General features: G+C 57.8%; 2 protein-coding genes and 1 long non-coding RNA gene across 5 annotated transcripts; 1 reads left to right on the forward strand and 2 right to left on the reverse strand.

Annotated features, from left to right (window-relative positions):
• Window positions 1-2,568: 2,568 nt before the first annotated feature.
• Window positions 2,569-65,631, reverse strand: DMBT1 (deleted in malignant brain tumors 1). Its single transcript, XM_054728811.1, is given in 45 exon segments — window positions 2,569-2,603; window positions 3,553-3,876; window positions 5,920-6,243; window positions 8,537-8,887; window positions 10,305-10,328; window positions 10,896-11,237; window positions 13,041-13,084; window positions 13,262-13,650; window positions 15,627-15,964; window positions 16,799-17,118; window positions 17,817-17,880; window positions 19,137-19,142; window positions 19,665-20,019; window positions 22,308-22,660; window positions 23,953-23,988; window positions 24,194-24,220; window positions 25,157-25,486; window positions 26,160-26,219; window positions 27,982-28,311; window positions 30,869-30,896; window positions 31,591-31,611; window positions 33,546-33,553; window positions 33,631-33,960; window positions 36,395-36,775; window positions 37,449-37,508; window positions 39,277-39,606; window positions 40,279-40,338; window positions 41,120-41,146; window positions 43,515-43,844; window positions 46,385-46,747; window positions 49,239-49,559; window positions 52,439-52,510; window positions 54,091-54,420; window positions 54,759-54,787; window positions 55,105-55,164; window positions 55,963-55,989; window positions 57,321-57,380; window positions 58,185-58,211; window positions 58,516-58,575; window positions 60,739-60,798; window positions 61,599-61,625; window positions 62,107-62,179; window positions 62,572-62,901; window positions 64,020-64,055; window positions 65,571-65,631. Coding segments are annotated over 45 exon segments (7,542 nt in total). The 3' UTR covers window positions 2,569-2,589.
• Window positions 65,632-78,123: 12,492 nt separating this feature from the next.
• On the reverse strand, window positions 78,124-94,103 carry LOC114229925 (deleted in malignant brain tumors 1 protein). Of its 3 annotated transcripts, none has more exons than XM_054729094.1 (11): window positions 94,063-94,103; window positions 91,828-91,887; window positions 89,643-89,699; window positions 87,183-87,209; window positions 86,396-86,425; window positions 85,779-85,929; window positions 84,816-84,990; window positions 83,601-83,785; window positions 81,414-81,808; window positions 80,470-80,739; window positions 78,124-78,585 (listed from the first exon to the last, which is right to left on the reverse strand). In XM_054729094.1, the coding sequence occupies exons 2-10, from the start codon at window positions 91,881-91,883 to the stop codon at window positions 80,490-80,492; spliced, it is 1,326 nt and encodes a 441-aa protein (XP_054585069.1). In that variant the 5' UTR covers window positions 91,884-91,887; window positions 94,063-94,103; the 3' UTR covers window positions 78,124-78,585; window positions 80,470-80,489. The 3 variants fall into 3 exon arrangements, with proteins under 3 accessions (XP_054585069.1, XP_054585068.1, XP_054585070.1); XM_054729093.1 differs by having other exon boundaries at window positions 78,124-78,653; XM_054729095.1 differs by lacking the exon at window positions 78,124-78,585 and adding an exon at window positions 79,116-79,131.
• A 33,631-nt stretch (window positions 94,104-127,734) lies between these two features.
• Window positions 127,735-132,872, forward strand: LOC129152045 (uncharacterized). The gene is made up of 2 exons (XR_008558773.1): window positions 127,735-127,841; window positions 132,599-132,872. It is a non-coding gene; the product is annotated as an uncharacterized LOC129152045 (long non-coding RNA).
• The last annotated feature ends 7,879 nt before the right edge of the window (window positions 132,873-140,751 follow it).

Below are 140,751 nucleotides of genomic sequence, written 5' to 3' on the forward strand. Positions count from 1 at the left end.
GCGCCCAGCCCCTGACTTCCCACCCCCACCCCAGCCACCCCACCCTGTGCCTGGCAGAGCGGGCAGAGTCTGCAGGGCGCGAGGCTCGGGCACCCATTGCTTCCTGTCCCCAGGGTCCCAGGGCCCTCAGGTCAGAGCCCCGCCCTTGGCATTCCGAGGTCACACTGCAGCATCAGAGGCGACTGGGGGCCTAGGTGGGGGTGTGCTCCCGTGTGACCCCGAGAGGTGGCAGCACTGCGATGGTGCCCAGCTGTGGCCGGTGGGTGGGGGCGGAGAGGATGTCGGTCAGGATGAGCCGGCAGAGACAGAGGACACAGGTGGGGTGATGGTCACGGGCAGGGCGATGCTGTCAGAGCCGCTTGGCTGGTGGGAGGAAGAGGAGTGAGAGCTGGGAGTGCCGAGCGGGAAACTGAGGCCTGACGGAAGGGCGGCTGAGGGCGGGCAGGAGCCAGGGGAGGGTTTGGGGTTCGATGTGGCTGGAGGCTCCCAGTGGATGGGGTGGGGGAGCTGGAACATTTCAGACCAGTTGGGAAATGGGTACATGGGTCCCAGGCCAGGGGATCCCGGGCCCCCAGTGACTGTGGCGCCCGTGGGAAGAGGGGGGAGGAGAGGAGCAAGCAGGGTCCCCGTCGGCCCCTGCACCCACCACCTGCCCTGCCGCCCCCTCCACAGCCGACTCCCATGGGGTGCCCTGCCCTGTGCTCTCAGGCCGCAGGGTAAGCTTTCCAGGGCCGGGGCTTCAATCTGTTTTTCTTTTCCTTTTCATTATTAAAAAATATTTTTTTTTTTTATTATTGATCTCAGAGAGGAAGTGAGAGGGAAAGAGAAACATCCATGATGAGACAGAATCACGGATCAGCTGCCTCCTGCACGCCCCCTACTGCAGACCAAGCCTCGCAACCCGGGCCTGTGCCCTGAGCGGGAATCGAACCCTGACCTCCTGGTTCATAGGTCCTCACTCAACCCCTGAGCCACGTCGGCCGGCCTTGATCTGCTTTTAGTTCTCTGTCTCCCGACACCCAGCAGGCCTCCAGTGGGCGTGGAATGAATGGATAAGGAAGGACAGAGCCGAAATGGGCCGGACGTGGGACAGCCTGAGCGGGGACACGAGGAGAGAGAGCTACAGAGGTGTGTGAGCCTGCACCCAAGGGGACACAGGCCGCTGACAGCTACGCTCCCCACACCCGCCCTCACAGCCCTGCCTGGACCCCACTTCTTTCCCCCAGAACTGCGGGGGGTTAAGGTGGACACGAGTGACCATGTGGTCATTGACATGTTAATATCGGTGATGACAAAGATACTAACAAAAGCCACCACAAGCCCCTCACAGTACTGACTGGGGGTGGGGGGTGGGGGGTGGGAGGGTAAGCAGTTGTGTCTGACAGACGAGGAGTGAGGCTCAGGAGGTCAGACCCCAGAGGTGAGAGGTCAGGTGTGTCTGCGTCCCAGGTCCGGACTCTCTAGGCCAGGGCTAGGGGCCATCCCGCCTGCAGGCCGCGGAAGACCCGAGAAATCACTGGCTCTGGCCCTGCCGGGGCATCAGGGTGAGTTCGTGAGAGGATTGACCAGATGGAGTGCTGGTCTTTAGTAGATCATTGTGTACGGCCCTCATGACGCAAACAAGACCCAAATGGTTCCTAGTTTGGCTCAGTGGATAGAGCATCAGCCTTCGGACTGAAGGGTACCAGGTTCAATTCCGGTCAACGGCACATGCTCAGGTTGTGGGCTCCATACCCAGTGTGCGGCGTGCAGGAGGCAGCCGGTCAATGATTGTCTCTCATCATTGATGTTTCTCTCTCTCTCTCTCCCTCTCCCTTCCTCTCTGAAATCAATAAAAATGTATACTTTTAAAAAGATCCACATGGCCCTTGGCAGAATGAAGGCGCCCCCCCTGCTTAGGCTGGACCCCACATGTGTCCCTCATAGACCAGGGCCCTGGGAGGAAGGCGGCCAAGGGGCTAGGTGCGCTCTGCACTGCCCACCGCAGCCCGTCAGGCCAACCCGTAGTCCATGCCCACCGCACAGTGGAGCCTGACCCCACAGACACGTGCGCGACGTCCTGAGTCCCCTAGGTCACAGCTGAGCCCCGGCAGGTGGGGGGTGGTGGTCAAGGGCGACCCACAGAGGACCCTCATCACGTGTTCACTGCCATCCCCGGGCACTGTCTCTGCCACCTTGGGATGCAGATGTGACCATGCTGGCCCTCAGGATGTGGCACGTGTGAGAGGAGGAGAGAAGCCAGAAGCCTGCTGTCCCGACATGAGAAAGCCAGCGGGCATCAGTGCCCGCTCTCCCACAAAGCCCTCCTCAGCCTGGAGTCAGGGGCCACCTTCATGGAAGAGGAGGCACTTCCCTCACCATCGGCCGCTCTTCCCCGGGACGGCCACCCAGTATCTGATGGGAACTCAGAAGGAGGATGGACAGACAGAGTCTGTGGAATCCCCCCTCTAGTTAACAGACAGAGGGCAAAATTCTGGTCTAGATGGGGTTCAAGGAGCCATGGGTCAGCTGGAGAGGGCCGACCGGCAGAGGTGGCTGGGGAGAGGGAAATCCCAAAAGAGGTGGCCGGGACTCACCTGGCCACAATATTTAGGGCTGAGCAGCTGTGGGAAGAAAAAGATAGTCAGACACCAAGTCCCAGGTGCCAGGCCCAGGGCCCAGTTTGATGACCCTGAGCTTGTACACATGGAGCTGACGCCCTGCACATAGCCTTGGGGTAGACACAACAGTGCTGCCCCGCACCTCGCGGTCCTTCCAAAGTCACGCCCTCTATCCCCTGTCATCGCCTACCTCCCTGAGCCCAAGGACCTCCTGTCCACTGTATGGAAGCCAGGGTCATGCTGGGACAGGCAAAGAGGGCCTTGGTACTTACACAGGAGAATGAGCAGAGAATGACCCAACCAAATGGGTTAACCGATGTGCACACCAATCATTCAAGCTTTACCCATTCTGATATTGAGAGGTTACACCCATTTCTAGAGTTTTCCATGAGGTCATAATACCCCATCCCCAAGGACCTCACAGGCTCCTTCCATTCATTGGCCACCTGCCATCTCCCACCTCCCCTGCTGCCTCCCACTCCCTCTGATCTTCACAAAGGACCTCTGTGCCCACAGATTGTCCCCTCAGCATCACCATCTTGGAGCCCCCAGGTGACACTGTCCTCACAGAGGGGAGGTGCTTACTAACCCCCACACCCAGGGACGGACTGCCCTGAAGGAAGCCCAGACTCCCTCCAGGGGACAGTGAGCTGGCTCCGGGGGCACAAGGGGCGGCTGCTCTCTGTGCTCAGGAAGCTGTCTGCTGAGCATGAACCCAGAGCTCAGGCCCCTTTGAGCCCGTTCCATGCACGGCCTTCAGGGTGCTGGGCACATGGACCGACCGTGCTGACAGATAGCCTGAGCAGGTGCCCTAGCTCCTGGGTGCCCGCTGTCCTGAATCACTCCAGTGCCTGGGGACAATTGGAGGCTCAGGCGGGGTCCTGGCGTGGGGAGTGGGTGTGTTCTTAGCAGCATCAGCCCAGAAGGATCCCCAGGGATGGCAGAGACTCACCTGAGCAGATGACACCCGCGTCCTCGCCGTGGTTGCAGTTGTGGGTGTTCCATCCCCGGTGCGGGCAGCTCCACAGGTAGGACTCGTGCCCCAAGCAGCCCATGTCGTCCAGCAGGATTGGCCCTGAGCCCTGCCCGAACCGGGCACTTCCTGGGGCCGACCTGGCCCAGCCACAGCCCAGCTGCCTGCACACCACGTTGGCGTCGTTGGTGTCCCACCCGTCGTCACACACGGTGCCCCAGGAGCCTCGGTAGAGGACCTCCACGCGTCCCTGACACCTGTCACCGCCGTTGACCAGCCTTAGGTCCAAACTAGCATAGGCTCCTAAAATGGAACCGGAAAATTCATTGTCTCCAGTGTCTCCAGAAGAAAGGGTCTGAGGTGTGGGTGAGGTTCCTAATTCTTCCAGGGGTCAAGCCTTCAATGTTCGGGGTAACAGTCGCCTGCATTAGGACAGAATTCAAGCCTGTCAATCACCCTTTATCTTCAAGGAGCCGGTGATAGCACCCATGGATGTGAGGTGAGATAGGCATGTTCTACAATTGGTGTCCCACCAGGTTGGCCTTGGGATGCAGGACAAAGATGGAGGCCGCCATCTGCACTAGCAGTGACCCATGTGCAGAGAGCAAGCCGATAGTGAAGCCCATACACATAGAGAGCAGGAGTAAGAAAAGCGCACGGAGACAGTCTTGGAACACTGGATCCAGCTGCACCTGAGGCTGGCCCTGCCTCTAGACGTCCCTCATGTGCGAGCTATGGAGTGCTCTTATGGTTTCAAAGAGTTTGAGTTGGGCTCCTGTCACTTGCAAACTAGACATCCAGACTAATATGTCCCATAACTGATAAGTGAAGGGAATCCATGACTCTGGGATGTTAAGGGAACCCTCCACGTTGGATGGGGTGATGTCCGGGGAGGTCTAACACAAGAATAGAGAAGTTCACTCCAGCCTGGAGGCTACAGTGTTGAATGCTGACAGTTTTGCCAGAGCCAGGGATGCTCACATGAGGAAGGACTTGCACCCATCTGGTGAGAAAACAGAGCTGCTTAGAAAGGAGGACAGAGTGTCAAGGTCGGGTCTGCTGAGCTGTGACTGGGGTCAGGGTGTCAGGGTCAGGGTGGGCTGAGAAGCTCTGTGGCTAGGGGAGAAAGAGACCATTTCTGAGAGCTTGTCACGAACCAAAACCATGCCCTTGAATGTCCTGACATGGCAACCAGGGCTACAATCTGTGAAAGCAACTGCGCTGAGCTCCTGATGCAGTGTCCTTTGGGAAAAGCATCCCTTAGCCTCTGTCTGGGGGTCCTTGGATGAAGGCTCTCTGTTGCCTCAGCACAGGGAGCAGAATGTCCCCAGGACAGAGTGTCCCCTGTCACTGAGAGTGGTAAGCACTGTAGCCAGAATGCCCTTATCCCTCTGAGCCAGACTGAGGGTCAATGTGTTGTGGGCTCAACTGTACCATCTACACATCAGGGAAGGGACTGGGAGGCAGAAACTGGCAGAGTCCCATCTAGAAGCTCCTGGTGGGCTGTGGGGTGAGCAGGGAGGGAGTGTCAGAGGCAGCGGGACTCAGCGGGAATGGCGGTAGCCTGAGGCCCAGCAGCTGTGAGAGAAAGGGAGTCAGATACACATGTGGCACAGAAGGGGCCACATCTAGAGGCATCGTGAGAGACACTGAGCAGGTGGACGCTCAGCCATGCTGGCCCCCTGTTTGGAAGGCGGGGCCTTTGCCATCTAACCCTGGAGGACATTCCCCGCCAGGGCCCAGGAAGGCCCAGGGCATTGGTGCTGAGGTCCAGGTGATTCCATCTGTGTCTAGATGGAGTCACAGAGTTGATACGAGGAAACTCTACCACACAGCTTTTAGGAAACTTGGAGGGGCCAAGAGAAAGTAGTCTAATCAGGGCCCAAATCCCATGTGGGAGGTTCAGGCCTGACCATAGACAACTACAAGGCATAGCCCAGTGGGTCTCAGAGAGCCCGCTACCTCGCAGAGCAGACCTGTGCAGACAGTGCATCAATTTCCCTGGAGACAGTTATAGGCAAGGACTTCGGAGCCCAAATGCAGGCCAGCCATGTGAGGGTCACTGCAACTCTACCCACGCCCCCCCACAGGCACACTCACAACTCTGCCTGTGCCACTGGCGTGTGCGGTCCTCTGGGCAGAAGGTGTCATCCTTACACTCATTTGGGTCCTCATTCACCTGCTTACATCTGGCAGCAGGACACAGACTACTACTGAACTAGGCAGAGAACTAGGACTCTTCAAGGAACAAGAAATAAAGAAAGACTTTGACAGGAAACAGACTGAGGGACACACTCGCTGAGAAAACACCACTCACAAAAGGAGAACAGACATGGGGAGGCCCACCTGAGCAGATGACGCCGGCGTCCTCGCCGTGGTTGCAGTTGTGGGAGTTCCAGCCCTGGTGTGGGCAGCTCCACAGGTAGGATTCCTGCCCTGAGCAGCCCACGTTATCCAGCACGATCGGCCCTGAGCCCTGGCCGAACCGGGCACTTCCTGGGGCTGAACTGGCACCTCCACAGCCTAGCTGCATACACACCACGTTGGCGTCATTGGTGTCCCACCCGTCGTCACACACGGTGCCCCAGGAGCCTCGATAGAGAACCTCCACGCGACCTTGACACTGGTCACCTCCGTTTACCAGCCTCAGGGCCAAACCTGCATCGACTCCTAGAAGGGGACCGGAAAATTGACTATCTCCAGTATCGCCTGAAAAAAGAGACTCAGAGGTGTGGGTGAGGTTCCGAATTCTTCCAGAGGCCAAGCCTTTAGTGTTTGGGGTAATGGTCCCCTGCATTAGGACTGGAACGAAGCCCATCCATCATCCTTTATCTTCAAGGACCCGGTGATAGCACCCATGGGCATGAGCTGAGGTAGGCATTTTCTACAATTGGTGTCCTACCATGTTGGCTTTGGGATGCAGACAAAGAGGGGAGGCCCGCCGTCTGCACTAGCAGTGACCCATGTGCAGAAATCAAGCTGATAGTGAAGCCCATACCCATAGAGAGCAGGAGTAAGAAAAGCGCACGGAGACAGTCTTGGAATGCCTAAATCCAGCTGTACCTGAAGCTGGCCCTGCCTCTAGACCAGTGGTTCTCAATCTTCCTAATGCCGTGACCTTTCAATTCAGTTCCTTATATTGTGGTGACGCCCAACCATAAAATTATTTTCGTTGCTACTTCATAACTGCAATTTAGCTACAGTTATGAATCGTAATGTAAATATATGTGTTTTCCGATGGTCTTAGGCGACCCATGTGAAAGGGTCGTTTGACCCCCAATGGGGTCACAAACCACAGGTTGAGAGCCGCTGCTCTAGACCTTCCTCATGTGAGAGCCGTGGAGTGCTCTTCTGGCTTCAAAGAGTTTGAGTTGGGCTCCTGTCACTTGTAAACTAAACATCCTGACTAATATGTCCTGTAACCGGTAGGTGAAGGGAATCCATGACTCTGGGAGGTGGGGGGAACCCTCCACGTTGGATGGGGTGATGTCCAAGGAGATCTAACAAAGAATAGAGACGGTCATCCTAGCCTGAAGGCTACAGTGCTGAATGCTGACACTTTGGCTATACCCAGGGCGGCTCACTGAGGAAGGATGTGTACCCACCTGAAGAGAAAACAAAGCAGCTTAGAAAGGAGGGTGGAGAGTCAAGGTTGGATCGGCTGAGCTGTGACTAGGGTCTGGGGTTCAGGGGGTCTGGGTGGGCTAGAATGCTCTGTGGCTAGGGGAGAGAGAGGACATTTCTGAGAGCTTGCCATGAGCCAAAACCATGCCCTTGAATGTCCTGACAATTGTAACCAGGGCTACAATCTGTGAGAGAAACTGCGCTGAGCTCCTGATGCAGTGTCCTTTGGGAAAAGCATCCCTTAGGCTCTGTCTGGGGATCCTTGGACGAAGGGACTCTGTTGCATCAGCACAGGGAGCAGAATGTCCCCAGGACAGAGTGTCCCCTGTCACTGACAGTGGGTAAGCACTGTAACCAGAATGCACTTATCCCTCTGAGCCAGACCGAGGGTCAATGTGTTGTGGGCTCAACTGTACCATCTACAATTCAGGGAAAGGCCTGGGAGGCAGAAACTGGCAGAGTCCCCTCCGGTAGCTCCTGGTGGGCTATGGGGTGAGCAGGGAGGAAGTGTCAGAGGCACTGGGACTCAGCAGGCATGGCGGTGGCCTGCGGCCAGGCAGCTGTGAAAGAGAGGGCATAGGATAGACACGTGGCACAGAAGGGGGCACAGCTAGAGGCATCGTGGGACACACTGAGCAGGTGGACACTCAGCCATGCTGGTCCCCTGTTTGGAAGGTGGGGCCTTTGTCATCTAACCCTGGAGGATGGTCCCTGCCAGGGCCCAGGAAGACCCGGGACATTGCTACCAAGGTCCAGGTGATTCCATCTGGTCTAGATGGAGGCACAGGGTTGACATGAGGAAGATGTCTAACGCGCAGTGTTTAGGACAATTGGAGGGGCCAAGTGAGGAGTCTACTGAGGACCCCAATCCCACGTGGGAGGTTCAGGCCTGACCATAGAAAACTACAAGGCATAGCCTGGTTGGTCTCAGAGGGCCTGCTGCCCTCACAGAGAAGACCTGGTGCAGACAGTGCATCAATTCCCCTGGAGACAGTTACAGGCTAGGATTCAGGGCCCCCCAATGCAGGCCAGCCATGTGAGGGTCACTGCAACTCTACACGTCCCCCCCACCCCCCGCCCAGTCACACTCACAACTCTGCCTGTGCCGCTGGCGTGTGCAGTCCTGTCAGCAGAAGGTGTGATCCTTACACTCATTTGGGTCCTCATTCACCTGCTTACACCTGGCAACAGGACACAGACTACTACTGAACTAGGCAGAGAACTAGGACTCTTCAAGGGAACAAGAAATAAAGAAAGACTTTGACAGGAAACACATTGAGGGACACACTCACTGAGAAAACACCACCCATAAAAGGAGAACAGACATGGGGAGGCCCACCTGAGCAGATGACGCCGGCGTCCTCCCCATGGTCGCAATTGTGTGACTTCCAGCCTCTGTGAGGGCAGCTCCACAGGTAGGATTCCTGCCCAGAGCAGGCCACGTCATCCAGCACGATTGACCCTGAGCCCTGCCCAAACTGGGCACTTCCTGGGGCCAACTTGGCCCTTCCACAGCCCAGCTGCCTGCACACCACGTTGGCATCATTGGTGTCCCAGTCATCGTCACACACAGTGCCCCAGTACCCTCGGTAGAGGACCTCCACACGACCCTCACATCGGTTACCGCCGTTCACCAGCCTCAGGGCCAAACCTGCATCGGCTCCTAGAATGAAACCGGAAAATTCACTGTCTCTGGTGTCATCTGAAGAAAGAAGCTCTGAGGTGTGGGTGAGGTTCCGAATACTTCCAGAGGCCAAGCCTTTAGTGTTCAGGGTAAAGTTCCCCCGCATTAGGACAAGACCAAAGCCTGTCCATCACCCTTTATCTTCAAGGAGCTGGTTACAGCACTCATGGGTGTGAGCTGTGGGAGGCATGTTCTAAAATTTGTGTCCTACCATGTTGGTCTTGGAATGCAGACAAAGAGGGGAGGCCCGCCGTCTGCACTAGTGGTGACCCATGTGCAGAAATCAAGCCGATAGTGAAGCCCATACCCATGGAAAGCAGGAGTAAGAAAAGCGCATGGAGACAGTCTTGGAATACCGGATCCAGCTGCACCTGAAGCCTGCCCTGCCTCTAGATGTCCCTCATGTGTGAGCCATGGAGTGCTCTTCTGGCTTCAAAGAGTTTGAGTTGGGCTCCTGTCACTTGTAAACTAAACATCCTGACTAATATGTCCCGTAACCGGTAGGTGAAGGGAATCCATGACTCTGGGAGGTGGGGGGAACCCTCCATGTTGGATGGGGTGATGTCCAAGGAGATATAACACAAGAATAGAGAAGGTCATCCTAGCCTGGAGGCTACAGTGCTGAATTCTGACACTTTGGCCATACCCAGGGTGGCTCACTGAGGAAGGATGTGTACCCACCTGAAGAGAAAACAAAGCAGCTTAGAAAGGAGGGTGGAGAGTCAAGGTTGGATCGGCTGAGCTGTGACTAGGGTCTGGGGTTCAGGGGGTCTGGGTGGGCTAGAATGCTCTGTGGCTAGGGGAGAGAGAGACCATTTCTGAGAGCTTGTCATGAACCAAAACCATGCCCTTAAATGTCCTTGACAATGGCAGCCAGGGCTACAATCTGTGAGAGAAACTGTGCTGAGCTCCGGACACAGTGTCCTTTGGGAAAAGCATCCCTTAGGCTCTGTCTGGGGGTCCATGGATGAAGGGTGTCTGTTGCCTCAGCACAGGGAGCAGAATGTCCCCAGGACAGAGTGTCCCCTGTCACTGAGAGTAGGTAAGCACTGCAGCCAAAATGCTCTTATCCCTCTGAGCAAGACTGGAGGGTCAATGTGTTGTGGGCACAACTGTACCATCTACACATCAGGGAAGAGACTGGGAGGCAGAAACTGGCAGAGTCCCCTCTGGGAGCTCCTAGTGGGCTGTGGGGTGAGCAGAGAGGGAGCATCAGAGGCCACGGGACTCAGCGGGCATGTTGGTGGCCTGGGGTCAGGCAGCTGTGAGAGAGAGGGCATCCGATCAGACACTTGGCACAGAAGGGGGCACAGCTAGAGGCATCTGTGAGACACTGAGCAGGTGGACACTCAGCCATGCTGGTCCCCGCCTTGGAAGGCGGAGCCTTTGCCATCTAACCCCGGAGGACGCCCCCCACCACGACCCAGGAAGACCTGGGGCATTGGTGCTGAGGTCCAGGTGATTCCATCTGTGTCTAGATGGAGGCACAGGGTTGACATGAGGAAGCTGTCTACCACGCAGCTTTTTGGAGACTTGGAGGGGCCAAGAGAGAGTAGTCTACTCAGGGCCCGAATCCCACGTGGGAGGTTCAGGCCTGACCATAGACAACTATAAGGCATAGCCTGGTGGGTCTCAGAGAGCCCGCTGCCTTCACAGAGCAGACCTGGTGCAGAGAGTGCATCAATTTCCCTGGAGACAGTTACAGACAACGACTGGGGAGCCCCCAATGCAGTCTAGCCATGTGAGGGTCACTGCTACTCTACCCACGCCCCCTCCCAGGCACACTCACAACTCTGCCTGTGCCACTGGCGTGTGCGGTCCCCTGGGCAGAAGGTGTCATCCTTACACTCATTTGGATCCTCATTCACCTGCTTACACCTGGCAGCAGGACACAGACTACTACTGAACTAGGCAGAGAACTAGGACTCTTCAAGGGAACAAGAAATAAAGACTTTGACAGGAAACACATTGAGGGACACACTCGCTGAGGGAACACCACCCATGAGAGGAGAACAGACATGGGGAGGCCCACCTGAGCAGATGATGCCCGCGTCCTCCCCGTGGTTGCAGTTGTGGGAGTTCCAGCCACTGTTCCGGCAGCTCCACAGGTAGGACTCGTGCCCTGAGCAGGCCACGTCGTCCAACAGGATCGGCCCTGAGCCCTGCCCGAACCGGGCACTTCCTGGGGCCGAACTGGCACTGCCACAGCCAAGCCACCTGCACACCACATTGGCGTCATTGGTGTCCCAGTTGTCGTCACATACGGTGCCCCAGGAGCCTTGGTAGAGGACCTCCACGCGGCCCTGACATTGGTTCAAGGTGTTCCCCAGTCTCACAGACAAACCAGCACTGGCTCCTAGAAGGGGAGGGGAAATTCACTGTTTCTGGTGTCGCCTGAAGAAAGAGGCTCTGAGTTGTGGGTGAGGTTCTGAATTCTTCCAGGTTCCAAGACTTTAGTTGTCGGGGTAAAGTTCCCCCGCATTAGCACTGGACTGAAGCCCGTTAATCATCCTTTATCTTCAAGGACCCAGTGACAGCACCCATGGTTGTGAGGTGTGGGAGGCATGTTCTACAACTGGTATCCCACCATGTTGGCCTTGGGATGCAGACAAAGAGGGGAGGCCCGCCGTCTGCACTAGTGATGACCCATGTGCAAAAATCAAGCCAATAGTGAAGCCCATGCACATAGAGAGCAGGAGTAAGAAAAGTGCACGGAGACAGTCTTGGAACACCGGATCCAGCTGCACCTGAAGCCTGCCCTGCCTCTAGATGTCCCTCATGTGTGAGCCATGAGTGCTCTTCTGGCTTCAAAGAGTTTGAGTTGGGCTCCTGTTACCTCTAAACTAAACATCCTGACTAATATGTCCCATAACTGGTAAGTGAAGGGAATCCATGACTGGGAGGTGGGGGGAACCCTCCATGTTGGATGAGGTGATGTCCGGGGAGGTCTAATATAAGAATAGAGAAGGTTACCCCGGCCTGGAGGCAACAGTGCTGAATGCTGACACTTTGGCCAGACTCAGAAATTCTCACACGAGGCAGGATGTGTACCACCCATCTGGAGAGAAAACAGAGCAGCTTAGAAAGGAGGATGGAGGGTCAAGGTCAGTTCTGCTGAGCTGTGACTTGGGTCAGGGGGTCAGGAACAGGTTGCGCTGAGAAGCTTTGTGGCTAGGGGAGAGAGAAGCCTTTTCTGAAAGACCATGCCCTTGAATGTCCTTGTAAATGGCAATCCGGGCTACAATCTGTGAGAGAAACTGCGCTGAGCTCCTGACACAGTGTCCTTTGGGAAAAGCATCCCTTAGGCTCTGTCCGGGGGTCTATAGATGAAGGCTTTCTGTTGCCTCAGCACAGGGAGCAGAATGTCCCAAGGACAGAGTGTCCCCTGTCACTGAGAGTGGTAAGCAGTGCAGCCAGAAAGCCCTGATCCCTCTGAGCCAGACCGGAGGGTCAATGTGTTATGGGCTCAACTGTACTATCTACACTTCAGTGAAGGGACTGGGAGGCAGAAACTGGCAGAGTCCCCTCTGGGAGCTCCTGGTCGGCTGTGGGGTGAGCAGGGAGGGAGTGTCAGAGGCCATGGGACTCAGCGGGCATGTTGGTGGCCTGGGGCCAGGCAGCTGTGAGGGAGAGGGCGTCGAATAGACACGTGGCACAGCTAGAGGCATCGTGGGAGACACTGAGCAGGTCAATGCTCAGCCATGCCAGTCCCCTCCCTTGGAAGGCGGGGCCTTTGCCATCTAACCCCTGAGGACGGTCCCCGCCAGGGCCCAGGAAGTCCCGGGGCATTGGTTCCGAAGTCCAGGTGATTCCATCTGTGTCTAGATGGAGGCAAGGGTTGACATGAGAAAGCTGTCCACCACGCAGCTTTAGGAGACTTGGAGGGCCCAAGTGAGGAATCTACTCAGGGCCCCAATCCCACGTGGGAGGTTCAGGCCTAACCATAGGCAACTACAAGGCATAGCCCGGTGGGTCTCAGAGGGCGCGCTGCCCTCTCAGAGCAGACCTGGTGCAGGGAGTGCATCGATTTCCCTGGACACAGTTACAGGCAAGGACTCAGGAGCCCCCAATTCAGGCCAGCCATGTGGGGGTCACTGCAACTCTACCCAAGGGCTGCGCTCTTCCCGCCCCCCTCTTCTAGGCACACTCACAACTCTGCCTGTGCCGCTGGCCTGTGCGGTCCTGTCGGCAGAAGGGGTGATCCTTATTCTCATTTGGGTCCTCATTCACCTGCTTATACCGGGCAGCAGGACACAGACTACTGCTGAACTAGGCAGAGAACTAGGACTCTTTAAGGGAACAAGAAATAAAGACTTTGACAGAAAACACATTGAGGGACACACTCACTGAGAAAACACCACTCACAGAAGGAGAACAGACGGGGGTGGCGCACCTGAGCAGATGACGCCCACGTCCTCCCTGTGGTTGCAGTTGTGGGAGTTCCAGCCACTGTGCGGGCAGCTCCACAGGTAGGATTCCTGCCCCGAACAGCCCACATCATCCAGCATGATCTGTCCTGAGCCCGGCCCGAACCAGGCATCATCTGGGGCCGAACTGGCCTCGCCACAGCCCAGCTGCCTGCACACCACGTTGGCGTCGTTGGTGTCCCAGTTGTCGTCACACACGGTGCCCCAGGAGCCTTGGTAGAGGATCTCCACGCGGCCCTGACACTGGTCACCTCCGTTCACCAGCCTCAAGGCCAAACCGGCATCAGCTCCTAGAATGGAACCAGAAAATTTGCTGTCTCTGGTGTCTTCTGAAGAAAGAGGCTCTGAGTTGTGGGGAGGTTCCTAATTCTTCCAGGGGCCAAGACCTTAGTGTTCGGGGTAACGATTGCCTGCATTAGGACTGGAATGAAGCCCGTCTTTCAGCCTTAATCTCCAAGGAGACGGTGACAGCACCCATGACTGTGAGCTGAGGTAGGCATGTTCTACAATTGGTTTCCCACCATGTTGGCCTTGGGATGCAGACAAAGAGGGGAGACCCGCCGTCTGCACTAGTGGTGACCCATGTGCAGAAATGAAGCTGATAGTGAAGCCCATGCACATGGAGAGCAGGAGTAAGAAAAGCGCATGGAGACAGTCTTGGAACACCAGATCCAGCTGCACCTGAAGCTGGTCCTGCCTCTAGACGTCCCTCATGTGTGAGCCATGGAGTGCTCTTCTGGCTTCAAAGAGTTTGAGTTGGGCTCCTGTCACCTGAAAACTAAACATCCTGACTAATATGTCCCGTAACCGGTAGGTGAAGGGAATCCATGACTCTGGGATATGGGGGGAACTCTCCACATTGGATGGGGTGATATATGCGGAGATCTAACACAAGATTCTAGAACATCACCCCAGCTTGGGGGCTACAGTGCTGAATGCTGACGCTTTGGCCAGAGCCAAGATTCTCACCGAGTAAGGATGTGTACCACCCATCTGGAGAGATAATAGAGCAGCTTAGAAAGGAGGGCGGAGTGTCAAGGTCGGGTCAGCTGAGCTGTGACTAGGGTCAGGGGGTCAGGGAAGGGTGGGCTGAGAAACTCTGTGGCTAGGGGAGAAAGAGGCCTTTCTGAGAGCTTGTCACTAGCCAAAACCATGCCCTTGAATGTCCTAACCAGGGCTACAATCTGTTAAAGCGACTGTGCTGAGCTCCTGATGCAGTATCCTTTGGGAAAAGCATTCCTTAGGCTCTGTCTGGGGGTCCGTGGATGAAGGCTCTCTGTTGCCTCAGCACAGGGAGTAGAATGTCCCCAGAATAGAGTGTCCCCTGTCACTGAGAGTGGGTTAGCACTATAGCCAGAATGCCCCTATCACTCTGAGCCAGACTGGAGGGTCAATGTGTTGTGGGCTCAACTGTACCATCTACACTTCAGGGAAGGGACTGGGAGGCAGAAACTGGCAGAGTCCCCTCTGGGAGCTCCTTGTGGGCTATGGGATGAGCAGGGAGGGAGCATCAGAGGCAGCGGGACTCAGTGGGCATGGCGGTGGCCTGGGACCAGGCAGCAGTGAGAGAGAGGGCATAGGATAGACAAGTGGCACAGAAGGAGGCACAACTAGAGGCATCGTGGGAGACACTGAGAAGGTGGATGCTCAACCATGCCAGTCCCTTGTTTGGAAGACAGGGCCTTTGCCATCTAACCCCGGAGGACGGTCCCCGCCAGGCACCAGGAAGACCCGGGGCTTTGGTGCCGAGGTCCAAGTGATTCCATCTGTGTCTAGATTGAGGCACAGGATTGACATGAGGAAGCTGTCTACCACGCAGCTTTTTGGAGACTTGGAGGGGCCAAGTGAGGAGTCTACTCAGGGCCCCAATCCCATGTGGGAGGTTCAGACCTGACCATAGGCAACTGCAAGGCATAGCCCAGTGGGTCTCAGAGGGCCCGCTGCCCACACAGAGCAGACCTGTTGCAGAGAGTGCATCAATTCCCCTGGAGACAGTTACAGGCAAAGACTAGGAAGCCCCCAATGCAGGCCAGCCATGTGAGGGTCACTGCTACTCTACCCACGCCCCCGCCCCCAGGCACACTCACAACTCTGCCTGTGCCGCTGGCGTGTGTGGTCCTGTCAGCAGAAGGGGTGATCCTTACACTCATTTGGGTCCTCATTCACCTGTTTACACCTGGCAGCAGGGAACAGACTACTACTGAACTAGGCAGAGAACTAGGACTCTTCAAGGAACAAGAAATAAAGAATGACTTTGACAGGAAACACACTGAGGGACACACTCGCTGAGAGGACAACACCTACGATATAGAACAGACATTGGGAGGCCCACCTGAGCAGATGACACTGGCGTCTTCCCCATGCCCACAATTGTGTGAGTTCCAGCCCCTGTTCTGGCAGCTCCACAGGTAGGACTCGTACCCTGAGCAGCCCATGTCATCCAGCAGGATTTGTCCTGAGCCCCGCCCGAACCAGGCATTTCCTGGGGCTGAACTGGCCCCGCCACAGCCCAGCTGCCTGCACACAACATTGGCATCATTGGTGTCCCATTCGTCGTCACACACGGTGCCCCAGGAGCCTCGATAGAGAACTTCCACGCGACCCTGACACCGGTTACCACCATTCACCAGCCTCAGGGCCAAACCAGCATCAGCTCCTAGAATGAAACCGTAAAATTCACTATCTCCAGTGTCACCTGAAGAAAGAGTCTCTGAGGTGTGGGTGAAGTTTCTAATTCTTCCAGGTGCCAAGCCTTTAGTTTTAGGGGTAACGTTCCCCCACATACGGACTAGACGGAAGCCCGTCCATCACCCTTTATCTACATGGAGGCAGTGACAGCACTGATGGGTGTGAGCTGTGGGAGGCATGTTCTACAATTGGTGTCCCACCATGTTGGCCTTGGGATGCAGGACAAAGAGGGGAGGTCACCGTCTGCACTAGCAGTGAAGCATCTGCAATAGCAGTGAACCCATGTGCAGAAAGCAAGCCGATAGTGAAGCCCATACCCATAGAGAGCAGGAGTAAGAAAAGCGCATGGAGACAGTCTTGGAACACCGGATCCAGCTGCACCTGAAGCCTGCCCTGCCTCTAGACGTCCCTCATGTGTGAGCCATGGAGTGCTCTTCTGGCTTCAAAGAGTTTGAGTTGTGCTCCTGTTACCTCTAAACTAAACATCCTTACTAATATGTCCCATAACTGGTAAGTGAAGGAGATCCATGACTCTGGGAGGTGGGGGGAAACCTCCACGTTGGATGGGGTGACGAATGAGGAGCTCTAACATAAGAATAGAGATGGTCACTCCAGCCTGGAGGCTACAGTGCTGAATGCTGACGCTTTGGCCAGATGCAGAGACTACTGCTGAACTAGGCAGAGAACTAGGACTCTTCAAGGGAACAAGAAATGAAGAAAGACTTTGACAGGAAACAGACTGAGTGACACACTCGCTGAGAAAACACCACCCACGATATAGAATATATATAGGAAGGCCCACCTGAGCAGATGACGCCGGCATCCTCCCCATGCCCACAGTTGTGGGAATTCCACCCCTCGTGTGGGCATCTCCACAGGTGGGACTCGTGCCCTGAGCAGCCCACGTTATCCAGCAGGATTGATCCTGAACCCTGCCCGAACCGGGCACTTCCTGGGGCCGACTTGGCCTCGCCACAGCCCAGCTGCCTGCACACCACGTTGGCGTCGTTGATGTCCCAGTCATCGTCACACACGGTGCCCCAGGAGCCTTGGTAGAGGACCTCCACGCGGCCCTGACACCGGTCAATGCCATCCACCAACCTCAGGGCCAATCCTGAATCGGTCTCAAATCCTAAGGATAGCACAAGGACATCTCCTCCATGTCTGTGCTGAGCTCCAGGCCTGAGGCTGGTTCCAGACTCAGGGCTTCCTCAGGGCCAATGCCCCAGGGCAGGATCTCAGCTTTTGACACACCCAGGGGTTCATCTCCATCACAGGGAAATAAGTCAGTACATCCTGTCCTGCCAAGTTTAAGGATTATCCAAGGTAGGGAGCCACAGGATTGCCAATGGTGTGAGCAGGACTGCTCCCTCACATCCACTGGGGCCACCAAGGGCGGAGCTCCATGGCTCCAGGACAGGCCAAGGCCAAAGCTTCCTTGGTCACTGATTTCCTTCTCCATGGTCCTGCCTGACATGAGGCAAAGCTCTCGGAGGAGATCGACCTCGGCCAGACAGGAGCAGACAGAGCCTCACAGCCCTGAGGCTGAGCCCACACAAGGGTCTCAGCAGGTCCCAGGAGGCCTCCAGGGCTGACACTGAGCCATGGGGGAGGGTCTTGGCTGAGCCTCCTCCCAGAAAACCACTGGAGACAAGTCATCAGCCAACCATGTCAGACAAGAACCTGGTCAGAGACCCTCCTCTGCCCCCTTCCCCACAGGGACAAGGATGAGGATGGCCCATGTGGAGCCTCTACCTGTCATGTTCCATCCCGGGCGTGATTCAGAGGCAGGGAGGAGCCCTGGGAGGGGGAAGGGTCATGTACCTGCTGTTGTTGTAGGCAAGGCAGTTGTGGATGGAGTTGTGGGATGAGGTGTCCATGCATCTGGAAGGAACAACAAAAGAAGGCTGTGGTGAGGCCTCGGGAAAGGAGTCCTTCCCAAAAGGGGGGGCCAGTCACCGTGACTTTCCCATGTGCCTCCTGCACATGCTACCTGCCTGTCCACAGACTCCCCCTCCTCTGGGTCATCGGGGCCGAAGGACTGGGAGAGACCAGCCACATCCCTCCAAGTCTCTGACTGCCATGTTGCTCCCCATCAGAAGACCTTTCCCATCTCTCCCCCATGAGACAGGCACACACTGGTGGCTTGAGGCTTTGGCCTGACTCTGAAGCTGGGATAGAAAGAGTCAGGGCCTGGTGATTGAACCGGGAGGCAATCACAGGTCCTGGTACCCAGAGGCCCTCATCACGTGTTCATGGCCATGCTCAGGCACTGTCTCTACCTCCTTGGGATGCAGATGTGACCATGCTGGCCCTCAGGGTGTGGCAGGGGTGAGAGGAGGAGAGAAGCCAGAAGCCTGCTGTCCCGTCATCAGAAAGCCAATGGGCATCAGTGCCCACTATCCCAAAATGCCCTCCTCAGCCTGGAGTCACGGGGCCACCTTCAAGGAAGTGACACCTTCTCTGACCATCGGCTACTCACCCCCGAGAGGGACCCAAGTATCTGATGAGAACTCAGAAGGAAAACGGACAGACGAAGTCTTTGGAATCCCCCCCTCTAATTAAGGAGACGGAGGGCAAAAGTGTGGTCCCAATGGGGTTCAAGGAGGTCCATGGGTCAGCTGGAGAGGGCCGACCGGCAGAGGTGGGCAGGAGAGAGGGACATCCCAGGAGACGTGGTTGGGACTCACCTGGCCTGGATGTGGAGGGATGAATAGCTGAAGGAAGAAAAAAGACAGTCAGATACCAAGCTCCTAGGTGCCCCACCCAGATCCCATGATGATGAACCTCAGCTTCTACACACGGAGCTGATTCTATGCTCATGGCCTCAGCATTGTAGAAACAAGTGCTGCCCTGGACCTCGCTGTCCTTCCTAAGCCACGCCCTCTGTCCCCTGCCATCGCCTGCCTCCCTGAGCCCAAGGACCTCCTGACCAGTTTATGGAAGCCAATGACATGCCATGGACAGGACACCGGGGTGCTGGTGTTGACCCCAGAGAATGAGCAGAGAATGACCCCACCAAATGGGTCAACCGATGTGTATGCCAATCACTGAGCCTTGACCCATTCTGATATTGAGAGTTTACACAAATTTTTAGAGCTTTCCATAAGGTCATAATGCCCCATCCCTCAGGCACTAACAGGCTCCTTCCATTCCTTGGCCACCTGCCATCTCCCACCTCCCCTGCTCCCTCCCCCTCTCTCTGTCCTTCACAGAGGACCTCTGTGCCCACAGATTGTCGCCTCTGTGTCACTATCTTGGAGCCATAGGTGACACTGTCCTCACAGAGGGGAGGTGTTTACCAACCCCCACACCCAGGGACGGGCTGCCCTGAAGGAAGCAACAGACCTCCTCCAGGTGGGAGTGAGCTGGCTCCAGGGGCTCTAGGAGGCTTCTCATGGTGCTCAGGAAGCCGCCTGCTGAGCATGAACAAGGAACTCAGGCCCCTTCGAGCCCATTCAAGGCACGGCCTTCAGAGTGCTGGGCGCATAGACCAACCACGCTGACGTGTAGCCTGAGCAGGTGCCCTAGCACCTGGGTGCCCATTGCCCTGAGTCACTCCAGTACCTGGGGGACATTGGAGGCTCAGGTAGGGCTGTGGCATGAGAAGTGGGTTTGTTCTCAGCAGCATTAGCCCAGAAGGGCCCCCAGGGATGGCAGAGACTCACCTGAGCAGATGACGCCCGCGTCCTCCCGATGGTTGCAGTTGTGCGAGTTCCAGCCCTGGTGCGGGCAGCTCCACAGGTAGGACTCATTTCCTGAGCAGCCCACATCGTCCAACAGGATTGGCCCTGAGCCCTGTCCGAACCAGGCACGTCCTGGGGCCGACCTGGCCAGGACACAGCCCAGCTGCCTGCACACCACGTTGGCGTCATTGATGTCCCATCCATTGCCACACACGGTGCCCCAGGAGCCTTGGTAGAGGATCTCCACGCGGCCCTGACATGGGTCACCACCATTCACTAGCCTCAGGGCCAAATCCGAATCGGTCCCGAAACCTAGAGGATGGCACAAGGACACCCCCTCCATGTCTGTGCTGACCTCCAGGGTCCAGGCCTTTTCCAGACACAGGGCCTCCCTCAGGGCCACGCCCCAGGGCAAGCAGTCAGCTTTGGACATGGCTGTGAGAGATCAAAACATCCCTCCATGTCTCTGACCGCCATGTTTCTCCCCATCAGAAGACCTTTCCCATCTCTCCCGCATGCGCCAGGTCCGCCCTGGTGGCTTGAGGCTTTGGCCTGACTCTGAAGCTGGGATAGAAAGAGTCAGGGCCTGGTAATTGAACCGGGAGGCAATCACAGGTCCTGGTACCCAGAGGACCCTCATCACGTGTTCACTGCCATCCCCGGGCACTGTCTCTGCCACCTTGGGATGCAGATGTGACCATGCTGGTCCTCAGGGTGTGACAGGTGTGAGAGGAGGAGAGAAGCCAGAAGCCTGCTGTCCCGTCATCAGAAAGCCAGTGGGCATCAGTGCCCACTCTCCCACAAAGTCCTTCTCAGCCTGGAATCAAGGGGTCACCTTCAGGGAAGTTCCACCTTCTCTGACCATCGGACGCTCTCCCCCGGGACGGCCACCAAGTATCTGATGAGAACTGAGAAGGAGGATGGACAGACGGAGTCTTTGGAATTCCCCACTATAGTTACGGAGACAGAGGTCAAAAGTGTGGTCCCGATGGGGTCAAGGAGCCATGGGTCAGCTGGAGAGGGCCTACCGGCAGAGGTGGGCAGGTAGAGGGACATCCCATGAGAGGTGGCTGGGACTCACCTGGCCAGGATGTGGAGGGCTGAGTAGCTGTGGGAAGAAAGGGACAGTCAGACACCAAGCTCGCAGCTGCCTGGCCCAGATCCCAGGTTGATGACCCTCAGCTTTTACACACGGAGCTGATCTCATGTACATGGCCTCAGGGTATACACACCAGTGCTGCTCTGCACCTCACAGTCTTTCCAAAGCCATGCCCTCTGTCCTTGCCATCGGCTGCCTCCCTGAGCCCAATTATTTGCAGTCCAGTGTATAGAATCCAGGGTCATTCCTGGGACAGGCCACAGGGGCCCTGGTGTTGACCCCAGAGAAAGAACATGGAATGACCCCACCAAATGGGGTCAAAGTGCACACTGATTTTCCATCCTTGACCCATTCTGAAATTGTGAGTTGACACCCATTTCTAGAGTTTCCATCCTACCTAATAAAATAGTAATATGCAAATTCACTGCACCTTCGCTACGCCCAAGCCACGCCCACCAGCCAATCAGGGCGAGTATGCAAATAACCCAACAAAGATGGCTGTTGCCGAGACTGGTTTGGCTCAGTGGATAGAGCGTCGGCCTGCGGACTCAAGGGTCCCAGGTTCAATTCCGGTCAAGGTCATGTACCTTGGTTGCGGGCACATCCCCAGTAGGGGGTGTGCAAGAGGCAGCTGATTGATGTTTCTCTCTCATCGATGTTTCCAACTCTCTATCCCTCTCCCTTCCTCTCTGTAAAAAAAAAAAAAAATCAATAAAATATATTAAAAAAAAAAAGATGGCTGTTAATTTGCATACACAGAGGGAGGGAAGAGTGAAGACTGAAGACAACTTAGAAGGAAGATGAGGAAAAGCGGAAAGCAAGATGGCTGCCAGAGGGAAAGCTGGGGCAGGGCAGGGCGGAGTGGGGCGGGGCAGAGCGGGGCGGGTGGCAGCGGCGCTCGGGTGCAGGCGAGGCGGTCACAACAGCGGTGGCAGCGGCAGCCCATGCGGCCGCAGCAGCCGCTTGCAGGATTTTTCCTGCAAATGGGCTACTAGTGTGGTCATAATGCCCCATTCCCGAGGCCCTCATTGGCTCCTTCCATTCATTGGCCACCTGCCATCTCCGACCTCCCCTGCTCCCTCCACTTCTCTCTGTCCTTCACAAAGGACCTCTGTGCTCTCAGGATGTCCCTCAGCATCACCATCTTGGATCCCTCAGGTGACACAGTACTCACAGAGGGGAGATGCTTACCAACCCCCACACCCAGGGACGGGCTGCCCTGAAGGAAACCCCAGGCCTCCTCCACAGAGGGCTGGCTCCGGGGGCACAAAGGGGGCTCTTCTCTTTGCTCAGGCAGCTGCCTGCTGAGCATGAACATGGAGCTCAGGACCCTTTTAGCTCATTCTAGGCAAGGCCTTCAGGGATCCGGGCACATGGACTGACTATGCTGACGTGTAGCCGGAGCAGGTGCCCTAGCCCCTGGGTGCCCGCTGCACTGAGTCACTCCAGTGCCTGGGGGACATTGGAGGCTCAGGCGGGGCCCTGATATGGGGAGTGGTGTGTTCTCAGCAGCAGCCCAGAGGGACCCCCAGGGATGGCAGAGACTCACCTGAGCAGACGACACCCGCGACCTCCCCGTGGTTGCAGTTCTGTGAGTTCCAGCCCCGGTGCGGGCAGCTCCACAGGTAGGACTCATTTCCTGAGCAGCCCACATCATCCAGCAGGATTGGCCCTGAGCCCTGTCCGAACCAGGTACTTCCTGGGGCAGACCTGGCCAGGCCACAGCCCAGTTGCCTGCACACTACGTTGGCGTCATTGATGTCCCATCCATTGCCACACACGGTGCCCCAGGAGCCCCGGTAGAGAACCTCCACGCGGCCCTGACACAGGTCACTGCCGTTCACCAGCCTCAGGGCCAAAGCCAAATCGGTCCCGAACCCTAAGGGACGGCACAAGGACACCTCCTCCATTTCTGTGCTGAGCAACAGGCCCAAGGCCTGTTCCAGATTCAGGGCCTTCATCAGGGCCACGCCCAGGGCAGGCGTCAGCTTGCCACATCCCCAGGGGTTCATCTCCATCACAGGGAAAGGATCAGGCACATCCTGTCCTGCCAGGGCTAAGGATGCTCCAAGACATGGAGGCCCAGGATTACCCATGGAGGTAAGCAGGACTGCCCCCTGCAACCACCAGGGCAACCCAGGGTGGAGCTCCCTGGCTCCAGGACATGCCAAGGCCATGATTTTTGTCCCCTTATTTCTTCTCCATGGTCCTGCCTGACTTGAGGAAAAGCCCCCAGAGGTGATGGGACTCTGCCACACAGGAGAGGACAGAAACTGAGCCAGCACGTGGGTCTCAGCAGGTCCTAGGAGGCTTCCAGGGCTGACCCTGAGCAACGGGGGAGGGTCTTGGCCTAGCCTCCACCAGGAGCACACTGGAAACAAATCATCAGCCAACCATATCAAACAAGACCTCATCAGAGACCCTCCCCTGCCCCTCTTTCCCCCCAGGCACAAGGATGAGGATGGCCCATGTGGAGCCTCTTCCTGTCACGTTCCATCCCAGGCGTGATTCAGGGGCAGAGAGGGGCCCCGGGAGGGTGAAGGGTTCTTTACCTGCAGTTGTTGTAGGAGAGGCAGCTGTGGATGGAGTTGTGGAAGGAGCTGGCCATGCGTCTGGAAGACACAACAAAGAGAAGGCTGTGGTGAGGCCTCAGGAAAGGAGTCCCACCCAAAAGGTGGGCCAGTCCCCATGACTTTCCCATGTGTCTCCTGCATGTGCTCCCTGCCTGTACACAGCCTTCTGCTCCACTGGGTCCTCAGTCGAAGACCTAGTAGAGACCACAGCATCCCTCCACGTCTCTGACCGCCATGTTCCTCCCCATCAGAAGACCTTTCCCATCTCTCCTTCATGAGTCAGGCACACACTGGTGTGCTTGAGGCTTTGGCCTGACTCTGAAGCTTGGATAGAAAGAGTCAGGGCCTGATGATTGAACCGGGAGGCAATCACATGTCCTGGTACCCAGAGGACCCTCATCACATGTTCATTGCCTTCCCCGGGCACTGTCTCTGCCACCTTGGGATGCAGATGTGACCATGCTGGCCCTCAGGCTGTGGCAGGTGTGAGAGGAGGAGAGAAGCCAGAAGCCTGCTGTCCCGTCATCAGAAAGCCAGTGGGCACAGTGCCCACTCTCCCACAAAGCCCTCCTCAGCCTGGAGTCACGGGGCCACCTGCATGGAACGGGAGGCACTTCTCTGACAATCGTCCGCTCTCCCCCGGGACGGCCACTCAGTATCTGATGGGAACTCAGAAGGAGGATGGTCAGAGTCTTTGGAATCCACCCTCTAGTTAAGGAGACAGAGGGCAAAAGTGTGGTCCCAATGGGGTTCAAGGAGCCATGGGTCAGCTGGAGAGGGCCGACCGGCAGAGGTGGATAGGAGACAGGGACATCCCAGGAGACGTGGCCGGGACTCACCTGGCCAGGATGTGGAGGGCTGAGGAGCTGAGGGAAGAAAAGGTCAGACACCAAGCTCCCAGGTGCCCGAACCAGATCCCAGGTTGATGACCCTCAGCATGTACACATGGAGCAGACGCCGTGCACATGGCCTCGGGATGCACAAACCAGTGCTGCCCCGCACCTCCCAGTCCTTCCGAAGCCACGCCCTCTGTCCCCTATCATCACCGGCCTCCCTGAGCCCGAGGACTTTCTGTGCAGTGTAAGGAAGCCAGTGTCATGCCAGGGACAGGCCACCGGGGCCCTGGTGTTGACCCCAGAGAAAGAACAGGGAATGACCCCACCAAATGGGTCCACGGATGTGCACACTGATTTCTCAGCCTTGACCCATTTTGATATGGAGAGGTTATACCCATTTATAGAGTTTTCCATGTGGTCATAATGCCCCATCCCCAAGGCCCTCACAGGTTCCGTCCACTCATTGGCCACCTGCTATCTCCCACCTCCCCTGCTTCCACCCCTCTCTCTGTCCTTCACAGAGGACCTCTGTGCCCACAGGTTGTCCCTCTGTGTCACCATATTGGAGCCACCAGGTGCCACCGTCCTCATAGAGGGGTGGTGCTTCCCAACCCCCACACCCAGGGATGGGCTGCCCTGAAGGAATACCCACACACCCTCAGGCGGGGAGTGAGCTGCCTCCTGGGACACAAGGGGGGTCCTCTCTGTGCTCAGGAAACTGCCTCGTGAGCATGAACACGGAGGTCAGGCCCCTTCAAGCCCGATCCAGGCATGGCCTTCAGGATGCTGGCGCATAGACTGTCCACTCTGACGTGTAGCCTGAGCAGGTGACCTAGCACCTGGGTGCCCGCTAAACTGAGTCACTCCAGTGCCTGGGGGACATCGGAGGCTCAGGCGGGGCCCTGGCGTGGTGAGTGGGTGAGTTCTCAGCAGCATCAGGGACCCCCAGGGATGGCAGAGACTCACCTGAGCAGACGACACCCGCGACTTCCCCGTGGTTGCAGTTGTGTGAGTTCCAGCCCCTGTGCGGGCAGCTCCACAGGTAGGACTCGTTTCCTGAGCAGCCCATGTCGTCCAGCAGGATCGGCCCTGAGCCCTGCCCGAACCAGGCACCTCCTAGGGCAGACCTGGCCAGACCACAGCCCAGTTGCCTGCACACCACATTGGCGTCGCTGGTGTCCCATCCGTTGCCACACACAGTGGACCAGGAGCCCCGGTAGCGGACCTCCACGCGGCCCTGACATGGGTCACTGCCGTTCACCAGCCTCAGGGCCAAAGCCAAATCGGTCCCGAACCCTAAGGGACGGCACAAGGACACCTCCTCCATTTCTGTGCTGAGCGACAGGCCCAAGGCCTGCTCCAGATTCAGGGCTTTCCTCAGGGCCACGCCCAGGGCAGGCGTCAGCTTGCCAACCGCCCAGGGGTTCATCTCCATCACAGGGAAAGGATCAGGCACATCCTGTCCTGCCAGGGCTAAGGATGCTCCAAAACAGGGAGGCCCAGGAATGCCCATGGAGGTGAGCAGGACTGCCCCCTGCAACCACCAGGGCAACCCAGGGTGGAGCTCCCTGGCTCCAGGACATGCCAAGGCCATGATTTTTGTCCCCTTATTTCTTCTCCATGGTCCTGCCTGACTTGAGGAAAAGCCCCCAGAGGTGATGGGACTCTGCCAGACAGGAGAGGACAGAAACTGAGCCAGCACGTGGGTCTCAGCAGGTCCTAGGAGGCTTCCAGGGCTGACCCTGAGCAACTGGGGAGGGTCTTGGCCTAGCCTCCACCAGGAGCACACTGGAAACAAATCATCAGCCAACCATATCGGACAAGACCTCGTCAGAGACCCTCCCCTGCCCCTCTTTCCCCCCAGGCACAAGGATGAGGATGGCCCATGTGGAGCCTCTTCCTGTCACGTTCCATCCCAGGCGTGATTCAGGGGCAGAGAGGGGCCCCGGGAGGGTGAAGGGTTCTTTACCTGCAGTTGTTGTAGGAGAGGCAGCTGTGGATGGAGTTGTGGAAGGAGCTGGCCATGCGTCTGGAAGACACAACAAAGAGAAGGCTGTGGTGAGGCCTCGGGAAAGGAGTCCCACCCAAAAGGTGGGCCAGTCCCCATGACTTTCCCATGTGTCTCCTGCATGTGCTCCCTGCCTGTACACAGCCTTCTGCTCCACTGGGTCCTCAGTCGAAGACCTAGTAGAGACCACAGCATCCCTCCACGTCTCTGACCGCCATGTTCCTCCCCATCAGAAGACCTTTCCCATCTCTCCTTCATGAGTCAGGCACACACTGGTGTGCTTGAGGCTTTGGCCTGACTCTGAAGCTTGGATAGAAAGAGTCAGGGCCTGATGATTGAACCGGGAGGCAATCACATGTCCTGGTACCCAGAGGACCCTCATCACATGTTCATTGCCATCCCGGGCACTGTCTCTGCCACCTTGGGATGCAGATGTGACCATGCTGGCCCTCAGGCTGTGGCAGGTGTGAGAGGAGGAGAGAAGCCAGAAGCCTGCTGTCCCGTCATCAGAAAGCCAGTGGGCACAGTGCCCACTCTCCCACAAAGCCCTCCTCAGCCTGGAGTCACGGGGCCACCTGCATGGAACGGGAGGCACTTCTCTGACAATCGTCCGCTCTCCCCCGGGACGGCCACTCAGTATCTGATGGGAACTCAGAAGGAGGATGGTCAGAGTCTTTGGAATCCACCCTCTAGTTAAGGAGACAGAGGGCAACAGTGTGGTCCCAATGGGGTTCAAGGAGCCACGGGTCAGCTGGAAAGGGCCGACCGGCAGAGGTGGATAGGAGACAGGGACATCCCAGGAGACGTGGCCGGGAATCATCTGGCCAGGATGTGGAGGGCTGAATAGCTGAGGGAAGAAAAGGTCAGACACCAAGCTCCCAGGTGCCCGAACCAGATCCCAGGTTGATGACCCTCAGCATGTACACATGGAGCAGACGCCGTGCACATGGCCTCGGGATGCACAAACCAGTGCTGCCCCGCACCTCCCAGTCCTTCCGAAGCCACGCCCTCTGTCCCCTATCATCACCGGCCTCCCTGAGCCCGAGGACTTTCTGTGCAGTGTAAGGAAGCCAGTGTCATGCCAGGGACAGGCCACCGGGGCCCTGGTGTTGACCCCAGAGAAAGAACAGGGAATGACCCCACCAAATGGGTCCACGGATGTGCACACTGATTTCTCAGCCTTGACCCATTTTGATATGGAGAGGTTATACCCATTTCTAGAGTTTTCCATGTGGTCATAATGCCCCATCCCCAAGGTCCTCACAGGTTCCGTCCACTCATTGGCCACCTGCTATCTCCCACCTCCCCTGCTTCCACCCCTCTCTCTGTCCTTCACAGAGGACCTCTGTGCCCACAGGTTGTCCCTCTGTGTCACCATATTGGAGCCACCAGGTGCCACCGTCCTCATAGAGGGGTGGTGCTTCCCAACCCCCACACCCAGGGATGGGCTGCCCTGAAGGAATACCCACACACCCTCAGGCGGGGAGTGAGCTGCCTCCTGGGACACAAGGGGGGTCCTCTCTGTGCTCAGGAAACTGCCTCCTGAGCATGAACATGGAGGTCAGGCCCCTTCAAGCCCGATCCAGGCATGGCCTTCAGGATGCTGGCGCATAGACTGTCCACTCTGACGTGTAGCCTGAGCAGGTGACCTAGCACCTGGGTGCCCGCTAAACTGAGTCACTCCAGTGCCTGGGGGACATCGGTGGCTCAGGCGGGGCCCTGGCGTGGTGAGTGGGTGAGTTCTCAGCAGCATCAGGGACCCCCAGGGATGGCAGAGACTCACCTGAGCAGACGACACCCGCGACTTCCCCGTGGTTGCAGTTGTGTGAGTTCCAGCCCCTGTGCGGGCAGCTCCACAGGTAGGACTCGTTTCCTGAGCAGCCCATGTCGTCCAGCAGGATCGGCCCTGAGCCCTGCCCGAACCAGGCACCTCCTAGGGCAGACCTGGCCAGGCCACAGCCCAGTTGCCTGCACACCACATTGGCGTCGCTGGTGTCCCATCCGTTGCCACACACAGTGGACCAGGAGCCCCGGTAGCGGACCTCCACGCGGCCCTGACATGGGTCACTGCCGTTCACCAGCCTCAGGGCCAAAGCCAAATCGGTCCCGAACCCTAAGGGACGGCACAAGGACACCTCCTCCATTTCTGTGCTGAGCGACAGGCCCAAGGCCTGCTCCAGATTCAGGGCCTTCCTCAGGGCCACGCCCAGGGCAGGCGTCAGCTTGCCAAACCCCCAGGGGTTCATCTCCATCACAGGGAAAGGATCAGGCACATCCTTTCCTGCAGGGCTAAGGATGCTCCAAGACAGGGAGGCCCAGGATTGCCCATGGAGGTGAGCAGGACTGCCCCCTGCAACCACCAGGGCAACCCAGGGTGGAGCTCCCTGGCTCCAGGACAGGCCAAGGCCATGATTTTTGTCCCCTTATTTCTTCTCCATGGTCCTGCCTGACTTGAGGAAAAGCCCCCAGAGGTGATGGGACTCTGCCAAACAGGAGAGGACAGAAACTGAGCCAGCACGTGAGTCTCAGCAGGTGCTAGGAGGCTTCCAGGGCTGACCCTGAGCAACTGGGGAGGGTCTTGGCCTAGCCTCCACCAGGAGCACACTGGAAACAAATCATCAGCCAACCATATCGGACAAGACCTCGTCAGAGACCCTCCCCTGCCCTCTTTCCCCCCAGGCACAAGGATGAGGATGGCCCATGTGGAGCCTTTTCCTGTCATGTTCCATCCCAGGCGTGATTCAGGGGCAGAGAGGGGCCCCGGGAGGGTGAAGGGTTCTTTACCTGCAGTTGTTGTAGGAGAGGCAGCTGTGGATGGAGTTGTGGAAGGAGCTGGCCATGCGTCTGGAAGACACAACAAAGAGAAGGCTGCGGTGAGGCCTCAGGAAAGGAGTCCCACCCAAAAGGTGGGCCAGTCCCCATGACTTTCCCATGTGTCTCAGGCATGTGCTCCCTGCCTGTACACAGCCTTCTGCTCCACTGGGTCCTCAGTCGAAGACCTAGTAGAGACCACAGCATCCCTCCACGTCTCTGACCGCCATGTTCCTCCCCATCAGAAGACCTTTCCCATCTCTCCTTCATGAGTCAGGCACACACTGGTGTGCTTGAGGCTTTGGCCTGACTCTGAAGCTTGGATAGAAAGAGTCAGGGCCTGATGATTGAACCGGGAGGCAATCACATGTCCTGGTACCCAGAGGACCCTCATCACATGTTCATTGCCTTCCCCGGGCACTGTCTCTGCCACCTTGGGATGCAGATGTGACCATGCTGGCCCTCAGGCTGTGGCAGGTGTGAGAGGAGGAGAGAAGCCAGAAGCCTGCTGTCCCGTCATCAGAAAGCCAGTGGGCACAGTGCCCACTCTCCCACAAAGCCCTCCTCAGCCTGGAGTCACGGGGCCACCTGCATGGAACGGGAGGCACTTCTCTGACCATTGTCCGCTCTCCCCCGGGACGGCCACTCAGTATCTGATGGGAACTCAGAAGGAGGATGGTCAGAGTCTTTGGAATCCACCCTCTAGTTAAGGAGACAGAGGGCAACAGTGTGGTCCCAATGGGGTTCAAGGAGCCACGGGTCAGGTGGAAAGGGCCGACCGGCAGAGGTGGGCAGGAGAGAGGGACATCCCAGGAGAGGAGGCTGGGAATCACCTGGCCTGGATGTGGAGGGCTGAGTAGCTGAGGGAAGAAAAGGTCAGACACCAAGTTCCCAGGTGCCCGTACCAGATCCCATTTGATGACCCTCAGCATGTACACACGGAGCAGACGCCGTGCACATGGCCTCGGGATGCACAAACCAGTGCTGCCCCGAACTTCCCAGTCCTTCCAAAGCCACGCCCTCTGTCCCCTGTCTTCACCGGCCTCCCTGAGCCCGAGGACTTTCTGTGCAGTGTAAGGAAGCCAGTGTCATGCCAGGGACAGGCCACCGGGGCCCTGGTGTTGACCCCAGAGAATGAAAAGGGAAGGGCCCCTCCAAATGGATTCAATCAATGTGCACACTGATTTTCCAGCCTTGACCCATTCTGATATGGAGAGGTTATACCCATTTCTAGAGTTTTCCATGTGGTCATAATGCCCCATCCCCAAGGCCCTCACAGGTTCCTTCCATTCATTGGCCACCTGCCATCTCCCACCTCCCCTGCTTCCACCCCTCTCTCTGTCCTTCACAGAGGATCTCTGTGCCTACAGGTTGTACCCTCTGTGTCACCATCTTAGAGCCCCCAGGTGACACCGTCCTCACAGAGGAGAGGTGCTTACCAACCCCCACACCCAGGGATGGGCTGCCCTGAAGGAAGACCCACACACCCTCAGGCGGGGAGTGAGCTGCCTCCTGGGACACAAGGGGGGTCCTCTCTGTGCTCAGGAAACTGCCTCCTGAGCATGAACACGGAGCTCAGGCCCCTTCAAGCCCGATCCAGGCATGGCCTTCAGGATGCTGGCGCATAGACTGTCCACTCTGACGTGTAGCCTGAGCAGGTGACCTAGCACCTGGGTGCCCGCTAAACTGAGTCACTCCAGTGCCTGGGGGACATCGGAGGCTCAGGCGGGGCCCTGGCGTGGTGAGTATGTGAGTTCTCAGCAGCATCAGGGACCCCCAGGGATGGCAGAGACTCACCTGAGCAGACGACACCCGCGACCTCCCTGTGGTTGCAGTTGTGTGAGTTCCAGCCCCTGTGCGGGCAGCTCCACAGGTAGGACTCGTTTCCTGAGCAGCCCATGTCGTCCAGCAGGATCGGCCCTGAGCCCTGCCCGAACCAGGCACCTCCTAGGGCAGACCTGGCCAGGCCACAGCCCAGTTGCCTGCACACCACATTGGCGTCGCTGGTGTCCCATCCGTTGCCACACACAGTGGACCAGGAGCCCCGGTAGCGGACCTCCACGCGGCCCTGACATGGGTCACTGCCGTTCACCAGCCTCAGGGCCAAAGCCAAATCGGTCCCGAACCCTAAGGGACGGCACAAGGACACCTCCTCCATTTCTGTGCTGAGCGACAGGCCCAAGGCCTGCTCCAGATTCAAGGCTTTCCTCAGGGCCACGCCCAGGGCAGGCGTCAGCTTGCCAACCCCCAGGGGTTCATCTCCATCACAGGGAAAGGATCAGGCACATCCTGTCCTGCCAGGGCTAAGGATGCTCCAAGACAGGGAGGCCCAGGAATGCCCATGGAGGTGAGCAGGACTGCCCCCTGCAACCACCAGGGCAACCCAGGGTGGAGCTCCCTGGCTCCAGGACATGCCAAGGCCATGATTTTTGTCCCCTTATTTCTTCTCCATGGTCCTGCCTGACTTGAGGAAAAGCCCCCAGAGGTGATGGGACTCTGCCAGACAGGAGAGGAAAGAAACTGAGCCAGCACGTGGGTCTCAGCAGGTCCTAGGAGGCTTCCAGGGCTAACCCTGAGCAACTGGGGAGGGTCTTGGCCTAGCCTCCACCAGGAGCACACTGGAAACAAATCATCAGCCAACCATATCGGACAAGACCTCGTCAGAGACCCTCCCCTGCCCCTCTTTCCCCCCAGGCACAAGGATGAGGATGGCCCATGTGGAGCCTCTTCCTGTCACGTTCCATCCCAGGCGTGATTCAGGGGCAGAGAGGGGCCCCGGGAGGGTGAAGGGTTCTTTACCTGCAGATGTTGTAGGAGAGGCAGCTGTGGATGGAGTTGTGGAAGGAGCTGGCCATGCGTCTGGAAGACACAACAAAGAGAAGGCTGCGGTGAGGCCTCAGGAAAGGAGTCCCACCCAAAAGGTGGGCCAGTCCCCATGACTTTCCCATGTGTCTCAGGCATGTGCTCCCTGCCTGTACACAGCCTTCTGCTCCACTGGGTCCTCAGTCGAAGACCTAGTAGAGACCACAGCATCCCTCCACGTCTCTGACCGCCATGTTCCTCCCCATCAGAAGACCTTTCCCATCTCTCCTTCATGAGTCAGGCACACACTGGTGTGCTTGAGGCTTTGGCCTGACTCTGAAGCTTGGATAGAAAGAGTCAGGGCCTGATGATTGAACCGGGAGGCAATCACATGTCCTGGTACCCAGAGGACCCTCATCACATGTTCATTGCCTTCCCCGGGCACTGTCTCTGCCACCTTGGGATGCAGATGTGACCATGCTGGCCCTCAGGCTGTGGCAGGTGTGAGAGGAGGAGAGAAGCCAGAAGCCTGCTGTCCCGTCATCAGAAAGCCAGTGGGCACAGTGCCCACTCTCCCACAAAGCCCTCCTCAGCCTGGAGTCACGGGGCCACCTGCATGGAACGGGAGGCACTTCTCTGACCATTGTCCGCTCTCCCCCGGGACGGCCACTCAGTATCTGATGGGAACTCAGAAGGAGGATGGTCAGAGTCTTTGGAATCCACCCTCTAGTTAAGGAGACAGAGGGCAACAGTGTGGTCCCAATGGGGTTCAAGGAGCCACGGGTCAGGTGGAAAGGGCCGACCGGCAGAGGTGGGCAGGAGAGAGGGACATCCCAGGAGAGGAGGCTGGGAATCACCTGGCCTGGATGTGGAGGGCTGAGTAGCTGAGGGAAGAAAAGGTCAGACACCAAGTTCCCAGGTGCCCGTACCAGATCCCATTTGATGACCCTCAGCATGTACACACGGAGCAGACGCCGTGCACATGGCCTCGGGATGCACAAACCAGTGCTGCCCCGAACTTCCCAGTCCTTCCGAAGCCACGCTCTCTGTCCCCTGTCATCACCGGCCTCCCTGAGCCCGAGGACTTTCTGTGCAGTGTAAGGAAGCCAGTGTCATGCCAGGGACAGGCCACCGGGGCCCTGGTGTTGACCCCAGAGAAAGAACAGGGAATGACCCCACCAAATGGGTCCACAGATGTGCACACTGATTTTCCAGCCTTGACCCATTCTGATATGGAGAGGTTATACCCATTTCTAGAGTTTTCCATGTGGTCATAATGCCCCATCCCCAAGGCCCTCACAGGTTCCGGCCACTCATTGGCCACCTGCTATCTCCCACCTCCCTTGCTTCCACCCCTCTCTCTGTCCTTCACAGAGGACCTCTGTGCCCACAGGTTGTCCCTCTGTGTCACCATATTGGAGCCACCAGGTGCCACCGTCCTCATAGAGGAGAGGTGCTTCCCAACCCCCACACCCAGGGATGGGCTGCCCTGAAGGAATACCCACACACCCTCAGGCGGGGAGTGAGCTGCCTCCTGGGACACAAGGGGGGTCCTCTCTGTGCTCAGGAAACTGCCTCCTGAGCATGAACATGGAGCTCAGGCCCCTTCAAGCCCGATCCAGGCATGGCCTTCAGGATGCTGGCGCATAGACTGTCCACTCTGACGTGTAGCCTGAGCAGGTGACCTAGCACTTGGGTGCCCGCTAAACTGAGTCACTCCAGTGCCTGGGGGACATCGGAGGCTCAGGCGGGGCCCTGGCGTGGTGAGTGGGTGAGTTCTCAGCAGCATCAGGGACCCCCAGGGATGGCAGAGACTCACCTGAGCAGACGACACCTGCGACCTCCCCGTGGTTGCAGTTGTGTGAGTTCCAGCCCCTGTGCGGGCAGCTCCACAGGTAGGACTCGTTTCCTGAGCAGCCCACGTCGTCCAGCAGGATCGGCCCTGAGCCCGCCCCGAACCAGGCACCTCCTAGGGCAGACCTGGCCAGGCCACAGCCCAGTTGCCTGCACACCACATTGGCGTCGCTGGTGTCCCATCCGTTGCCACACACAGTGGACCAGGAGCCCCGGTAGCGGACCTCCACGCGGCCCTGACATGGGTCACTGCCGTTCACCAGCCTCAGGGCCAAAGCCAAATCGGTCCCGAACCCTAAGGGACGGCACAAGGACACCTCCTCCATTTCTGTGCTGAGCGACAGGCCCAAGGCCTGCTCCAGATTCAGGGCCTTCCTCAGGGCCACGCCCAGGGCAGGCGTCAGCTTGCCAAACCCCCAGGGGTTCATCTCCATCACAGGGAAAGGATCAGGCACATCCTGTCCTGCCAGGGCTAAGGATGCTCCAAGACAGGGAGGCCCAGGATTGCCCATGGAGGTGAGCAGGACTGCCCCCTGCAACCACCAGGGCAACCCAGGGTGGAGCTCCCTGGCTCCAGGACAGGCCAAGGCCATGATTTTTGTCCCCTTATTTCTTCTCCATGGTCCTGCCTGACTTGAGGAAAAGCCCCCAGAGGTGATGGGACTCTGCCAAACAGGAGAGGACAGAAACTGAGCCAGCACGTGGGTCTCAGCAGGTGCTAGGAGGCTTCCAGGGCTGACCCTGAGCAACGGGGGAGGGTCTTGGCCTAGCCTCCACCAGGAGCACACTGGAAACAAATCATCAGACAACCATATCGGACAAGACCTCGTCAGAGACCCTCCCCTGCCCCTCTTTCCCCCCAGGCACAAGGATGAGGATGGCCCATGTGGAGCCTCTTCCTGTCACGTTCCATCCCAGGCGTGATTCAGGGGCAGAGAGGGGCCCCGGGAGGGTGAAGGGTTCTTTACCTGCAGTTGTTGTAGGAGAGGCAGCTGTGGATGGAGTTGTGGAAGGAGCTGGCCATGCGTCTGGAAGACACAACAAAGAGAAGTCTGCGGTGAGGCCTCAGAAAAGGAGTCCCACCCAAAAGGTGGGCCAGTCCCCATGACTTTCCCATGTGTCTCCTGCATGTGCTCCCTGCCTGTACACAGCCTTCTGCTCCACTGGGTCGTCAGTCGAAGACCTAGTAGAGACCACAGCATCCCTCCACGTCTCTGACCGCCATGTTCCTCCCCATCAGAAGACCTTTCCCATCTCTCCTTCATGAGTCAGGCACACTGGTGTGCTTGAGGCTTTGGCCTGACTCTGAAGCTTGGATAGAAAGAGTCAGGGCCTGATGATTGAACCGGGAGGCAATCACATGTCCTGGTACCCAGAGGACCCTCATCACATGTTCATCGCCATCCCGGGCACTGTCTCTGCCATCTTGGGATGCAGATGTGACCATGCTGGCCCTCGGCTGTGGCAGGTGTGAGAGGAGGAGAGAAGCCAGAAGCCTGCTGTCCCGTCATCAGAAAGCCAGTGGGCACAGTGCCCACTCTCCCGCAAAGCCCTCCTCAGCCTGGAATCACGGGGCCACCTGCATGGAACGGGAGGCACTTCTCTGACCATCGTCCGCTCTCCCCCGGGATGGCCACTCAGTATCTGATGGGAACTCAGAAGGAGGATGGACAGAGTCTTTGGAATCCACCCTCTAGTTAAGGAGACAGAGGGCAACAGTGTGGTCCCAATGGGGTTCAAGGAGCCACGGGTCAGCTGGAAAGGGCCGACCGGCAGAGGTGGGCAGGAGAGAGGGACTTCCCAGGAGAGGAGGCTGGGAATCACCTGGCCAGGATGTGGAGGGCTGAGTAGCTGAGGGAAGAAAAGGTCAGACACCAAGCTCCCAGATGCCCGAACCAGATCCCAGGTTGATGACCCTCAGCATGTACACACGGAGCAGACGCCGTGCACATGGCCTCGGGATGCACAAACCAGTGCTGCCCCGCACCTCCCAGTCCTTCCTAAGCCACGCCCTCTCTCCCCTGTCATCATCGGCCTCCCTGAGCCCGAGGACTTTCTGTGCAGTGTAAGGAAGCCAGTGTCATGCCAGGGACAGGCCACCGGGGCCCTGGTGTTGACCCCAGAGAAAGAACAGGGAATGACCCCACCAAATGGGTCCACGGATGTGCACACTGATTTCTCAGCCTTGACCCATTCTGATATGGAGAGGTTATACCCATTTCTAGAGTTTTCCATGTGGTCATAATGCCCCATCCCCAAGGCCCTCACAGGTTCCGTCCACTCATTGGCCACCTGCTATCTCCCACCTCCCCTGCTTCCACCCCTCTCTCTGTCCTTCACAGAGGACCTCTGTGCCCACAGGTTGTCCCTCTGTGTCACCATATTGGAGCCCCCAGGTGCCACCGTCCTCATAGAGGGGTGGTGCTTCCCAACCCCCAAACCCAGGGATGGGCTGCCCTGAAGGAATACCCACACACCCTCAGGCGGGGAGTGAGCTGCCTCCTGGGACACAAGGGGGGGTCCTCTCTGTGCTCAGGAAACTGCCTCCTGAGCATGAACACGGAGCTCAGGCCCCTTCAAGCCCGATCCAGGCATGGCCTTCAGGATGCTGGCGCATAGACTGTCCACTCTGACGTGTAGCCTGAGCAGGTGACCTAGCACCTGGGTGCACGCTAAACTGAGTCACTCCAGTGCCTGGGGGACATCAGTGGCTCAGGCGGGGCCCTGGCGTGGTGAGTGGTATCAGCCCAGAGGGACCCCCAGGGATGGCAGAGACTCACCTGAGCAGATGACACCCGCGACTTCCCCGTGGTTGCAGTTGTGTGAGTTCCAGCCCCTGTGCGGGCAGCTCCACAGGTAGGACTCGTTTCCTGAGCAGCCCACGTCGTCCAGCAGGATCGGCCCTGAGCCCTGCCCGAACCAGGCACCTCCTAGGGCAGACCTGGCCAGGCCACAGCCCAGTTGCCTGCACACCACATTGGCGTCGCTGGTGTCCCATCCGTTGCCACACACAGTGGACCAGGAGCCCCGGTAGCGGACCTCCACGCGGCCCTGACATGGGTCACTGCCGTTCACCAGCCTCAGGGCCAAAGCCAAATCGGTCCCGAACCCTAAGGGACGGCACAAGGACACCTCCTCCATTTCTGTGCTGAGCGACAGGCCCAAGGCCTGCTCCAGATTCAGGGCCTTCCTCAGGGCCACGCCCAGGACAGTCGTCAGCTTGCCAAACCCCCAGGGGTTCATCTCCATCACAGGGAAAGGATCAGGCACATCCTGTCCTGCCAGGGCTAAGGATGCTCCAAGACAGGGAGGCCCAGGATTGCCCATGGAGGTGAGCAGGACTGCCCCCTGCAACCACCAGGGCAACCCAGGGTGGAGCTCCCTGGCTCCAGGACAGGCCAAGGCCATGATTTTTGTCCCCTTATTTCTTCTCCATGGTCCTGCCTGACTTGAGGAAAAGCCCCCAGAGGTGATGGGACTCTGCCACACAGGAGAGGACAGAAACTGAGCCAGCACGTGGGTCTCAGCAGGTCCTAGGAGGCTTCCAGGGCTGACCCTGAGCAACGGGGGAGGGTCTTGGCCTAGCCTCCACCAGGAGCACACTGGAAACAAATCATCAGCCAACCATATCGGACAAGACCTCGTCAGAGACCCTCCCCTGCCCCTCTTTCCCCCCAGGCACAAGGATGAGGATGGCCCATGTGGAGCCTCTTCCTGTCACGTTCTATCCCAGGCGTGATTCAGGGGCAGAGAGGGGCCCCGGGAGGGTGAAGGGTTCTTTACCTGCAGTTGTTGTAGGAGAGGCAGCTGTGGATGGAGTTGTGGAAGGAGCTGGCCATGCGTCTGGAAGACACAACAAAGAGAAGTCTGCGGTGAGGCCTCAGAAAAGGAGTCCCACCCAAAAGGTGGGCCAGTCCCCATGACTTTCCCATGTGTCTCCTGCATGTGCTCCCTGCCTGTACACAGCCTTCTGCTCCACTGGGTCGTCAGTCGAAGACCTAGTAGAGACCACAGCATCCCTCCACGTCTCTGACCGCCATGTTCCTCCCCATCAGAAGACCTTTCCCATCTCTCCTTCATGAGTCAGGCACACTGGTGTGCTTGAGGCTTTGGCCTGACTCTGAAGCTTGGATAGAAAGAGTCAGGGCCTGATGATTGAACCGGGAGGCAATCACATGTCCTGGTACCCAGAGGACCCTCATCACATGTTCATCGCCATCCCGGGCACTGTCTCTGCCATCTTGGGATGCAGATGTGACCATGCTGGCCCTCAGGCTGTGGCAGGTGTGAGAGGAGGAGAGAAGCCAGAAGCCTGCTGTCCCGTCATCAGAAAGCCAGTGGGCACAGTGCCCACTCTCCCACAAAGCCCTCCTCAGCCTGGAATCACGGGGCCACCTGCATGGAACGGGAGGCACTTCTCTGACCATCGTCCGCTCTCCCCCGGGATGGCCACTCAGTATCTGATGGGAACTCAGAAGGAGGATGGACAGAGTCTTTGGAATCCACCCTCTAGTTAAGGAGACAGAGGGCAACAGTGTGGTCCCAATGGGGTTCAAGGAGCCACGGGTCAGCTGGAAAGGGCCGACCGGCAGAGGTGGGCAGGAGAGAGGGACATCCCAGGAGAGGAGGCTGGGAATCACCTGGCCAGGATGTGGAGGGCTGAGTAGCTGAGGGAAGAAAAGGTCAGACACCAAGTTCCCAGGTGCCCGAACCAAATCCCATTTGATGACCCTCAGCATGTACACACGGAGCAGACGCCGTGCACATGGCCTCGGGATGCACAAACCAGTGCTGCCCCGAACCTCCCAGTCCTTCCGAAGCCACGCCCTCTGTCCCCTATCATCACCGGCCTCCCTGAGCCCGAGGAATTTCTGTGCAGTGTAAGGAAGCCAGTGTCATGCCAGGGACAGGCCACCGGGGCCCTGGTGTTGACCCCAGAGAAAGAACAGGGAATGACCCCACCAAATGGGTCCACGGATGTGCACACTGATTTTCCAGCCTTGACCCATTCTGATATGGAGAGGTTATACCCATTTCTAGAGTTTTCCATGTGGTCATAATGCCCCATCCCCAAGGCCCTCACAGGTTCCGTCCACTCATTGGCCACCTGCTATCTCCCACCTCCCCTGCTTCCACCCCTCTCTCTGTCCTTCACAGAGGAACTCTGTGCCCACAGGTTGTCCCCTCTGTGTCAACATATTATAGCCCCCAGGTGCCACCGTCCTCATAGAGGAGAGGTGCTTCCCAACCCCCACACCCAGGGATGGGCTGCCCTGAAGGAATACCCACACACCCTCAGGCGGGGAGTGAGCTACCTCCTGGGACAAAAGGGGGGTCCACTCTGTGCTCAGGAAACTGCCTCGTGAGCATGAACACGGAGGTCAGGCCCCTTCAAGCCCGATCCAGGCATGGCCTTCAGGATGCTGGGAGCATGGACTGTCCACTCTGACGTGTAGCCTGAGCAGGTGACCTAGCACCTGGGTGCACGCTAAACTGAGTCACTCCAGTGCCTGGGGGACATCGGAGGCTCAGGCGGGGCCCTGGCGTGGTGAGTGGGTGAGTTCTCAGCAGCATCAGCCCAGAGGGACCCCCAGGGATGGCAGAGACTCACCTGAGCAGACGACACCCGCGACCTCCCCGTGGTTGCAGTTGTGTGAGTTCCAGCCCCTGTGCGGGCAGCTCCACAGGTAGGACTCGTTTCCTGAGCAGCCCACGTCGTCCAGCAGGATCGGCCCTGAGCCCGCCCCGAACCAGGCACCTCCTAGGGCAGACCTGGCCAGGCCACAGCCCAGTTGCCTGCACACCACATTGGCGTCGCTGGTGTCCCATCCGTTGCCACACACAGTGGACCAGGAGCCCCGGTAGCGGACCTCCACGCGGCCCTGACATGGGTCACTGCCGTTCACCAGCCTCAGGGCCAAAGCCAAATCGGTCCCGAACCCTAAGGGACGGCACAAGGACACCTCCTCCATTTCTGTGCTGAGCGACAGGCCCAAGGCCTGCTCCAGATTCAAGGCCTTCCTCAGGGCCACGCCCAGGGCAGGCGTCAGCTTGCCAAACCCCCAGGGGTTCATCTCCATCACAGGGAAAGGATCAGGCACATCCTGTCCTGCCAGGGCTAAGGATGCTCCAAGACAGGGAGGCCCAGGATTGCCCATGGAGGTGAGCAGGACTGCCCCCTGCAACCACCAGGGCAACCCAGGGTGGAGCTCCCTGGCTCCAGGACAGGCCAAGGCCATGATTTTTGTCCCCTTATTTCTTCTCCATGGTCCTGCCTGACTTGAGGAAAAGCCCTCAGAGGTGATGGGACTCTGCCAGACAGGAGAGGACAGAAACTGAGCCAGCACGTGGGTCTCAGCAGGTCCTAGGAGGCTTCCAGGGCTGACCCTGAGCAACCGGGAAGGGTCTTGGCCTAGCCTCCACCAGGAGCACACTGGAAACAAATCATCAGCCAACCATATCAGACAAGACCTCGTCAGAGACCCTCCCCTGCCCTCTTTCCCCCCAGGCACAAGGATGAGGATGGCCCATGTGGAGCCTTTTCCTGTCATGTTCCATCCCAGGCGTGATTCAGGGGCAGAGAGGGGCCCCGGGAGGGTGAAGGGTTCTTTACCTGCAGTTGTTGTAGGAGAGGCAGCTGTGGATGGAGTTGTGGAAGGAGCTGGCCATGCGTCTGGAAGACACAACAAAGAGAAGTCTGCGGTGAGGCCTCAGAAAAGGAGTCCCACCCAAAAGGTGGGCCAGTCCCCATGACTTTCCCATGTGTCTCCTGCATGTGCTCCCTGCCTGTACACAGCCTTCTGCTCCACTGGGTCGTCAGTCGAAGACCTAGTAGAGACCACAGCATCCCTCCACGTCTCTGACCGCCATGTTCCTCCCCATCAGAAGACCTTTCCCATCTCTCCTTCATGAGTCAGGCACACACTGGTGTGCTTGAGGCTTTGGCCTGACTCTGAAGCTTGGATAGAAAGAGTCAGGGCCTGATGATTGAACCGGGAGGCAATCACATGTCCTGGTACCCAGAGGACCCTCATCACATGTTCATTGCCATCCCCGGGCACTGTCTCTGCCACCTTGGGATGCAGATGTGACCATGCTGGCCCTCAGGCTGTGGCAGGTGTGAGAGGAGGAGAGAAGCCAGAAGCCTGCTGTCCCGTCATCAGAAAGCCAGTGGGCACAGTGCCCACTCTCCCACAAAGCCCTCCTCAGCCTGGAGTCACGGGGCCACCTTCATGGAAGTGCCACCTTCTCTGACCATCGGCCTCTCTCCCCCAGGATGGCCACCAAGAATCTGATGGGAACTCAGAAGGAGGATGGACAGATGGAGTCTTTGGAATCCCCCTCCTCTAGTTAAAGAGACAGAGGGCAAACGTCTGGTCCACATGGGGTTCAAGGAGCCATGGGTCAGCTGGAAAAGGCCGACCGGCAGCAGTTGGTAGGAGAGAGTGACTCACCTGGCCAGGATGTGGAGGGCTGAGCAGCTGTGGGAAGATAGGGACAGTCAGACACCAAGCTCCCAGGTGCCCAGCCCAAACCCAGGTTGATGACCTTCAGCTTCTACACACTGAGCTGACGCCATGCACATGGCCTTGGGGTAGACACACTAGTGCTGCCCCACACCTAGCATTTTTTCCAAAGCCATGCACTCTGTCCTCTGCCATCACCTGCCTCCCTGAGCCTGAGGACTTTATGTGCAGTGTAAAGAAGCCAGGGTCATGCTGGGACAGGCCACCGGGGCCCTGGTGTTGACCCCAGAGGTCTCAGCAGGTCCAAAGAGGCCAGTAGGGCTCACCCTGAACAACGGAGAAGGGTGCTGGCTGAGCCTCTCCAGAAACCACTGTAAACAAGTCATCAAGCAACCATGTCAGACAAGGACCTGGTCAGAGACCCTCCTCTGCTCCCCTGCCCCCAGGTAAAAGGATGAGGATGACCTATGTGGAGCCTCTTCCTGTCACATTCCAAACCGGGCGTGATTCAGAGGCAAAGAGGGGTCCTGGGAGAGGGGAGGGTCATGTACCTTCTGTTGTTACAGGAGAGGCAGTTGTGGATGGAGTTGTGGGAGGAGGTGTCCATGCGCCTGGAAGGGACAAAAAAAAAAGAAAGGCCATGGTGAGGGCTTGGGAAAGGAATCCTTCCCAAAAGGGGGGCCAGTTCCCGTGACTTTCCCATGTACCTCCTACATGTGCTCCCTGCCTGTCCACAGCCTCTCGCTCCGCTGGATCATCGGGCCCGAAGGCCTGGGAGAGACCAGCCGCATCCCTCCAAGTCTCTGACCTCATGTTCCTCCCCATCAGAAGACCTTTCCCATCTCTTCCCCATGAGTAAGGCACACACTGGTGGCTTGAGGATTTAGCCTGACTCTGAAGCTGGGATAGAAAGAGTCAGGGCCTGGTGATTGAACCTGGAGGCAATCACATGTCCTGCTACCCAGAGGACCCTCATCACGTGTTCACAGCCATTCCTATGCAGTGCCTCTGCCACCTTGGGATGCAGATGTGACCATGCTGGCTCTCAGGGTGGCAGGTGTGAGAGGAGGAGAGAAGCCAGAAGCCTGCTGTCCCATCATCAGAAATCCAGTGGGCATCAGTGCCCACTCTCCCACAAAGCCCTCCTCAGCCTGGAGTCACGGGGCCACCTTCATGGAAGGGGAGGCACTTCTCTGACCATCGGCCGCTCTCCCCCAGGACGGCCACCAAGTATCTGATGAGAACTGAGAAGGAGGATGGACAGACAGAGTCTTTGGAATCCCCCCTCTAGTTAAGGAGACAGAGGGCAAAAGTGTGGTCCCGATGGGGTTCAAGGAGCCATGGGTCAGCTGGAAAGGACGGACCGGCAGCGGTGGGCAGGAGAGAGGGACATCCCAGGAGAGGTGGCCGGGACTCACCTGGCCAGGATGTGGAGGGCTGAGCAGCTGTTGGAAGAAAAGACAATCAGACACCAAGCTCCCAGGTGTCCAGCCCAGATCCCAGGTTGATGACCCTCAGAGTCTACACACGGAGCTGACGTTGTACACATGGCCTCTGGGTGAACACAAAAGTGCTGCCCCAAAACTCTCAGTCCTTCCAAAGCCACACCCTCTATTCCCTGCCATTGGCTGCCTCCCAGGAGCTCAAGGATTTCCTGTCCAGTGTATGGAAGCCAGGGTAATGCTGGGACAGGCCACAGGGGCCCTGGTGTTGACCCCAGAGAAAGAACAGGGAATGACCCCACCAAATGGGTCAACGGATGTGCACACCAATCATTCAGCCTTGACCCATTCAGATATTGAGAGGTTACACCCATTTCTAGAGTTTTCCATGTAGTTATAATGCCCCATCCCCAAGGCCCTCACAGGCTCCTTCCACTCATTGGCCACCTGCCATCTCCCACATGCCTTGCTCCATCCCACTCTCTCTGTCCTTCACAAAGGACCTCTGTGCTCTCAGGTTGTTCCCGTGAGTCACTATCTTGGAGCCCCAAGGTGCCACCATCTTCACAGAGGGGAGGTGCTTACCAACCCCCACACCCAGGGACGGGCTGTCCTGAAGGAAGCCCCAAACCCCCTCCAGGTGGGAGTGAGCTGGCTCTGGGGGCACGTGGGGGCTCCTCTCTGTGCTTAGGAAGCTGCCTGCTGAGCATGAACCCGGAGCTTAAGCCCCTTTGATCCCATTACAGGCACGGCCTTCAGGGTGCTGGGCACATGGACCAACCACACTGACATGTAGCCTGAACAGGTACTAGTGCCTGGGTTCCCGCTACTCTGATTCACTCTAGTGCCTGGGGGACAGTAGGAGGCTCAGGCGGAAACCTCGCGTGGGGAGAAGTTTTGTTCTCAGAAGTATCATCCCAGAAAGGATGGTAGAGACGCACCTGAGCAGATGACGCTGGCCTCCTCCCCGTGGTTGCAGTGGTGGAAGTTCCAGCCCCGGTGTGGGCAGCTCCACAGGTAGGACTCGCGTCCTGAGCAGCCCACGTTGTCCATGACAATTGAACCTGAGCCCTGCCCAAACGGGGCACCTCCTGGCACTGTCCTGGCCAGGCCACAGCCCAGCTGCCTGCACACCACGTTGGCGTCATTGGTGTCCCACCCATCGTCACACACGGTGCCCCAGGAACCTCGGTAGAGGACCTCCACGCGGCCCTGACACGGGTCACTGCCATCCACCAGCCTCAGGGCCAAACCCGATTCGGTCCCAAACCCTAGAGGATGGCACAAGGACACCTTCTTCATGTCAGTGCTGAGCGACAGGCCCGAGGCAGTTTCCAGACTTAGGGCCTCCCTCATAGCCACAACTCAGGGCTGGTGGTCAGCTTTGGACACAGCCAGGGGGTCATCTCTGTCATAGGGAAAGGAGCGGCCCATCCTGTCCTGCCATGTCTAAGGATGCCCCAAAGCAGGGAGCCCCTGGATTGCCAATGCAGGTGAGCAGTACTGTCCCCCTGCATCCTCCAGGGCCATCTAGTGGTGGAGTTCCATGGCTCCAGGACAGGCCAAATCCATGGCCTCCTTGGCCACTGATTTCTCCTCCATGGTCCTGCCTCACATGAGGCAACAACCTCGGAGGCGATGGGACCTCTGCCAGACAGGAGAGGACAGAGCCTCACACCCACTGAGGTTGAGCCAACACTGGGGTCAAAGCATGTCCCAGGAGGCCTCCAGGGCTGACACTGAGCAACGGGGGAGGATCTCCGCTCAGCATCCTCCCAGAAGCCACTGGAGACACGTCATTAACCAACCATGTAAGACAAGGACCTGGTCAGAGACCCTCTTCTGCCCTCCACCCTCCCCATAGGAGAAGGATGAGGATGGCCCAGGTGGAGCCACTTTCTGTCACGTTCCATTCCAGGCGTGATTCACAGACAGATAGGGGCCCTGAGAGGGGGAAGGGTTCTGTACCTTCTGTTGTTGCAGGAGAGGCAGTTGTGGATGGAATTGTGGGATGAGGTGTTGGTACGCCTAGAAGGGAAAACAAAGAGAAGGCCATGGTGAGACCTCAAGAGAGGAGTCCTTCCCAAAAGGGTGGGCCAGTCCCCGTGACTTTCCCATGTGCCTCCTGCACGTGCTCCCTGCCTGTCCACAGCTTCCCGCTCTGCTGGTTCATCGGGGTTAAAGGCCTGGGTAGACCTCCACATCCCTCCATGTCTCTGACCGCCATGTTCCTCCCCATCAGAAGACCTTTCCCATCTCTCCTTCATGAGCCAGGCACACACTGGTGGGCTTGAGGTGTTGGCCTGACTCTGAAGCTGGGATAGAAAGAGTCAGGGCCTGGTGATTGAACCGGGAGGCAATCACATGTCCTGGTACCCAGAGGACCATCATCACGTGTTCACTTCCATCCCCCGTACTGACTCTGCCACGTTGAGATGCACATGTGACCACGCTGGCCCTCGGGGTGTGGCAGGTGTGAGAGGAGGAGAGAAGCCAGAAGCCTGATGTCCCGTCATCAGAAAGCCAGTGGACATCAGTGCCCACTCTCCCACAAAGCCCTTCTCAGCCTGGAGTCACGGGGCCACCTTCATGGAAGGGGAGGCACTTCCCTGACCATTGGCTGCTCTCCCCCAGGGATGGCCGCCAAGTATCTGATGGGAACTCAGGAGGAGGATGGGCAGATGGAGTCTTTGGAATCCCTGCTCTAGTTAAGGAGACAGAGGGCAAAAGTGTGGTTTGATGGGGTTCAAGGAGCCATGGGTCAGCTACACAGGGCCGACCGACAGAGGTGGATAGGAGAGAGGGACATCCCAGGAGAGGTTGCCTCCACTCAACTGGCCAGGATGTGGAGGGCTGAGCAGATGAGGGATGAAAAGGAGAGGCAGAAACCATGCTTCCAGGTGCCCAGCCCAGATCCCAGGTTGATGACCCTCATCTTCTACACACGGAGCTGACGCATTGCACATGGCTTCGAGGTGGACACAACAGTGCCACCAGGATTCTACCAGTCCTTCTAAAGCAACACTCTCTCTCCGCTGCCATCGCCTGCCTCCCTGAGCCCGAGGACTTGAGTCCAGTGTATGGAAGCCAGGGTCATGCTTGGACAGGCGACCAGGGCTCCGGTGTTGAACCCAAAGGATGAGCAGTGAATGACCCCACCAAATGGTTCAACCGATGTGCACACCAATCATTCAGGCTTGACCCTTTCTGATATTGAGAGGTTACACCCATTTCTAGAGTTTTCCATGTGGTCACAATGCCCCATCCCCAAGGCCCTCACAGGTTCCTTCCATTCATAGGCCACCTGCCATCTCCTTTCTTCCCTGCTGCCTCCCACTCTCTCTGTCCTTCACAGAGGACCTCTGTGCTCTCAGGATGTCCCTTCAGTGTCACCATCTTGGAGCCCCCAGGTGCCACCGTCCTCACAGAGGAGAGGTGCTTACCAACCCCCATACCCAGGGACGGGCTGCCCTGAAGGAAGCCCCAGACCCCCTCGGGGGACAGTGAGCTGGCTCCGGGGGCATAAGGGGCCTCTTCTCGGTGCTCGGAAAGCTGCCTGCTGAGCATGAAAATGATATTCAGGCCCCTTCGAGCCTGTTCCAGGCATAACCTTTAGGGTGCTGGACGCATGGACCGACCATACTGACGTGTAGCCTGAACAAGTAACCTAGCACCTGGGTGCCCACTGCCCTGAGTCACTCCAGTCCCTGGGGGACATTGGAGGCTCAGGTGGGGCCCTGGTGTGGGGAGTGGGTGTGTTCTCAGCAGCAGCAGCAGCCCAGAAGGACCCCCAGGGATGGCAGAGACGCACCTGAGCAGATGACGCCTGCGTCCTCGCCGTGGTTGCAGTTGTGGGTGTTCCATCCCCGGTGCGGGCAGCTCCACAGGTAGGACTCGTGCCCCGAGCAGCCCACGTCATCCAGCAGGATTGGCCCTGAGCCCGCCCCGAAGCGGGCACTTCCTGGGGCCGACCTGGCCCAGCCACAGCCCAGCTGCCTGCACACCACGTTGGCGTCGTTGGTGTCCCAGTTGTCGTCACACACGGTGCCCCAGGAGCCTCGGTAGAGGATCTCCACGCGGCCCTGACACCGGTCACCGCCGTTCACCAGCCTCAGGGCCAAACCCGATTCGGTCCCGAACCCTAGAGGACGGCACAAGGACACACCCACCATGTCTTTGCTGATCTCAGGCCCAAGGCAGGCTCCAGACTTAGGGCCTCCCTCAGGGTCACATCCCAGGGCAGGCGTCAGCTTTGAACATGCCCAGGGGTTCATCTCCATCAGGAAGGGAGCGGGCCCATTCTGTCCTGCCAGGTCTAAGGATGCCCCACGGCAGGGAGCCCCAGGATTGCCCATGGAGGTGAGCAGGACTGCCCCCAACAGCCACCTTGGCCATCCAGGGTGGAGCTCCATGTATCTGGGGACAGGCCAAGGCCATGGTCTCTTTAGCTACTGATTTCCCTCCATGATCCTGCCTGACTTTAGGCAAAGTCCTCAGGGGCGATGGGACCTCTGCCAGACAGGAGAGGACAGAGCCTCACAGCCCTGAGGCTGAGCCAGCACTGGGGTCTCAGCAGATCCCAGGACTCTCCAGGGCTGACCCTGAGCCATGGGGGAGGGTCTCAGCTGAGCTTCCACCCAGAAGCCACTTGAGACAGGTCATCAGCAAAACATGTCAGACACGACCTGGTCAGAGACCCTCCTCTGCCCCCTCCCCCCAGGGACAAAGATGAGGATGGCCCAGGTGGAGCCTCTTCCTGTCACGTTCCATCCTGGGTGTCATTCAGAGGCAGAGAGGGCCCCTGGGAGGGGGAAGGAATCGTGTACCTGCTGTTGTTGTAGGAAAGGCAGTTGTGGGTGGAGTTGAGGGACGAGGTGTCGGTACGCCTGGAAGGGACATCAAAGATAAAGGCCATGGTGAGACCTCAGGAAAGGAGTCCTTCCCAAAACGGGGGGACCAGTCCCCGTGACTTTCCCATGTGCCTCCTGCTAGTGCCCCCTGCCTGTCCACAGCCTCCTGCTCTGCTGGATTATCGGGGTTAAAGGCCTGGGATAGACCTCCACATCTCTCCACATCCCTGACCACCATGTCCCTCCCATCAGGAGACCTTTCCCATTTCTCCCGCATGCGTCAGGCATGCATTGGTGGGCTTGAGGCCTTGGCCTGACTCTGAAGTTGGGATCAAAAGAGTCAGGGCCTGGTGATTGAACCAGGAGGCAATCACATGTCCTGGTACCCAGAGGACCCTCATCACGTGTTCAAGGCCATCCCCAGGCACTGTCTCTGCCACCTTGATATGCACATTTGACCACGCTGGCCCTCAGGGTGTGGCAGGTATGAGAATAGAAGAGAAGCCAGAAACCTGCTATCCCATCATCAGAAAGCCAATGAGCATCAGTGCCCACTCTCCCACAATGCCCTCCTCTGCCTGGAGTCACGGGGCCACCTTCATGGAAGGGGAGGCACTTCCCTGACCATTGGCTGCTCTCCCCCAGGGATGGCCGCCAAGTATCTGATGGGAACTCAAGAGGATGGACAGACTGAGTCTTTGGAATCCCCCCTCTAGTTAACAGACAGAGGGCAAAAGTGTGGTCCCGATGGGGTTCAAGGAGCCATGGGTCAGCTACACAGGGCTGACTGGCAGAGGTGGGCAGGGAGAGGGACATCCCAAGGACTCAACTGGGACTCAACTGAACAGGATGTGGGGGCTGAGCAGCTGAGGGAAGAAAAGTAGAGGCAGACACCAAGCTCCCAGGTGCCCGGCCCAGATCCCAGGTTGATGACCCTCAGCTTCTACACTAGGAGCTGACCCCGTGCACATGGCCTCAGGGTAGACACAACAGTGCCACCAGGATCCTACCAGTCCTTCTAAAGCAATGCCCTCTGTCCCCTGCCATCGCCTGCCTCCCTGAGCCCGAGGGCTTCAGTCCAGTGTATGGAAGCCAGAGTCATGCTGGGACAGGCCACCATGGCTCTAGTGTTGACCCAAGTCAACAAGCAGAGAATGACCCCACCAAATAGGTCAATGGATGTGCACACCAATCATTCAGCCTTGACCCATTCTGATATTGAGAGGTTACACCCATTTCTAGAGTTTTCCATGTGGTCAGATGCCCCATCCCAAGGCCCTCAGAGCCTCCTTCCACTCATTGGCCACCTGCCATCTCCCACCTCCCCTATTCCCGGCCCCTCTCTCTGTCCTTCATACAGGACCTCTGTGCCCACAGGTTGGTCCTCTGCGTCACCATCTTGGAGCCCCCAGGTGACACCCTCCTCACAGAGGGGAGGTGCTTACCACCCCAACACCTACGGACAAGCTGCCCTGAAGGAAGCCCCAACCCTCCCCAGGGGAGAATGAGCTGGCTCCGGCGGCACAAAGGGGCTCTTCTCAGTTCTCAGGCAGCTGCCTGCTGAGCATAAACCGGAGCTCAGGCCCCTTCGAGCTAGTTCCAAGCACGGCCTTCAGGGTGCTGGGTGCATGGCGCATGAACCAAACAGGCTGACATGTAGCTTGAGCAGGTACCCTAGCTCCTGGGTACCCGCTGCCCTGAGTCACTCCAGTGCCTGGAGGACATTGGAGGCTCAGGTGGGGCCCTGGCATGGGGAGTGGGTGTGTTCTCAGCAGCCTCAGCCCAGAAGGGCCCCCAGGGATGGCAGAGACGCACCTGAGCAGATGACGCCTGCGTCCTCGCCGTGGTTGCAGTTGTGGATGTTCCATCCCCGGTGCGGGCAGCTCCACAGGTAGGACTCGTGCCCTGAGCAGCCCACGTCGTCCAGCAGGATCGGCCCTGAGCCCGCCCCGAACCGGGCACTTCCTGGGGCCGACCTGGCCCAGCCACAGCCCAGCTGCCTGCACACCACGTTGGCGTCGTTGGTGTCCCAGTTGTCGTCACACACGGTTCCCCAGGAGCCTCGGTAGAGGATCTCCACACGGCCCTGACACCGGTCACCACCGTTCACCAGCCTCAGGGCCAAACCTGAATCGGTCCAGAACCCTAGAAGATGGCACAAGGACACATCTTCCATGTCTATGCTGAGCTCCAAGCCCAAGGAAGGGTCCAGACTCAGGACCTCCCTCATGGCCATTCCCTAGGGTAGGCAGTCTACTTTAAACACACCCAAGGATTCATTTCAATCACAGTGAAAGGAGGGGGGACATCATGTCCTGCCAGGTCTAAGGATGCCCCAAAGAAAGGAGCCCCAGGATTGCCCATGGAGGTGAGCAGGACTCCCCCCGCAGCCACCAGGGCCACCAAGGACATAGCTCCATGAATCTGGGGACAGGCCAAGGCCATGGCCTCTTTAGCTACTGATTTCCCTCCATGGTCCTGCCTGACTTGAGGCAAAGCCCTCGGAGGCGATAGGACCTCCACCAGACAGGAGAGGAGAGAGCCTTACAGCACCTGAGGCTGAGCCAGCACTGGGGTCTCAGCAGGTCCCAGGAGGCCTCCAGGGCTTATGGGGGAGGGTCTCAGCTGAGCCTCTTCCCAGAAGCCCACTGGAGACACGTCATCAGCCAACCATGTGGGACAAGAAACTGGTCAGAGACCCACCTCTGCCCCCCTCCCCCCAGGGACAAGGATGAGGATGGCCCAGGTGGAGCCTCTACCTGTCACGTTCCATCCAGGGCGTGATTCAGAGCAGAAAGAGGCCCTGGGAGGGGGAAGGGTGCTGTACCTGCTGTTGTTGTAGGAAAAGCAGTTGTGGGTGGAGTTGTGGGATGAGGTGTCCATGGGCCTGGAAGGGACAACAAAGAGAAGGCCGTGGTGAGGCCAGGGAACAGAGTCCTTCTCCAAAGGTGGGCCAGTTCTTGTGACTTTCTCATGTGCCTCCTGCATTGCTCCCTGCCTGTCCACAGCCTCTCGCTGCGCTGGGTCAACGGGCCTGAAAGTTTGGGGGAGACCAGCTGCATCGCTCCACGTCTCTGACCGCCATGTTCCTCCCCATCAGAAGACCTTTCCCATCTCTCCCACAAGAGCCAGGCATGCACTGGTGGGCTTGAGGCTCTCGCCTGAATATGAAGCTGGGATAGAAAGAGTCAGGGCCTAGTGATTGAACCGGGAGGCAATCACATGTCCTGGTACCCAGAGGATCCTCGTCACGTGTTCATGGCCATCCTCAGGCACTGTCTCTGCCACCCTGGGATGTAGATGTGACCATGCTGGCCCTCAGGTGTGGCAGGTGTGAGAGGAGGAGAGAAGCCAGAAGCCTGCTGTCCCGTCATCAGAAAGCCAATGGACATCAGTGCCACAATGCCCTCCTCAGCCTGGAGTCACGGGGCCACCTTCATGGAAGTGCCAATTTCTCAGACCATTGGCTGCTCTCCCCCGGGACGGCCACCAAGTATCTGATTGGAACTCAGGAGGAGGATGGACAGATGGAGTCTTTGGAATCCCCCCTCTAGTTAAGGAGACAGAGGGCAAAAGTATGGTCCCGATGGGGTTCAAAGAGCCATGGTTCAGCTGGAGAGGGCCGACCTGCAGATGTTGGCAGGGAGAAGGACATCCCAAGAGAGGTGGCCGGGACTCACCTGGCCAGGATGTGGAAGACTGAGTAGCTGTTGGAAGAAAATGATAGACACTAAGCTCCCCGGTGCACGGCTCATATCCCAGGTTGATGACCCTAATCTTCAACACACAGAGCTGACGCCGTGCACATGACCTCAGGGTGGACACAAAAGTGCTGCCCCGAACCTCGCAATCCTTCCATAGCCATGCCCTCTGTCCCCGGCCATCGCCTGCCTCCCTGAGCCCGAAGACCTCCTATCCAATGTAAGGAAGCAAGTGTCATAACTTGGACAGGCTACTGGAACACGAGTGTTACCCCTGAGAATGAGCAGAGAATGACCCCACCAAATGAATCAACGGATATGCACACCAATCATTCAGCCTTGACCCATTCTGATATTGAGAGTTTTCCATGCGGTCACAATTCCGCTTCCCCAAGGTCCTTACAGGTTCCTTCCATTCATTGGCCAGCTGCCATCTCCCACCTCCCCTGCTGCCTCCCCCTCTCTCTGTCCTTCACAAAGGACCTCTGTGCCCACAGGTTGTCTCCGCTATGTCACTATCTTCGAGCCCCCAGGTGACACCGTCCTCACAGAGGGAAGGTGCTTACCAAGCCCTAAAACCAGGGATGGGCTGCCCTGAAGGAAGCCCCAGACCCCCTCCAGGGGAGAGTGAGCTGGCTTCTGGGGCACAAGGAGTCCTCCTCCAGGTCTGTGCTGAGCTCCAGGCCCGAGGCTGGTTCCAGACTAAGGGCCTCCACATGGCCATGCCCACGGGTAGGCGTTCAACTTTGGACAAACCCAAGGATTCATCTCCATCACTGGGAAAGGAGCGGGGACATCCCGTCCTGCCAGGTCTAAGGATGCCCCAGAGTAGGGACCCCCAAGATTGCCCATGGAGGTGAGCAGGACTGCCCCATGCATCCCTCGGAACCACCCAGGGCAGAGTTTCATGGCTCTGGTACAGGTCAAGGCCATGGCCTCCTTAGACACTTATTTCTTTTCCACGGTCCTGCCTGACTTGAGGCAAAGCCCTAGGAGGCGATTGACCTCGGCCAGACAAGAGAGGACAGAGCCTCACAGCTCCTGAGGCTGAGCCAGCACTGGGGTCTCAGCAGGTCCCAGCAGGCCTCCATGGCTGTCCCTGAGACATGGGGGAGGTTCTCGGCCTAGCCTCCTCCCAGAAGCCCACTGGAGACAAGTCATCAGCCAACCATGTTGGACAAGGACCTGGTCAGAGACCCTCCTCTGCCCCCTCCCCCCAGGAACAAGGATGAGGATGGCCCTTGTGGAGCCTCTTCCTGACACGTTCCATAACAGGCGTCATTCAGAGGCAGAGAGGGCCCCTGGGAGGGGGAAGGAATCGTGTACCTGCTGTTGTTGTAGGAAAGGCAGTTGTGGGTGGAATTGTGGGACGAGGTGTTGGTGCGCCTGGAAGGGAAAACAAAGAGAAGGCCATGGTGAGACCTCAGGAAAGGAGTCCTTCCCAAAAGGGGGTCCAGTCACCGTGACTTTCCCCTGTGCCTCCTGCATTGCTCCCTGCCTGTCCACAGCTTCCCGCTCTGCTGGATTATCGGGGTTGATAATTATCAGAGAGGACCCTCATCATGTGTTCACTGCCATCCTCAGGCACTGTCTCTGCCCACATGGGATGCAGATGTGACCATGCTGGGCCTCAGGGTGTGGCAGGTGTGAGAGGAGGACAGAAGCCAGAAGCCTGCTGTCCCGTCATTAGAAAGCCAATGGGCACTCTCCCACAATGCCCTCCTCAGCCTGGAGTCATGGGACCACCTCATTGGAAGTGCCACCTTCTCTGACTATAGGCCGATCTCCCCTGGGATGGTCACCAAGTATCTGATGGGAACTCAGAAGGAGGATGGGCAAACAGAATCTTTGGAATCCCCCCCTCTAGTTAAGGAGACAGAGGGCAAAGGTGTGGTCTAGATGGGGTTCAAGGAGCCATGGGTCAGCTGGAAAGGGCCAATCAGCAGAGTTGGGCAGGGACAGGGACTTCCCAGGAGAGATGGCTGGGACTCAACTAGCCAGGATGTGGAGGACTGAGTAGCTGAGGGAAGAAAAGGACATTCAGACACCAAGCTCCCAGGTGCCCGGCCCAGATCCAGGTTGATGACCCTCAGCTTCTACACACGGAGCTGACGCCTTACACATGGCTTTGGGGTGGACACAACAGTGCCATCTGGATCCCCCCAGTTCTTCCAAAGCAAAGCCCTCTGTCCCCTGCCATCGCCTGCCTCCCTGAGCCCGAGGACTTCAGTCCAGTGTATGGAAGCCAGGGTCATGCTGGGACAGGCGACCAGGACTACGGTGTTGACCCCAGAGAACAAGCAGAGAATGACCCCACCAAATGGGTCAACCGATGTGCACACCAATCATTCAGCCTTGACCCATTCTGAAATTGAGAGGTTACACCCATTTCTAGACTTTTCCATGTGGTCACAATGCCCCATCCCCAAGGCCCTCACAGGTTCCTTCCATTCATTGGCCACCTGCCATCTCCCACCTCCCCTGCTGCCTCTCCTTCTCTCTGTCTTTCAAAAAGGACCTCAGTGCTTTCAGGATGTCCCTTCAGTGTCACTATCATGGAGCCCCCAGGTGACATTGACCTCACAGAAGGGAGGTGCTTACCAACCCCCACACCCAGGGACGGGCTGCCCTGGAGGAAGCCCCAGACCCCCTCCAGGGGAAGTGAGCTGGCTCCGGGGGCACAAGGAGGCTCCTCTCTGTGCCCAGGAAGCTGCCAGCTGAGCATGAACCCGGAGCTCAGGCCCTTTCTAGCCAGTTCCAAGCACAGCCTTCAGGGTATTGGGTGCATGGACCGACCACACTGACGTGTAGCCTAAGCAGGTGCCCTAGCCCCTGGGTGCCCTCTCGCCTGAGTCCCTCCAGTGCCTGGGGGACATTGGAGGCTCAGGCGGGGCCCTGGCGTGGGGAGTGGGTGTGTTCTCAGCAGCATCAGCCCAGAAGGACCCCTAGGGGTGGCAGAGACACACCTGAGCAGATGACGCCCGCGTCCTCGCCATGGTTGCAGTTGTGCGAGTTCCATCCCCGGTGCGGGCAGCTCCACAGGTAGGACTCATGGCCCGAGCAGCCCACGTCATCCAGCAGGATTGGCCCTGAGCCCGCCCCGAACCGGGCACTTCCTGGGGCCGACCTGGCCCAGCCACAGCCCAGCTGCCTGCACACCACGTTGGCGTCGTTGGTGTCCCACCCGTCGTCACACACGGTGCCCCAGGAGCCTCGGTAGAGGATCTCCACGCGGCCCTCACACCGGTCACCACCGTTCACCAGCCTCAGGGCCAAACCCGATTCGGTCCCGAACCCTAGAGGACGGCACAAAGACACCTCCTCCATGTCTGTGCTGAACTCCATGCCCGAGGCTGTTCCAGACTCAGGGCCTCCCTCAGGGCCATGCCCAGGACAGGCGTCAGCTTTCCACACACCCAGGGGTTCATCTTTATCACGGTAAAGGAGAGGGCACATCCTGTCCTGCCAGGTCTAAGGATGCTCCAAGGCAGGGAACCCCAGGATTACCCATGGACGTAAGCAGGACTGCCCCCACATCAAACGGGGCCACCCAGGGCAGAGTTCCATGGCTCCAGGATAGGCCAAGGCCATGGCCTCTTTACCCACTGAATTCTCCTCCATGGTCCTGCCTGACTTGAGGCAAAGCCATCGGAAGCGATCAACCTCGGTCAGACAGGAGAGGACAGAGACTTGCACCCCTGAGGCTGAGCCAGCACTGGGTTCTCAGCAGGTCCCAGGAGGCTTCCAGGGCTGACCCTGAGCCATGGGGTAGGGTCTTGGCTGATCCTTTTCCCAGAAGCCACTGGAGACACATCATCAGCCAACCATATCGGACAACGACCTGGTCAGAGACCCTCCTCTTCCCTCTTCCCCCAGGGATAAGGATGAGGAAGGCCCACATGGATCCTCTTCCTGTCACATTCATTCATGGCCATGATTCAGGGGCATAGAGGGGCCCTGGAGGGGGAAGGGTCCTGTACCTGTTGTTGTTGTAGGAAAGGCAGTTGTGGATGGAGTTGTGGGATGAGGTGTCCATGCGCCTGGAAGGGACAACAAAGAGAAGACCATGGTGAGGCCTCGGGAAAGGAGTCCTTCCTAAAAGGTGGGCCAGTCACCGTGACTTTCCCATGTGCCTCCTGCATTGCTCCCTGTCTGTCCACAGCCTCCTGATCCACTGGGTCATCGGCGCCAAAGGCCTGGGAGAGACCTGCCACATCCCTCCACGTCTCTGACAGGCCAGTTCCTCCCCATCAGAAGACCTTTCCCATCTCTCCCGCATGAGCCAGGCACGCACTGGTGGGCTTGAGGCTTTGGCCTGACTCTGAAGCTGGAATAGAAAGAGTCAGGGCCTGGTGATTGAACCGGGAGGCAATCACATGTCCTGGTACCCAGAGGACCCTCATCACGTGTTCACTGCCATCCCGGGCACTGTCTCTGCCACCTTGGGATGCAGATGTGACCATGCTGGGCCTCAAGGTGTGGCAGGTGTGAGAAGAGGACAGAATCCAGAAGCCTGCTGTCCCATCCTCAAAAAGCCAGTGGGCATTAGTGCCCACTCTCCCGCAAAGCCCTCCTCTGCCTAGAGTCATGAGGCCACCTTCATGGAAGTGCTACCTTCTCTGACCATTGGCCGCTCTCCTCCCGGACGACCACCAAGTATCTAAGGGAACTCAGGAGGATGAACAGATGGAGTCCTTGTAATCCCCCCTCTAGTTAAGGAGACGAAGGCAAAAGTATGGTCCCGATGGGGATTAAGGAGCCATGGGTCAGCTAGAGAGGGCCGACCGGCAGATGTCGGCAGGGATAGGGACATCCCAGGAGCGGTGGCCGGGACTTACCTGGCCAGGATGTGGAAGACTGAGTAGCTGTTGGAAGAAAAGGATAGTCAGACACCAAGCTCCCAGGTGCCCGGCCCAGATCCCAGGTTGTTGACCCAAAGCTTCGACATACGGAGCTGACACAGTGCACATGACCTCTGGTGGACACAACAGTTCTGCCCTGAACCTCCCAGTCCATCCAAAGCCACACCCTGTATCCCCTGCCATCGCCTGCCTTCCTGAGTCTGAGGACTTCCTGTCCAGTGTATAGAAGCCAGGGTCATGCTGGTACAAACCATCGGAACAGTAGTGTTGACCCAAGAAAATGAGTGCAGAATGACCCCACCAAATGGGTCAGCAGATGTGCCCACCAATCATTCAGCCTTGACCCATTCTGATATTGACAGTTTACACCCATTTCTAGAGTTTTCCTTGCAGTCACAATTCCACATCCCCAAGGCCCTCATTGGCTCGTTCCATTCGTGGCCACCTACCATCTCCCACCTCCCCTGCTCCCCCCACTCTCTCTGTCCTTCACAAAGAACCTCTGTGCTCTCAGGATGTCCCCTCTGCGTTACTATCTTGGAGCTCCCTGGTGACACCGTCCTCACACCGGGGAGGTGCGTACCAACCCCATACCCAGGGACCGGCTGCCCTGAAGGAAGCCCCACAACCCTCCAGGGGAGGGTGAGCTGGGTCCAGGTGCACAAGGACACATCCTCCATATCTGTACTGAGCTCCAGGCCCGAGGCTGGTTCCAGACTCAGCGCTTCCCTCATGGCCATGCCCAAGGGTAGGCGGTCAACTTTGGACACAACCAAGGATTCATCTCCATCATGGAGTAAGGGCCAGCTGTCCTGCCAGGTCTAAGGATGCTCCAAGGTAGGGAGCTCTAGGATTGCCCATGCATGTGAGCAGGACTGCTTCCCCAATCCCTCGGGGTCACCCAGGGTGTAGTTCCATGATTCTGGAGACAGGACAAGGCCATGGCCTCCTTAGTCACTTATTTCTCCTCCATGGTCCTGCCTGACTTGAGGCAAAGTCCTCGGGGGCAATGCGAACTTGGCCAGACAGGAGAGGACAGAGCCTCACAGCCCTGAGGCTGAGCCAGCACTGGGGTCTCAGCAGGTCCCAGGACCCTCCAGGGCTGACCGTAAGCTATGGCGGAGGGTCTCGGCCTAGTCTCCTCCCAGAAGCCCACTGGAGACAAGTCATCAGCCAACCATGTCAGACAAAGACCTGGTCAGAGACCCTTATCTGCCCCCACTCCCAAGAAACAAGGATGAGGATGGCCCAGGTGGAGCCTCTTCCTGTCACATTCTATCCTGGGTGTGATTCAGAGGCACATAGGGGATCTGGGCAGGGGAAGGGTCATGTACCTTCTGTTGTTGCAGGAGAGGCACTTGAGAGTAGAATTGTGGGATGAGGTGTCCATGAGTCTGGAAGACACAACAAAGAGAAAGGCGTGGTGAGGCCTCGGGAAAGGAGTCCTTCCCAAAAGGGTGGCCCAGTCCCCGTGACTTTCCCATGTGCCTCCTGCACGTGCTCCCTGCCTGTCCACAGCCTCCCACTGTGCTGGGTCAATGGGCCTGAAAGTTTGGGGGAGACCAGCTGCATTTCTCCTTGTCTCTGACCGCCATGTTCCTCCCCATCAGAAGACCTTTCCCATCTCTCCCGCATGAGCCAAGCAGGCACTGGTTGGCTTGAGGCTTTGGCCTGACTCTGAAGCTAGGATAGAAAATGTCAGGGCCTGGTGATTGAACCGGGAGGCAATCACATGTCCTGGTACGCAGAGCAGCCTCATCACATGTTCACTGCCTTCTCAAGACACTGTCTCTGCCACCTTGGGATGCAGATGTGACCATGCTGGCCCTCAGGGTGTGGCAGGTGTGAAAGGAGAAGAGAAGCCAGAAGCCTGTTGTCCCGTTATCAAAAAGCCAGTGGGCATCAGTGCCCACTCTCCCACAAAGCCCTTCTCAGCCTGGAGTCACAGGGCCACATTCATGGAAGGGGAGGCACTTCCCTGACCATTGGCCACCCTCCCCTGGGACGGTCACCAAATATCTGATGGGAACTCAGGAGGATGGACAGACGGAGTCTTTGGAATCCCCCCTCTAGTTCAGTAGACAAGGGCAAAAGTGTGGTCCAGATGGGGTTCAAGGAGCCATGGGTCAGCTGGAGAGGACCGACCGGCAGATGTGGGCAGGGAGAGGATCATCCCAGGAGAGGTGGCCGGGACTCACCTGGCCAGGATGTGGAGGGCTGAGCAGCTGAGGGAAGAAAAGACAGTCAGACACCAAGCTCCCAGGTGCCTTTCCCAGGTCCCAGCAGGCCTCCAGGGATAACCCTGTGCCATGGCAGAGGGTCTTGGCCTAGCCTCCTCCCAGAATTCCACGGGGGAGAAGTCATCAGCCAACCATGTCGGACAAGGACCTGGTCAGAGACCCTCCTCTGCCCCCTTCCCCCAAGTAACAAGGATGAGGATGGCCCAGGTGGAGCCTCTTCCTGTCACGTTCCATCCCGGGCGTGATTCAGAGGCAGAGTGTGGCCCTGGGAGGGGGAAGGGTCGTGTACCTTCTGTTGTTGCAGAAGAAGCACTTGTGAGTGGAGTTGTGGGATGAGGTGTCCATGAGTCTGGAAGACACAGCAAAGAGAAAGATGTGGTGAGGCCTCGGGAATGGAGTCCTTCCCAAAAGGTGGGCCAGTCCCTGTGACTTTCCCATGTGCCTCCTGCATTGCTCCCTGCCTGTCAGACTTCCTCTGCGCTGGGTCATGAGGGACAAAGGCCTGTGAGAGACCAGCCGCATCCCTCCACATCTCTGACCACCATGTTCCTCCCCATCAGAAGACCTTTCCCATCTCTCCCCAGTGAGCCAGGCACACACTGGTGGCCTTGAGGCTTTGGCCTGACTCTGAAGCTGGGATAGAAAGAGTCAGGGCCTGGTGATTGAACCAGGAGACAATCACATGTCCTGATACCCAGAGGGCCCTCATCACGTGTTCACTGTCTTCCCAGGGGGCACTGTCTCTGCCCACCTGGGATGCAGATATGACCATGCTGGGCCTCAGGGTGTGGAAGTTGTGAGAGGATGAGACAAGCCAGAAGCCTGCTGTCCCATCTTCAGAAAGCCAATGGGAATCAGTGCCCACTCTCCCACAAATCTCTCCTCAGCCTGGAGTCACTGGACCACGTTCAGGAAAGTAGTATCCTCTCCTACCATCGGGCGCTCTCCCCTTGGAGGTCCACCAAGTACCTGATGGGAACTGAGAAGGAGGATGGACAGATGGAGTCTTTGGAATCCCCCTCTAGTTAAGAAGACAGAGGGCAAAAGTCTGGACCAGATGGGGTTCAAGGAGCCATGGGTCAGCTGGAGAGGGCCAACCAGCAGAGTTGGTTAAGGACAACCCAGGAGAGGTGGCCGGGACTCACCTGGCCAGGATGTGGGGGGCTGAGCAGCTGAAAGAAGAAAACATCAGACACCGAGCTCCCAGGTGCCCAGCGCAAATGCCAGATTGCTGACCCACAGCATGTACACACAGAGCGGACCCTGTGCACATGGCCTCAGGGTGGACACAACGGTGCCACCTGGAATCTCGCAGTCCTTCCAAAGCCTTCCCTTTAGTCCCCTACCATTGTCTGCCTCCCTGAGCCCGAGGACTTTCTGTCCAGTGTAAGGAAGCCAGGGTCATGCCTAGGACAGGTCACAGGGGCCCTGGTGTTGACCCCAGAGAAAGAACAGGAAATGACCCCACCAAATGGGATCAATCAGTGTGCGCACTGATTTTTCAGCCTTGACCCATTCTCACATTGAGAGTTGACACCAATATATAAGGTTTTCCATGCGGTCACAATGCCCCATCCCCAAGGCCCTCATTGGTTCATTTCATTCATTGGTCACCTGCCATTTCCCACTTCCCCTGCTCCCTCCCTCTATATCTGTTTTCACAAAGGACCTCTGTGCTCTCAGGATGTCCCTACAGCGTCACTATCTTGGGGAGCCCCCATGTGACACCATCCTCAGAGAGGGAAGGTGCTTACCAACCCCCACACACAGGGATGGGCTGCCCTGAAGGAATCCCCATAAACCCTCCAGGTGAGAGTGAGCTGGCTCCGGGGCACAAGGACCCCTTCTCCAGGTCAGTGCTGAGCTCCAGGCCCGAGGCTGGTTCCAGACTCAGGGCCTCCCTCATGGCCATAAACAAGGGTAGACACTCAACTTTGGACACACCCAAGGATTCATCTCCATCATGGAAAAAGGAGCGGGGACATCCTGTCCTACCAGGTCTAAGGATGCCCCAAAGTAAGGAGCCCCAGGATTGCCCATGGAGTTGAGCAGGACAGCCCCCAGCATCCCCCGGGGCCACCCAGGGCAGAGTTTCATGGCAATGGTACAGGCCAAGGCCATGGCCTCCTTAGGCACTTATTTCTTCTCCATGGTCCTGCCTGACTTGAGGCAAAGCCCTTGGGGGCAATCGACCTCGATAGACAAGAGAGGACAAAGCCTCACAGCCCTGTGGCTGAGCCAGCACTGGGATCTCAGCAGGTCCCAGCAGGCCTCCAGGGCTGACCCTGTGCCATGGCAGAGGGTCTTGGCCTAGCCTCCTCCCAGAAACCCACGGGGGAGAAGTCATCAGCCAACCGTGTCGGACAAGGACCTAGTCATAGACCCTCCTCTTCCCCCGTCCCCCAAGAAACAAGGATGAGGATGTCCCAGGTGGAGCCTCTTCCTCTCACATTGCATCCTGGGCGTGATTCAGAGGCAGAGTGTGGTCCTGAGAGTGAGTAGGGTCGTGTACCTTCTGTTGTTGCAGAAGAAGCACTTGTGAGCGGACTTGTGGAATGAGTTGTCCATGAGTCTGGAAAACACAACAAAGAGAAAGGCAAGGTGAGGCCTCGGGAAAGGAGTCCTTCCCAAACGGGTGGCCCAGTCCCCGTGACTTTCCCATGGGCCTCCTGCATTGCCCCCTGCCTTCCACAGCCTCTAGCTGTGCTGGGTCATCAGGGCCCAAGGTCTGTGAGAGACCAGCCGCATCCCTCCACATCTCTGACCACCATGTTCCTCCCCATCAGAAGACATTTCCTATCTCTCCCCAGTGAGCCAGGCACACACTGGTGGCCTTGAGGCTTTGGCCTGACTCTGAAGCTGGGATAGAAAGAGTCAGGGCCTGGTGATTGAACCGGGAGACAATCACATGTCCTGATACCCGGAGGACCCTCATCACGTGTTCACTGCCATCCCCGGGTACTGTCTCTGCTCCCTTGGGATGCAGATGTGACCATGCTGGCCCTCAGGGTGTGGCAGGTGTGAGAGGAGGACAGAAGCCTGCTGTCCCATCATCAGAAAGCCAGTGGGCATCAGTGCCCACTCTCCCACAAATCCCTCCTCAGCCTGGAGTCATGGGGCGACCTTCATGGAAGGGGAGGCACTTCTCTGATCAACGGCCGTTATCCCCCAGGACGGCCACCCAGTATCTGATGAGAGCTAAGAAGGAGGATGGGCAGACGGAGTCTTTGGAATCCCCCCTCTAGTTAAGGAGACAGATGGCAAACGTCTGGTCCACATAGGGTTCAAGAAGCCATGGGTCAGCTGGAAAGGGCCGACCGGCAGCAGTGGGTAGGAGAGAGGGACATCCCAGGAGAGGTGGCCGGGACTCACCTGGCCAGGAAGTAGAGGACTGAGTAGCTGTTGGAAGAAAAAGATAGTCAGACACTAAGCTCCCAGGTGCCTGGCTCAGATCCCAGGTTGATGACCCTCAGCTTCTACACACGGAGCTGACGCCATACACATGGTCTTGGGGTGGACACAAAAGTGCTGCCCTGAACCTCGCAGTCCTTCCAGAGCAACGCCCTCTGTCCCCTGACATCGCCTGCCTCCCTGAGCCCGAATACCTCCTGTCCAGTGTATGGAAGCCAGAGTCATGCCAGGACAGCCCACCGGGGCCCTGGTGTTGACCCCAGTGAACAAGCAGAGAATGACCCCACCAAATGGGTCAATGGATGTGCACACGAACCATTCAGGCTTGTCCCATTCTGATATTGAGAGGTTACACCCATTTCTAGAGTTTTCCATGTGGTCAGATGCCCCATCCCAAGGCCCTCAGAGCCTCCTTCCACTCATTGGCCACCTGCCATCTCCCACCTCCCCTGCTGCCTCACACTCTCACTGTCCTTCACAGAGGACCTCTGTGCTCTCAGGATGTCCCTTCAGTGTCACCATCTTGGAGCCCCCAGGTGACACTGTCCTCACAGAGGGGAGGTGCTTACCACCCTCACACCCAGGAACGGGCTGCCCTGGAGGAAGCCCAAGACCCCCTCCAGGGGATAGCAAGATGGCTCCGGGGGCACAAGGGGGCTCCTCTCTGTGCCCAGGAAGCTGCCTGCTGAGCATGAGCCAGAAGCTCAAGCCCCTTTGAGCCAGTTCCAGGCACGGCCTTGAGGGTGCTGGGCGCATGGACCGACCACGCTGACATGTAGCCTAAGCAGGTGCCCTAGCCCCTGGGTGCCCGCTGCCCTGAGTCACTCCAGTGCCTGGGGGACATTGGAGGCTCAGGCGGGGCCCTGGCGTGGGGAGTGGGTGTGTTCTCAGCAGCCTCAGCCCAGAAGGGCCCCCAGGGATGGCAGAGACACACCTGAGCAGATGACGCCAGCATCCTCGTGGTGCCCACAGTTGTGCGAGTTCCAGCCCCCATGCGGGCAGCTCCACAGGTAGGACTCGTGCCCCGAGCAGCCCACGTCGTCCAGCAGGATCGGCCCTGAGCCCGCCCCGAACCGGGCACTTCCTGGGGCCGACCTGGCCCAGCCACAGCCCAGCTGCCTGCACACCACGTTGGCGTCGTTGGTGTCCCACCCGTCGTCACACACGGTGCCCCAGGAGCCTCGGTAGAGGACCTCCACGCGGCCCTGACACCGGTCACCGCCGTTCACCAGCCTCAGGGCCAAACCTGAATCGGTCCCGAACCCTAGAGGACGGCACAAGGACACGCCCACCATGTCTGTGCTGATCTCAGGCCCAAGGCAGGCTCCAGACTTAGGGCCTCCCTCAGGGTCACATCCCAGGGCAGGCGTCAGCTTTCCACACGCCCAGGGGTTCATCTCCATCAGGAAGGGAGCGGGCCCATCCTGTCCTGCCAGGTCTAAGGATGCCCCACGGCAGGGAGCCCCAGGATTGCCCATGGGGTGAGCAGGACTGCCCCCCACAGCCACCGGGGCCACCGAGGGCGAGCTGCAGGGCTCCTGGGCAGGTCCTCCCGCTGGGCAGCTCACTGGCTCCTCTGTGAGCCTGGGTGACCTCAGGCAAAGCCTTTGAAGGTGCCAGGGCCTCTGCCAGGCTGGAGGACAGCAGTGGGGCCTGAGCAGGGACCTCCCATCCTGCCAGATCGAAGGACGCGCCCAGTGACGCCCATGGCGGTGAGTAGGCTGCCACCCTGCCCTACGGGCTTCTTGGTGTGTCCCTAGGAGCAGGACCCCCCTCCCACATGTTCCTCTTACGTTTCATGTTTAGGCCATTCGGGGTGCGTCCCAGTAAGCGAAGCCCCGAGAGCACCTACCCGCCCCCGCCCCCCGACTCCTCTCCTGTGTCCTCGGAGGGAGTCGTGGGAAAGGGCAGTGGCTGCTCTCCCCACCCCCCGCCAAAGCTGCTAGGACTTCCGGGGAGACAATGCCCCTCAGGGTGCTCCCTAGAGAGGCTGTGGGGCCACCTCCCCTCCTCTGGGCAGCCCATGGGCAGTGCCGCCATCCCTGGGGCGCGCCGCCGTCACTCCCCCAGTCTGAGGGCCACCTGCGCCCCTGGGGTCCGGGAGGGGCTCGGGCACATCCCTGGGGCTCACTAGTGGCTTGGAGCTCAGTGCACAGGGGCCCCCTGGCCCTCGCCAGGTCTGTGGGGCGGGGCTGGCGGGGTCAGATGGCGGTGAGGGGGGAAGGCCTGCCCTGGGCTCTGCCCCAGAGACCACAGGCTCCTGCAGACCCGGCCTGTGACGGGCTCTTCCCAACCCCCTGGGACGCGGACAGGGAAGGAGCTCCCGTCCCAGCCGGGCCCCTACCCTCTGGGAACAAGTAAAAGCCTTAGCAAAGGCCTCACCGTAGTCGTAGTCTGCAGTCTGGGTGGCCCACTGCCCTAGAGAGAGACCAGAGGCGTCTTAGCAGGGAGGCTCACTGCAGCCCCACAGTGGCTGCGCTTCCCCTACCATCCGCCAGGGGCCGCAGTGGTTCCACCGTGGGTTTTGTGATTCTAGATGAAAACAAATGGGTTCCATGGGGGGTGTTCACTTCGTCTAGGTGTGGTAAGTGGGTGTCTCTCCGCCAGGCGCCCTCGCACTGCAGTGCACAGACCTGGGGAGCTCTCTCTGCTCGGAGCCCGGGGCTGGGCAAGGGGGCGGTCACACTGGCCGGCCAGGTCCCCAGCCCAGCGCGTCCGCCCTGCAGTCTGGGATGTGGGCAGTGTCGTCTCGGGAACCGCCACTCAGGGGGCTGCTAAGTAAGTGAATTTTAAAAAATAATTTGAAACCTATTTTTAAAAATTGATCTTAGAGGAAGGAAGGCAGACGAAGAGAGAGAGAGAAACATCGATGATGAGAGAGAATCATGGGTCGGCTGCCTCCTGCACGCCCCACACTGCGGATGGAGCCTTGGGGCGGGCCTGTGCCCCAACCAGGAATTGAACCCTGACCTCCAGGTTCATGACAGCGACGCTCAACCCCCGAGCCTCGCCGGCCGGGCCAGGGCGCTGATTTGTAAGGTGTAATCGTGGAGGCGATGTTGAGCGTTTCCTAACAGGAAACCTCAGATCAGGTGAGAGAGCTTTCCCGGCATGCCCTCAGTTCATCCTCAAAACAGCCCCGGGGGAAACTGAGGCTCGGGAAGGGGACCCGAGACCAGCTGGCGAGCGAGTGCCCGGATGGGACTCGGACTCAGGCGGCCACTCTGAACCGCTTCCCTATTCTGCCCCCTGGTATCTATTTTCGTGACCTTTGGACGATTTGGTCCAAATTATGGCCTGTCCTTCTGCCTGGGGTCAATAACCAGAGGAGGAAAGAGAGAGAGGTTTCCCCTTAAAGGTCAGCCGAAGCAGAGGGGAGCCTGTTTCCGGGAGACTCGTAAAAAACCAGGAAAGCAGAGAAAAGGTGAGCTCACACCCAGGGAGGCAGGCTCATGCTGCCGCCCCCTGCCCCTTCCCGCCGCTGGACACCCCGTGGCAGCCAGGGCGAGGGGCAGAGTCGTAGGGAAAGGTGTGGCTGGGCAGAGACTAGCATGGAGACTCGTCAGAGGAAGGGACTGGGACCCCGCAGGGCCGTCCTTCCCGTCCTACATCTGAAACCTGCAGAATCCCCGCAGCCGTCCCGACCCTGCGTCCTGGAGTGGCCTCGGTCCCCACTGCGGCCCCGCCCCGGGGTTCAGGGTTACCGGTTGGCACAGACGTCTCCGCAGACACGCTCGCCGTTGTGTCTCCTGTTACTTGTGCTACTGAAAACACAGAAAAAAGGCCGAGTGAGAACCCCTAAGAGCAGGCCTTCGGTCGGCCCCCCGCTAAGAACCAGAAAAGCGCTTCCTTCCCGAACGCGCGAGGGCAGCCTCAGCCGAGGGCTGGGTGGGGTTGGCAGGTGAGCGGAGCGGACGCAGGAGGAGACGGTACCTGCAGAGAGGACGCGGCCCAGCAGCAGACACACTCCCAGGACGGCCCTGGGGAGCCCCATGGTGCCGGTTGTTCTCCGTGGGAACATGGACACCTCGATATTTATAGGGTTCCAGCCGCAAGGAGGTGTGTCCGGGGCTTGACATTCCTATTGATGCCATAAATCAATAGGGAGGAAGCGCGCTAACGGTCCCGGCTAATCTGTGGGCGACGTGGGTGTGTGCCATTGATTGCCGCTTGAATAACCTGGCCGCTCCCCACCTGCCGCAGCGCGGACCTGAGGGACACCGCTTCCAACTTCCTCCTGGGCGGGCGTCCCACCGGGGCCCCGTCTTCGCGCAGGAGGACTCGAGGGAACCCGTGCGAAGGCGCCCGAGCAGGATGTGGGCTGCTGGGCAAACAGCCCCGGAGCCAAGGGGAAGGCCCCTCTCTGGGCCGGAGTCTGGATCTCACACTGTTCCCAGGGCACAGGGCCCAGGACCGGGGCTCCGGCCGGGCCACCCCATCTCACGGGGTTTCGGATCTCGCTCTTGGCGTTCACGGGGCTGGGATGGACCTCGCAAACCCACAAAACCAGCCCTGCCCTCCCCCTGCCTTGTGCACACCCCTCTCCTGGGCTTTTTAAACCCTACTTTTCAATATATACACTGAGTGGCCAGATGATGATGATCTCTGAACGCATAATAATCTGGCCACTCAGTGTCTATCCTATAGAATAAAAGGCTCATATGCAAATTGTCCCCTCGACCAGGAGTTCGACCAGCAGGCAAACCAGCCAACTGCCCATGTCCCCACCCATGCACGAATTCATGCACCGGGCCTCATATAAACACACACACACACACACACACACACACACACACACACACACTGAGTGGCCAGATTATTATGCGTTCAGAGATCATCATCATCTGGCCACTCAGTGTGTGTGTGTGTGTGTGTGTGTGTGTGTGTGTGTGTATTGATTGATCTCAGAGAGGAAGGGAGAGGGAGAGAGAGAAACATCAATGATGAGAGAGAATCATGGATTGGTTGCCTCCTGCACGCCCCCTACTGGGGATGGAGCCCATAATCCGGGCCTGTGCCCTGACCAGGAATCAAACCGTGACCTCCTGGTTCATAGGTCAACGCTCAACCACTGAGCCACACTGGCTGGGCTATTTATTTAATTTTTATGGAGGAAAATTATTGGGTGTTTTTTATTGTTATTACTTTTATTGTGTTTATTTGTTTAATCTTTTAAAGTATTTTTTATTGTTGATAGTATTACAGATATCTCCCACCCGCCCTCCCCACCCCCGCCCCCGGAAGTATTGGCGCCACTTGCTATGGGGACCTGCAGAAAAAGCACCCAAATCCGACGGCAGGGGCAGTTTCTCTGAGACGGTGACGCGTCCAGGAGTCACCCGCTCCCGAGAGTGGGGAGACCGGACGGGGAACCAGGCCTGTGTGAGCACGAGGCACGAGGGTCCGCCAGGAGACCCCGCGCAGCCGTGGACAGCCCAGCCCGGACGGGAACGTCCGTCCTGAGAGCGGGCGAGATTCCCCCGACACGCCTTCCGAGGCTGACCCGTCCTCGCTCCCTGCGGTTCGCAGTGAGGGCCTCAGACAACAGGGCTTGGGAGCTTTGGCTCAGCAGGAGCAGAGCAGGAAGTGGAGGGCGCCCAGCTGTCATTCAAAGCTGCCGGGACGCGTCCCTGGAATGGGGTGGTGCCCCCGCAGCAGGAAGGTCTCGGACCAGGAAGAACACACGGGGCCACGGGCCACCTGCACCAGCTGAGCCCTTGGCCGCCAGCCCCACCCCCACCCCTCACCCCCACCCCCGTCCCGGGAGCTCTGTGTACAGACAGGTCTTCCTCTTGTGGGGAGAGGGGGCTCTGGGGGACCCCCAGCAGAGCAGCTCCCTCCCAGGAGGCCCCTTCTCCCGGCCCACTGGCCAGGGCATCGTCCACAGCACGGCCAGGAGAAAGCGCGGCCACACAGCGCCGCGAGCAACACGGCCACGAAGAACAGGGCGCCGTGCGGGGCTGCTCCCCGAGACATCTGAAAACTTATTCGCAGAGATACGCACCCCCACGCTCACTGCGCCTTCTCCACGCGGCCGGACACGGAGGCAGCCAACGTGCCCTTCGATGGGGGGGATGCAGAGAGGAACATGAACGCTGGGGAACACCTACCGCTCCCCGCGAGAAACGGGGGAGCAGTGCCGCTTGTGACCACAGGGGTGACCTGAGAACGAACATCAAGCGAAACACGTCAGACAGAAAAATCCCAGAACCACGTGTTCACTCGCACGTGGGATACAAACCGAGACTCAGACATAGACCACCGCACGGTGGTTACAGCGGGCGGCGGCGGCGGGCAGCGGGGGGCCGGGGGGGGGGGCGGCAAAGGGGAAAGGCCAGGCCTATGGCGACAGGGGCGTGGCTGTGGCGGTGGCACACGGTGCGTCTACAGAGCACGTGTCGTCGAGCTGCACACGTGAAGCCGGTGTGACTTGATTAATCCATGTACCCCCACACATAACTGTCAACAAAGAGCAACAGGGAGAAGGGATTCACACAGGCTGCATCGTTTCCTTCATAAAAATAAAAATAGCCCGGCCGTGGGGCTCAGGGGTCGAGCATCGACCTAGGAACCGGGAGGTCAGGGTTCGACTCCTGGTCAGGGCACAGGCCCGGGCTGCGGGCTCCATCCCCAGTGGGGGGCGTGCAGGAGGCAGCTGATCCGTGATTCCCTCTCATCACTGATGTTTCTCTCTCTCTCCCTCTCCTTCCTCTCTGACATCGATAAAAACATATTTTAAAAAGGAGTCACAGTTCGCCGCCCCCTCCCCTCCCACCCCCCCCGCGGCTGAGAGCCGGCTGTACCCAGTGCGCTCCGGGGGCAGGTGGGGCCGGGGACCGGGAAGCTGCCCGGGGCCCCCTGGAGCGCGGGGCCACATGGGGCTCGGGCAGCCGTCAGACCCACCGCCTTGTTCACCTGCGGCGCTGCCAGCCTTGCCGCGGCCGTGACGAGGGGTGTCGAAACAACAACAGACACTTGAATCCAAGGAAGCGGGAACGAGGAGGGGCTCTGTGGACACGGGCAGGGACGCGGCTCCCGGCCAAACCGGAGGAACAAAAGTGCGTGGGGTCAGCGAGCCCAAGGGCCGCGGCCAGAATGGGCCCCTTGTGCGCGGCCGGAGGAGGAAGCAGGCTGGCGGCCGCCGCTCCGGCTAGTTCCTTGTGAGAAAGGGTCCTTCACATTTCCTTCTTCCTGTTTCAGCACGAGGCCCCAAGCCAGAGTGTGAGTACATGCCTGTATGGTGCCTGTGTGTGCCCATGTGTATGAGTATGTGCATGAGATTTTGTGTGCATACATGTACGGTGCCTTATGTGTGTGCATACATGTACATGCAGTATGTACAGTGTCTATGTGTATGAGTTTGTGTGTGCACACATGCATGTACGTGTGTGGTGCCTTGTGTGCACACACATGTACGTGTGTGTATGTTGCCTCGCACGTGTGTGTGTGTGCACACACATGCATTCCCCAGAAGACACCCGACTGACCACTTCAGCGGGTGGAAATGGGTGGAACTGGGTGAATGGCTTTTCCACAGCTTTTCGGGTGGGGGGGGGGCCTCTCCACAGGCTCAGAGACGAGCAGCGGGGGGTCCAGCCAGGAGGAGCCGCTCTTACCCGAGGCGGGGGCTGCAGCCCTGCCCTCCACCACCCCTGGGTCACTCCCGAGACGGCGAGCTGGGCCCTGCGGGGGCCCCACTGGACGCCCGACACAGCCGCTCCGTTCCTCCCGTGAAAGCGCCTCTGAGGCCTCGGGAACAGAACCGCGGGAGACGAACAAGATGGTGCAATCGGAACCGTCACACCCTTCCTTCGGGGACAGATAAGGGCAGATCGATGCCAGCGGGAGGATTGTGAGACGGCGCCTGGCAGTGCCTACCTACTTATAGGTTCAAATCTTTTCTTTTAAACAGATTTTTATTGATTTCAGAGAGGAAGGGAGAGGGAGAGAGATGGTAGAAACATCAATGATGAGAGCGTCATGGATCGGCTGCCTCCTGCACGCCCCACACTGAGCATGTGCCCTGGCCGGGAATCCAACGGTGACCTCCTGATTCATAGGTGGACGCTCAACCGCTGAGCCACGCCCATCATGTTTTAGAACTAGAACGTCACTGACGGTGTTGAGCTATATTTGTGTAAATATTTGTATTAAAGACGCAAACATGAAATCACTCCAGTACACGGGCTGCCCGCGCTGGGCCTGGTGGGGGCTGCCCTGGGGGACTCCCTGGTTCTGGGGGCCTCGCAGAGGTTTGGAGGGTCCTTGATATTTCTGGGGGTGAGGCCCCCAGATCTCGTAAGAGTCTGATCACACCCGCTTTAGAAAAGTCTAGCGTTTGACAGAACAGCAGCCAGAACTCCACGGCCCGCAGCCAGCAGGCACAGCCTCGTCTTCCTTCTCCTTCCCCCCATTTCACAGATGAGAGCACCGAGCTTCGGGAAGTCAAACCGTAACCGGGCAACCAAGGGGTCCGGGCCGCAGTCCCCACAGAGCCAACCCAGCAGAGACAGGGTGGATCCTACAGGAGCGTCTATTCCAGTCCTGCGGCCGCACGGGGAGCCGCGGGCCATCCACACACACCTGCTCGCCCCTCCACCAGCCGCTGCTTATGTGGGGGAGAAGGACAGAGAGCACATGGGAGGAGTCAAGAGGAATGCCAGTCGGGCGGTTCACAGGGAATGCGGGTGAGCAAGGGCTGGGGGTCTGCAAAGGCTTATGGGTATGCAAAGGGCTGGGGGTCTGCAAAGGCTTATGGGTATGCAAAGGGCTGGGGGTCTGCAAAGGCTTGTAGGTATGCAAGAGGCTGAGGATTTGCAAAGGCTTGTGTGTATATGCAAAGGGCTGAGGATTTGCAAAGGCCTGGGGATTTGCAAAGGCCTGTGGGTATGCAAGGGGCTGAGGATTTGCAAAGGCCTGTGTGTATGCAAGGGGCTGGGGATTTGCAAAGGCCTGTGGGTGTGCAAAGGGCTGGGGATTTGCAAAGGCCTGTGGGTATGCAAGGGGCTGAGGATTTGCAAAGGCCTGTGGGTATGCAAAGGGCTGAGGATTTGCAAAGGCCTGTGGGTATCCAAGGGGCTGAGGATTTGCAAAGGCCTGTGGGTATCCAAGGGGCTGAGGATTTGCAAAGGCCTGTGGGTATGCAAGGGGCTGGGGATTTGCAAAGGCCTGTGGGTATGCAAGGGGCTGAGGATTTGCAAAGGCCTGTGGGTATGCAAGGGGCTGAGGATTTGCAAAGGCCTGTGGGTATGCAAGGGGCTGGGGATTTGCAAAGGCCTGTGGGTATGCAAGGGGCTGAGGATTTGCAAAGGCCTGTGGGTATGCAAGGGGCTGAGGATTTGCAAAGGCCTGTGGGTATGCAAGGGGCTGAGGATTTGCAAAGGCCTGTGGGTATGCAAGGGGCTGGGGATTTGCAAAGGCCTGTGGGTATGCAAGGGGCTGAGGATTTGCAAAGGCCTGTGTGTATGCAAGGGCTGGTGATTTGCAAAGGCCTGTGGGTATGCAAGGGGCTGGGGATTTGCAAAGGCCTGTGGGTATGCAAGGGGCTGAGGATTTGCAAAGGCCTGTGGGTATGCAAGGGGCTGAGGATTTGCAAAGGCCTGTGGGTATGCAAAGGGCTGGGGTCTGGTCTCTGCAACAGGCTGTGAGTCTTTCCTGAGCACAGGCAGCTTCCTGGTGGGGAGGACGGGCCGGTCCCAGGTGAGCCCCCAGGTCCCTCGGGCGCCGCCCAGCCAGGTGAGCGGGTGCCTCTCTCATCACAGAGCAGGACCCACGTCTCACAACTAGAGCAGGTCCCCAGCATTCTGTTCCTGCCCCGTCAGGGCCACCTGCCCCAGCTCCAAGGAGAGGGCCCCGCACCTCCTGCCTCCTGCCCGCGGTCACGGCCACGAAACGGCCTCCCGGGCGGCAGCGAGCCGCTGGGCCGCCCGCAGGTCCCGGAGGACGGCGAGGGGAAGGCAGGGCACCTCAGGTGAGTTCCAGGGAAGGGCTGGGCAAACTCTCCATTAATGAGTACCCCCCCTCCCCCCGCCCGAGGGCACAGGGGCAGCTTCTCTGAGCCTCTTTGTGAGGCAGACACTGCGGCCGAGGCATCGAGGGGCACTTCCTGTTCACGCTGCCAACACCGATTGCCCAAGAGCCATCCCCGGGCCCTGTCACCTGGCCAGCCCGGTGCCCACGCCTGCTTCTCCGTGCCGCGGGGCTCGGCCTTTTCTGGGGCGGCCTCCCTCTCTTTCTGGGGGGCCCCCTGGAGCCGGAACAGGGGCTCCTAGCCTCTGGCTGCCTGGCTGCCCCGGGCCCCTTCCTCAGCTCCCGGGGGGCTCCACGTCTGGGCAGCCCCGTCTTGAAGTCAGACGAGGTCCCGCCAGGGAGCCCGGGCCTCCAGCCCTCGGCCTGCCCACCTGCCCCTGTCGGTCCTGCCCGCTCCTCCCGAGGACTTTCAGGGCGGCCTGTGCGGGGGGGACCCCGGGCGGCGCCTGCACAGACTTGAGGCGCTGCACTGGGGGGCTCTGCCTCGGGCGAGCCCTGAGTGGCAGCTCCTCCTCCGTCGTCGGGAGCTTGTGAATGAGCCTCCAGGCCCCAGGGTGAGCCCTCAGCGGCCCTCTGTTAGGGCGTCCGGCCGGGCCAGCTGGGCGCCGTGTTCATCACAGACACGTATGTGTCATACAAGCGGGGGGGGGCGGGGGGTGCTCCTCGAGCCCCACCTCCCGGGAGCCGCCCGCACCCGCTGACAGAACCCGTTTCCTTTGTAGGATATGAGCCTGCGGCCCGTCCAGCCCCTGGCACCGGCGGCCGGCACATCACCCCGTGTCCGTCTTCACCTGGTGGACCACTTACGGGATCTCCCGCGGCCCCGGCAGAGCCGGGAACCGACAGCGCCGCGCGGTCACCAGGAGGGTCCGTGCTCATTGCTCCAGGGCCACCCATCACCCTAACGCTGGCATGTGGGGACCACGCGCTCGGATGGCGGGAAAACCCCTTCCGAGTGGCTTTACCATTAGGGGTGACTCTGATTCCCAAAAGTCTCCCGACAAAGTCCACCAGCCGCTCCTTGCCAACGCCGGCTCCTGGGACCACGCCCGCACTCTCAGGGGCACCCCGACCCGCGGAGACGTGCTGAACGGGGGGTAATAAACTTCCACTTAGCGAAGCCGGCGTTTGCTGGAGACGCCATAAACCGCCCGCAGCGGCCCCTAATAATCATTAATAGGGGGCAATTACGAGCTACCCTTTTTACCCAGGCCGTTCTGCCCTCCACAGAAATCGGAAAGAAAATCAATCTCGGGAAGCGGTTGGTCCAACCCCCGTGTTCCCAGGACCCACACTTGCTGCTCCTTCAGTTCATGAAGCCGCTCAGATGGTTAATGTTTTGAGCAACTTTTGTTGCGATAAATAGAAAAGTCACAGATGTCCCCAAATCTTAGGTCACAGCATCGGGGGGTCTGTGGGGGCTGGGGATCTTGCCAGGAGCTCAGGTCATTCTGAGGCAGGTGGTGGAGGAGGGTCGTCCACCTGTCTGGGTTCAGGGCCATCCCCTACCCATGGGCGGTGCCACACCTGGTGGAGGGACATCTGGGCAAGGCCGCCCGTTCCAGCCCCTCCTCCACGATCTCTCCAGGGGGAGGGCAGAGATAAGGTGACTGTGGCCTTGGGAGAGGCGCCTAATGAGCCACCGAGGCAGGGCTGACTGAGCCCTTTCCCAGGCCCCTCCTGTTCCAGAACCTCTCGCCTGGGCCTCCACTGCCATCCCCTCCCCCTCCCTCCCTCCTGCCCTTCACCCTCGCCCTCCTGCAGCCCCTGGGCTCCACTGTCGCCCCTTCTCCTTCCTCCTTTAGAGCTCAATTATGGAAAGAAATGTCTGTTTTTACTGTCGTTCACTTTTAAATCAGAGGACCCCGGTTTCTAGTTTCATTCATGGAAGCTCACTAAAGTTATCGGATTTTCTTTGTGGGATCGTATATATATTTTGAAAAATATGTTTTTATTGATTTCAGAGCAGAAGGGAGAGGAAGGGAGAGAGAGAAACATCAACGATGAGAGAGAATCACTGATTGGCTGCCTCCTGCACGCCCCCACTGGGGATGGAGCCCGAATCCCGGGCATGTGCCCTGACCAGGAATTGAACCCTGACCTCCTGGTTCATAGGTCGACGCTCAACCCCTGAGCCACACCGGCCGGGCTCTAGGCTCACATTTTTCCTTTGTATGGTGGGACCCTCGTTGCTCCCTGATTGCTGCTCATCACTTGTGTGTGAGATTGTGAGCTGGAACCTCTACAGACACAAACATGTTGGAGGTCAGGCCCCCGAGGACGGAGGACGCTGAGAGGGAAGAGACCATCAGGTCTGCGGGGCAGAAGTCCAAAAGGGTCTTAAAGACTAAAGTCAAGGCCGGCCGGCGTGGCTCAGTGATTGGGTGTCAACCTAGGAACCAGGAGGCCAGGGTTCCATTCCCGGTCAGGGCACCATCCCCACTGTGGGGCGTGCAGGAGGCAGCCGATCCACAGTTCTCTCTCATCGTGGATCTTTCTATCTCCCCCTCTCCCTTCCTCTCTGAAATCAATAAAAATATATTTTTAAAAAATATTTAAAAAAAAGAAAGAAAGAAACTGCCTGGGACACGGTGAGCGTGCCCGTGACCAATGTGTAGCAGGCAGGCAGGCAGACAGACAGACAGACAGACAGACGAGGACTTCGGGAACATCAACGAGGACGTCCACCTTAATTGCCTCCAGGTGAGAGGACCCAGCGAGGGAGGCTGCCATGGAAACCGAGGCCTCCTGAGTGACAGGAAGGCGGCCCGCCCCCTCCTTCCCAGGAGGCACGGCTCCACGGCCAGCGGTCAGGTCTCCTGCCAACCCGCTGACTGACACCCCTCATTCACAACACAGGACTCGAGTACCAAGTGCCCAGTCCTGCGGCTCAGACACCCATGGACAGCACGTGTCTACCCCCCCCCAATATTCCCGAGAGAGTGGCTCCCCAAGAACAGAGGCTGTTTCTCATCATGCACCCCCAACCCTGGTCGGTTTGGCTCAATGGCTAGAGCGCCGGCCTGCAGACTGAAGGGTCCCAGGTTTGATTCCAGTCAAGGGCACAGGCCTGGGTTGCGGCTCAATCCCCAGTGGGGGCGTGCAGGAGGCAGCTGATCCATGGTCCTCTCTCATCATTGATGTTTCTATCTTTCTCTCCCTCTCCCTTCCTTTCTTAAATCAATAAAAATATACTTTAAAAAATAAAAACACCATAAAAAAAAAAAGGAGAGCTGGTATTTGAACCCGGCTTGTCTGACCCCAAAGCTGCACCCTTTGCCCACCACATGGGCCTCGGGCACAATGAGCGGTGGCGGGAGGAGGGGCTGCCAGGCTCCGTGCATCCCGGGCCGTGCTGATGCCTCGTCTGGTTGCCAGCGTCTAGGTGGCGTGCACACTGTGGCCTCCAGAAGGTTCCTGACGCACAAGCAGGAGGAGGAGCGGAAGATGCTGCGGGAGCTGCAGCTGCGCTCCTCGGACTACAGGCAGGTGCGGGAGTACAGGAAGCAGTTCTCCCCGGCCTGCGCCGCCTGCGGGCTCCTGGAGAAGGTCTGGACGGCCAGGGTGACCGTGTCCCCGGAGGAGCTCCGGGTGCCGCCGCGCGAGAGGCTGGACATATACCAGCACGTGGAGCTCTGCTGGCCCAGGAGCCTCCCCGCTACCCCCGACCCCGTGTTCTTGGGGGACCCATCTCCTGGGGGGTCCTCAGCTTAAGACCCACCTGCTAAGGCCTCCTGGTTTCAGGCCGCTCCTGGCTCTCGGCTCCCGCCTCCTCCCGGGGCCTGGATCAGCTGAAACAAATCACCCCGGAAAGCAGTGGCTTAAAGCAGGGGTTGTCAATTCAGCTTGTCCTCCTGGGTCAGCCACTCAGGCTGGGCTCCGCCGGGCGGCCCTCCTGGTTTCTGCTGGGCCCGGGTCTGCAGTCAGCTCCTTAGGGGCCGACAGCCATCAGCTGGGGCTGATGGGAGTGCGGGGCCAGGTGGCCCCTCCAGCAGGCTAGCGGGCGTGCTCACAGGCGTGGCGGGATCCGGGAGAGTAAATGGAAGTGTGCAAGGTCCCGTGAAGCCAAGACTGAACTGGCACGCACCACGGTGCCACAGCCTGGCAGTCAGAACAGGACCAAGGCCAGTCCCGGGGCAAGGGCGGCTCATGGGCTTCATCTCCCTCTCTCTGTTTCTGTCTCTCTAGCCTATTTTTTAAAATATATATTTTTATTGATGTCGGAGAGGAAGGGAGAGAGAGAGAGAGAAACATCAATGATGAGAGAGAATCATGGATCGGCTGCCTCCTGCACGCCCCACACTGGGGATGAGCTCACAACCTGGGCATGTGCCCTGACCGGGAATCACACTGTGACCTCCTGGTTCAGTGGTCGGCAAACTCATTAGTCAACAGAGCCAAATATCAACAGGACGACGATTGAAATTTCTTTTGAGAGCCAATTTTTTTAAGTTTAAACTATATAGGTAGGTACATTGTTATTAACTTAATCAGGGTCCTCCTAAGCTGGCCTTTGCTAAAAACTCAAGGGGCCAAAGAGCCGAATGTGGCTCGCGAGCTGCGTTTTGCCAACCACTGTCCTGGTTCATAGGTCAACGCTCAACCACTGAACCATGCCGGCCATAATTTATTGATTTGAGAGAGAGAGAGAGAAAGAGAGAGAGAGAGAGTGAGAGGAAGGGACAGAACGAGGGGGAAGGAGAGAGAAAGAGAGGAACATTGACCCACTGCTCCACCCAGTTATGCATTGATTGGATAATTCCTGCACGTGCGCTGACCCAGACGGACTGCAGACCCTGGTGTATCGGATGACGCACCAACCAACCGAGCTTCCCGGCCAGCGTTGCTGTGACGTGGGCACATTTACACTCAGAGGGGAGGTTCCATCCCCATGGGGGTTGGTCCTCTCGGCAATACCAGGCACCCACATGGCTGCTCCTGGGGGAGCTGCTCCTTGGGGCGGGAGAATCCCTCGTGGACAACGTGTGGGGTAACAGTGCAGGCAGCTCTCCTCTCTCTCGCATCTGATTTCTTTTTATTTTAATTACTAGAGGCCCGGTGCACAAAATTCGTACACGGGGTGGGGAGGTGTCCCTCAGCCCAGCCTGCACCCTCTCCAATCTGCGACCCCTAGAGGGATGTCTGACCACCCATTTAGGCCCTCCCCTGCAGGCCTGGGTCCCCCCCAACCGCCCTACCCTGCAGGTCTGGGTCCCCCCCAACTGCCCTCCCCTGCAGGCCTGGATCACCTCCAACTGCCCTCCCCTGCAGGCCTGGTTCCCCCCAACTGCCCTCCTCTACAGGGCTGGTCCCCCCCAACTGCCCTCCCCTGCAGGTATGGTCCCCCCAAAATTGCTCTCCCCTGCAAGCCTGGTCTCCCCAACTGCCCTCCCCTGCAGACCTGGGTCCCCCACAACTGTCCTCCCCTGCAGGCCTGGGTCCCCCACAACTGTCCTCCACTGCAGGCCTGGTCCCCCCCAACTACCCTCCCCTGCAGGCCTGGTCCCCTCCAACTGTCCTCTCCAGCAGGCCTGGTCCCCCCCAACTGCCCTCCTCTTCAGACCGTGGTCCCCCCCCAAATGTCCTCCACTGCAGGCCTGGTCCCCTCCCCCAACTGCCCTCCACTGCAGGCCTGGGTCCCCCTAAACTGTCCTCCCTGTAGGCCTGTTCCCCCCAAACTGCCCTCCCCTGCTGTCCTGGTCACCCCCAACTTCCCTCCTCTGCTGGCCCGGTCACCCCTAACTGCCCTCCCTGCTGGCCTGATCGCCCACAACTGTCCTCCACTGCAGGCCTGGTCCCCCCCAACTGCCCTACCCTGCAGGTCTGGTTCCCCTCAACTGCCCTCCCTTGCTTGCCTGGTCTCCCCCAACTGCCCAAAACTGCCCTTCCCTGCCAGCCATCTTGTGGTGACCATCTTGTGTCCACATGGGGGCAGCCATCTTTGGCCACATGGGGGCAGCCATATTGTGTCTTGGAGTGATGGTCAATTTGCATATTAGTATTTTATTAGATAGGCTATTTTTGAAATTTTGTCTTTTGGGTTTTTGCCCCCATTTTTAAATAGATTTTTATTGTTGATAGCCTTACAGATATCTCCCAGCTTCCCTCCTCCCCCTCTGCCCAGCCCCTCTCCCCGCTATGGCCTTACCCATGGCTCTGCCCATCGGTCTGCGACTTCTTTGGTTTCTCTCTTATTGTTCCCCCCTTTCCCCACATCGAGGTGCCAGTCTGTTCTGTGCCTGGTCCCGGACTCCAGGAATGGTGGTGGCGCCCGCACGCTGGTCTTTCTCTAGCCCATTTCCTGCTTTGGGGAGAACCAGCACCCACCAGCACACCATCTCCAGCCCCGAGAAGGTTCTGGAAGCCCAAGACCCCCTCCCCCTCCTTAGCTCAATATACAGGGATCCAGGGCTTAGGGGAGCCCCCACAATGACCAGACCAACACTTGCTGTGAAAATGCCCTTTATTCAGCTTGTCCACGACATGGGCAGGGCAGGTGCGGCCTGAGAAGCGGGTTCTAAAAGGCCAGGAAGGCCGTCCCCTGGGAAAGGCTCACGGCGGGAGGTGTGGCTCAGGGCTGCCCCGAGGGTCCCTGACACGTGCCTGTGAGCCTGACCCTCAGTCCTGGCGCCCAGCCCCTGACTTCCCACCCCCGCCCCAGCCACCTGCCCTGTGCCTGGCAGAGCGGGCAGTGTGCTGGGCATGAGGCTCCGGCACCCCTTGCTTCCTGTCCTCAGGGTCCCAGGGCCCTCGGATCGGAGCCCCACCCTGTGCAATCCTAGGTCACACTGCAGCGTCAGAGGCAACTGAGGGCCTAGGTAGGGGTGTGCTCCCATGTGACCCCGAGAGGTGGCAGCGCTGCGGTGGCGCCCGGCTGTGGCCGGCAGGTGGGGGCGGAGAGGATGTCGGTCAGGACGAGCTGGCGGAGACAGAGGACACAGGTGGGGTGATGGTCACAGGCAGGGCGATGCTGTCAGAGCCGCTTGGCTGGTGGGAGGAAGAGGAGTGAGAGCGGGGAGTGCCGAGAGGGAAACTGAGGCCTGACGGAAGGGCGGCTGAGGGCAGGCAGGAGCATCACCATGTCCTGTCAGCCTCAGGAGCCAGGGGAGGGTTTGGGGTTCGATGTGGCTGGAGGTTCCCAGTGGATGGGGGTGGGGGAGCTGGAACATTTCAGACCAGTTGGGAAAAGGGTACATGGGTCCTAGGCCAGGGGAACTCGGGCCCCCAGTGACTGTGGCGCCCGTGGGAAGAGAGGGGAGGAGAGGAGCAAGCAGGGTCCCCATCAGCCCCTGCACCCACCACCTGGGCCAGTTCACTGTCCCTCAGACCGTTGGAGGGCTGGACTATAGTTTAAAAAAAACTATGAACAAACTCCTATGCACACTGCACAAATCTTATTTTGAAGTGAAAAAACAAAACAGGAAAAACACCTGCATGTGGCCCGCAGGCCGTAGTTTGAGGACGCCTGTCATAGAGGAAGGGAGAGGGAGAGAGAAACATCCATGATGAGACAGAATCACGGACCGGCTGCCTCCTGCATGCCACCCACTGCAGACCAAGCCTCGCAACCCGGGCCTGTGCCCTGAGTGGGAATCGAACCCTGACCTCCTGGTTCGTAGGTCCTCGCTCAACCCCTGAGCCACGCCGGCCAGCCTTGATCTGCTTTTAGTTCTCTGTCTCCCGGCATCCAGCATGCCTCCAGTGGGCGTAGAATGAATGGATAAGGAAGGACAGACCCGAAATGGGCCCGACGTGGGACAGCCTGAGCGGGGACATGAGGAGAGAGAGCTACAGAGGTGTATGAACCTGTGCTCGAGGGGACACAGGCCACTGACAGCTACGCTCCCCACACCCGCCCTCACAGCCCTGCCTGGACCCCACTTCTTTCCCCCGGGACTGCGGGGGGTTAAGGCAGACACGATTGACCATGTGGTCATTGGCGTGTTAATATCGGTGACGTCCATGATACTAACAAAAGCCACCACAAGCCCTTCATGTCCTGATGGGAGGCTGGAGGGCGGGGCAGTTGTGTCTGACAGACGAGGAGTGAGGCTCAGGAGGTCAGAACCCAGAGGTGAGAGGTCAGGTGTGTCTGCGTCCAAGGTCCGGACTCTCTAGGCCAGGGCTGGGGGACGTCCCGCCTGCAGGCCGCTGAAGGCCCGAGAAATCACTGGCTCTGGCCCTGCCGGGGCATCAGGGTGAGTTCGTGAGAGGATTGACCAGACGGAGCGCTGGTCTTTGGTAGATCATTGTGTACGGCCCTGATGACGCCAACAAGACCCAAATGGTTCCTAGGTGGGCTCAGTGGATAGAGCATCAGCCTTCGGACTGAAGGGTCCCAGGTTCAATTCCGATCAATGGCACATGCTCAGGTTGTGGGCTCCATCCCCAGTGTGGGGCATGCAGGAGGCAACCGGTCAATGATTCTCTCTCATCATGGATGTTTCTCTCTCTCTCTCCCTCTCCCTTCCTCTCAGAAATCAATAAAAATGTATATATTTTTAAAAGTTTTAAATGGCCCTTGGCAGAATGAAGGCGCCCCCCCTCCCCCGCCCCCCGCTTAGGCCGGACCCCACATGCATCCCTCGTAGACCAGGGCCCTGGGAGGAAGGCGGCCGAGGGGCTAGTTGCGCTCTGCATCGCCCACCGCAGCCTGGCAGCCCGACCCACAGTCCATGCCCACCGCACGGTGGAGCCTGACCCCACAGACACGTCCGGGACCTCCCGAGTCCCCCAGGTCACGGCTGAACCCCGGCGGGTGGTGGGGGGGGGGGGGGGGGGGCGTTTAAGGGCGACTACCTACCCAGGCTTCTCCTCTCCTGGCTATGGCGCCTGCAGCCGGATGGGGCCCAGGACCACGTCCACCTGCTCCTGGTAGGCGCCCACGTCCCGCTTGGGCCTGGGCTGGCAGCCGCTGCGGCAGCGGGAGGCGGGGTCATGGGCCCGGCACACGAGCACCTTGCAGTGCAGGTACACGGCGGGGAGGCGGCGCAGGAAGTGGAAGGAGCGGAACCGGAAGCGGGCGAGGCCGGGCGGCGCGGGGAGGGCCTGGTAGGTGTCGTCCCTCACGCACCTGCAAGGAGAGAGGGCGCCCGTCAGCGCTCAGGGCCTCGGCCGCCCCGACCAGGATGCACTGGGCGTGGGACTCGACCGCCCATGCCTCCTGCTGCACCCCACCTGCGCCCCCTGCCGCACCCCACTTCCTGTCCCCCCTTACCCCCCCTGCACGTCTTCCCTGGAGCGTGATTGGAACCAGGATGGTGAGAACGTCCATTCTCAGCTGATTTAGGGTGATATGCCGCGCCCTTGGCCACGACAGCTGAGGACCGCCCGCCATGCATCATCTCTGCCCAAACCCCATCTACACTCTCACTCATCCTCCCAACAGCCGCTGATGTGGGCGTCCTCCTGCTCACTTGGTGGGTGGACACTGGCTTGAGGGGTGCCACTGCACCCCAGAAGGTAGAGCTGGGGGGTCTGGCATCTCCATCTCGATCTGCTTCCAAATGAAAGCTTTCCCACCACACCCATGTCCTGTGTCGCCAGGGCGTGCCTGGAGCTCCTCACCTGGGGCCTCATCCCGTGGACAGTCAACTGGCTTGGTGACCCCGGGGAACCATTCCATGCGTCAGGCGCCCCCTCCCTGTGCGCTGACCAGAGCGGAACCCTGACGGCTCAGCTGAGCTCCCAGGACCCAAGGCCTTGGCTCCTGTGGTGGGCTATCAGGTCAACGAGGACACGGCTTACCCGCTCCGGATGAGGTCGTAGGTCACGGAGGCCAAGTCCTCGGAGGACGGCGATGCCACGCAGGTGTCCACGAACAGGGCCATGGAGGCGTCGGCGCGGCGGATCTCAGCCTGAACGTACAGGTCCTGGTTCAAGCGCACGTAGTAGGGGTGAGAGGTCACGGGATACGCAAAGGAGGGCGACGTGTAGAAGGACATGTTGACGGCGAAGTGGCCGTACTGCACTTCCTGGACCTCGGCGTTGTCGTTGGCGACATACATGAGGTCCACCCAGGTGTCCCGCAGCATCCGGCAGCTCACGTGGAGGTGCAGGCTCGGCCGCCTCTGGATGACGCCGCTCGCGACGGCGCTGGCTGCTTGCAGGGTGTTGGAGTAGGTGATGGTGTCGTTGTCCAGCTGGGAGGGGCGGAGAGGGGTCAGGCAGACGCCCTGCGGGAGGATCTCTCTGCTGCTCTTGTCAGAGTCAGAAGTAAGTGACTCAACGCGCTTCACAACCCTCCCAGGCCTGGCCGGCGTGGCTCAGTGGTGAGCGTTGACCTATGAGCCAGGAGCTCACGGTTCGATTCCCGGTCAGGGCACAGGCCCGGCTTGTGGGCTCCACCCCCAGTGTGGGGCATGCAGGAGGCATCCAATCCATGATTCTCTCTCATCATGGGATGTTTCTCTCTCTCTCCCTCTCCCTTCCTCACTGAAATCAATAAAATCATATCCTATCTAATAAAAGAGTAATATGCAAATTGACCATCACTCCAACACACAAGATGGCTGCCTCCATGTGGACACAAGATGGCCAGCAGAGGAGGGCAGTTAGGGGTGACCAGACCAGCAGGGGAGGGCAGTTGTGGGCAATCAGGCTAGCAGGGGAGGACAGTTAGGGGTGACCAGGCTGGCAGGGGAGGGCTGTTAGGGGTGACCAGGCCTGCAGGGGAGCGCAGTTAGGGGTGACCAGGCTGTCAGGGGAGGGCAGTTAGGGGTTGACCAGGCTGGCAGGGGAGGGCAGTTAGAGGTAACCAGGCTGGCAGGGGAGGGCAGTTAGGGGCAATCAGGTAGGCAGGCAGATGAGCAGTTGGGAGCCAGCATTCCTGGATTGTGAGAGGGATCCCAGATTGGAGAGGGTGCAGGCTTGGCTGAGCACACTCACCCCTGTGCACTAATTGCGTGCACCAGGCCTCTAGTTAAAAAAATAAAAGCCAGACAGCAGCCAGTCCCTGGGGCAGGGCTTCCTGAGCTCAGACAGACAGCTGGGTTGGCATGATAACAGGAGCACTTCCTGTCCCTCCTGGACCGAAGGCTCATTTCCAACCGGGGCTCCCAGCCCGCAGCACATTCTCGGGGTGTCGGTCTCCGGCCCATGTGATGTGCCCGCCACCTGGTCAGGGTGATGTTTCTGGGGACGAGGCCTTGCGCCTGGTGGCCTGTGAGCTCTCAAGCCAAGGAGGTTGCCTTGGTCCGGAGCAGCCAGCAGCATCGTAAGAATCCACAGACAATGACAGGGACGGGACGGAAGCCGAGCAGAGCACGGGGTGAGAGGGGGGGCGAGGAGGGAGGTCAAGGGTCGCTGCCCAATACCCCAAACGGCCCAGAGGAGCAGGTGAACAGGCCCTGGAGGCTCCAGTGAGGCGAGCACAGGTGAGGCGTGGCCAGCGTAGACGGGGAAGCGGTTCCCTTTCCAGAGGCTCCGAGGGTCAGAGGCCATGGCCTCGCCGGGTCACAGTTCCCAGGTCGGGGGGGGGGGGGGGGGGAGGGGGGGGGGGGGGGCGCTTATGCAAGAAAGAGCCCCAAACTAACGCCATAATGGCCTCCATGGGGACCCTGAACGGTGAGGCCGCCTGGCATGTCACAGAGAGGAAGGAGGGGGTGTGCCTGCACCCCTTCCCCTAAAGGGGCCCCGCCCCTCACCCCACCCCCAGCCGTGGGGCTTCAGGTCCCGCGAAGCCCTGGCGGCGGCCGTGGTTGGGACGATGGACGTGCTGGGCAGCCTGCCGGGCCCCCTCCGCCTGGACGGTGGGGAGACCGCCCGCCGCCGCCTCCCTGTGGTTTGGAAGTGGCGAGGGACACGGATGCCTTAACCCCGATCACGTTCCGGTTTTACAGACACAATCCCGTCCCCGGGGCCCCAGGATCCAGGACACACGGGGACGTCGCCGGGAGGAAGCGGGCCCGGGAGGGCACGGGAAGGCCGGCTCACCTGCTGGACGGTGCCGCAGCCCGCGTAGGGGATGGTGAAGGTCACCTGGCTCGCCGTGACCTGGGCCTGACACGGCCGCACGCCTTCCCAGCGGGGGATGACCAGGTCGCTGGCCGAGTAGCCCAGGGTCTGCAGGTAGCTCCTGCTCACGTTGGCCTGCATCCGGTCCGGCAGGCAGAGCAGCTCTGGGGGCGGAGGGCAGCCGGGTCAGTGCGCGCCCCACACCCACCGGGGGCTCCCCCCACTCCCCGCCCCGTGCACACGATCGAGGGGCTGACAATGGTGGTCCACATTAGGGTATTCTCACCACCCCCAGGTGCCCTATGCACACGGATGGAGAAATGGACGCAGGTCCTGACCGGTGTGGCCCAGTGGGTAGAGCGTCAGCCCGTGGACTGAAGGGTCTCGGGTTCGAATCCAGTCAAGGGCAAGTTCCTCGGTGGCAGGCTTGATCCCCGGCCTCATGGAGGCAACCAATCGATGTGTCTCTCTCACATGGATGTTTCCCTCTCTCTGTCTCTCCCCCTCCCTTCCCCTGTCTCTAAAAATCAATGGACAAATAGCCTCAGAGGAGGAAAACAAAAACAAAAGAAATGGAGGCCGGATGTGGAAGGAGGAGTCCCGCCAGTCACCGTGAGCCGCAGAGTGAAGGGACGCTCGGGTGGAATCGTGGGGACGCTGTGAAATAGGGTCCGTGGGCCGTGGAGCCGGCAGGGCTGAAAGTCCCGACGGAAAAGGGCTGGGACAGCACCTGCCCGCCGGCCACCGTCCGTCCGTCCGTCCCCTGCACAGCTCCACTCGTGGCCACCAGCCTCTGCTGGGCCCGGCGCAGCGAACAGGGGCCTCCAGGCGGCAGCCACACGTGCCAGGTCTCAGGACACGGTCACGGTGCCCCTCACTCTGGATGGTCACAGGCCTCCCGCCAGGGCCACCTCCGCCCTGGGCATGGCGTCCACTCAGCGCATCCTCTCGCACCTGCCCTGTCTCTGCCGACTGACCATAGTGAGGCTGGCACCGCCCACCCCAGTTCTGGCCCTGGCCCACGTGTCTGGGCAGCCAGAGTCCCCAGACCCAGCGCCCCTGGTCCCTTCCGGCGGCAGATCCGGCCCGGGGACCTGCCGGGCGGCTCTGGTCTGCTGTCCCACCACTGCAGATGCTGGGGGGGAGGGGAGTGCCGGGGGACAGGCCCCCCGCCCGGGAGAGCCTGGGACGTACTGGTGCTGTGGTTGGAGGGGCGGGAGTAGTAGTCGGCCTGGAACCCGCTGCGGGTGACGCTGCCGTCGCTGACGAAGCGGATGGACATGAAGTTGGAGGACGACGTGAAGGAGTCCCTTGAGCCGTGGCAGACGCGGCCGAGGAGCCGGGAGCCGAGGGCGGGGCCGTCGAACACCTGGATGTAGTCGTAGTTGCAATTGCTCTCCAGCCTGCGGACATGGGCACCGGGTGTGCACTCCAATTAAAGAGATGTTTGTTTGTTGTTTTGTTAATCCTCCCCCGAGGGCACTTCCCATTGACTTTTAGGGAGAGTGGGAGGGAGGGTGCGAGACAGAGAGAAACATCGGTGTGACAGAGACATAGATAGGTTGCCTTCCACACGCAACCTGACCTGGGCCAGGGACCGAGCCTACAACTCAGGTACGTGCCCTTGACCGTGAATCGAACCTGCGACCCTTCAGTCTGAGGGCTGACACTCTACCCACTGAGCCAACTGGGCCATGGCTTGTCCATCTATTTTTTAAAATATGTTTTTATTGATCTCAGAGAGGAAGAGAGAGGGAGAGAGAGAGAAACATCAATGATGAGAGAGAATCATGGATGGGCTGCCTCCTGCACGCCCCACACTGGGGATGGAGCCCACTACCCGGGCATGTGCCCTGACTGGGACTCGAATGACCTCCTGGGTCCTAGGTGGACGCTCAATCCCTGAGCCACGCCGCCGGCTCATCCCTCTTTTGGCTGAGGCTCGGGAAAGTCGAGTGATGTCCTGTGGCCACACTGGGCAGTCGTGACCACACTGACCGGAAGCCAAGGCCATGTCCTGGCCCCACTGCCAAGGCTGCCCCACAGGCAGAATGCCAAGGGGCAGCCTCTCTCCCACGGCGCCTGCCCTGTCCCTCCCTTCCCCACGTCCCCGAGGTCCCCCCGAGAGGCCCCGCGGCCACTCTGCACGCCACTCACTGCACGTCTCTGAAGACCACGGTCACGCGGTGGTTGTTCTGGACCTCGATGTCCCACACGCAGCGGGCGTTGTTGGGGTAGCTCCCGGGGTAGGACGGGCTGGAGAAGCGCCCCGAGGGCCGGGACAGGAAGCCCCCGCATGCCGCCTCGGCTGCCGGGACAGATGCAGATGCTGGTGACCCAGAGCACACGGCGCTTCACCGCAGGGGGAGGTGGGGGGATTTTTACTTATGTATTATCTTTAATTTTTTTTATTGATTGATTTTGAGAGGAAGGGAGAGGGGGAGAGAGAGAAACATCCATGATGAGAGAGAATCATGGATCAGCTGCCTCCTGCACATCCCCTACTGGGGATCGAGCCCGTAACCCGGGCCTGTGCCCTGACCGGGAATCGAACCCTGACCTCCTGGTTCCTAGGTCGACACTAATCACTGAACAATGCTGGCCGGGCAAGAGAGGGGCATTTTTAAACAATTCCCAAGACAGAAACCCAACAGGTGGTGGCCCCAGCGTGGCCTGTCCCTGAGGCTGAGGGACACGGAAGGAAGCCACCCCTCGCCATTCCCGCCATCTCGCCCAGCGTCACGGTCACGGAGGGGAGGGAGCTCCGGGCTTACCCGTTGGCCTGGTGGTGGTGTAGTGAGGCCCTGCGGACAGAGAGGAAAGATCACGGTCAGTTTCCTGCCGTCCTTGGCGCAACCGCTGAGCGCACTCTCGCTCTGTGCCATCCTGGGCCACCCTGGGCCACAGCGAGACACTGGCCACAGGTCTCGCCCTCCGGAGCTCCCAGCCTGGAGGAGGTGGGAGCGGCCGGGGAGAGGTCAATGGGGGGAAGGGAGACACATGTAATAATTCAAACAATAAAGAGTTTACATGTAAACACACACACACACACACACACACACACACGCAAACCAGAAGCTATCCGGCTGGCAGGGGCCATGTGGAGAGTGCGTGTGTGCGAGCAGGAGGCTGGCTGTGTGCACGCAGGCGGGTGAGGGTGCCAGGGGCGGGCTGGGGAGCTGGGGTGCAGGTGGAGAGAGGCGGCGCACTTGCGGGCACCTCCACCATGGACAGTCGCGTGAAGGAATTTGTTAACGGACGAGCATCTGTAGGGTTCTACTCGGCCCTGTTTCTAGAAAGGTCACCATTCGCCCCGGGTTGACCTGGATGGTTATTGGCCCCTGAAACGCTGCTGGACCAATCCTCTCCCTCAGCCTCTCCGGGACCCGGCAGCGGCGGCGGGGCTCAGAGGGCAGAGACAGCAGCGTCCTGGGCACTCGGTGGATCGCTGTGCAAACCCGGAGCATCAGAGAGAGAAGCTTCCCGGGAGCCCACCGTCTCCTACTGCAAACAAAGCGGGGGCCGGGGGGACTCTCCGGAAGCCTGGGTCGCGGGACTCACCTGGGGTGGTCATGTTGCCAAGCGAAGCTGTGAGAAAGAGAAGCAGCGGGGTCAGGCTCAGGGCCCAGGGTGAGTCCCAATGAGCCCCTCAGGATGCGGACAGAGGGGCTCCTGCGTGTCCCCTCCTGGCCTGAGAAATGCTGCGGGGAGCGGCCGACAGGAGCTACCTGGTAAGTGTAACCTCCGGGGCTCTTCCCCCAAAAAGGAGGTTGGGGTGTCTCTTCCTACACCGTTAATGCACAATAAGCCGCTGTCTATCTGAGGGCCGGCCTGGGGCCAGGTGACAGCCACCCCCAAACTTCCAGGAACCAGGAACCTGCTGGCGATGGGAGCAGAATAGGCCCCTCTCCTCATTGGCTGGGGTGAGAGGAGCCCTGACTCCAGGAAGCCACACGAAAATGGAGGCCACAAGACTGGATGCAGCTGAGCAGATGACGCCCGCGTCCTCGCCGTGGTTGCAGTTGTGCGAGTTCCAGCCCCGGTACGGGCAGCTCCACAGGTAGCACTCGTGCCCTGAGCAGCCCACGTCGTCCAGCAGGATCGGCCCTGAGCCCGGCCCGAACCAGGCACTTCCTGGGGCTGACCTGGCCCAGCCACAGCCCAGCTGCCTGCACACAACGTTGGCGTCGTTGGTGTCCCACCCATCATCACACACGGTGCCCCAGGAGCCTCGGTAGAGGAACTCCACGCGGCCCTGACACCGGCCACCAACGTTCAACACCTCACAGCCAAACCTGCATCAGCTCCTAGAAGGGGACCAGAAAATTCACTGTCGCCGGTGTCCCCTGAAGAAAGAGGCTCTGAGGTGTGGGAGGGATTCCGAATTCTTCCAGAGGCCAAGCCTTTAGTGTTCGGGGTAACAGTCCCCAGAATTAGGACTGGACCGAAGCCTGTCCATCGCCCTTTATCTTCATGGAGCTGGTGCTAGCACCCATGGGAGTGAGCTGACATGTTCTCCAATTGGTGTCCCACCAGGTTGGCCTTGGGATGCAGACAAAGAGAGGAGGCCTGCCATCTTCACTGCAGTGACTCATATGCAGAAATGGAGAGACACTAAGCTCCCAGGTACCCGGTCCAGATTTGAGGTTGATGACACTCAGCTTGTACACACAGAGCTAACCCCAGGCACATGGCCTCAGGATGAACACAACAGTTCCACCCAGAACCTTGAAGTCCTTCCAAAGCCACTCCATCTGTCCCCTGCCATCACCTGCCTCCCTGAGCCAGATGACTTCCTGTCCAGTGTATGGAAGCCAGGGTCATGCTGGGACAGGCCACCAGGGCTGGGGTGTTGACCAAGAGAATGAGCAGTTAATGACCCCACCAAATGGGTCAACCGATGTGCACAATAATCATTCAGCCTTTACCCACTCTGATATTGGGAGGTTACACCCATTTATAGAGTTTTCCATGGGGTCACAAAGCCCCATGCCCAAGGCCCTCACAGGTTCCTTCCATTCATTGGCCACCTGCCATCTCCCACCTCCCTTGCTCCATCCCACTCTCTCTGTCCTTCACAGAGAACCTCTGTGCTCTCAGAAAGTCCCTTCAGAGTCACCATCTTGGAGACCCCCAGGTGACACCAGCCTCAGAGGGGAGGTGCTTACCACCCTCACATCAACGGACTGGCTGCCCTGAAGGAATCCCCAGACACCCTCCAGGGGAGAGTGAGCTGGCTCCTCCAAGCATACCTTCTCCAGGTCGGTGCTGAGCTCCAGGCCAGAGGCTGGTTCCACACTCAGGGCCTCCATCATGGCCATGCCCCAGGGTAGGTGGTCAACTTTGGACATACCCAAGGATTCTTCTCCATCACGGGGAAAGGAGTGTGGACATCCTGTCCTGATAGTTGTAAGGATGCCACTAGGCAGAAAACCACTGGGTTGCCCATGGGGTGAGCAGGACTGCCCCCGGCGTCCCAAGAGTCTCCAAGAGCAGAGTTCCATGAAACGGGGACAAGCCTAGGCCATGGCCTCCTTAGCCACTTATTTCTTCTCCATGGTCCTGCCTGACTTGAGGCAAAGCCCTCAGGGGCGATCAAACTCAACCAGACAGGAGAAGACAGAGCCTCACAGCCCCTGAAGATAAGCCAGCGCTGGGGTCTCAGTAGGTCACAGCAGGCCTCCAGGGCTGACCCTGAGCTATGGGGGAGGGTCTTCACCAAGCCTCCTCCCAGAAGCCCACAGGAGACAAGTCATCAGCCAACAATGTCAGACAAGGACCTGGTCAGAGACCCTCCTCTGCCCTCCCACAAGAAACAAGGATAAGGATGGCCCTGCACATCCTTGTTTGTGATTGCCTCCCTGTTCAATCACCAGGCCCTGACTCTTTCTATTCCAGCTTCCGAGTCAGTTCAAAGCATCAAGGCCACAAGAGGCCCAGGTAGAGCCTCTTCCTGTCAGGTTCCATCCTGGAGGTGATTCAGGGGCAGAGAGGGGCCTGGGAGGGGGAAGGGTCGTGTACCTTGTGTTGTAGAAGAGGCAGTTGTGGATGGAGTTGTGGGATGAGTTGTCCATGTGCCTGGAAGACACAACAAAGAGAAAGGCGTGGTGAGGCCTCGGGAAAGTAGTCCTTCCCAAAAGGGTGGGCCAGTCCCCGTGACTTTCCCACGTGCCTCCTGCATTGCTCCCTGCCTGTGCACAGCCTCCCACAGTGCCGTGTCATCGGGGCAGAAGGCGTGCAAAAGAACAGCCGCTTCCCTCCACAACTCTGACCGCCATGTTCCTCCCCATTAGAAGACCTTTCCCATCTCTGCTGCATGAGCCAGGCATGCACTGGTGGCCTTGATGCTTTGAACTGACTCGGAAGCTGGAATAGAAAGAGTCAGGGCCTGGTGATTGAACAGGGAGGCAATCACATGTCCTGGTACCCGGAGGACCATCATCACATGTTCACTGCCATCCCCGGGCACTGTCTCAACCACCATGGGATGTAGATGTGACCATGCTGACGCTCCAGGTGTGGCAGGTATGAAGGGAGGAGAGAATCCAGAAGCCTGCTATCCCATCTTCAGAATGCCAGTGTGCATCAGGGCCCACTCTCCCACAAAGCCCTCCTCACTGGAGTCAGGAGGCCGACTATATGTAAGTGCCACCTTCTCTGACCATCGGCCGCTCTCCCAGGGGACGGCCGCCAAGTATCTGATGGAAATTGAGAAGGAGAATAGACACACATAGTTTTTGGAATCCCCCCACCTCCAGTTAAGGAGACAAAGTGCCAAAGTCTGGTCCAGATGGGGTTCAAGGAATCATGGGTCAGCTGGAGAGGGCCGACCGGCACAGGTGGGCAGAGAGAGAGACAACCAAGGAGAGATGGCTGGGATTCACCTGGCCAGGATGTGGAGGGCTGAGCAGCTGAGGGAAGAAAAGATCAGACACCAAACTCCCAGGTGCCCAGCCTAGACGCCAGGTTGATGACCCATAGCATGTACACACAGAGATACCCCGTGCATATGGCCTCCAGCAGCACACAACAGGGATACCGGGACACTCAGTCCTTCCAAAGCCACCCTTTTTGGCCCCTACCATCGCCTGTCTCCCTGAGTCTGAAGACTTTCCGTGCAGTGTAAGGAAGCCAATGTCATGCGTGCGAAAGGCCACCAGGGCCCTGGTGTTGACACAAGAGAAAGAACAGGGAATGACCCCACCATCAATCAATGTGCACACTGATTTTTCAGCCTTGACCCCTTCTTATATTGGGAGTTGACACAAATTTCTAGAGCTTTCCATGCGGTCACAATACCCCATCCCCAAGGTCCTCATTGGCTCCTTCCATTCATTGGCCACCTCTCCCACTCTCTCTGTCCTTCACAAAGGACCTCTGTGCTCTCAGGATGTCCCGCAAGCATCACTATCTTGGAGAACCCTCAGGTGACACCATCTTCACAGATGGGAGGTACATACCAAGCCCAACACCCAGGGACCAGCTGCCCTGAAGGAATCCCCTGACACCTCTAGGCTGGAGTAAGCTGGCACAAGGACAGCTTCTCAATGTCTGTGCTCAGCTCCAGGCCTGAGGCTGGTTCCAGACACAGGGACTGTCTCATGGCCATGGCCCAGGAAGGCAGTCAACTTTGGAAACACCTAAGGATTCATCTTCATCACGGGAAAGGAGCAGGCACATCCTGTCCTGCCAGGTGTATGGATGACACAAGGCAGGGAACCACCGGATTTCTCATGGAGGTAAGCAGGACTGCCCCGCTCATCCCGCAGAGCCAACAAGGGCGGAGTTCCATGGCTCCGGGGACAGGCCAAGGCCATGGCCCCCTTAGCCACTTATTTCTCCTCCGTGGTCCTGCCTGACTTGAAGCAAAGCCCTCGGAGGCAATCAACCTGTGTCAGACAGGAGAGGACAGAGCCTCACAGCCCCTGTGGCTGAGCACACACTGGGGTCTCAGCAGGTCACAGGAGCCTCCAGGGCTGACCCTGAGCCATTGGGGAGGGTCTAGGCTGAGCCTCCTCCCAGGAGCCCACTGGAGACACATCATCAGTCAAGCATGTCAGACAAGGACCTGACAGAGACGCTCCTCTGCCCCCTCCCACAAAAACAAGGATGAGGATGGCCAAGGTGGAGCCCCTTCCTGTCACGTTCCATCTCAGGGGTGATTCAAGGGCAGAGAGGGGCCCTGGGAGGGGGAAGGATACTGTACCTTCTGTTGTTGCAGGAGAGGCAGTTGTGGATGGAGTTGTGGGATGAGGTGTCCATGGGCCTGCAAGGGACAACGAAGAGAAAGACGTGGTGAGACTTCAGGAAAGGAGTCCTTCCCAAAAGGTTGGGCCAGTCACCGTGACTTTGTCATGTGCCTCCTGCACGTGCTCCCAGCCTGTCCACAGGCTCCCGCTCCACTGGGTCAACGGGCCCGAAAGCCTGGGGGAGACCAGCCGCATCCCTCCACGTCTCTGACAAGCCATGGTCTTCCCCATCAGAAGACCTTTCCCATCTCTCCCACAAGAGCCAGGCACGCCCTGGTGCGCTTGAAGCTTTGGCCTGACTCTGAAGCTGGGATAGAAAGTGTGAGGACCTGCTGATTGAACCGAGAGGGAATCACATGTCCTGGTACCCAGAGGACCCTCATCACATGTTCCCTGCCATCCACAGGCACTGTCTCTGCCCCGGGGAATGAAGATGTGACCATGCTGGCCCTCAGGGTGGCAGGTGTGAGAGGAGGAGAGAAGGCAGAAGCCTGCAGTCCCGTCTTCAGAAAGCCAGTGGGCATCAGTACCCACTCTCCCACAAAGCCCTCCTCAGCCTGGAGTCACGGGACCACGTTCATGGAAGTGCCACTTTCTCTGACCATCGGCCGCTCTCCCAGGGGACGGCCACCAAGTATCTGATGGGAACTGAGAAGGAGGATGGACAGATGAAGTCTTTGGAATCCCCCCACCTGCAGTTAAGGAGACAAAGTGCAAAAGTCTGGTCCAGATGGGGTTCAAGGAGCCATGGGTCAGCTGGAGAGGGCCGACCGGCAGAGGTGGGCAGGGAGAGGGAAATCCCAGGAGATGTGGCCGTGACTCACCTGGCCAGGATGTGGCGGGATGAGCAGCTGAGGGAAGAAAAGATCATACACCAAGCTCCCAGGTGCCCAGTGCAGATGCCAAATTGCTGAGACACGGCAGGTACAAACGTGGCAGACCCCGTGCACATGGCCTTTGGGTGGACACAACAGTGCTACCCGGAACCTTGCAGTCCTTCCTGAGCCACCCCTTTTGTCCTCTCCCATCACCTGCCTCCCTGAGCCCGAGGACTTTCTGTGCAGTGTAAGGAAGCCAGTGTCGTGCCTGCGACAGGCCACCAGAGCTCTGGTGATAACCCCAGAGAAAGAACAGGGAATGACCCCACCAAATAGGATCAGTCAGTGTGCACACTGATTTTTCAACCTTGACCCATTCTCACATTGACAGTTGACACAAACTTCTAGAGTTTTTCATGGGGTCACAATGCCCCATCCCCAAGATCCTCATTGGCTTATTCCATTCATTGGCAACCTGCCAACTTCCATATCCTCTACTCCCTCCCCCTCTCTCTGTCTTTCACAAAGGACCTCTGTTCTCTCAAGATGTCCCTTCAGTGGCACTATCTTGGAGGCCCCATGTGACACCTTCCTCACAGATGGGAGATCCTTAACAACCTCCACAACCAAAGATGGGCTGCCCTGAAGGAATCCTCATACACCCTTCAGCGGTGAGGGAGCTGGCTCCGAGGGCACAAGGACTCCTCCTCCAGGTCGGTGCTGAGCCTCAGGCCTGAGGCTGGTTCCAGACTCAGGGCCTCCCTCATGGCCATGCTCAAGGATAGGAGGTCAACTATGGACACACCCAAAGATTCATCTCCATTATGGGGAAAGGAGCGGGAACATCCTGCCCTGCCAGGTCTAAGGATATCCCAAAGTAAGATGCCCCAGGATTGCCCATGGAGGTGAGCAGGACTGCCCCAGGCATCTCCCGGGGCCACCCAGGGTACAGTTTCGTGGCTCCAGGGATAGGCCAAGGCCATGGCCTCCTTAGCCACTTTTTTCTACTCCACGGTCCTGCCTGACTTGAGGCAAAGCTCTCAGTGGCAATCGACCTTGGTCAGACAAGATAGGACAGAGCCTCAAGCCCCTGAGGCTGAACCAGGACTAGGGTCTCAGCAGGCCCCAGCAGGCCTTCAGGTCTGACCCTGAGCTATGGAGGAGGGTCTTGGCCTAGCCTCCTCCCAGAAGCCCATGAGGGAGAAGTCATCAGCCAACCATGTCAGACAGGGACCTGGTCAGAGGCCCTCCTCTGCCCCTTCACCCAAGAAACAAGGATGAGGATGTCCCAGGTGTAGCCTCTTCCTATCATGTTTCATCCCTGTCGTGATTCAGAGGCAGAGAGGGGCCCTGGGAGGGGGAAGGGTCGTGTACCTTCTGTTGTTGCAGGAGAGTCACTTGTGAGTGGAATTGAGACATGAGTTATCCATGAGTCTGGAAGACACAACAAAGAGAAAAGCGTGGTGAGGCCTTGGGAAAGGAGTCCTTCCCAAAAGGGTGGGTCAGTCACCGTGAGTTTCCCATGTGCCTCTTGCACGTGCTCCCTGCCTGTCCACAGCCTCCCGCTCCACTACGTCATGTGGGCCGAAGGCCTGTGAGAGACCAACCGCATGCCTCCACATCTCTGACTGCCATGTTCCAACCCATCAGAAGACCTTCCCCATCTATTTCTTTGAGCCAGGCATATACAGGTGGGCTTGAAGTTTTTGGCTGACTCTGAAGCTGGAATAGAAAGAGTCAGGGCCTGGTGATTGAACCAGGAGGCAATCACATGTCCTGTTACCCCGAGGACTCTCATCACGTGTGATCACTCTCATCACAGTTCCCAGGGCACTGTCTTTGCCACCTCGAGATGCAGATGTGACCATGCTGGCCCTCTTGTCCCCTACCATCGCCTGCCTCCCTGAGCTCAAGGACTTTCAGTGCAGTATAAGGAAGCCAGTGTCATGCCTGGCAAATGCCACCTGGGCCCTGGTTTAGACCCGCCATGGCCTCCTTAGCCACTTATTTTCTCCATGGTCCTGCGTGACTTGAGGCAAAGTCCTCGGGGGCAATCGACCTCCACTAGACAAGAGAGGAAAGAGCGTCACAGCCCTCAGGGTGATCCTGCATTGGGGTCGCAGCAGGTCCCAGCAGGCCTCCAGGGCTGACCCTGAGTTATGGCAGCGGGTCGTGGCCTAGCCTACTCTTAGAAGCCCACTGGGGAGAAGTCATCAGCCAACCATATTGGACAAGGACCTGGTGAGAGACCCATCTCTGCCCCCGTCCCCCAAGAATCAAGGATGAGGATCGCCCAAGTGTTGCCTCTTCCTGTCACAATCCATCCTGGGTGTGATTCAGAAGCAGAGTGTGGCCATGTGGGGGGGGGGGGAGGGTCGTGTACCTTCTGTTGTTGCAGAAGAAGCACTTGTGAGTGGAGTTGTGGGATGAGGTGTCCATGAGTCTGGAACACACAACAAAGAGAAAGGCGTGATGAGGCCTCAGGAAAGGAGTCCTTCCAAAAAGGGTGGGCCAGTCACCGAGGCTTTACCATGTGCCTCCTGCACCTGCTCCCTGCCTTTCCACAGCCTCCCGCTGCACTAGGTCATCGGGGCCGAAGGTCTGTGAGAGGCCAGCCACATCCCTCCACGTCTCTGACCGCCATGTTCCTCCCCATCAGAAGACCTTTCCCATCTCTCCCGCATGAGCCAAGCCCGCACTGGTGGGCTTGAGGCTTTGGCCTGACTCTGAAGCTTGAATGGAAAGAGTCAGGGCCTGGTGCTTGAACCTAGAGGCAATCACCTGGTACCTGGAGGACCCTCATCAAGTGTTCACTGTCTTCCCATGGCACTTTCTCTCCCACCTTGGGATGCACAAGTGACCATATGGGCCCTCAGGGTTTGGCAGGTGTGAGAGGAGGAGAGAAGCCAGAAGCCTGCTGTCCCATCTTCAGAAAACCAATGGTTATCTGTGCCCACTCTCCCACAAACCCTTCTCAGCCTGGAGACACGGGAAAACATTCATGTACATGTCACCTTCTCTGAGCTTGGCCGCTCTCCCCCGGGCGGCCACCAAGTATCTGATGGGAACTGAGAAGGAGAATGGACAGAGTCTTTGGAATCCCCGCACCTCCAGTTAAGGAGACAGAGGGCAAAAGTCTGGTCCAGATGGGGTTGAAGGAGCCATGGGTCAGCTGGAGAGGGCCGACCGAAAGAGGTTGGCAAGGAGAGGGACAACCCAGGAGAGGTGGCCGGGAATTACCTGGCCAGGATGTGGAGGGCTGAGTAGCTGAGTGAAGAAAAGGTCAGACACCAAGCTCCCAGGTGCCCAGCCCAGATGCCAGATTGCTGACCTGCAGCATGTACACACGGAGCGGACCCCGTGCACATGTCCTCAGTGTGGACACAACAGTGCCACCCGGAGCCTCGCCATCCTTCCAAAGCCACCCCTTTTGTCCCCTACCATCGCCTGCCTCTCTGAGCTCGAGGACTTTCAGTGTAGTGTAAGGAAGCCAGTGTCATACCTGGCAAATGCCACTTGGGCCCTGGTTTAGACCCCAGGGAAAGAACAGGGAATGACCCCAGCAAATGGGATCAATCAATGTGCACACTGATTTTTCAGCCTTGACCCCCTCTTATATTGGGAGTTGACACAAACTTCTAGAGTTTTCCATGGGGTCACAGTGCCCCATCCCCAAGTTCCTCATTGGCTCCTTCCATTCATTGGCCACCTCTCCGACTCTCTCTGTCCTTCACAAAGGACCTCTGTGCTCTCAGGATGTCCCGCAAGCATCACTATCTTGGAGAGCCCCCAGCTGACACCGTCTTCACAGATGGGAGGTACATACCAAGCCCAACACCCAGGGACCAGCTGCCCTGAAGGAATCCCCTGACACCTCTAGGCTGGAGTAAGCTGGCACAAGGACACCTCCTCAATGTCTGTGCTCAGATCCAGGCCCCAGGCTGGTTCCAGACACAGGGACTCTCTCATGGCCAAGCCCCAGGGAAGACACTCAACTTTGGAAACACCCAAGGATTCATCTCCATCACGGGAAAGGAGCAGGCACATCCTGTCCTGCCAGGTGTATGGATGACACAAGGCAGGGAACCACCGGATTTCTCATGGAGGTGAGCAGGACTGCCCCCCTCATCCCGCAGAGCCAACAAGGGCGGAGTTCTATGGCTCTGGGGACAGGCCAAGGCCATGGCCCCCTTAGCCACTTATTTCTTCTTCGTGGTCCTGCCTGACTTGAGGCAAAGCCCTCAGAGGCAATCAACCTGTGTCAGACAGGAGAGGACAGAGCCTCACAGCCCCTGTGGCTGAGCACACACTGGGGTCTCAGCAGGTCACAGGAGCCTCCAGGGCTGACCCTGAGCCATTGGGGAGGGTATAGGCTGAGCCTGCTCCCAGGAGACAACTGGAGATACGTCATCAGTCAAGCATGTCAGACAAGGACCTGACAGAGACGCTCCTCTGCCCCCTCCCACATAAACAAGGATGAGGATGGCCCAGGTGGAGCCACTTCCTGTCACGTTCCATCTCAGGGGTGATTCAAGGGCAGAGAGGGGCCCTGGGAGGGGGAAGGATACTGTACCTTCTGTTGTTGCAGGAGAGGCAGTTGTGGATGGAGTTGTGGGATGAGGTGTCCATGGGCCTGCAAGGGACAACAAAGAGAAAGACGTGGTGAGACTTCAGAAAAGGAGTCCTTCCCAAAAGGTTTGGCCAGTCACCGTGACTTTGTCATGTGCCTCCTGCACGTGCTCCCAGCCTGTCCACAGGCTCCCGCTCCCCTGGGTCAACGAGCCCAAAAGCCTGGGGGAGACCAGCCGCATCCCTCCATGTCTCTGACAAGCCATGGTCTTCCCCATCAGAAGACCTTTCCCATCTCTCCCATAAGAGCCAGGCACCCCCTGGTGCGCTTGAGGCTTTGGCCTGACTCTGAAGCTGGGATAGAAAGAGTGAGGGCGTGCTGATTGAACCGGGAGGGAATCACATGTCCTGGTACCCAGAGGACCCTCATCTCATGTTCCCTGCCATCCACAGGCACTGTCTCTGCCCCTGGGAATGAAGATGTGACCATGCTGGCCCTCAGGGTGGCAGGTGTGAGAGGAGGAGAGAAGGCAGAAGCCTGCTGTCCCGTCATCAGAAAGACAGTGGGCATCAGTACCCACTCTCCCACAAAGCCCTCCTCAGCCTGGAGTCACGGGACCACGTTCATAGAAGTGCCACTTTCTCTGACCATCGGCCGCTCTCCCAGGGGACGCCCACCAAATATCTGATGGGAACTGAGAAGGAGGATAGACAGATGAAGTCTTTGGAAGCCCCCCACCTCCAGTTAAGGAGACAAAGTGCAAAAGTCTGGTCCAGATGGGGTTCAAGGAGCCATTGGTCAGCTGGAGAGGGCCGACCGGCAGAGGTGGGCAGGGAGAGGGAAATCCCAGAAGATGTGGCCGTGACTCACCTGGCCAGGATGTGGCGGGATGAGCAGCTGAGGGAAGAAAAGATCAGACACCAAGCTCCCAGGTTCCCAGTGCAGATGCCAAATTGCTGAGACACGGCAGGTACAAACGTGGCAGACCCCGTGCACATGGCCTTTGGGTGGACACAACAGTGCTACCCGGAACCTTGCAGTCCTTCCTAAGCCACCCCTTTTGTCCTCTCCCATCACCTGCCTCCCTGAGCCCGAGGACTTTCTGTGCAGTGTAAGGAAGCCAGTGTCGTGCCTGCGACAGGCCACCAGAGCTCTGGTGTTAACCCCAGAGAAAGAACAGGGAATGACCGCACCAAATAGGATCAATCAATGTGCACACTGATTTTTCAACCTTGACCCATTCTCACATTGAGAATTGACACAAACTTCTAGAGTTTTTCATGGGGTCACAATGCCCCATCCCCAAGATCCTCATTGGCTTATTCCATTCATAGGCAACCTGCCATCTCCCACCTCCCCTCCCCTCTCCCAATCTCTCTGTCCTTCACAAAGGACCTCGGTGCTCTCAGGAAGTCCTTTTAGCATCACTATCTTGGAGAGCCTCCATGTGATACCATCCTCAAAGGGAGGTGCTTTATAAACCCCACAGCAAGGGACCGGCTGCCCTGATGGAATCCCCAGACACCCTTCAGGGGAGAGTGAGCTGGCTCTGGGGCCACAAGGACTCCTCCTCCAGGTTGGTGCTGAGCTCCAGGCCCAAGGCTGGTTCCAGACTCAGGGCCTCCTTCATGGCCATGACCAAGGGTAGCAGCTCAACTTTGGACACACCGAAGGATTCATCTCCATCACACGGAAAGTATTGAAGACATCCTGTCATGCCAGGTCTAAGGATGCCCCAAAGTAGAAAGACCCAGGATTGCCCATGGAAGTCAGCAGGATTGCCCCCCCACATTCCCCGGGGCCACCCAGGGCAGAGTTCCATGGCTCCAGTGACAAGCCAAGGCCATGGCCTCCTTAGTCACTTCTTTCTTCTCCATGGTCCTGCCAGACTTGAGGCAAAGCCCTCAGGGGCAATCCACCTTGGTCAGACAAGAGAGGACAGAGCCTCACAGATCCTGTGGCTGAGCCAGCAATGGGGTCTCAGCAAGTCCCAGCAGGCCTCCAGGGCTGCCACTGAACTATGGTGGCTGGTCTTGGCCTAGCCTCCTCCCAGAAGCCCACTGGGGAAAAGTAATCAGCCAACCGTGTCAGACAAGGACCTAGTCAGAGACCAACCTCTTCTCCCGACCCCCAAGAAACAAGAATGAGGATGGCCCAGGTGGAGCCTCTTCCTGTCATATTGCATCCCGGGCGGGATTCAGAGGCAGAGTGTGGCCCAGATAAGGGGAAGGGTCGTGTACCTTCTGTTGTTGCAGAAGAAGCACTTGAGAGTGGACTTCTGGGACGAGTTGTCCATGAGTCTGGGAGACACAACAAAGAGAAAGGCGTGGTGAGGCCCCTGGAAAGGAGTCCTTCCCCAAAGGGTGGGCCAGACACGGAGACTTTCCCATGTGCCTCCTACACGAGCTCCCTGTCTGTCCACAGCCTCCAGCCCCGCTGGGTTATGTGGGCCGAAGGACTGTGAGAGACCAGCCGCAACCGTCCACGTTTCTGGCCACCTATTCTTCCCATCAGAAGACCTTTCCCATCTCTCCGCCATGAGCCAGACAAGCACTGGTGGGCTTGAAGCTTTGGCATGACTCTGAAGCTTGAATAGAAAGAGTCAGGGCCTGGTGATTGAACCGGGAGGGAATCACATGTCCTGGTACCCGGAGGACCCTCATCACGTGTTCACTTGCCATCCCCGGGCACTGTCTCTGACCTCTTGGGATGCAAATGTGACCATGCTGGGCCTCAGGGTGTGGCAGGTGTGAGAGGAGGAGGGAAGCCAGAAGCCTGCTGTACCATCTTTAGAAAGCCAATGGGCTTCAGTGCCCACTCTCCCACAAAACCCTCCTCAGCCTGGAGTCATGGGGCCACGTTCAGGGAAGTGCCACCTTCTCTGACCATCGGACGCTCTTTCCTGGGACGGCCACCAAGTATCTGATAAGAGCTGAGAAGGAGGAGGGACAGACGGAGTCTTTGGAATCGCCTGCCCTCTAGTTAAGGAGCCAGAGGTCAAAAGCCTGGGCCAGATGTGGTTCAAGGAGCCATGGGTCAGCTCGAGAGGGACAAGTGGCAGAGTTGGGCAGGGAGAGGGTCATACCAGGAGAGGTGGCCGGGACTTGCCTGGTCAGCATGTGGAGGGCTGAGCAGCTGAGGGAAGAAAAGATCAGACACCAAGCTCCCAGGTGCCCAGCCTAGATGCCAGGTTGATGACCCATAGCATGTACACACAGAGATACCCCGTGCATATGGCCTCTGGCGGCACACAACAGGGACACCGGGACACTCAGTCCTTCCAAAGCCACCCCTTTTGGCCCCTACCATCGCCTGTCTCCCTGAGTCTGAGGACTTTCCGTGCAGTGTAAGGAAGCCAATGTCATGCGTGCGAAAGGCCACCAGGGCCCTGGTGTTGACACAAGAGAAAGAACAGGGAATGACCCCACCAAATGGAGTCAATCAATATGCACACTGATTTTTCAGCCTTTACCCATTCTTATATTGGGAGTTGACACAAATTTCTAGAGCTTTCCATGCAGTCAAATACCCCATCCCCAAGGTCCTCATTGGCTCCTTCCATTCATTGGCCACCTCTCCCACTCTCTCTGTCCTTCACAAAGGACCTCTGTGCTCTCAGGATGTCCCGCAAGCATCACTATCTTGGAGAACCCTCAGGTGACACCGTCTTCACAGATGGGAGGTACATACCAAGCCCAACACCCAGGGACCAGCTGCCCTGAAGGAATCCCCTGACACCTCTAGGCTGGAGTAAGCTGGCACAAGGACACCTCCTCAATGTCTATGCTCAGATCCAGGCCCCAGGCTGGTTCCAGACACAGGGCCTGCCTCATGGCCATGCCCCAGGGAAGACACTCAACTTTGGAAACACCTAAAGATTCATCTTCATCACTGGAAAGGAGCAGGCACATCCTGTCCTGCCAGGTGTATGGATGACACAAGGCAGGAAATCACCGGATTTCTCATGGAGGTGAGGAGGACTGTCCCCCTCATCATGCAGAGCCAACAAGGGTGGAGTTCCATGGCTCCAGGAACAGGCCAAGGCCATGGCCCCCTTAGCCATTTATTTCTCCTCCGTGGTCCTGCCTGACTTGAGGCAAAGCCCTCGGAGGCAATCAACCTGTGTCAGACAGGAGAGGACAGAGCCTCACAGCCCCTGTGGCTGAGCACACACTGGCGTCTCAGCAGGTCACAGGAAGCCTCCAGGGCTGACCCTGAGCCATTGGGGAGGGTCTAGGCTGAGCCTCCTCCCAGGAGCCCACTGGAGACACATCATCAGTCAAGCATGTCAGACAAGGACCTGACAGAGACGCTCCTCTGCCCCCTCCCACAAAAACAAGGATGAGGAAGGCCCAGGTGGAGCCACTTCCTGTCACATTCCATCCCGGGGGTGATTCAGGGGCAGAGAGGGGCCCTGGGAGGGGGAAGGATACTGTACCTTCTGTTGTTGCAGGAGAGGCAGTTGTGGATGGAGTTGTGGGATGAGGTGTCCATGGGCCTGCAAGGCACAAGAAAGAAAAAGACATGGTGAGACTTCAGGAAAGGAGTCCTTCCCAAAAGGTTGGGCCAGTCACCGTGACTTTGTCATGTGCCTCCTGCATGTGCTCCCTGCTTGTCCATATCCTCCTGCTCTACTGGGTCAATGGACCCATAACCCTGAGGGAGACCAGCCACATCCCTCCACATCTCTGACTGCCATGTTCCAACCCATCAGAAGACCTTTCCCATCTCTCCCACAAGAGCCAGGCACCCCCTGGTGCGCTTGAAATTTTGGCCTGACTCTGAAGCTGCGATAGAAAGAGTGAGGGCGTGCTGATTGAACCGGGAGGGAATCACATGTACTTGTACCCAGAGGACCCTCATCTCATGTTCCCTGCCATCCACAGGCACTATCTCTGCCCCTGGGAATGAAGATGTGACCATGCTGGCCCTCAGGGTGGCAGGTGTGAGAGGAGGAGAGAAGGCAGAATCCTGCTGTCCCGTCATCAGAAAGCCAGTGGGCATCAGTACCCACTCTCCCACAAAGCCCTCCTCAGCCTGGAGTCACGGGACCACGTTCATGGAAGTGCCACTTTCTCTGACCATCGGCCGCTCTCCCAGGGGATGGCCATCAAATATCTGATGGGAACTGAGAAGGAGGATGGACAGATGAAGTCTTTGGAATCCCCCCACCTCCAGTTAAGGAGACAAAGTGCAAAAGTCTGGTCCAGATGGGGTTCAAGGAGCCATGGGTCAGCTGGAGAGGGCCGACCGGCAGAGGTGGGCAGGGAGAGGGAAATCCCAGGAGAGGTGGTTGGGATTCACCTGGCCAGGATGTGGCGGGCTGAGCAGCTGAGTGAAGAAAAGATCAGACACCAAGCTCCCAGGTGCCCAGTGCAGATGCCAAATTGCTGAGACACGGCAGGTACAAACGTGGCAGACCCCGTGCACATGGCCTCAGGGTGGACACAATAGTGCTACCCGGAACCTTGCAGTAATTCCTAAGCCACCCCTTTTGTCCTCTCCCATCACCTGCCTCCCTGAGCCCGAGGACTTTCTGTGCAGTGTAAGGAAGCCAGTGTCATGCCTGTGACAGGCCACCAGGGCCCTGGTGTTGACCTCAGAGAAGGAACAGGGAATGACCCCACCAAATGGGATCAATCAAAGTGCACACTGATTTTTCAGTCTTGACCCATTCTCACATTGAGAGTTGACACCAATTTTTAGAGTTTTCCATGTGGTCACAATGCCCCATCCCCAAGATCCTCATTGGCTTATTCCATTCATTGGCCACCTGCCAACTTCCATCTCCCCTACTCCCTCCCCCTCTCTCTCTTTCACAAAGCACCTCTGTTCTCTCAAGATGTCCCTTCAATGTCACTATCTTGGAGGCCCCATGTGACACCTTCCTCACAGAAGAAAGATCCTTAACAACCCCCACAACCAAAGATGGGCTGCCCTGAAGGAATCCTCAAACACCCTTCAGCGGTGAGGGAGCTGGCTCCGAGGGCACAAGGACTCCTCCTCCAGGTCAGTGCTGAGCTCCAGGCCCGAGGCTGGTTCCAGACTCAGGGCCTCCCTCATGGCCATGCTCAAGGGTAGGAGGTCAACTATGGACACACCCAAAGATTCATCTCCATAACGGGGAAAGGAGCTGGGACATCCTGTCCTGCCAGGTCTAAGGATACCCCAAAGTAAGAAGCCCCAGGATTGCCCATGGAGGTGAGCAGGACTGCCCCAGGCATCTCCCGGGGCCACCCAGGGTACAATTTCGTGGCTCCAGGGACATGCCAAGGCCATGGCCTCCTTAGCCACTTTTTTCTACTCCATGGTCCTGCCTGACTTGAGGCAAAGCCCTCAGGGGCAATCAACCTTGGTCAGACAAGATAGGACAGAGCCTCAAGCCCCTGAGGCTGAACCAGGACTAGGGTCTCAGCAGGCCCCAGCAGGCCTTCAGGTCTGACTCTGAGCTATGGAGGAGGGTCTTGGCCTAGCCTCCTCCCAGAAGCCCACTGGGGAGAAGTCATCAGCCAACCATGTCGGACAAGGACTTGATCAGAGACCCTCCTCTGCGCCTGTCCACAAAGAAACAAGGATAAGGATGGCCCAGGTGGGGCCTCTTCCTGTCACGATCCATCCCGGGCGTGATTCAGAGGCAGAGAGGGGGCCTGAGAGGGGGAAGGGTCGTGTACCTTCTGTTGTTGCAGGAGAGTCACTTGTGAGTGGAATTGAGACATGAGTTGTCCATGAGTCTGGAAGACACAACAAAGAGAAAGGCGTGGTGAGGCCTCAGGAAAGGAGTCCTTACCAAAAGGGTGGGCCAGTCACCGAGACTTTCCCATGTGCCTCCTACTTGTGCTGCCTGCCTTTCCACAGCCTCCTGCTGCAATAGGTCATCGGGGCCAAAGGCCTGTGAAAGACCTGCCGCATCCCTCCAATCTCTGACTGTCATTTTCTTCCCCATCAGGAGACCTTTCCCATCTCTCCCTCATGAGCCAGGCAAGCTCTGGTGGCATTAAAACTTTGGCCTGACTCTGAAGCTGGAATAGAAACAGTCAGGGCCTGGAGATTGAACTGGGAGGCAATCACATGTCTTGGTACCCGGAGGACCCTAATCACCGGTTCACTGTCTTCCCAGGACACTGTCTCTGCCACCGTGGGATGCAGATGTGACCATGCTGGCCCTCAGAGTGTGGCAGGTGTGAGAAGCAGAGAGAAGCCTGAAGCCTGCAGTCCCATCTTTAGAAAGCCAATGGACATCAGTGCCCACTCTCCCACAAACCCTCCTAAGCCTGGAGTCACGGGGCCATGTTCAGGGAATGACACCTTCTCTGAGCATCGGCCGCTCTCCCCGGGGACAGCCACCAAGTATCTGAGGGGAACTCCGAAGGAGAATGGACAGACGGAGTTTTTGGAATCACCCACCCTCTAGTTAAGGAGCAGAGGGCAAAGTCTGGTTCAGATGTGGTGCAAGAAGCCATGCGTCAGCTGGAGAGCGCCGACCGGCAGAGATCGGCAGGGAGAGGGACAACCCAGGAGAAGTGGCCGGGACTCACCTGGCCAGGATGTGGAGGGCTTTGCAACTGAGGGAAGAAAAGGTCAGACACCAAGCTCCCAGGTGCCCAGAGCAGATGCCAGATTGCAGACCCACAGCATGTACACATGGAGCGGACCCCGTGCACATGTCCTCAGGCTGAAGACAACAGTGCCACCCGGAACCTCAAGTCCTTCCAAAGCCATCTCTTTTGTTCCCTACCATCACCTCCCTCCCTGAGCCCGAGGACTTTCTGTGCTGTGTAAGGAAGCTAGTGTCATGCCTGGGACAGGCCACCGGGGCCCTGGTGTTGACCCCAGACAAAGAACAGGGAATGACCCCACCACATGGTATCAATCAGTGTGCACCCTGATTTTTCAGCCTTGACCCATTCTCACATTGAGAATTGACACAAACTTCTAGAGTTTTTCATGGGGTCACAATGCCCCATTCCCAAGGTCCTCATTGGCTTATTCCATTCATTGGCCACCTGTCATCTTCCATCTCCCCTGCTCTCTCCCCCTTTATCTGAGCTTCACAAAGGACCTCTGTGATCTCAGGATGTCCCTTCAGAGTCACTATGTAGGAGCCCCCATGTAACACCTTTCTCACAGAGGGGAGGTGCTTACCAACACCCACACCTAGGGAACGGCTGCCCTGAAGAAATCCCCTGACACCTCTAGGCTGGAGTAAGCTGGCACAAGGACACCTCCTCAATGTCTGTGCTCAGCTCCAGGCCTGAGGCTGGTTCCAGACACAGGGCCTGCCTCATGGCCATGCCCCAGGAAGGCAGTCAACTTTGGAAACACCCAAGGATTCATCTCCATCACGGGAAAGGAGCAGGCACATCCTGTCCTGCCAGGTGTATGGATGACACAAGGCAGGGAACCACCGGATTTCTCATGGAGGTGAGCAGGACAGCACCCCGCATCCTGCAGAGCCACCAAGGGTGGAGTTCCATGGCTCTGGGGACAGGCCAAGGCCATGGCCCCCTTAGCCACTTATTTCTCCTCCGTGGTCCTGCCTGACTTGAGGCAAAGCCCTCGGAGGCAATCAACCTGTGTCAGACAGGAGAGGACAGAGCCTCACAGCCCCTGTGGCTGAGCACACACTGGGGTCTCAGCAGGTCACAGGAGGCCTCCAGGGCTGACCCTGAGCCATTGGGGAGGGTCTCGGCTGAGCCTCCTCCCAGGAGCCCACTGGAGACACATCATCAGTCAAGCATGTCAGACAAGAACCTGACAGAGATGCTCCTCTGCTCCCTCCCACAAAAACAAGGATGAGGATGGCCCAGGTGGAGCCACTTCCTGTCAGGTTCCATTCCGGGAGTGATTCAGGGACAGAGAGGGGGCCTGGGAGGGAGAAGGATTCTGTACCTTCTGTTGTTGCAGGAGAGGCAGTTGTGGATGGAGTTGTGGGACGAAGTGTCCATGGATCTGTAAGGGACAACAAAGAGAAAGACGTGGTGAGATCTCAGGAAAGGAGTCCTTCCCAAAAGGTTGGGCCAGTCACCATGACTTTCCCATGTGCCTCCTGCACGTGCTCCCAGCCTGTCCACAGGCTCCTGCTCCACTGGGTCAACGATCCCAAAAGCCTGGGGGAGACCAGCCGCATCTCTCCACGTCTCTGACAAGCCATGGTCCTCACCATCAGAAGACCTTTCCCATCTCTCCCCCATGAGCCAGACACCCCCTGGTGCGCTTGAGGCTTTGGCCTGACTCTGAAGCTGGAATAGAAAGAGTCAGGGCCTGGTGATTGAACCAGGAGGCAATCACATGTCCTGGTACCCGGAGGACCATCATCACATGTTCACTGTCTTTTCAGGGCACTGTCTCTGCCCACTTGGGATGCAGATGTGACCATGCTGGGCCTCAGGGTGAGGCAGGTGTGAAATGAGGAGAGAAGCTATAAGCCTTCCTTCCCATTTTCAGAAAGCCAGTGGGCATCAATGCCCACTCTCCCACAAAGCACTCCTCAGGCTGCAGTCAGGTGGCCGACTTCATGGAAGTGCCACCTTCTATAACCATCGGCCGCTCTCCCCCGGGAAGGCCACCAAGTATCTGATAAAAACTGAGAAGGAGAATGGACACACAGAGTCTATGGAATCCCCCCACCTCCAGTTAAGGAGACAAAGTGCAAAAGTCTGGTCCAGATGGAGTTCAAGGAGCCATGGGTCAGCTGCAGAGGGCCGACCAGCAGAGGTGGGCAGAGAGAGGGACAAGCCAGGAGAGGTGGTTGGGATTCACCTGGCCAGGATGTGGCGGGCTGAGCAGCTGAGGAAAGAGAAGATCAGACACCAAGCTCCCAGGTGCCCAGCGCAGATGCCAGATTGCTGAGACACGGCACGTACACACGTGGTAGAACCTGTGCACATGGCCTCAGGGAGGACACAACAGTGCCACCAGGATCCTATCAGTACTTCCTAAGCCACCCCTTTTGTCCCCTACCATCGCCTGCCTCCCTGAGCCCAAGGACTTTCTGTGCAGTGGAAGGAAGCCAGTGTCATGCTTGGGACAGGCCACCAGGTCCCTGGTATTGACCCAGAGAACAAACAGAGAGTGATCCCACCAAATGGGATCAATCAGTGTGCACACTGATTTTTCAGCCTTGACCCATTCTCACATTGAGAATTGACACCAATTTCTAGAGTTTTTCATGGGGTCACAATGCCCCATCCCAAAGGTACTCATTGGCTCATTCCATTCATTAGTCACCTGCCATCTACCATCTCCACTGCTCCCTCCCACACTCTCTTCACTTCACAAAGGACTTCTGTGATCTCAGGATGTCCCTTCAGCGTCACTATCTTGGAGAGCCCCCATGTGACACCATCCTCAATGTGGGGAGGTGTTTACCAAACTCCACACCCGAGGACCTGCTGCCCTGAAAGGAAGCTCCAGACCCCCTCCAGGGGAGAGTGAGCTGGCTTCGAGGGCACAAGGACTCCTCCTTCAGGTCGGTGCTGAGCTCCAGGCCCGAGGCTGGTTCCAGACTCAGGGCCTCCACATGGCCATGCATAAGGGTAGGAGGTCAACTTTGGACACACCCAAGGATTCATCTCCATCACGGGGAAAGTATTGAAGACATCCTGTCCTGCCAGTTCTAAGGATGCCCCAAGTAGGGAGCCCCAGAATTGCCCATGGAGGTGAGCAGGACTGCCCCCGGTACCTGCCGAGGCCACCCTGGGTGCAATTCAATGGCTCCAGGGACAGGCCAAGGCCATGGCCTCCTTAGCCACTTCTTTCTGCTCCAGGGTCCCGCCTGACTTGAGGCAAAGCTCTCGGGAGCAATCCACCTCCACCAGACAAGAGAGGAAAGAGCCTCACAGCCCTGAGGCTGAGCCAGCACTGGGGTCTCAGCAGGTCTCAGCAGGCTTCCAGGGCTGACACTGAACTATGGCGGCTGGTCTTGGCCTAGCCTCCTCCCAGAAGCCCACTGGGGAAAAGTCATCAACCAACCATGTAGGACAAGGACCTAGTCAGAGACCCACCTCTTCTCCCGACCCCCAAGAAACAAGGATGAGGATGGCCCAGGTGGAGCCTCTTCCTGTCACATTCCAACCCGTGCGTGATTCAGAGGCAGAGTGAGGCCCTGGGAGGGGAAAGAGTCTTATACCTTCGGTTGTTGCAGAAGAAGCACTTGTGAGTGAACTTGTGGGATGAGGTGTCTGTGAGTCTGGAAGACACAACAAAGAGAAAGGCGTGGTGAGGCCCCTGGAAAGGAGTCCTTCCCCAAAGGGTGTGCCAGTCACAGGACTTTCCCATGGACCTCGTGCACAAGCTCCCTGCCTGTCCACAGCCTCCAGCTCCGATGGGTTATGTGGGCGGAAGGCCTGTGAGAGATTAGCCGCATGCCTCCAAGTCTCTGACTGCCATGTTCCTCCCCATCAGAAGACCTTTCCCATCTCTCCGCTATGAGCCAGACAAGCACTGGTGGGCTTGAAGCTTTGGCCTGAATCTGAAGCTGGGATAGAAAGAGTCAGGGCCTGGTGATGGAACCTGGAGGCAATCACATGTCCTGGTACCCAGAGAACCGTCATCACGTGATCACTTGCTTCCCAAGGCATTATCTCTAACCACTTGGGATGGAGATGCGACCATGCTGTGCCTCAGGCTGTGGCAGGTGTGAGAGGAAGACAGAAGCCAGAAGCCTGTTGTCCAGTCATCAGAAAGCCAATGGGCTTCAGTGCCTACTCTCCCACAAAACCCTCCTCAGCCTGGAGTCATGGGGCCACGTTCATGGAAGGGGAGGCACTTCCCTGACCATTGGCTCCTCTTCCACGGGACGGCCACCCAGTATCTGATGGGAACTCAGGAGGATGGACAGACGGAGTCTTTGGAATCCCCCCTCTAGTTAAGGAGACAGAGGGCAAAAGCCTGGGCTAGATGTTGTTCAAGGAGCCATGGGTCAGCTGGAGAGGGAAGACCAGCAGAGGTGGGCAGGGAGAGGGACATCCTAGGAGAGGTGGCCGTGACTCACCTAGCCAGGATGTGGAGGGCTGAGTAGCTGAGGGAAGAAAAGGTTAGACACCAAGCTCCCAGGTGCCCAGCGCAGATGCCAGATTGCTGACCTACAGCGTGTACACACGGAGTGGACACCATGCAATGGCCTCAGGGTGGATACAACAGTGCCACCCGGAACCTCGCAGTCCTTCAAAAGCCACCCCTTTTGTCCTCTACCATCGCCTGCCTCCCTGAGACCCTGGACTTTCTGTGCAGTGTAAGAAAGCCAGTGTCATACCTGGGACAGGCCACCCAGGTCCTGGTGTTGACCCCAGAGAACAGGGAATGACCCTACCAAATGGGATCAATCAGTGTGCACACTGATTTTTCAGCCTCAACTCATTCCACATTGAGAGTTGACACAATTTCTAGAGTTTTCCATGGGGTCACAATGCCCCATCCCTAGGGTCCTCATTGGCTTATTCCATTCATTGGCCACCTGCCATCTCCTACTTCTCCTGCTCTCTCCCACTCCCTCTGTCCTTCACAAAGGACTTCTGTGCTCTCAGGATGTCCCTTCAGCGTCACTATATTGGCGTCCTCATGTGACACCATCCTTAGAGGGGAGGTGCTTACCAACCCCCACATCGAGGAACCGGCTGCCCTGAAGGAATCCCCAGACGCCCTCCAGGGGAGAGTGAGCTGGCTCCGAGGCCACAAAAAATCTCATCCAGGTCGTTGCTCAGCTCCAGGCCCTAGGCTGTTTCCAGACTCAGGGCCTCCTTCATGGCCATGCCCAAGGGTATGAGGTCAACTTTGGACACACCCAAGGATTCATCTCCATCACACGGAAAGTATTGAAGATATCCTGTCCTGCCAGGTCTAAGGATGCCCCAAAGTAAGGAGTCCCAGGATTGCCCATGGAGGTGAGCAGGATTGCCCCCGGCATTCCCCCTGGGGCCACCCAGGGCAGAGTTCCATGGCTCCAGGAACAAGCTGAGGTCATGGCCTTCTTATCCACTTATTTCTTCTCCATGGTCCTGCCTGATTTCAGGCAAAGCCCTCAGGGGCAATCAACCTGTCTCAGACAGGAGAGGACAGAGCTTCACAGCTCCTGAGGCTGAGCCAGCACTGGGGTCTCAACAGGTCCCAGCAGGCCTCCAGGGCTGACACTGAGGGTGGAGGGTCCTGGCCTAGCCTCCTGCCAGAAGCCCAATGGGAAAAAGTCATCAGCCAACCATGTCGGACAAGGACTTAATCAGAGACCCTCCTCTGTCCCTGTCCGAAAAGAAACAAGGATGAGGATGGCCCAGGCGGAGCCTCTTCTTGTCATGTTCCATCCCGTGAGTGATTCAGAGGCAGAGTGTGGCCCTGGGAGGGGGAAGGGTCGTGTACCTTCTGTTGTTGCAGAAGAAGCACTTGTGAGTGGACTTGAGGGATAAGTTGTCCATGAGTCTGGAAGACACAACACAGAGAAAGGCGTGGTGAAGCCTCAGGAAAGGAGTCCTTCCAAAAAGGGTGGGCCAGTCACTGAGACTTTACCATGTGCCTCCTGCTTGTGCTGCCTGCCTTTCCACAGCCTCCTGCTGCACTAGGTCATCGGGGCCGAAGGCCTGTGAGAGGCCAGCCACATCCCTCCAATCTCTGACAGCCATGTTCCTCCCCATCAGAAGACCTTTCCCATCTCTCCCGCATGAGCCAGGCACGCACTGGTGGCTTGAGGCTTTGGCCTGACTCTGAAGCTGGAATAGAAAGAGTCAAGACCTGGTGATTGAACCCGGAGGCAATCTCATGTCCTGGTACCCGGAGGACCATCATCACGTGTTCACTGCCATCCCGGGCACTGTCTCTCCCACCTTGGGAAGCAGAAGAGACCATGCGGGCCCTCAGGGTGTGCCAGGTGTGAGAGGAGGACAGAAGCTAGAAGCCTGCTGTACCATCTTCAGAAAGCCAATGGGCTACAGTGCCCACTCTCTCACAAAGCCCTCCTCAGCCTGGAATCACGGAGCCACGTTCAGGGAAGTGCCACCTTCTCTGACCGTCGGCTGCTCTCTCCCAGGATGGCCACCAAGTGTCTGATATGAACTGAGAAGGAGGATGGACAGACAAAGTCTTTGGAATCACCTACCCTCTAGTTAAGGAGACAGAGGGCAAAAGTCTGGTCCAGATGGGGTGCCAAAAGTCATGGGTCAGCAAGAGAGGGACGACAGGCAGAGGTGGGCAGGAAGAGTGACAACCCAGGAGAGGTGGCCGGGAACAACCTGGCCAGGATGTGGAGGGCTGAGTAACTGAGTGAAGAAAAGGTCAGACACCAAGCTCCCAGGTGCCTAGCCCAGATGCCAGACTGCTGACCCACAGCATGTACACACGGAGTAGACCCCATGCACATGGCCTCAGGGTGGACACAACAGTGCCACCCGGAACCTCACAGTCCTTCCAAAGCCACCCCTTCTGTACCCATCATCGCCTGCCTGCCTGAGCCCCAGGAATTCCAGTGCAGTATAAGGAAGCCAGTGTCATGCTTGGGACATGCCACTGGGGCCCTGGTGTAGACCCCAGAGAAAGAACAGGAAATGACCCCACCAAATGGGATCAATCAAAGTGCACACTGATTTTTCAGGCTGAACCCATTCTCACATTGAGAGTTGACTCAAATTTCTAAAGTTTTCCATGGGGTCACAATGTCCCATCCCTAGTGTCCTCATTGGCTCATTTCATTCGTTGGCCATATGCCATCTACCACCTCCCCTGCTCCCTTCCACTCTCTCTGTCCTTCACAAAGGACCTCTATGCTCTCAGGATGTCCCTTCAGTGTCACTATCTTGGAGAGCCCCCATGTAACACCATCCTCAGAGGAGAGGTGCTTACTAACTCCCACACCCAGGGATGGGCTGCCCTGAAGGAATGCCCGGACACCGTCCAGGGGAGAGTGAGCTGGCTCCAGGGGCACAAGGACTCCTCCTCCAGGTCAGTGCTGAGCTCCAGGCCCGAGGCTGGTTACAGACTCAGGGCCTCCCTCATGGCCGCCCAAGGGTAGACACTCAACTTTGGACACACCCAAGAATTCATCTCCATCATGGGGTAAGGAGTGGGGACATCCTGTCATACCATGTCTAAGGATGCCCCAAAGTAAGGAGCCCCAGGATTGCCCATGGAGGTGACCAAAAATGCACCCGGCATTCCCCAGGGCCACCCAGGGCAGAGTTCCATGGATCCAGGGACAGCCCAAGGCCATGGCCTCCTTAGCCACTTATTTCTTATCAACAGTCCTACATGACTTGAGGCTAAGCCCTCGGGGGCAATCAACCTCCACTATACAAGAGAGGACAGAGCATCACAGCCCTCACGGTGATCCTGCATTGGGGTCGCAGCAGGCCCCATCAGGCCTCTAGGGCTGACCCTAAGCTATGGCGGCAGGTCGTAGCCTAGCTTACTTCCAGAAACCCACTGGGGAGAAGTCATCAGCCAACCATATTGGACAAGGACCTGGTCAGAGACCCATCTCTGCCCCCGTACCCCAAGAAACAAGGATGAGGATGGCCCAGGTGTTGCCTCTTCCTGTCACGATCCATCCCGGGCGTGATTCAGAGGCAGAGAGGGGCCCAGGGAGAGGGAAGGGTCGTGTACCTTCTGTTGTTGCAGGAGAGTCACTTGTGAGTGGAATTGAGACATGAGTTGTCCATGAGTCTGGAAGACACAACAAAGAGAAAAGCGTGGTAAGGCCTCGGGAAAGGAGTCCTTCCCAAAAGGGTGGGCCAGTCACCGTGACTTTTTCATGTGCCTCCTACACGTGCTCCCTGCCTTTCCACAGCATCCCGCTCTGCTGGGTCAACGGGGCGAAGACCTGGGAGAGACCAGCCGCATCCCTCCACGTATCTGACTGCCATGTTCCAACCCATCAGAAGACCTTTCCCATATCTCGCCAGTTAACCAGGCACACACTGGAAGGCTTGAAGCTTTGGCCTGACTCTGAAGCTGGAATAGAAAGTGTCTGTGCCTGGTAATTGAACCGGGAGGCAATCACATGTCTTGGTACCAGGCGGACCCTCATCACGTGTTCACTGCCATCCCCGGGCACTGTCTCTGCCCCTGGGGATGAAGATGTGACCATGCTGGCACTCAGGGTTTGGCAAGTGTGAGAGGAGGAGAGAAGCCAGAAGCCTGCTGTCCCATCTTCAGAAAGCCAATGGTTATACAAGCCCACTCTCCCACAAAACCCTCCTCAGGCTGGAGTCATGGGAAAACATTCATGTAAATGCCACCTTCTCTGAGCTTGGCCGCTCTCCCCGGACGGCCAACAAGTATCTGATGGGAACTGAGAAGGAGAATGGACAGAGTCTTTGGAATCCCCGCACCTCCAGTTAAGGAGATAGAGGGCAAAAGTGTTGTCCACATGGGGATCAAGGAGCTATGGGTCAGCTGGAGAGGGCCGACCGAAAGAGGTGGGCAAGGAGAGGGACAACCCAGGAGAGGTGGTCGGGAATTACCTGGCCAGGATGTGGAGGGCTGAGTAGCTGAGTGAAGAAAAGGCCAGACACCAAGCTCCCAGGTGCCCAGAGCAGATGCCAGATTGCTGACCTGCAGCATGTACACACAGAACGAACCCCGTGCACATGTCCTCAGTGTGGACACAACAGTGCCACCTGGAGCTTCGCCGTCCTTCCAAAGCCACCCCTTTGGTCCCCTACCATCACCTGCCTCTTGAGCTTGAGGACTTTCAGTGCAGTGTAAGGAAGCCAGTGTCATGCCTGGCAAATGCCACCGGGGCCCTGGTTTAGACCCCAGAGAAAGAACCGGGAATGACCCCAGCAAATGGAGTCAATCAATGTGCACACTGATTTTTCAGCCTTGACCCCCTCTTATATTGGGAGTTGACACAAACTTCTAGAGTTTTCCATGGGGTCACAGTGCCCCATTCCCAAGTTCCTCATTGGCTCCTTCCATTCATTGGCCACCTCTCCGACTCTCTCTGTCCTTCACAAAGGACCTCTGTGCTCTCAGGATGTCCCGCAAGCATCACTATCTTGGAGAGCCCCCAGCTGACACCGTCTTCACAGATGGGAGGTACATACCAAGCCCAACACCCAGGGACCAGCTGCCCTGAAGGAATCCCCTGACACCTGTAGGCTGGAGTAAGCTGGCACAAGGACACCTCCCCAATGTCTGTGCTCAGATCCAGGCCCCAGGCTGGTTCCAGACACAGGGACTCTCTCATGGCCATGCCCCAGGGAAGACACTCAACTTTGGAAACACCCAAGGATTCATCTCCATCACGGGAAAGGCGCAGGCACATCCTGTCCTGCAAGGTGTATGGATGACACAAGGCAGGGAACCACCGGATTTCTCATGGAGGTGAGCAGGACTGCCCCCCGCTTCCCGCAGAGTCAACAAGGGCGAAGTTCCTTGGCTCCAGGGACAGGCCAAGGCCATGGCCCCCTTAGCCACTTATTTCTCCTCCGTGGTCCTGCCTGACTTGAGGCAAGCCCTCGGAGGCAATCAACCTGTGTCAGACAGGAGAGGACAGAGCCTCACAGCCCCTGTGGCTGAGCACACACTGGGGTCTCAGCAGGTCACAGGAGCCTCCAGGGCTGACCCTGAGCCATTGGGGAGGGTCTAGGCTGAGCCTCCTCCCAGGAGCCCACTGGAGACACGTCATCAGTCAAGCATGTCAGACAAGGACCTGACAGAGACGCTCCTCTGCCCCCTCCCACAAAAACAAGGATGAGGATGGCCAAGGTGGAGCCCCTTCCTGTCACGTTCCATCTCAGGGGTGATTCAAGGGCAGAGAGGGGCCCTGGGAGGGGGAAGGATACTGTACCTTCTGTTGTTGCAGGAGAGGCAGTTGTGGATGGAGTTGTGGGATGAGGTGTCCATGGGCCTGCAAGGGACAACGAAGAGAAAGACGTGGTGAGACTTCAGGAAAGGAGTCCTTCCCAAAAGGTTGGGCCAGTCACCGTGACGTTGTCATGTGCCTCCTACACGTGCTCCCAGCCTGTCCACAGGCTCCCGCTCCGCTAGGTCAACGGGCCTGAAAGCCTGGGGGAGACCAGCCGCATCCCTCCACGTCTCTGACAAGCCATGGTCTTCCCCATCAGAAGACCTTTCCCATCTCTCCCACAAGAGCCAGGCACGCCCTGGTGCACTTGAAGCTTTGGCCTGACTCTGAAGCTGGGATAGAAAGTGTGAGGACCTGCTGATTGAACTGAGAGGGAATCACATGTCCTGGTACCCAGAGGACCCTCATCACATGTTCCCTGCCATCCACAGGCACTGTCTCTGCCCCGGGGAATGAAGATGTGACCATGCTGGCCCTCAGGGTGGCAGGTGTGAGAGGAGGAGAGAAGGCAGAAGCCTGCAGTCCCGTCTTCAGAAAGCCAGTGGGCATCAGTACCCACTCTCCCACAAAGCCCTCCTCAGCCTGGAGTCACGGGACCACGTTCATGGAAGTGCCACTTTCTCTGACCATCGGCCGCTCTCCCAGGGGACGGCCACCAAGTATCTGATGGGAACTGAGAAGGAGGATGGACAGATGAAGTCTTTGGAATCCCCCCACCTCCAGTTAAGGAGACAAAGTGCAAAAGTCTGGTCCAGATGGGATTCAAGGAGCCATGGGTCAGCTGGAGAGGGCCGACCGGCAGAGGTGGGCAGGGAGAGGGAAATCCCAGGAGATGTGGCCGTGACTCACCTGGCCAGGATGTGGCGGGCTGAGCAGCTGAGGGAAGAAAAGATCATACACCAAGCTCCCAGGTGCCCAGTGCAGATGCCAAATTGCTGAGACACGGCAGGTACAAACGTGGCAGACCCCGTGCACATGGCCTTTGGGTGGACACAACAGTGCTACCCGGAACCTTGCAGTCCTTCCTGAGCCACCCCTTTTGTCCTCTCCCATCACCTGCCTCCCTGAGCCCGAGGACTTTCTGTGCAGTGTAAGGAAGCCAGTGTCGTGCCTGCGACAGGCCACCAGAGCTCTGGTGTTAACCCCAGAGAAAGAACAGGGAATGACCCCACCAAATAGGATCAATCAGTGTGCACACTGATTTTTCTACCTTGACCCATTCTCACATTGACAGTTGACACAAACTTCTAGAGTTTTTCATGGGGTCACAATGCCCCATCCCCAAGATCCTCATTGGCTTATTCCATTCATTGGCAACCTGCCATCTCCCACCTCCCCTCCCCTCTCCCAATCTCTCTGTCCTTCACAAAGGACCTCGGTGCTCTCAGGAAGTCCTTTTAGCATCACTATCTTGCAGAGCCTCCATGTGACACTATCCTCCAAGGGAGGTGCTTTATAAACCCCACAGCAAGGGACCGGCTGCCCTGATGGAATCCCCAGACACCCTTCAGGGGAGAGTGAGCTGGCTCTGGGGCCAATAGGACTCCTCCTCCAGGTTGGTGCTGAGCTCCAGGCCCAAGGCTGGTTCCAGACTCAGGGTCTCCTTCATGGCCATGACCAAGGGTAGCAGCTCATCTTTGCACACACTGAAGGATTCATCTCCATCACACAGAAAGTATTGAAGACATCCTGTCATGCCAGGTCTAAGGATGCCCCAAAGTAGAAAGACCCAGGATTGCCCATGGAATTGAGCAGGATTGCCCCCCACACACACACACATTCTCCGGGGCCACCCAGGGCAGAGTTCCATGGCTCCAGTGACAAGACAAGGCCATGGCCTCCTTAGTCACTTCTTTCTTCTCCATGGTCCTGCCAGACTTGAGGCAAAGCCCTCACGGGCAATCCACCTTGGTCAGACAAGAGAGGACAGAGCCTCACAGATCCTGTGGCTGAGCCAGCAATGGGGTCTCAGCAAGTCCCAGCAGGCCTCCAGGGCTGCCACTGAACTATGGTGGCTGGTCTTGGCCTAGCCTCCTCCCAGAAGCCCACTGGGGAAAAGTAATCAGCCAACCGTGTCAGACAAGGACCTAGTCAGAGACCAACCTCTTCTCCCGACCCCCAAGAAACAAGAATGAGGATGGCCCAGGTGGAGCCTCTTCCTATCATATTGCATCCCGGGCGGGATTCAGAGGCAGTGTGTGGCCCAGATAAGGGGAAGGGTCGTGTACCTTCTGTTGTTAAAGAAGAAGCACTTGAGAGTGGACTTCTGGGACGAGTTGTCCATGAGTCTGGAAGACACAACAAAGAGAAAGGCATGGTGAGGCCCCTGGAAAGGAGTCCTTCCCCAAAGGGTGGGCCAGACACGGAGACTTTCCCATGTGCCTCCTACACGAGCTCCCTGTCTGTCCACAGCCTCCAGCCCCGCTGGGTTATGTGGGCCGAAGGACTGTGAGAGACCAGCCGCATCCCTCCACGTTTCTGGCCACCTATTCTTCCCATCAGAAGACCTTTCCCATCTCTCCGCCATGAGCCAGACAAGCACTGGTGGGCTTGAAGTTTTGGCATGACTCTGAAGCTTGAATAGAAAGAGTCAGGGCCTAGTGATTGAACCGGGAGGGAATCACATGTCCTGGTACCCAAGGACCATCATCACATGTTTACTGCCATCCCCAGGCACTGTCTCTGACCTCTTGGGATGCAAATGTGACCATGCTGGGCCTCAGGGTATGGCAGGTGTGAGAGGAGGAGGGAAGCCAGAAGCCTGCTGTACCATCTTTAGAAAGCCAATGGGCTTCAGTGCCCACTCTCCCACAAAACCCTCCTCAGCCTGGAGTCATGGCGCCACGTTCAGGGAAGTGCCACCTTCTCTGACCATCGGACGCTCTTCCCTGGGACGGCCACCAAGTATCTGATAAGAGCTGAGAAGGAGGATGGACAGACGGAGTCTTTGGAATCGCCTGCCCTCTAGTTAAGGAGCCAGAGGTCAAAAGCCTGGGCCAGATGTGGTTCAAGGAGCCATGGGTCAGCTCGAGAGGGACAAGTGGCAGAGTTGGGCAGGGAGAGGGACATAGCAGGAGAGGTGGCCGGGACTTGCCTGGACAGGATGTGGAGGGCTGAGCAGCTGAGGGAAAAAAAGATCAGACACCAAGCTCCCAGGTGCCCAGCCTAGATGCCAGGTTGATGACCCATAGCATGTACACACAGAGATACCCCGTGCATATGGCCTCCGGCGGCACACAACAGGGACACCGGGACACTCAGTCCTTCCACAGCCACCCTTTTTGACCCCTACCATCGCCTGTCTCCCTGAGTCTGAGGACTTTCCGTGCAGTGTAAGGAAGCCAATGTCATGCGTGCGAAAGGCCACCAGGGCCCTGGTATTGACACAAGAGAAAGAACAGGGAATGACCCCACCAAATGGAGTCAATCAATGTGCACACTGATTTTTCAGCCTTGACCCCCTCTTATATTGGGAGTTGACACAAATTTCTAGAGCTTTCCATGCGATCACAATACCCCATCCCCAAGGTCCTCATTGGCTCCTTCCATTCATTGGCCACCTCTCCCACTCTCTCTGTCCTTCACAAAGGACCTCTGTGCTCTCAGGATGTCCCGCAAGCATCACTATCTTGGAGAACCCCCAGGTGACACCGTCTTCACAGATGGGAGGTACATACCAAGCCCAACACCCAGGGACCAGCTGCCCTGAAGGAATCCCCTGACACCTCTAGGCTGGAGTAAGCTGGCACAAGGACAGCTTCTCAATGTCTGTGCTCAGCTCCAGGCCTGAGGCTGGTTCCAGACACAGGGCCTGCCTCATGGCCAAGCCCCAGGGAAGACACTCAACTTTGGAAACACCTAAGGATTCATCTTCATCACTGGAAAGGAGCAGGCACATCCTGTCCTGCCAGGTGTATGGATGACACGAGGCAGGGAACCACCGGATTTCTCTTGGAGGTGAGCAGGACTGCCCCCCTCATCCCGCAGAGCCAACAAGGGCGGAGTTCTATGGCTCTGGGGACAGGCCAAGGCCATGGCCCCCTTAGCCACTTATTTCTTCTCCGTGGTCCTGCCTGACTTGAGGCAAAGCCCTCGGAGGCAATCAACCTGTGTCAGACAGGAGAGGACAGAGCCTCACAGCCCCTGTGGCTGAGCACACACTGGGGTCTCAGCAGGTCACAGGAGCCTCCAGGGCTGACCCTGAGCCATTGGGGAGGGTATAGGCTGAGCCTCCTCCCAGGAGCCCACTGGAGACACGTCATCAGTCAAGCATGTCAGACAAGGACCTGACAGAGACGCTCCTCTGCCCCCTCCCACAAAAACAAGGATGAGGATGGCCAAGGTGGAGCCACTTCCTGTCACGTTCCATCCCGGGGGTGATACAAAGGCAGAGAGGGCCCCTGGGAGGGGGAAGGATTCTATACCTTCTGTTGTTGCAGGAGAGGCAGTTGTGGATGGAGTTGTGGGATGAGGTGTCCATGGGCCTGCAAGGGAAAACAAAGAGAAAGAAGTGGTGAGACTTCAGGAAAGGAGTCCTTCCCAAAAGGTTGGGGTAGTCATCGTGACTTTCCCATGTGCCTCTTGCACGTGCTCCCAGTCTGTCCACAGGCTCCCGCTCCGCTGGGTCAACGGGCACGAAAGCCTGGGGGAGACCAGCCGCATCTCTCCACGTCTCTGACAAGCCATGGTCTTCCCCATCAGAAGACCTTTCCCATCTCTCCCACAAGAGCCAGGCACCCCCTGGTGCGCTTGAAGCTTTGGCCTGACTCTGAAGCTGGGATAGAAAGAGTGAGGGCGTGCTGATTGAACCGGGAGGGAATCACATGTCCTGGTACCCAGAGGACCCTCATCACGTGTTCACTGCCATCCACAGGCACTGTCTCTGCCCCTGAGAATGAAGATATAACCATGCTGGCCCTCAGGGTGGCAGGTGTGAGAGAAGGAGAGAAGGCAGATCCCTGCAGTTCCATCTTCAGAAAGCCAGTGGGCATCAGTGCCCACTCTCCCACAAAGCCCTCCTCAGCCTGAAGTCACGGGACCACGTTCATGGAAGTGCCACTTTCTCTGACCATCGGCCGCTCTCCCAGGGGACAGCCACCAAGTATCTGATGGGAACTGAGAAGAAGGATGGACAGATGAAGTCTTTGGAATCCCCCCACCTCCAGTTAAGGAGACAAAGTGCAAAAGTCTGGTCCCAATGGGGTTCAAGGAGCCACGGGTCAGCTGAAGAGGGCCAACCAGTAGAGGTGGGCAGGGAGAGGGACAACCCAGGAGAGGTTGCTGGGAATCACCTGGCCAGGATGTAGAGGGCTGAGCAGCTGAGGGAAGAAACAGACACCAAGCTCCTAGGTGCCCAGCCCAGATGCCAGGTTGATGACCCATAGCATGTACACACAGAGCTGACCTCGTGCATATGGCCTCCGACGGCACACAAAAGGGACACAGGGACACTCACAGTCCTTCCAAAGCCACTCCTTTTGCCCCTACCATCGCCTGTCTCCCTGAGTCTGAGGACTTTCCGTGCAGTGTAAGGAAGCCAATGTCATGCGTGCGAAAGGCCACCAGGGCCCTGGTGTTGACACAAGAGAAAGAACAGGGAATGACCCCACCAAATGGAGTCAATCAATGTGCACACTGATTTTTCAGCCTTGACCCCTTCTTTTATTGGGAGTTGACACCCACTTCTAGAGTTTTCCATGGGGTCACAGTGCCCCATCCCCAAGGTCCTCATTGGCTCCTTCCATTCATTGGCCACCTGTCAACTTCCATCTCCCCTACTCCCTCCCCCTCTCTCTGTCTTTCACAAAGGACCTCTGTTCTCTCAAGATGTCCCTTCAGTGTCACTGTCTTGGAGGCCCCATGTGACACCTTCCTCACAGAGGGGAGATCCTTAACACCCCCCACAACCAAAGATGGGCTGCCCTGAAGGAATCCTCAGACACCCTTCAGGGGTGAGGGAGCTGGCTCCGAGGGCACAAGGACTCCTCCTCCAGGTCAGTGCTGAGCTCCAGGCCCGAGGCTGGTTCCAGACTCAGGGCCTCCCTCATGGCCATGCTCAAGGTTAGGAGGTCAACTATGGACACACCCAAAGATTCATCTCCATTATGGGGAAAGGAGCAGGGACATCCTGTCCTGCCAGGTCTAAGGATACCCCAAAGTAAGAAGCCCCAGTATTGCCCATGGAGGTGAGCAGGACTGCCCCAGGCATCTCCCGGGGCCACCCAGGGTACAGTTTCATGGCTCCAGGGATAGGCCAAGGCCATGGCCTCCTTAGCCACTTTTTTCTACTCCACGGGCCTGCCTGACTTGAGGCAAAGCTCTCAGGGGCAATCAACCTTGGTCAGACAAGATAGGACAGAGCCTCAAGCCCCTGAGGCTGAATCAGAACTAGGGTCTCAGCAGGTCCCAGCAGGCCTTCAGGTCTGACCCTGAGCTATGGAGGAGGGTCTTGGCCTAGCCTCCTCCCAGAAGCCCATGGGGGAGAAGTCTTCTGCCAACCATGTCAGACAAGGACCTGGTCAGAGGCCCTCCTCTGCACCTTCCCCCAAGAAACAAGGATGAGGATGTCCCAGGTGGAGCCTCTTCCTATCATGTTCCATCCCGGGCATGATTCAGAGGCAGAGAGGGGTCCTGGGAGGGGGAAGAATTCTGTACCTTCTGTTGTTGCAAGAGAGGCAGTTGTGGGATGAGGTGTCGATGGGCCTACAAGGGACAACAAAGAGAAAGACATGGTGAGACTTCAGGAAAGGAGTCCTTCCCAAATGGTTGGGCCAGTCACCGTGACTTTCCCATGTGCCTCCTGCACGTGCTCCCAGCCTGTCCACAGGCTCCTCTCCGCTGGGTCAACGAGCCCGAAAGCCTGTGGGAGACCAGCCGCATCCCTCCATGTCTCTGACAAGCCATGGTCTTCCCCATCAGAAGACCTTTCCCATCTCTCCCCCCAAGAGCCAGGCACACACTGGAGGGCTTGAAGCTTTGGCCTGACTCTGAAGCTGGAATCGAAAGTGTCTGTGCCTGGTGATTGAACCAGGAGGCAATCACATGTCTTGGTACCCAGAGGACCATCATCACATGTTCACTGTCTTTTCAGGGCACTGTCTCTGCCCACTTGGGATGCAGATGTGACCATGCTGGCCCTCAGGTTGTGGCAGGTGTGAGAGGAGAAGAGAAGCCAGACGCCTACTGTCCCATCATCAGAAAGCCAGTGGGAATCAATGTCCACTATCCCACAATGCCCTCCTCCACCTGGAGTAACAGGACCATGTTCTTGGAAGTGCCACTGCCTATGACCATCGGCTGCAATCCGCAGGGACAGCCACCAAGGATCTGATGGGAACTCAGAAGGAGAATTGACAGATGGAGTCTTTGGAATCCCTCCTCTAGTAAAGGAGACAGAGGACAAAAGTGTGGTCCACATGGGGTTCAAGGAGCCATGGGTCAGCTACAGAGGGCCGACCGGCAGAGGTGGGCAGGAGACAGGGACATCCCAGGAGAGGTGGCCAGTACTCACCTGGCCAGGAAATGGACGGCTGAGCAGCTGAGGGAAGAAAAGGTCAGACACCAGGCTCCCAGGTGCCCAGCATAGATGCCAGATTGCTGACCCACAGCATGTACACACGGAGCAGACCCTGTGCATATGGTTTCAGGGGGAACACAGCAGTGCCACAAGAAAACTCACATTCCTTCCAAAGCCGCCCCTTTTGTCCCCTAACATCGCCTGCTTCCCTGAGCCCGAGGACTTTCAGTGCAGTGTAAGGAAGCCAGTGTCATACCTGGGACAGGCCACCGGGGTCCTGGTGTTGACCCCAGACAAAGAACAGGGAATGATCCCAGTAAAGGGAGGAATTAGAGTGCACACTGAATTTTCAGCATTGACCCATTCTCACATTGATAGTTGACACCAATTCCAATATTTTCCATGCGGTCACAATGCCCCATCCCCAAGTTACTCATTGCCTTATTCCATTCATTGGCAACCTACCATCTCCCACCTCCACTGCTCCCTTCCACTCTCTCTGTCCTTCACAAAGGACCTCTGTGCTCTCAGGATGTCCCTTCAGCGTCACTATCTTGGAGCCCTCATGTGACACCATTCTTAGAGGGGAGGTGCTTAACAACCCCCACACCGAGGGACCAGCTGCCCTGAAGAAATTCCCAGACAACCTCCAGGGGAGAGTGACCTGGCTCCGGGGCCACAAAGACCCCTCCTCCAGGTCAGTGCTGAGCTCCAGGCCCGAGGCTTTTCCAGACTCAGGGCCTCCCTCATGGCCATGCCGAAGGGTACGAGGTCAAATTTGGACACACCCAAGGATTCATCTTCATCTCAGGAAAGGAGCGGGGACAACCTGTCCTGCCAGGTCTAAGGCTTCCCCAAAGTAAGGAGCACCAGGATTGCCTATTGAGGGAAACAGGATTGCCCCCAGCATCCTCTGGGGCCACCCAGGGCAGAGTTCCATGGCTCTAGGAACAAGCCAAGGTCATGGCCTCCTTATCCACTTATTTCTTCTCCACGGTCCTGCCTGAATTGAGGCAAAGCCTTTGGGGGCAATCAACCTCGGCCAGACAAGAGAGGACAGAGCTTCACAGCTCCTGAGGCTGAGCCAGCACTGGGATCTCAGTAGGTCCCAGCAGGTTTCCAGGGCTGACACCGAGCTAGGGTGTAGGGTCTTGGCCTAGGCTCCTGCCAGAAGCCCACTGGGGAAAGTCAACAGCCAACCATGACGGACAGGACTTGATCAGAGACCCTCCTCTGCGCCTGTCCACAAAGAAACAAGGATAAGGATGGCCCAGGTGGGGCCTCTTCCTGTCACGATCCATCCCAGGCGTGATTCAGAGGCAGAGTGTGGCCCTGGGAGGGGGAAGGGTCGTGTACCTTCTGTTGTTGCAGAAGAAGCACTTGTGATTGGAGTTGAGGGATGAGTTGTCCATGAATCTGGAAGACACAACAAAGAGAAAGGCGTGGTGAGGCCTCAGGAAAGGAGTCCTTACCAAAAGGGTGGGCCAGTCACCGAGACTTTCCCATGTGTCTCCTGTTCATGCTGCCTGCCTTTCCACAGCCTCCTGCTGCAATAGGTCATCGGGGCCAAAGGCCTGTGAAAGACCTGCCGCATCCCTCCAATCTCTGACTGTCATTTTCTTCCCCATCAGGAGACCTTTCCCATCTCTCCCTCATGAGCCAGGCAAGCTCTGGTGGCATTAAAACTTTGGCGTGACTCTGAAGCTGGAATAGAAACAGTCAGGGCCTGGAGATTGAACTGGGAGGCAATCACATGTCTTGGTACCCGGAGGACCCTAATCACCGGTTCACTGTCTTCCCAGGACACTGTCTCTGCCACCGTGGGATGCAGATGTGACCATGCTGGCCCTCAGAGTGTGGCAGGTGTGAGAAGCAGAGAGAAGCCTGAAGCCTGCAGTCCCATCTTTAGAAAGCCAATGGACATCAGTGCCCACTCTCCCACAAACCCTCCTAAGCCTGGAGTCACGGGGCCATGTTCAGGGAATGACACCTTCTCTGAGCATCGGCCGCTCTCCCCGGGGACAGCCACCAAGTATCTGAGGGGAACTCCGAAGGAGAATGGACAGACGGAGTTTTTGGAATCACCCACCCTCTAGTTAAGGAGCAGAGGGCAAAGTCTGGTTCAGATGTGGTGCAAGAAGCCATGCGTCAGCTGGAGAGCGCCGACCGGCAGAGATCGGCAGGGAGAGGGACAACCCAGGAGAAGTGGCCGGGACTCACCTGGCCAGGATGTGGAGGGCTTTGCAACTGAGGGACGAAAAGGTCAGACACCAAGCTCCCAGGTGCCCAGAGCAGATGCCAGATTGCAGACCCACAGCATGTACACATGGAGCGGACCCCGTGCACATGTCCTCAGGCTGAAGACAACAGTGCCACCTGGAACCTCAAGTCCTTCCAAAGCCATCCCTTTTGTTCCCTACCATCACCTCCCTCCCTGAGCCCGAGGACCTTCTGTGCCTTGTAAAGAAGCTAGTGTCATGCCTGGGACAGGCCACCGGGGCCCTGGTGTTGACCCCAGACAAAGAACAGGGAATGACCCCACCACATGGTATCAATCAGTGTGCACCCTGATTTTTCAGCCTTGACCCATTCTCACACTGAGAATTGACACAAACTTCTAGAGTTTTTCATGGGGTCACAATGCCCCATTCCCAAGGTCCTCATTGGCTTATTCCATTCATTGGCCACCTGTCATCTCCCATCTCCCCTGCTCTCTCCCCCTTTATCTGAGCTTCACAAAGGACCTCTGTGATCTCAGGATGTCCCTTCAGAGTCACTATGTAGGAGCCCCCATGTAACACCTTTCTCACAGAGGGGAGGTGCTTACCAACACCCACACCTAGGGAACGGCTGCCCTGAAGAAATCCCCTGACACCTCTAGGCTGGAGTAAGCTGGCACAAGGACACCTCCTCAATGTCTGTGCTCAGCTCCAGGCCTGAGGCTGGTTCCAGAAACAGGGCCTGCCTCATGGCCATGGCCCAGGAAGGCAGTCAACTTTGGAAACACCCAAGGATTCATCTCCATCACGGGAAAGGAGCAGGCACATTCTGTCCTGCCGGGTGTATGGATGACACAAGGCAGGGAACCACCGGATTTCTCATGGAGGTGAGCAGGACAGCACCCCGCATCCTGCAGAGCCACCAAGGGTGGAGTTCCATGGCTCCAGGGACAGGCCATGGCCATGGCCCCCTTAGCCACTTATTTCTCCTCCGTGGTCCTGCCTGACTTGAGGCAAAGCCCTCGGAGGCAATCAACTGTGTCAGACAGGAGAGGACAGAGCCTCACAGCCCCTGTGGCTGAGCACACACTGGGGTCTCAGCAGGTCACAGGAGGCCTCCAGGGCTGACCCTGAGCAATTGGGAGGGTCTCGGCTGAGCCTCCTCCCAGGAGCCCACTGGAGACACGTCATCAGTCAAGCATGTCAGACAAGGACCTGACAGAGATGCTCCTCTGCTCCCTCCCACAAAAACAAGGATGAGGATGGCCCAGGTGAAGCCACTTCCTGTCAGGTTCCATCCTGGGGGTGATACAGGGGCAGAGTGTGCACACTGATTTTTCAGCCTTGATCCATTCTCACATTGAGAATTGACACCAATTTCTAGAGTTTTTCATGGGGTCACAATGCCCCATCCCAAAGGTACTCATTGGCTCATTCCATTCATTAGTACTCATTGGCTCATTCCTTCGCCCTGGGAGGGAGAAGGATTCTGTACCTTCTGTTGTTGCAGGAGAAGCAGTTGTGGATGGAGTTGTGGGACGAAGTGTCCATGGATCTGTAAGGGACAACAAAGAGAAAGACGTGGTGAGATCTCAGGAAAGGAGTCCTTCCCAAAAGGTTGGGCCAGTCACCGTGACTTTCCCATGTGCCTCCTGCATGTGCTCCCAGCCTGTCCACAGGCTCCCGCTCCTCTGGGTTAACGGGCCCGAAAGCCTGGGGGAGACCAGCCGCATCTCTCCACGTCTCTGACAAGCCAAGAAGACCTTTCCATCTCTTCCCCATGAACCAGACACACACTGGTGGCCTTGAGGCTTTGGACTGACTCTGAAGCTGGAATAGAAAGAGTCAGGGCCTGGATTGAACCGAGAGGCAATCACATGTCCTGGTACCTGGAGGACCATCATCACGTGTTCACTGCCATCCATGGGCACTGTCTCTGCCACCTTGGGATTCAGATATGATCATGCTGGGCCTCAGGGTGAGGCAGGTGTGAAATGAGGAGAGAAGCTATAAGCCTTCCTTCCCATTTTCAGAAAGCCAGTGGGCATCAATGCCTACTCTCCCACAAAGCATTCCTCAGGTTGCAGTCAGGTGGCCGACTTCATGGAAGTGCCACCTTCTATAACCATCGGCCGCTCTCCCCCGGGAAGGCCACCAAGTATCTGATAAAAACTGAGAAGGAGAATGGACACACAGGGTCTATGGAATCCCCCCACCTCCAGTTAAGGAGACAAAGTGCAAAAGTCTGGTCCAGATGGAGTTCAAGGAGCCATGGGTCAGCTGGAGAGGGCCGACCAGCAGAGGTGGGCAGAGAGAGGGACAAGCCAGGAGAGGTGGTTGGGATTCACCTGGCCAGGATGTGGTGGGCTGAGCAGCTGAGGGAAGAAAAGATCATACACCAAGCTCCCAGGTGCCCAGCGCAGATGCCAGATTGCTGAGACACGGCACGTACACACGTGGTAGAACCTGTGCACATGGCCTCAGGGAGGACACAACAGTGCCACCAGGATCCTATCAGTACTTCCTAAGCCACCCCTTTCCTCCCCTACTATCGCCTGCCTCCCTGAGCCCAAGGACTTTCTGTGCAGTGGAAGGAAGCCAGTGTCATGCTTGGGACAGGCCACCAGGTCCCTGCTATTGACCCAGAGAACAAACAGAGAGTGATCCCACCAAATGGGATCAATCAGTGTGCACACTGATTTTTCAGCCTTGACCCATTCTCACATTGAGAATTGACACCAATTTCTACAGTTTTTCATGGGGTCACAATGCCCCATCCCAAAGGTACTCATTGGCTCATTCCATTCATTAGTCACCTGCCATCTACCATCTCCACTGCTCCCTCCCACACTCTCTTCACTTCACAAAGGACCTCTGTGATCTCAGGATGTCCCTTCAGCGTCACTATCTTGGAGAGCCCCCATGTGACACCATCCTCAATGTGGGGAGGTGTTTACCAAACCCCACACCTGAGGATCTGCTGCCCTGAAAGGAAGCTCCAGACCCCCTCCAGGGGAGAGTGAGCTGGCTTCGAGGGCACAAGGACTCCTCCTTCAGGTCGGTGCTGAGCTCCAGGCCCGAGGCTGGTTCCAGACTCAGGGCCTCCACATGGCCATGCATAAGGGTAGGAGGTCAACTTTGGACACACCCAAGGATTCATCTCCATAACGGGGAAAGGTGCGAGGACATCCTGTCCTGCCAGTTCTAAGGATGCCTCAAGTAGGGAGCCCCAGAATTGCCCATGGAGGTGAGCAGGACTGGCCCCGGTATCCCCCGAGGCCACCCAGGGTGCAATTCAATGGCTCCAGGGACAGGCCAAGGCCATGGCCTCCTTAGCCACTTCTTTCTGCTCCAGGGTCCTGCCTGACTTGAGGCAAAGCTCTCGGGAGCAATCCACCTCCACCAGACAAGAGAGGAAAGAGCCTCACAGCCCTGAGGCTGAGCCAGCACTGGGGTCTCAGCAGGTCTCAGCAGGCTTCCAGGGCTGACACTGAACTATGGCGGCTGGTCTTGGCCTAGCCTCCTCCCAGAAGCCCACTGGGGAAAAGTCATCAGCCAACCATGTCGGACAAGGACCTGGTCAGAGACCCACCTCTTCTCCCGACCCCCAAGAAACAAGGATGAGGATGGCCCGGGTGGAGCCCCTTCCTGTCACGTTCCAACCCGTGCGTGATTCAGAGGCAGAGTGAGGCCCTGGGAGGGGAAAGAGTCTTATACCTTCGGTTGTTGCAGAAGAAGCACTTGTGAGTGAACTTGTGGGCTGAGGTGTCCGTGAGTCTGGAAGACACAACAAAGAGAAAGGCGTGGTGAGGCCCCTGGAAAGGAGTCCTTCCCCAAAGGGTAGGCCAGTCACAGAGACTTTCCCATGGACCTCGTGCACAAGCTCCCTGCCTGTCCACAGCCTCCAGCTCCGATGGGTTATGTGGGCGGAAGGCCTGTGAGAGATTAGCCGCATGCCTCCAAGTCTCTGACTGCCATGTTCCTCCCCATCAGAAGACCTTTCCCATCTCTCCGCTATGAGCCAGACAAGCACTGGTGGGCTTGAAGCTTTGGCCTGAATCTGAAGCTGGGATAGAAAGAGTCAGGGCCTGGTGATGGAACCTGGAGGCAATCACATGTCCTGGTACCCAGAGAACCGTCATCACGTGATCACTTTCTTCCCAAGGCATTATCTCTAACCACTTGGGATGGAGATGCGACCATGCTGTGCCTCAGGCTGTGGCAGGTGTGAGAGGAAGACAGAAGCCAGAAGCCTGTTGTCCAGTCATCAGAAAGCCAATGGGCTTCAGTGCCTACTCTCCCACAAAGCCCTCCTCAGCCTGGAGTCACGGGGCTACGTTCATGGAAGGGGAGGCACTTCCCTGACCATTGGCTGCTCTTCCACGGGACGGCCACCCAGTATCTGATGGGAACTCAGGAGGATGGACAGACGGAGTCTTTGGAATCCCCCCTCTAGTTAAGGAGACATAAGGCAAAAGTCTGGGCTAGATGTTGTTCAAGGAGCCATCGGTCAGCTGGAGAGGGAAGACCGGCAGAGGTGGGCAGGGAGAGGGACATCCTAGGAGAGGTGGCCGTGACTCACCTAGCCAGGATGTGGAGGGCTGAGTAGCTGACGGAAGAAAAGGTTAGACACCAAGCTCCCAGGTGCCCAGCGCAGATGCCAGATTGCTGACCTACAGCGTGTACACACGGAGTGGACCCCATGCACATGGCCTCAGGGTGGATACAACAGTGCCACCCGGAACCTCGCAGTTCTTCCAAAGCCACCCCTTTGTCCCCTACCATCGCCTGCCTCCCTGAGAACCTGGACTTTCTGTGCAGTGTAAGGAAGCCAGTGTCATACCTGGGACAGGCCACCCAGGTCCTGGTGTTGACCCCAGAGAACTGGGAATGACCCTACCAAATGGGATCAATCAGTGTGCACACTGATTTTTCAGCCTCAACTCATTCCACATTGAGAGTTGACACAATTTCTAGAGTTTTCCATGGGGTCACAATGCCCCATCCCTAGGGTCCTCATTGGCTTATTCCATTCATTGGCCACCTGCCATCTTCTACCTCCCCTGCTCCCTCCCACTCCCTCTCTCCTTCACAAAGGACCTCTGTGCTCTCAGGATGTCCCTTCAGTATCACTATATTGGAGCCCTCATGTGACACCATCCTTAGAGGGGAGGTGCTTACCAACCCCCACATCGAGGGACCGGCTGCCCTGAAGGAATCCCCAGACGCCCTCCAGGGGAGAGTGAGCTGGCTCCGGGGACACAAAAAATCTCATCCAGGTCGTTGCTCAGCTCCAGGCCCTAGGCTGTTTCCAGACTCAGGGCCTCCTTCATGGCCATGCCCAAGGGTACGAGGTCAACTTTGGACACACCCAAGGATTCATCTCCATCCACGGAAAGTATTGAAGATATCCTGTCCTGCCAGGTCTAAGGATGCCCCAAAGTAAGGAGCCCCAGGATTGCCCATGGAGGTGAGCAGGATTGCCCCCGGCATCCCCCCTGGGGCCACCCAGGCAGAGTTCCATGGCTCCAGGAACAAGCTGAGGTCATGGCCTTCTTATCCATTTATTTCTTCTCCATGGTCCTGCCTGATTTCAGGCAAAGCCCTCAGGGGCAATCAACCTGTCTCAGACAGGAGAGGACAGAGTTTCACAGCTCCTGAGGCTGAGCCAGCACTGGGGTCTCAACAGGTCCCATCAGGCCTCCAGGGCTGACACTGAGCTAGGGTGGAGGGTCCTGGCCTAGCCTCCTGCCAGAAGCCCAATGGGAAAAAGTCATCAGCCAACCATGTCGGACAAGGACTTAATCAGAGACCCTCCTCTGTCCCTGTCCGAAAAGAAACAAGGATGAGGATGGCCCAGGTGGAGCCTCTTCTTGTCATGTTACATCCTGTGAGTGATTCAGAGGCAGAGTGTGGCCCTGGGAGGGGTAAGGGTCGGGTACCTTCTGTAGTTGCAGAAGAAGCACTTGTGAGTGGACTTGAGGGATAAGTTGTCCATGAGTCTGGAAGACACAACACAGAGAAAGGCGTGGTGAGGCCTCAGGAAAGGAGTCCTTCCAAAAAGGGTGGGCCAGTCACCGAGACTTTACCATGTGCCTCCTGCTTGTGCTGCCTGCCTTTCCACAGCCTCCTGCTGCACTAGGTCATCGGGGCCGAAGGCCTGTGAGAGGCCAGCCACATCCCTCCAATCTCTGACCGCCATGTTCCTCCCCATCAGAAGACCTTTCCCATCTCTCCCGCATGAGCCAGGCACGCACTGGTGGCTTGAGGCTTTGGCCTGACTCTGAAGCTGGAATAGAAAGAGTCAGGACCTCGTGATTGAACCCGGATGCAATCTCATGTCCTGGTACCGGGAGGACCATCATCACGTGTTCACTGCCATCCCGGGCACTGTCTCTCCCACCTTGGGAAGCAGAAGTGACCATGCGGGCCCTCAGGGTGTGCCAGGTGTGAGAGGAGGACAGAAGCCAGAAGCCTGCAGTCCCATCTTTAGAAAGCCAATGGGCTACAGTGCCCACTCTCTCACAAAGCCCTCCTCAGCCTGGAATCACGGGGCCACGTTCAGGGAAGTGCCACCTTCTCTGACCGTCGGCTGCTCTCTCCCAGGATGGCCACCAAGTGTCTGATATGAACTGAGAAGGAGGATGGACAGACAAAGTCTTTGGAATCACCTACCCTCTAGTTAAGGAGACAGAGGGCAAAAGTCTGGTCCAGATGGGGTGCCAAAAGTCATGGGTCAGCAAGAGAGGGACGACGGGCAGAGGTGGGCAGGAAGAGTGACAACCCAGGAGAGGTGGCCGGGAACAACCTGGCCAGGATGTGGAGGGCTGAGTAGCTGAGTGAAGAAAAGGTCAGACACCAAGCTCCCAGGTGCCTAGCCCAGATGCCAGACTGCTGACCCACAGCATGTACACACGGAGCAGACCTCATGCACAAGGCCTCAGGGTGGACACAACAGTGCCACCCGGAACCTCACAGTCCTTCCAAAGCCACCCCTTCTGTCCCCATCATCGCCTGCCTGCCTAAATCCCAGGAATTCCAGTGTAGTATAAGGAAGCCAGTGTCATGCTTGGGACATGCCACTGGGGCCCTGGTGTAGACCCCAGAGAAAGAACAGGAAATGACCCCACCAAATGGGATCAATCAAAGTGCACACTGATTTTTCAGCCTGGACCCATTCTCACATTGACAGTTGACTCAAATTTCTAGAGTTTTCCATGGGGTCACAATGTCCCATCCCTAGTGTCCTCATTGGCTCATTTCATTTGTTGGCCATATGCCATCTACCACCTCCCCTGCTCTCTTCTACTCTCTCTGTCCTTCACAAAGGACCTCTATGCTCTCAGGATGTCCCTTCAGTGTCACTATCTTGGAGAGCCCCCATGTAACACCATCCTCAGAGGAGAGGTGCTTACTAACTCCCACACCCAGGGATGGGCTGCCCTGAAGGAATGCCCGGACACCCTCCAGGGGAGAGTGAGCTGGCTCCAGGGGCACAAGGACTCCTCCTCCAGGTTGGTGCTGAGCTCCAGGCCCGAGGCTGGTTACAGACTCAGGGCCTCCCTCATGGCCGCCCAAGGGTAGACACTCAACTTTGGACACACCCAAGAATTCATCTCCATCATGGGGTAAGGATTGGGGACATCCTGTCATACCATGTCTAAGGATGCCCCAAAGTAAGGAGCCCCAGGATTGCCCATGGAGGTGAGCAAGAATGCCCCCAGCATTTCCCAGGGCCACCCAGGGCAGAGTTCCATGGTTCCAGGGACAGCCCAAGGCCATGACCTCCTTAGCCACTTATTTCTTCTCCACAGGCCTACGTGACTTGAGGCAAAGTCCTCGGGGCAATCGACCTCCACTATACAATGGAGGACAGAGCGTCACAGCCCTCACGGTGATCCTGCATTGGGGTCGCAGCAGGTCCCAGCAGGCTTCCCAGGCTGACCCTGAGCTATGGCGGCGGGTCGTGGCCCAGCCTACTCTCAGAAGCCCACTGGTGAGAAGTCATCAGCCAACCATATTGGACAAGGACCTGGTCAGAGACCCATCTCAGCTCCCGTCCCCCAAAAAACAAGGATGAGGATGGCCCAGGTGTTGCCTCTTCCTTTCACAATCCATCCCGTGTATGATTCAGAAGCAGACTGTGGCCCTGGGAAGGAGAAGGGTTGTGTACCTTCTATTGTTGCAGAAAGGGCACTTGTGAGTGGACTTGTGGGATGAGTTATCCATGAATCTGGAAGACACAACAAAGAGAAAGGTGTGGTGAGGCCTCGGGAAAGGAGTCCTTCCCAAAAGGGTGGGCCAGTCCCCGTGACTTTCTCATGGGCCTCCTGCACTTGCTCCCTGCCTTTCCACAGCCTTCTGCTGCACTAGGTCATTGGGGCCGAAGGTCTGTGAGAGGCCAGCCGCATCCCTCCACATCTCTGACCACCATGTTCCTCCCCATCAGAAAACCTTTCCCATCTCTTCCCAGTGAGCCAGGCAGGCACTAGTGGGCTTGAGGCTTTGGCCTGACTCTGAAGCTGGGATAGAAAGAGTCAGGGCCTGGTCATTGAACCGGGAGGCAATCACATGTCCTGGTACCTGGAGGACCCTCATCACGTGTTCACTGTCTTTCCAGGGGGCACTGTCTCTGCCACCTTGGGATGCACAAGTGACCATGCTGGCCCTCAGGGTGTGGCAGGTGTGAGAGGAGGAGAGAAGCCAGAAGCCTGCTGTCCCATCTTCAGAAAGCCAATGGGCTACAGTGCCCACTCTCCCACAAACCCTCCTAAGCCTGGAGTCACGTGGCCACGTTCAGGGAATGACACCTTGTCTGAGCATCGGCTGCTCTCCCTTGGGACAGCCACCAAGTATCTGAGGGGAACTCTGAAGGAGAATGGACAGAGGGAGTCTTTGGAATTGCCCTCCCTCTAGTTAAGGAGCAGAGGGCAAAGTCTGGTTCAGATGTGGTGCAAGGAGGCATGCGTCAGCTGGAGAGGGCCGCCGGGCAGAGATCGGCAGGGAGAGGGACAACCCAGGAGATGTGGCCAGAAATTACCTGGCCAGGATGTGGAGGGCTGAGCAGCTGAGTGAAGAAAAGGTCAGACACCAAGCTCCCAGGTGCCCAGCATAGATGCCTAATTGCTGACCCACAGCATGTACACACGGAGCAGACCCCATGCACATGGCCTCAGGGTGGACACAACAGTGCCACCCGGAACCTCACAGTCATTCCAAAGCCACCCCTTTGGTCCCCTGCCATCGCCTGCACCCCTGAGCCCCAGGACTTTCAGTGCAGTGTAAGGAAGCCAGTGTCATACCTGGGACAGGCCATCAGGGGCCTGGTGTTGAGCCCAGAGAACAGGGAATGACCCTACCAAATGAGATCAATCAGTGTGCGCACTGATTTTTCAACCTGGACCCATTCTGACATTGAGAGTTGACACTAATTTCTACAGTTTTTCATGTGGTCACAGTGCCCCATCCCCAATGTCCTCATTGGCTCATTCCATTCATTGGTCACCTGCCATCTCCCACCTCCCATGTTCCCTCCCCCTTTCTCTGTCCTTCACAAAGAACCTCTGTGCTCTCAGGATTTCCCTTCAGCGTCAATATCTTCGAGCCCCCATGTGACACCTTCCTCACAGAGGGGAGGTGCTTTTCAACCCCCACAACCAAAGATGGGCTTACCTGAAGGAATCCCCAGACTACCTCCAGGAGTGAGTGAGCTGGCTCTGGGGCCACAAGGACCCCTCCTCTAGGTTGGTGCTGAGCTCCAGGCCCGAGGCTGGTTCCAGACTCAGGGCCTCCCTCATGGCCATGCCCAAGGGTAGGAGGTCAACTTTGGACACACCCAAGGACTCATCTCCATCATGGGGAAAGGAGTGGGGACATCCTGTCCTGCCAAGTCTAAGGATACCCCAAAGTAGAAAGACCCAGGATTTCCCATGGAGGTGAGGATTGCCCTGAGCATCCCTCGGGGCTACCGAGGGCAGACTTCTATGACTCCAGGGACAGGCCAATGCCATGGCCTCCTTAGCCACTTATTTCTACTCCACAGTCCTGCCTGACTTGAGGCAAAGCCCTCGGGCGCAATCGACCTCGGCCAGTCAAGAGAGGACAGAGCCTCACAGCTCCTGAGGTTTAGCCAGCACTGGTCCCAGCAGTCCTCCAGGGCTGATCCTGAGCTATGGAGGAGGGTCTTGGCCTAGCCTCCTCCCAGAAGCCCACTGGGGAGAAGTCATCAGCCAACCATGTCAGAGAAGGACCTGGTCAGAGACCCATCTCTGCCCCCGTCCCTCAAGAAACAAGGATGAGGATGGCCCAGGTGGAGCCTCTTCCTGTCACTTTCCATCCCGGGCGTGATTCAGAGGCAGAGAGGGGCCCTGGGAGGGGGAAGGATCCTGTACCTTCTGTTGTTGCAGGAGAGGCAGTTGTGGATGGAGTTTTGGGACGAGGTGTCCATGGGCCTGGAAGACACAACAAAGAGAAAGACATGGTGAGGCCTCGGGAAAGGAGTCCTTCCCAAAAGGGTGGGTCAGTCACGGAGACTTTCCCATGTGCCTCCTGCACATGCTCCCTGCCTGTCCATAGTCTCCCGCTCGGCTGGGTCATCGGGGCCAAAGGCCTATGAGAGACCAGCCGCATCCCTCCACATCTCTGACTGCCATGTTCCAACCCATCAGAAGACCTTTCCCATCTCTCCCCCATGAGCCTGTCACTCACTGGTGGGCTTGAAGCTTTGGCCTGACTCTGAAGCTGGAATAGAAAGTGTCTGTGCCTGGTGATTGAACCGGGAGACAATCACATGTCCTGGTACCCGTAGGACCCTTATCACGTGTTCACTGTCTTCCCAGGACACTGTCTCTGCCCACTTGGGATGCAGATGTGACCATGCTGGATCTCAGGTTGTGGCAGGTGTGAATGGAGGAGAGAAGCCAGAAGCCTGCTGTCCCATCTTCAGAAAGCCAGTTGGCATCAATGCCCACTCTCCCACAAGGCCCTCCTCAGCCTGTAGAGGGCCAACCAGCAGAGGTAGGCAGGAGAGAAGGACATCCCAGGAGAGGTGGCCGGGACTCACCTGGCCAGATGTAGAGGACTGAGTAGCTGAGTGTAGAAAAGTTTAGATACTAAGCTCCAAGGTGCCCAGCCGAGATCCCAGATTGATGACCCTCAGCTTGTACACATGGAGCTGACTCCATGCATATGACCTCAGGCACACAAAAGTGCTATCCAGAACCTCACAGTCCTTTCAAAGCCACGCCCTCTTTCCCCGGCCATTGCCTGCCTCCCTGAGCCCAAGGACTTTCTGTGCAGTGTAAGGAAGCCAGTGTCATGCCTGGAACAGGCCACCAGCGCCTTGGTGTTGACCCCAGAGAAAAAACAGGGAATGACCCCACCAAATGGGGTCAATCAACGTGCACACTGATTTTTCAGCCTTAACCCTTTCTGATATTGAGAGTTGACACAAATTTCTAGAGTTTTCCATGCGGTCACAATGCCCCATTCCCAAGGCCCTCATTGACTCATTCCATTCATTGGCCACCTGCCATCTTTCACCTCCTCATCTCCCTTCCACTCTCTCTGTCCTTCACAAAGAACCTCTATGATCTCAGAATGTCCCTTCAGTGTCACCATCTTGGAGAGCCCCCAGCTGACACCATCCTCACAGAGAGGAAAGCTTACCAACCCCCACACTGAGGGACTGGCTGCCCTGATGAAATCCAAGGATGCATCTCCATCACAGGAAAAGGAGTGGGGACATCCTGTCCTGCCAGTTATAAGGATGCCCCAAGGTAGGGAGCCCCAGAATTTCCCATGGAGGTAGGCAGGACTGCCCCGGGCATTTCCCAGGGCCACGTAGGGCAGACTTCCATGGCTCCGGGTACGGGCCAAGGCCATGGCCACCTTAGCCTCTTATTTCTTCTCCACGGTCCTGCCTGACTTGAGGCAAAGCCCTCGGAGGCGATCGACCTCGACCAGACAGGAGAGGACAGAGCCTTACAGCCCCTGAGGCTGAGCCAGCACTGGGGACTCAGCAGGTCCCAAGAGGCCTCCAGGGCTGACCCTGAGCTATGGGGGAAGGACTCTGCTCAACCTCCTCCCAGAAGCCCACTGGAGACAAGTCATCAGCCAACCATGTCAGTGAAGGACCTGGTCAGAGACCCCCCTCTTCCTGTCACGTTCCATCCTGGGTGTGATTCAGATGCAGACAGGAGCCCTGGAGGGCGAAGGTTTGTGTACCTTTTGTTGTAGTAGTAGAGGCACTTGTGGATGGAGTTGTGGGATGAGTTTTCCTTGCGTCTGGAAGACACAACAAAGAGAAAGACGTGGTGACGCCTCAGGAAAGGAGTCCTTCCCAAAAGGGTGGGCCAGTCCCCATGACTTTCCCATGGGCCTCCTGCAGGTGCTCCCTGCTTGTCCATATCCTCCTGTTCCACGGGGTCAATGGACCCATAACCCTGAGGGAGACCAGTCGCATCCCTCCACATCTCTGAACGACCTGTTCCTCCTCATCAGAAGACCTTTCCCATCTCTCCCCAGTGAGCCAGGCACACACTGGTGGGCTGGAGGCTTTGGCCTGACTCTGAAACTGGGATCGAAAGAGTCAGGGCCTGGTGATTGAACCGGGAGGCAATCACAGGTCCTGGTACCCGGAGGACCCTCATCACATGTTCCCTGCCATTCCCGGGCACTGTCTCTGCCATCTTGGGATGCAGATGTGACCATGCTGGCCCTCAGGGTGTGGCAGATGAGAGAGGAGGAGAGAAGCCAGAAGCCTGCTGTCCCATCTTCAGAAAGCCAGTGGGCATCAGTGCCCACTCTCTCACAAAGCCCTCCTCAGCCTGGAGTCACGGGGCCACGTTCAGGGAAGTGCCATCTTCTATGACCATCGGCTGCTCTCCGCAGGGACAGCCACGAAGTATCTGATGAAAACTCAGAAGGAGGATGGACAGATGGATTCTTTGGAATCCCCCCATCTAGTTAAGGAGACAGAGGGCAAAAGTCTAGTTTACATGTGAATCAAGGACCATGGGTCAGCTGGAAAGGTCTGACCGGCATGGTGGGCAGGAGAGAGGGACATCGTAGGAGAGGTGGCCGGGACTCACCTGGCAAGGATGTGGAGGGCTGAGTAGCTGAAGGAAGAAAAGGTCAGACACCAAGCTCCCAGGTACCTGGCCCAGATCCCAGGTTGATGACCCTCAGTTGTACACATGGAGCGGACCCCGTGCACATGGCCTCAGGGTGGACACAACAGTGCCACTGGAACCTTGCAGTCCTTCCAAAGCCACCCCTTTTGTCCCCTACCATCACCTGCCTCCCTGAGCCCGAGGACTTTCTGTGCAGAGTAAGGAAGCCAGTGTCATGTCTGGGACAGGCCACCAGGGCCCTGGTGTTGACCCCAGACAAAGAACAGGGAATGACAACACCAAGTGGGGTCAATCAGTATGCACACTGATTTTTCAGCCTTGACCCATTCTGACATTGAGAACTGACACCAATTTCTAGAGTTTTCCATGGGGTCGCAATGCCCCATCCCCAAGGTCCTCATTGGCTCATTCCATTCATTGGCCACCTGCCATCTCCCACCTCCCCTGCTCCCTCCCCGTTTCTCTGTCCTTCACAAAGGACCTCTGTGCTCTCAGGATGTTCCTTCAGAGTCACTACTTTGGAGCGCACCCAGGTCACACTATCCTCACAGAGGGGAGATGCTTACCAACCCCCACACCCAGGGATGGGCTGCCCTGAAGGAATCCCCAGACCCTCTCCAGGGGACAGTAAGCTGGCTCTGGGGGCACAAGGTTTATGGTATCTGTTCTCAGGAAGCTGCCTCCTGAGCGTAAACCCTTACTCAGGCCACTTCAAGCCCGTTCCAGGCACGGCCTTCAGGGTGCTGGGCGCATGGACCAACCACGCTGACATACAGCCTGAGCAGGTGCCCTAACCACTGGGTGCCCACTGCCCTGAGTCATTCCAATGCCTGGGGGACAGCAGGAGGCTCAGGCAGGGCCCTGGTGTGGGAAGTGGGTGTGTTCTCAGCAGCCTCAGCCCAGAAGGACCCCCAGGGATGGCAGTGACGCACCTGAGCAGATGACGCCCGCATCCTCCCCGTGGTTGCAGTTGTGGGTGTTCCATCCCCTGTGCGGGCAGCTCCACAGGTAGGACTCGTGCCCTGAGCAGCCCACGTCGTCCAGCAGGATCGGCCCTGAGCCCTGCCCGAACCGGGCACTTCCTGGGGCCGACCTGGCCCAGCCACAGCCCAGCTGCCTGCACACCACGTTGGCATCATTGGTGTCCCAGTAGTCATCACACATGGTGCCCCAGGAGCCTCGGTAGAGGACCTCCACGCGTCCCTGACACCGGTCACCGCCATTCACCAACCTCAGGTCCAAACTGTCATCGGCTTCTAGAAGGGGACCAGAAAATTGACTATCTGCAGTGTCGCGTAAAGAAATAGACTCTGAGGTGTGAGTGAGGTTCAGATTCTTTTCCAGGGGCCCAGCCTTTTGTTTACAGGGTAACGTTCCCTCCCATTAGAACAAGACGGAGGCCAGTCCATCACCATTTATCTTCAAGGAACCGGTTACAGCAGGCGTCCTCAAACTACGGCCCGCGGGCCACATGCGGGTGTTTTTGCCATTTTGTTTTTTTACTTCACAATAAGATATGTGCAGTGTGCACAGGAATCAGTTCATAGTTTTTTTAAACTATAGTCCGGCCCTCCAACGGTCTGAGAGACCATGAATTGGCCCCCTGTTTAAAAAGTTTGAGGACACCTGGGTTACAGTATACATGGGTGTGAGCTGTGGGAGGCATGTTCTCCAATTGGTTTCCCACCATGTTGGCCCTGGGATGCACTAGCAGTGACCCATCTGCACTAGCAGTGACCCATGTGCAGAAATCAAGCCGATAGTGAAGCCCATACCCATAGAGAGCAGGAGTAAGAAAAGGGCACGGAGATAGTCTTGGAACACCGGATCCAGCTGCACCTGAAGCTGGCCCTGCCTCTAGACGTCCCTCATGTGTGAGCCATGGAGTGCTCTTCTGTGAAAGCAACTGTGGTGAGCTCCTAACGCAGTGTCCTTTGTGAATAGCATCCCTTAGGCTCTGTCTGGGGGTCCATGGATGAAGGGTCTCTGTTGCCTCAGCACAAGGAGCAGAATGTCCCCAGGACAGAGAATGTCCAGTCACTGAGAGTGGTAAGCACTGCAGCCAGAATGCCCTGATCCCTCTGAGTCAGACCGAGGGTCAATGTGTTGTGGGCTCAACTGTACCATCTACACTTCAGGGAAGGGACTGGGAGGCAGAAACTGGCAGAGTCCCCTCCAGGAGCTCCTAGTGGGCTGTAGGGTGAGCAGGGAGGAAGCATCAGAGGCCACGGGACTCAGCGCGCATGGCAGTGGACGGGGGCCTGGCAGCTGTGAAAGAGAGGGTGGGATAGACATGTGGCACAGAAGGGGGCACAGCTAGAGGCATCGTGGAACACACTGAGCAGGTGGACACTCAGCCATGCTGGTCCCCTGCCTTGGAAGGTGGGGCCTTTGCCATCTAACACCGGAGGACGCCCCCCACTAGAGCCCAGGAAGACCCCGGGGCATTGGTGCCGAGGTCCAGGTGATTCCATCTTGTCTAGATGGAGGCACGGGGTTGACATGAGGAAGCTTTCTACCACGTAGCTTTTAGGACACTTGGAGGGGCCAAGTGAGGAGTCTACTCAGGGCCCCAATCCCAAGTAGGAGGTTCAGGCCTGACCATAGACAACTACAAGGCATAGCCCGGTGGGTCTCAGAGGGCCCGCTATCCTCGCAGAGCAGACCTGTTGCAGAGAGTGCATCAATTCCCCTGATACAGTTACAGGCAAGGACTCAGGAGCCCCCAATGCAGGCCAGCCATGTGGGGGTCACTGCCACTCTACCCACGCCCACCTCCCAGGCACAACTCTGCCTGTGTCGCAGGTGGGTGCGGTCCCGTGGGCAAAAGGGGT

Source organism: Eptesicus fuscus, chromosome 17 (genome assembly GCF_027574615.1).
Source record: "Eptesicus fuscus isolate TK198812 chromosome 17, DD_ASM_mEF_20220401, whole genome shotgun sequence".
In the NCBI taxonomy this organism is placed as follows: domain Eukaryota; kingdom Metazoa; phylum Chordata; class Mammalia; order Chiroptera; family Vespertilionidae; genus Eptesicus; species Eptesicus fuscus.

Excerpts from the sequence above, each read along its gene's own strand:
- LOC114229925 (XM_054729094.1), bottom strand. The coding sequence starts at position 91,883 with ATGGACACCTCATCCCACAACTCCATCCACAACTGCCTCTCCTGCAAC. Across the intron at positions 85,930-86,395 it reads CACCACCACCAGGCCAACGG|CCGAGGCGGCATGCGGGGGC; the intron begins GTAAGCCCGGAG and ends CTGTCCCGGCAG. Across the intron at positions 83,786-84,815 it reads CCCCTCCAACCACAGCACCA|AGCTGCTCTGCCTGCCGGAC; the intron begins GTACGTCCCAGG and ends CTCCGCCCCCAG.